The sequence below is a fragment of the Mesoplodon bidens genome (genome assembly GCF_964165515.1).
Source record: "Mesoplodon bidens genome assembly, chromosome: 2".
NCBI classification, from domain to species: domain Eukaryota; kingdom Metazoa; phylum Chordata; class Mammalia; order Artiodactyla; family Ziphiidae; genus Mesoplodon; species Mesoplodon bidens.
Genome location: NC_138177.1, coordinates 160,907,842 through 161,048,630, shown reverse-complemented (window position 1 = coordinate 161,048,630; position 140,789 = coordinate 160,907,842). Strand labels below are relative to the sequence as shown.

At 49.0% G+C, this 140,789-nt stretch overlaps 4 protein-coding genes across 11 annotated transcripts; 2 read left to right on the top strand and 2 right to left on the bottom strand.

The window, feature by feature from the left end:
- The first annotated feature begins 21,549 nt into the window (after positions 1 to 21,549).
- NHSL3 (NHS like 3) lies at positions 21,550 to 50,563 on the top strand. Of its 3 annotated transcripts, none has more exons than XM_081223920.1 (7): positions 21,550 to 21,916; positions 43,829 to 43,999; positions 44,085 to 44,140; positions 44,433 to 44,556; positions 45,133 to 45,249; positions 45,342 to 47,876; positions 48,307 to 50,563. In XM_081223920.1, exons 1-7 carry the CDS (start codon positions 21,685 to 21,687, stop codon positions 48,327 to 48,329), a joined length of 3,258 nt encoding a protein of 1,085 aa, XP_081080046.1. In that variant the 5' UTR covers positions 21,550 to 21,684; the 3' UTR covers positions 48,330 to 50,563. The 3 variants fall into 3 exon arrangements, with proteins under 3 accessions (XP_081080046.1, XP_081080045.1, XP_081080047.1); XM_081223919.1 differs by having other exon boundaries at positions 21,551 to 21,916; positions 43,826 to 43,999; XM_081223921.1 differs by lacking the exon at positions 21,550 to 21,916 and adding an exon at positions 22,856 to 22,937.
- Positions 50,564 to 50,844: 281 nt separating this feature from the next.
- On the bottom strand, positions 50,845 to 82,632 carry YARS1 (tyrosyl-tRNA synthetase 1). The gene is made up of 13 exons (XM_081223928.1): positions 82,412 to 82,632; positions 79,366 to 79,512; positions 79,054 to 79,229; positions 70,616 to 70,745; positions 67,261 to 67,341; positions 62,627 to 62,719; positions 59,819 to 59,954; positions 59,256 to 59,341; positions 56,012 to 56,147; positions 55,137 to 55,234; positions 54,075 to 54,268; positions 53,391 to 53,532; positions 50,845 to 51,700 (listed from the first exon to the last, which is right to left on the bottom strand). Exons 1-13 carry the CDS (start codon positions 82,574 to 82,576, stop codon positions 51,590 to 51,592), a joined length of 1,695 nt encoding a protein of 564 aa, XP_081080054.1. The 5' UTR covers positions 82,577 to 82,632; the 3' UTR covers positions 50,845 to 51,589.
- A 77-nt stretch (positions 82,633 to 82,709) lies between these two features.
- On the top strand, positions 82,710 to 112,262 carry S100PBP (S100P binding protein). 6 transcript variants are annotated; one of them, XM_081223932.1, is made up of 8 exons: positions 82,846 to 82,919; positions 86,351 to 86,484; positions 89,075 to 89,191; positions 89,915 to 90,756; positions 91,419 to 91,504; positions 93,012 to 93,115; positions 109,693 to 109,780; positions 111,997 to 112,262. In XM_081223932.1, the coding sequence occupies exons 4-8, from the start codon at positions 89,917 to 89,919 to the stop codon at positions 112,136 to 112,138; spliced, it is 1,260 nt and encodes a 419-aa protein (XP_081080058.1). In that variant the 5' UTR covers positions 82,846 to 82,919; positions 86,351 to 86,484; positions 89,075 to 89,191; positions 89,915 to 89,916; the 3' UTR covers positions 112,139 to 112,262. The 6 variants fall into 6 exon arrangements, with proteins under 6 accessions (XP_081080061.1, XP_081080058.1, XP_081080057.1 ...); XM_081223934.1 differs by lacking the exon at positions 82,846 to 82,919 and adding an exon at positions 82,930 to 83,075; XM_081223935.1 differs by lacking the exons at positions 82,846 to 82,919; positions 86,351 to 86,484 and adding an exon at positions 82,710 to 82,838.
- A 7,123-nt stretch (positions 112,263 to 119,385) lies between these two features.
- On the bottom strand, positions 119,386 to 125,763 carry FNDC5 (fibronectin type III domain containing 5; the record flags this gene model as incomplete). Its single annotated transcript, XM_081225835.1, has 6 exons — positions 125,676 to 125,763; positions 123,995 to 124,110; positions 123,325 to 123,523; positions 122,875 to 122,964; positions 120,329 to 120,462; positions 119,386 to 119,424 (listed from the first exon to the last, which is right to left on the bottom strand). The coding sequence occupies exons 1-6, from the start codon at positions 125,746 to 125,748 to the stop codon at positions 119,386 to 119,388; spliced, it is 651 nt and encodes a 216-aa protein (XP_081081961.1). The 5' UTR covers positions 125,749 to 125,763.
- Positions 125,764 to 140,789: the final 15,026 nt, after the last annotated feature.

The following is a 140,789-nucleotide window of genomic DNA, read 5'->3' as shown; positions in this document are numbered from 1 at the left end:
GGCAGCAGGGAGAGGAGCCTTGGCAACTGTCTCCACCAGACCCCAGAGCACACCCTACATAAGCTTGGGAAGGCAACCCTGAACCTCGGTTTCCTGCCGGTGAAATAGGCGACTAATATAGTTTTCACAGGACTGTCATGAAAAGTAATTAAATGTGAGGCTCAGCACAGGAGTAATTGGAAGTGAACTTGCTTCTTGGAAGCTCAGAGTAGCACATTCCCCATTATTACTGGTGCAGGTGGAGGCCATTCTGCTGAGTTTCTTCTGCATGCCAAGAGCTCCAGCAAACCAACTAGACGTGGGGAGGTGGATGATGAAAGATGCCCTAGCCGGGCCCTCCAGTCCACTGCTTCAAAATCCAAGCTTTGGAGGCAGCAGACTCGAGCCTAAAATCTGCCTCTGCACTTCCTGTGTGACCTTAGGGAAAATCACTCTTATCTCACAGAGATTGTTTTCTTGTCTATAAAATCCGATAACACTTTTGACCTCATGGGTTTGCTGTGAGGACAAACTGAGAACACAAAAAGCATTTACTCGCGTACCCACTGCAATGTAAGTGCCCAAATAATAGTAGCTATTATTTTAAAAACTCTCTCTTACTCTCCCCGAAACTGCAACCAGGGACTTACTTACTGCAATATGTCCATTCATTCATTCACTCCTTTATTAGTTCATTTATTCATTTCAACATTTATTAAGCCAGACAATGTGCTAGATCCTAGGAACACAAGACTAGGAAATCATTAAAGCAAGAAAAATATCTGTATTTTTTCATTGCTGTATCCCTGGCCCCTAGGCTTTAAATAAATAATGGCCATATGAGCAAATGGTATTAGCTATTTTCTTGAGCACCTATTACATGCCAGGTGCTAAGCTAAACCTTTTTTTTTGGGGGGGGAGGGGGCGCCATGCAGCTTGCAGTATCTTAGTTCCCCAACCAGCGATTGAATCCGCACCCCCGGCAGTGAAAGTGAGGAGTCCTAACCACTGGACCGCCAGGGAATTCCTAAGCTAAGCATTTTGTCTGCATTATTGCCGTGTATCCTCAGAACAGTCCTAGAGCATAATGCCTGTAATAAAGCTCATTTACTGATGTTTATGTAAAACTGAGGCTCAGAGGGGTTAAGCAGGTTAGATGACCAAAGTCACAGGTAGGAAATGCTGGCACTCAAATTCAACGTACTGCCTCCACTAATGACTGAATTATCTTTTATAATCATTATCATTATGCCTGACCTCCAGAGGCTTATAGTCCAGTGAGGGTCCAATGGCCTTTTCCTCCTCGGACTTACCCCAGAGGGGCCCTTGGCCTGGCCACACACTTGGGCAGAGTTGGGTTCATCCCAGTTTTTCATCTCTGGCGAGTTACTTAACCTCCCAGAACCTCAGCTTCCCCTTCTGGGAAATGACGTTGGGTGGGCGTTAAATGAGAAAATGTGTTGGAAATGCCCAGCACTTTGCCCAGTGTACAAGAGTCGCTTGGTAAGTGTTATTCTCATTATTTCCTCCTTCCTCCCTGCCCCCTCGGACCGCTGTGTGGGAGCCTTAGTCCAGCCAACCAAGGGTGCAGAGGACGCCGCGCTCGGCGGTCGTCCCCGGAGGCAACGCCAAGCACTGCCTCCAGGGGGCGCCACCACATCGACCACCCCATCCCCCCGACCCCCGGGTCCCGGGGGTTGCTGTTCCCACCGCGGCCGCGCGGGGTCGTCTGGGCCCGGAGTTTTCAGGGGCCGAGGGCGCGCGGGCGGCGGGGAGGTCCGAGCCCGAGTTGAATCAGGGATGTTCTTCGGGAATTACAGGGATAATAATAGACAATTATAATAGTAACGGCACCGGATCCAGCAGTCATCAGCCGTTACCGATTTAAGAGGCGCATTCGAGTGCTGGGAGGGAGGTTGCGGGACTCAAGGGAAGGAGCCAGGCTTAGTCTCAGGCTGCGTTCTAATCCAGACAGACCACTCTCGCGTTCCGCTCTGTAGCCATGGGCCTCTCTGAGCCTGCTTCATCAGCATTCAAATGGGACCATAATAATATAGTTCTTGAGAGGAATAAATGAGCTCCTGGAGAGTTCATCCGAGAGCGACTTGGGAACGTGCATTTATTGTCATTCTCACCTCTACCCTGTGAGGGAGCTATTATTAAATTCCCTTTACAGCTGAGGGTCCTTTGGGGGGCCTTTCCCAGGCTCCTTGCGCTGGGTGTCTCTCCTAGCACAGCCCACAGGCCAGTCCAGGAGCTCACCGCCTAAACCCCCCACTCAGGAGTGTCTCCTCTCCTCTCTGGGTTCTACTTCAGACACTCAAGCTCCTCTGGACACTGCCTTTCCATGCCTAGGTAACAACTCAGGCCAGTAGACTTCCTCTGGCTGGTCCCACTACAAGCCCCCTCTCCATGCCTACCTACGTCTTCCAAAACGCCATCCAGTCACCTCCTCCAGAAAACCTTTCCTGGGCTCTCTCCCCCCAGGTCCACAGCCTTTGCACATGCTGTTGCCTCTAGCTGGAACATACTTTCCCTCAGCCCTAAAGCCTGTTAGGGCACAGCTTAAATATCACTTCTTCCAGGAAGTCCACTTCCCCTATGCTACTGCAGCCCCCTGTGCTTCTAAACAGGTTGCAGCATAGGGGACTGCTTATTCTGTGCTTCATCTACCACCTTTACATAGTGATGCCTCTGAAAGCAGAAACCGCACCTATTGAAGGCTCCATAGCATCCCAGAGTGGGGCCCAGCAAATGGGACAAAATCAATGTTCAGTGAATGCATGTCCGTTGAATGAGTGATTAGACCCAACTGGGTCCACTCACTGAGCCTTCTCAAGAGCCTCAGCTCAGAGGCACATGCCTGGTCACAGAAACAGAGGCGACAGTCATGCAGAGTCACGTGCGAGCCTAGAGTCACAGTCATACACAAGAGGCACGTGCACAAAGCCACATTCATCTGTGCTCATTTCTGCTTCTCTGTGTCTGGGTACCTTTGTGTCCTAGGTATGTATTCAGTCTCTTCTATTGTGACTTGGGGTCCCTGAGAACAAGAATTGTGTCTCCTTTCCTAGCCTGGTAGCCCCTAGGGGGAGTGAATTGCCTCCATCGGACTGGGAATTCAAGCAGAAGTGTACGTCTCCCCAGGTAGTTTGGGGAGCTGGGCCAGGGAGTGTCTTCCCTACCAGCCTGGGTGCTCTTGGATTAGGCTGTCTCCCACATCAGACTTGGGGCCCTTGGGACAGGGCCATAGCTCCCCCACTAGCTATTCTTGGGCCCTCAGGACAGACTGGGTCTGATTAAGCTGGGGACTCCAGGAGCAGAGCTGAGCTGGATCTTCCGCATCAGATTGGTGGCTCCTACGGGCATGGCAGTGTCTTCCCAACCCCTCTCCACCCCTGCCACCTGCCCACCTGCCAGGCCCTCCTCCCACCATGGTACAGTGATTGGGGCTGGATTGGGCTGCTGGGGCTTTGGAAGCAGCAGCAAAACTAACAGCAAACCTGGGAGAGGCTGGTCCTACAGGATCCTCCAGGAGGTGACGGGATCAGGGAGGCTTCAGCAGTGGGGGACCTGGCCCAGCGCAGGGTATCTGGGACAGTCCTTCACGTGTCTTCCATTCATTCACCAAGCCTGTCCCGAGTCCCTGGGCCTGGCCCTGCAGCCACCACGTCTATTATCTTGTTTAATTCTCTCACCGGTCCAATCCTGGGAGGTAGGTGTGATCATCACCACGTTTCTAGGTGAGGAAACTGAGGCTCAGAGAAAAGCAGTGACTTGCCCTAAGTCACATAGCTGAGAAGTAGCAGAGGTGGGCTTCCCACTGCACAGGCTGCTTCCTTCCAGCCCAGGTTTGAGGAACACTGGGGAGGTAGAGTCAGCAGGGTGCAGTGACTGTGTGTGTGTTTCTGGCTTGGGCCTGTGGAGCTGGCTATGGAGATGGGACTGCCAGAAGTGGGAGTGCCTGGTAGGGAGACCGGGAACGGTGAGGAGAGGCAGGGTCCACAGGCAGCTGGCCAGGGCAGGCAGGAGGCGGGCCAGGCCTGGAACCCAGTCTTCCCAGTTCCCAGCACCAGCATCCCCTCCCCATTCGGCTCCTGGCACTGGAGTCCTGGTTTCAAGTCCCATTCATCATCTGACCCCTCTCTGGGCCTCACTTTTCCCATCAGAGGAACCAGGGCAGAGACCTGGTGGGGACCATGGCCGGCACTCCTGCTCCTTTAAGCCTTTCTCCGTGGAGGGTGCGGCCGGCTGCAGGTGAGCGGAGTTGCCACATCAGCAGGGTGAGCCCCGCCCCATTCCCTCCCCCAGCTCCAGAGGGAGCCCCAGAGGACGGTGGGAAGTGGGTGGAGAGAGAACGCTGAGCCTAGCTGGCTGGAAGCGGGTGGGGTTGGCCGCATGGGTGAGTAGGGGAGACGGCGTGTGCATGTACCTGACCGTGCTGTACCTGACGGAATGTCTGTGAATGCTTCAGATCATACAGGAGTGTGTATACAACATGTGTGGCTTTGACTGTGAGCATGTACTCAAGTGTGCAAGATTGTGTGCAAGAATGTATGAGTGTGTCTGAGCGCATCTTTGTGTGCCCCTGTGTCTGCGCGGATAGCTCTGGGTTTGCCCTTTTGTCTGTGTGGATGTTGTGGACGGGAGCTCGTGTGAATATGTCTGAAGGTGTGGATATACTTGAAGGTAAAAACATGTGTGGATGAGTTTGTGAGTGTCTCTGAGTGTGTCTCTGTGTCTGGGGGTGACTCTGTGAATGTCCTGAGTGTACAGGAGTATGTGAATGTTTCCAGGGTGCCTTCGTGTGACCACACGGACAAGGGTGTGTGTGACTCTGTGTGTCGCTAGCAGAGTCCTCTCAGATTAGGTCTGAACCTTTGTGAGTCCACACTGAGCAGCCTCCTCCCACTGACCCCTGACCCTTCAGAAAAGCCCAGTCTCTGTGCCTCCTTCATGGTGACTCACCTCCCTGCCACCCCTGCTCCCCACCCATCAACCTCCTGCCTTGAAGGGCAATCCCTCTCTTGTCCAGTTTCCCTTCTCCCCACCCAAAGGAAGTCTCAGTTACTTTCTCCAAGTAGCCTTCTGTGACCAGATAAGGAGCCCTAACATTAGCTAAGCAGTTGTACCTCCACTTGACAGATGAAAATGTGGGCTCAAAGCACTGCAGTGACCTGCTGCAGGTCCCATGGAGGGCACATGAATTTGACCCCATGACTCCTACAACTCAGGGTAGGACCCCTGGCCTCCTCCAGACCCATCAATAGTCCCAGTCCAGGGCTCTGAGAAGGAGAAAGGGAACTGACATTCGGGGACCCCTAGCCACTTGCTTGGCTGTTCCCATGTTGTCATTTCATTCACTCCAGTCTTGCTCAGAGAGGTGAGGCAGCTTGCCTAGGTCACAGTCAGGGGGTAGCTGAGCCAGGATTTGAACCCAGGTCTCTCAAGCTCTGGAGCTCATACCTTTAGGGACAGTGTTGAGGGGTGAGGGGTCAGTCCGGGGCTGACTGGCCATTAGTCCCCAAGAGAAAGGCACAAAGGTGATGAGACATGAGTAGAAATGAGGAAGGTGGCTTGAGATGGTTCCCATGTGGCATTACACCCAAAGCCGAGATGACACAGTCTCATATGAGCCCTGGGGGCTGAGCCGGACTTCCTGTTCTCACCCGAGTCTGGCTCCCTGTCTCGGGGCCCCCTCCCCTGGACGGAGCCACTGGGTTGAGGGAAAACATGACTAAGTGGGCCCGCTTGAGCAACCTCCCTGCTGGCTGGTCACAAGTGTTTGAAATTCCACTGTTCCTCTGACCTCTGTCCCCTGGAGTCTCCCCTTCTAGACCAGAAGCCCCGGCTCCAGGGGAGGTATCTGGAGCCACCTAGCAGACTGAGGGAGTCTGACTGGAGTGAGGGTCTCAGACTGATGGAAGTCCTGTATGCCCATCTGGAACAGGGATGGGAGCAGTGAGAAAGGACAGGGGCCCAGAGGGAGTGTGGAGGGTGGACCCCTGGGAAGGCTGCAACAGGCTCTTCACCACAGCCTCATTTCACTCTCCCCAACAGCCCCTGGGGTAGGCTTTACTCCCATATTTCTAAGGAGAAAACTGAGACTCTGAGAGGCAGATACCTGGTAAAACAGGACTCAAATCTCATCTTTGGAATTCAAGTCCAGGGCTCTTGTTACCATTTGTGGCTCCCTCTGGATCAGCTGGGAGGAGCCAGAGAGGCAGGGATGGAGAGGCCGTGTCCCTTTGGTTCCTCTGGATGAGAAGGACCAGGGAAATGCTCACCCTGTGCTTCAGGAGACGGGGCTGAAGGAAGACCGGGGAGGGGCGGGGAGGTGCCCCTCACCTGGGGCCTCACGTGTCTCCACAGGTGTTCAGGAAGCAAACAGCTCCCCTGACCTGGAGTCTCGTCTTGGCCACAGCTGCAGGCTCCCAAGTCTGGCCCTTAGAGTCACAGAGGCTCGGTCCTTCTGGGCCTTCACTGCTGTCTTTCCTGCACGTCTTGCCTGCCGAGACTCCTTGCTGGGCTTGGTTCCTGGGGCCTCAAGATACTGTGCGTGGCTCTCTCTGGGTCGCTCGCTTACTCCCTGAGAGAGGATCTGCTTCGTTCAGTGAATCTGACTCCTGGAGAGCAGTTTCCAGCCAGACCACTTCATGGGCCCCTGGCCAGCTGAGTGAGGGCCAGGCCCACCTCTGGTCCAGTTAGGGGCAGGGCAGTTGGGCCACTCGTTTCAGAGTATAGTGACCTAAGGAACCCTTAGAAAGGACTGTGGGTGAGCCAGGCATCTAGAGTATGAACTAATCCCTTGAGTCCAGACCCTGATTTCAACCGCTTCTATGAAGTTGGGGACAGTGCCTTGTCATCTGTTTGCTCTTAGTGCCCCACGCAGGGCTGGCAGGGCTGAGTTGTGACGACTGTACTGAGGCACAAGTGAGTGAAGTCAACTAAGGAGCCTTGGGGCTCTGGCCAAGGCTGTGGCTGTGCAGTGGGGCCTGCGATTCCTGTGCCCTTGTCCAGGGCACTCAGGATCACCATCACCTCCAACCTCCCTGGACTTGGGTCTCCCTCCCATGGGTCTGCTTCTCTGTGTTCTGGAGATGCCTGGAACACCCGGTGGCCACCCCTGCCACTCCAGACTCAGGGCTGTAAGCCACAGCCTCTCTGCCTGTAGGTCTGACTCTGTGTCCCTGACCCTGGAGCTCACAGCCTTTCTCCCTTGCCCCCTCGCTGCCTGGGTGTCCTTCTGTTTCCGACCTCCATGTGTGGCCCTGCCCGACCCTGGCCTGGCCTGAGGGGAGGGGTGGAGGGGCTGGGAAGGTGTGCACAGTGCAGCTTTGTTCAGGGGATCGGGTTGGGACCGATGCCTGCTCTTCTGTTCCAGCGCCTGGCCTGAGTCTTGGCAAGCCAGAGGGGGAGCTGCCTCTCTGCAGCAGCAGCATCTCAACATCCGTGCCACTGGCAGAACGGGCCCAGAGCCACCATGGAAGCTGACCAAGAAGGCCCTTAGCTGGGCTCTCCTTCCAGGCTATTATTGATCCCTTTGCCTCTGGCTCCTCCATCTCACGACCTGGGCCCTGGGCCAGGACAAAGCGAAGGATGTGGCTGAAATGGGTATACCAGAGACTGGGTAGACACAACAGTGGTCTCAGGGCTGCAGTTTGCAGTGGCTCATCCAGGAAACGAAGATTTACCAGCAAGCCTCCATTAGGGAGATAAAGAATCAGTGAGTGGTTGGGGCTCAGTGAAGGGATGGGGCTCAGTGTGGGGGATGGGGGTCTCAGTGAAGGGATGAGGGTCTCAGTGAGGGCGATGGGGCTCAGTGTGGGGGATGGGGGATGGGGCTCAGTGTGGGGGATGGGGGTCTCAGTGAAGGGCCTGGGGGCTCAGTGAGGGGATGGGGGCTCAGTGAGGGGGATGGGGGCTCAGTGGGGAGGACAGGGCTCAGTGAGTGAGATGGGGGCTCAGTCAGGCAACACCAAACGGTCCTCAGCAAAAAACTGGGAGGCCTTAGGGGCTAGGGAGCCAGGGCTGAGAGCAAGGCCCTGGAAGCCACTGAGAGGGAGGTCTGGCCTGGGACCATGGGGGACAAGAGAGCCTTCCCAGGTTTTCTCATTTCCTGGGAGCTTCCTCCCACCTCTGGGGTCCTTAGGCTGGAGGCAGCTTCCAGAAAGACATTTGGAATCCTGGGATGGCCCTATTCAGGGATCTCAGGGACCACCCCACTGGCCCCTCAGGTTATAGCCCTTGGCAAGCCTTCAGGACTGGGAGGGGGAGAAAGGGATGGGCAATGGGACCACACCTCAGATTCTTGAGATTTATCCACCTCAGTGAACTCCCACCCTCCGTCCCCCTCCTCAGCACCCTCCTCATCACTGAGTCCTTTCTCTTTTACAGAGGACCTCCCCCTTCATGGAGCCCATCCCCATCCCTAGAGAGTCCCTAGCTTTCTCTGAGTCTCTGTCCCCTTACTGAGCTCAGGTCCGCCTCACAGAGCCCTCATGCCATGCTGGAATGGGAGCTGGTAAATCTTTCAGTTGAGTCCTTCAGGCACTGTCCTTTCTCACCTGCAGAGAGGGCTATCTGGACCCTGAACCCATCCACTCAGGTTGGGTTGAAGCCCTATTGCCCAAAGAACTGCAGGGCTGCTAAGGAGAGAGGATGTGCTCATTTGCATGGGATCATTTAATATTCAAATGTCCAAGCTTGGACTGGTGAGGAATGACTGCTAGAAGGCATGCTATTTGCATATTTCCTTTTTAGTGAGGAAAACACCCAAACCCTCCTCCCTCCCCAGCTCCCCTGTTTGGAACCTGACTGGGGGAGAGCCTTAATTGGACTCTGCAGAGAAGGTACAACTATAGAGAATGTTAAGTAGGAGCTAGTTAGGGTACTAGACCCCAGAAGTATCCTGAGGACAGGCCTTGGGTGGGAGAAGAAGCAAGGATTCCCTCCCCATTCCCCAGAGGAAGCCAGGATCTAGAACAGAGAGTAGAATGAAAAGGGGGAAAGGTTCTTAGAATGTTAAAAACTGAAGTGGTTCTTAGGGATTTCTTAGACTCTACACAGTGGCTACACAGGGTACATATACTACCACTGCTCCATTCTGCATCCCCTGCATCCACGGCAGACATGATTAATTGATCACGGCACTGTGAACCCAGAGCCATTTGAGGCAGCAGTGAGCATATGAAATTAAATCTATTTGTCTTCCCTGATTACTTCAACCCTTTTCTTTCCAGATAGGGAAGCCGAGGCCCAGAGAGGATGCAGAAAATGCAGATGTATCCACCCATCCTCCCTGGAAGCACATGGGTCATTCTCTTGGAGGGTGAGGGAGGGCAACTCCACTCTGTGTAAGAAAATCATCGCAAAAAGGTGTTTCTGGGTGGAATTACAGGTGATTTTGATTTACAACTTTGTACTTTTCTGCATTTCCCAGATTCTCTTTGAGCATGAATTCAGTTTGTAATCAGATATCTCCCAATAATACTAAGTATCTCTCTTTTTTTTTCTTTTAAACACTATGTGGTACCTGCTTTAGGCATTATCTAAATCAACCCTGAAAACCACTCTGGTAGGGAGGTGTTATTATTGCTATTCCTGTTTTAAAGAGGAAGAAACCAAGACTCAGGGAAGTCTAGAAATTTGCCCAAGGTCACACAGCAAGTGGCACATCTGTGACTCTAGCCACATTAAATGCAATTGAATCAATCAAAAGTTAATATCAGGGATGGTCCAGGTCTATGGGAGAATGCTGATTGGCTTGCTTTTCTGTATAATCTACATGGGCTGCCCCATTCAGGAGGAGGGAAGTGACTTGCCCAATGTCACTCTCAAACTCAGTGTTTGTCCACTGTTGTGTGGACAAACAGCCTGGGCCCCAGAGAAGCCGGCTGAACAGCCTGAGGAGAGAGTAGAGGCCTGGCATGATCCCCCGCTCCTCCCCAGGACTTGGACATCTCTCGCTGCTCAAGACAATGGGAACACTGTGCCCTGGCAGAGTGCAGGATGGTAGGACACCGCCTGCCAAGGTCCCTGCTATTCCTCTCAGCATGGCACGGTGAGGAGAGGATGGAAGATGCTGAGGAATGAGATAGGGGTGCCTCAGAGCTGAGCCAACAACAGCAAGGGCAGAGCAGGGAGTGGGGAGGAAGGAGGGTCTGCCTTCCACTGGGGCTTGGGGAAGGGGCCATTTTGGCAGGACCATGGGCCTAGTGCCTCCCCTGACCCAGCTTTTGCAGGTGTCACCCACTGGTATGCCTGAGCCCCTCAGTCCCCTTGTCCACTGTCTCCAAACACCATCCCTTCCTGTGTGCCCAGAGCATGGGATGACACCAATGGACCAGCCCTCCAATCTGTGTGACCTTGCCCAAGTCACTTTGTCTCTCTGAGTTTCCTCACCTGTGAAATGGAGGTGACAGGTCCTACTTTTCAGGCCAGACCCTACTTTTTAAAGGCAAGTATAGAAGCAAAGGACCCCAGCTGGAGTGGGTGAAGCAGCTCAGCAAATGCTGGCTGTTAATGTGACAAGGGCTCTCCTCTCCCAGCCTGCCCCACTCAGCTGGCCAACTGAGGACTGGCCAGGAGAGCTTGTCAGGGAGGAGCCCTCTTCCTCCCTGCCCCTTTCAGCTGGGTATCAAGATCTGAGACCAGATGTGTGGCCGAGTGACTCAGCCCTTTCCTGCCTGGAAGCTCCTCCCTGCCTGCCTCACCAGGCTGGGCCAGGGAGGGTGAGACAGCAGATTGGAGGTGGGGATGGCTGGTCCCGAACAACCTCAGGGGAGCGGTGAGGACAGGGTGGGGGAGGGAGAGGAAAGGATGAATGAGGCTAGTGTAGCTTGGCCTGCAAGATGGGGATGGGATGGAGGAGAGGGTTTGATTGCGGGGCTGTCAAGGAAGAGACTGAGGGTGTCCTTGAGGCTAGTTGCTGACTCAACCTACAGTGCTCATATGCTCACCCCCCCCCACCTGCTTGCATCCCTTCCCCAATATTTCCAGGCCAGCCCCAACCTGTTTGCCCCGCCCTCCTAGGTCTGCATACCGACGGGATGCTCCCTTCCTTCCCTGTTCTCTCCTTCTGTTTCTAGCCAACCGCCTCCACTTTCTCACTTCCCACTCAGGCAGGTCCTATTACGGACTCCCGGAAGCACGTGGAAGCAGCTCTCTGGAAGGTTGCCTCTTAGTTGCTAAATCCCTTGCCCAACCTTGATCTCTCAGGGACAGTAGGCACTGTTGACCTGGCCCTTCTTGGAACTCTTTTCTTGGCCTCAAACACCACCCTGCTGGTTTCCTTTCTATCTCTTGAATGGTTCCCTCTCTGATCTCAGCTTCCTACTCTCTCCCTTAAAGGTATGTGTTCTATATACTGAATCCTCCATAGTCTCCATATGGAGGCAGGATTAAGTGCGTGGACTTTGGCATCGTGTGGATCTGGGCTCAAATCCTGCCTCTGCCTTTTATTAGCAATGTAACTTCAGAAAATTACTTCTCTGAGCCTCAACTTCCTCCTCCATCAAATGAGTTGATATTACCTATCTCCTGGGGATCAAATGGGATAAGGCACATAAAGCTTTCAGCACTAAGGGACTTCCCTGGTGGTCCAGTGGTTAGGACTCCAAGCTTCCACTGCAGGGGGCATGGGCTCCTCCCTGGTCTGGGAGCTAAGATTCCAATGCTGCAGGGCGTGGCCAAAAAAAAAAACCACCTTTCAGCACTGGGTCTGGCACTAGTCAGTATTCATTTACTGCCAGTTACTGTTAATATCTTTTCTTCCTGGTCAGTTTTCCTCCCCACCCCACCCCAACTCCTACCTAGTACGTAGGTCCAGCTGAATGTCCTAGCAGCACTTCAGACTCCAAATGGCCAAAAGCAAAATCCCATCCCTTCTTTTTCCTCCCTAAATGCTAGCTTCTCTTCTTTTTTTTTTTTTTGGATAAAAATAATAACAAATGTTTATTAATAGCTTCTCTTCTTGATGCCCCTATTTTTTTTCTTTTTAAGTAATTAATTTATTTGGTTGCGCCGGGTCTTATTTGCGGCACGTAGGATCTTCTTTACTGCATGTGGGATCTTTCATTGCGGCATGTGGGCTCTTAGTTGCAGCATGTGGGATCTAGTTCCCTGACCAGGGGTCGAACCGGGCCCTCCGCATTGGGAGTGTGGAGTCTTAACCACTAGACCACCAGGGAAGTCCCAATGTCCCTATTTCTGTTAGAGCCCCACCATCCTCCACTGGGCCAAGCCCTTGGGATGTCATTCATTCATTCAATGAAAAGCTATGTGTAGGGAAGACAGACTTGAAAAATCATTGTCTTTGCCTTTAAGGAGCTCATAGTCTGAGGAGGGAGACAAGCAATTTAATCCAATAAGATCTATTAGAGGTTTGTATGGAGAAATCCATACAAACAAACCCTTACAATCCAGGAAGCTTTCCTAGAGGAGGGAGCATTTGAGTTGGCACTCGCAGGCTGAGTAGGAGCTTGAAAGGTGAATGAGTCAGGGAGAGCTGAGGAACCAGCCACGGGCAAAGGTGCAGCAGTGTGAGGTACGAGAGAGCAGAGAACGGCCAGGCCCTTAGAGCTGGAGGCTCGTGGTTGGGTTTATTTATTTAAATTAAATTAATTAATTAAGTTAAAAATTTTTTTTAAATTTATTTATTTTTAATTTATTTTTGGCTGTGTTGGGTCTTTGTTGCTGTGCGTGGGCTTTCTCTAGTTACAGCGAGCAGGGGCTACTCTTTGTTGGGGTGCGTGGGCTTCTCATTGCATGGCTTCTCTTGTTGCAGAGCATGGGCTCTAGGCGTGTGGGCTTCAGGAGCTGTGGCATGTGGGCTCAGTAGTTGTGGCTCGCGGGCTCTAGAGCGCAGGCTCGGTAGTTGTGGCGCATGGGCTTAGTTGCTCCGTGGCATGTGGGATCTTCCTGGATCAGGGCTCGAACCCATGTCCCCTGCATTGGCAGGTAGATGCTTAACCACTGAGTCACCAGGGAAGTCCCTAAATTAATTATTTTATTTTGGGCCGCACCATGTGGCTTGTGGGATTTTAGTTCCCTCACCAGGGATTGAACCCAGGCCCTCAGCAGTGAAAGCGCAGAGTCCTAACCACTGGACTGCCAGGGAATTGCCCACGGTTCAGTTTAGAGAGCTCACTTGGGGCAGCAGGGAGGACTGCTGGGAGGAGGCAGAAGCGGAGGCAGCAAGGAGACACAGGAGGAGGGTTAGGGTCTGAAAGTTTACCCCTGCTTTGCTCTGCATGCTCTGTGCAAACTTGGGAAAGTCACTCGACCTCACGGAGCCTCCATCCCTCATCTGTCAAATGGAGATAATAATAGGCACCCGAGGATGTTGGGGAGGGCTGGATGAGCTAATGGAAGGGAAAGTGCTGGACAAATGCAAGCTGTTGGTGTAAAATATCCGCCAGGGCAGGCTGTGTTCCAGCCACGCCCCACCTCAAAAATGGCCTCCTTCAGTCTTTTCTGAGTCAGCCCACATCCTCCCTGGCTCTGAGGTGGAGGATAGGATTCAGGGGAACAGATGCGCACACAGCTGACTCTGGATCTTGGCTCACTGGCTGTGTGACCTCAAACCAGTGTCTTTCCTACTCTGAGCCTCATTTCTCCAGCTGCAAAAATAGGGTTGAGAACCTAACTGCAGGGCTGTTGAGAGGATTCCATGGCACCTGGTAGGTGATCATTAACTGTATAGTTCCCTGTCCCCTGTTCTCTGGTCCCCTCGTCCAGGGCCTGGCACCAAGCTGAGCAAAGTGGGAAACAGTAAATATTTAATAACAAATTGGCTGAGAGCTCCTGACGGGAGGGACATGTGGAGGAGCCAGAGGACACCTGCTCCCCTAACAGGGTCTGCACAGATGTCCCTGAGACCTAGGGGCAGACACATCCCAATCTTGAGGGAACTCTTGCCTTCAGTGACTTCCTGGGGAATCCCATCTAGCAGGGGTCCTCCCAGGGTACCCCAGTGTCTCCTCTCCTATCCTCTCTTATTCTGTTGCAGCAAAATGGATGGGGACCTCATTCAACAACCGTTCACTGAGCCCCTCCCCACTGTCCAAGCCTGTGCCAGCACCAGAGGTTCAGAGACAAAGGAGGCCAGGAAGAGTCAAGTAAACCTGCTCTCCAGGGCTTCTAGCTGGGAGAGCAATGGAAACATGTTTGCTATAATGTGGTTGTATGTGATGTGGCCAAGGACTGACTTTTGAGAAAATCAGACCTTAAAGAAGGGACTCAACCTCTCTGGGCCTCCATTTAACCATCTGTAGAATGTGGACAATACTTCTTATCTCTTTAGGGCTGTTGTAAAGATTAAGGGAGGCAATTATATAATACACTTAGGGCAAGCCCTGGAAGCTGGTCAGTCCATCAGCAGAGATGCTTTGACAGTGATGATTGTAAGTCATGGTGGGTGTCTGCTGAGCACACTGTGGGGCAGGGGGGAATCTGCACGGGGGAGTCAGGGAAGGCTCAACAAGAGGAGCATTTGGGCTGGTCCTGAAGGACAAGTACTTTGCCAAATGCAAAAATGGGGAGAGGGGGCTTCCGTGGTGGCGCAGTGGTTGAGAGTCTGCCTGCCGATGCAGGGGACACGGGTTCGTGCCCTGGTCCGGGAAGATCCCACATGCCGCGGAGTGGCTAGGCCTGTGAGCCATGGCCGCCGGGCCTGCGCGTCCGGAGCCTGTGCTCCGCAATAGGAGAAGCCACAACAGTGAGAGGCCCGCGTACTGCAAAAAACAAATTTAAAAAATGGGGAGAGGGAGGTCAGGCTGGAGAGTGAAGGATCCTAGGTGTCCAAGAGGCTGGGATTTACACTGGAGTCAACAGGAAGGGATTTAAGCTGCCAGAGGGACAAGATCCAGATACAGCATCAGAAAAGGTCCCTCTGGGGTGTGTGGAGAAGGGATTGAGAGGTTAGGAGACTGGGGGAAGCTGGGCTTGGAGCTGTGCCTGCATCACTTAGTCACCTGCCTGGTGCTCACCTGGGGTCAATGATTCAAAGGTTCCTATCCCAGGAAGACATCTGCCCCTTAACAGGAATTTATAAGGGCGACGCCTTTAGCCAGAGGAACCACTCATGGGACCCAGAGCAATCAGACAGAAAGCCTGTTGGGCCAGCCCTGAGGTGCAGGCCCTCCCCCTGCCCTGGGCCTCCACTTTGTGAATTTGTGTCTCTGTGGTTGTCTGCGGGCTGAGGCAGCAGAAAGAGTACTTTGGAGGGAGCCAGAGCTAAACCCAAATCCTGATTCTGCTAACTGGCTCTATGACCTTGGTCACATTTCTTAACCGCTCTGAGTTGGTTTTGTGGGAAATGTTCAGACTTGTAGTATTTTTAAATGCTTGTATGTAAATGCGTAGAAAAAATATATGCATACTGCCCGCTAACAGTGGTGAGGTGGAGGTGGGGAACATGTGTGAAGAGGCACTTTCACATTTTACCCTATTTATTTCTGCATTGTTTGGGCCTTTTTTTTTTTTTTTTTGCGGTGGGCAGGCCTCTCACTGTTGTGGCCCCTCCCACTGCGTAGCACAGGCTCCGGACGCGCAGGCTCAGCGGCCATGGCTCACGGGCCCAGCCGCTCTGCAGCATGTGGGATCTTCCCAGACCGGGGCACGAACCCGTATCCCCTGAATCGGCAGGCGGACTCTCAACAACTGCGCCACCAAGGAAGCCCGTTTGGGCCTTTCATAGACACATATATTCTACGTTATTGCATTTGTAAAAAGAGGGGATAACAATGTCAACTTCACAGATTGTTGGAAGGATTTTAAGAAGATCCTACAGATATAACTCCTTTCACGCTGCCTATGCAGAATTGACCCTCACCAAGTATTAGTTCCCTTCGCTTCCGCTTGCCTGAATCTGTGTTGGGTTTTGTGCATCAGTGCTGCTATTTGTAACTTTGTTTATATTTATGTGACAAGGCCTTCTGTATATCTCTCTCTGATTTATGGGCCAGTGGGTATCTGTGTGTGTTGTTTTTGTATCAGTGGATGACAGTATGAGTGTCTGTGCATCTGGGAATGTGAGCATTTGTGTATGTATGTGTGTGTGTCAGCATGTCTGTGTATAATTGGGTATGTTTCTGTACCTGTGTGTGTTTACATGTGTTTAGATATCAGGCTGTCTCAGTGTACCTGGGCGTTTATGGGTACTCAGAGGTGTCAGTGTGTATCTGGGTTTGTGTCTTGGTGTGTGTCCATGTATCTGAGTATGCCAGGGTAAACTGGTGTGCATGTGGGTCTGTCAACCTGTGTTTGTGTCCCGGCATGTTTGTGTAGGCCCTGTGTGGATGGTGGGCGTGGAGGGTCTTGCTGAGAATCCACACCCAGCTGTTTCCTTCCGATCATGGGCCCCACACATCTTGACCCATCTCCCAGCTTCCAGAAGGCCCTGAGTGTGGGCACTTCCCTCCTGGCCCTGCCCTTGGGCACAGGGCCAGCCTTGCTGCCCAGGACTGGTGGAGTGGGTGTCTGCAAACACCTGGAGGCCCCACCCAGCAGCTCCTTCCAGGAAGCCTTATCAGCTGGCAGACCAGGCTGGTCATGCCCCTGTTTTGGGGGTGAGAACTGAGAACTGACCGTCCTCCTTGGAGAGCAGTGAGCCCTGTGGATCTGGGGGTCAGGAAATCCTGGCTCTCTCAGCCTAGGTCAGTGTCCATCTGGTCAGCTTTTGTGCTTGTCAGATGCAGCCAGACAGTTGGGAAACAAAGCACATCTCCATGGCAACTCGCCTCTGCCTTTGAACTTGGGCAGTTCAGTGGTTTTGTGGCTCCTTCTTCAGGTCTGGCACTGGGATGGGGGTGGGCGGTGAGGATGAGTAATGAAGTTTCCATATTTGCTCGATGCATCACCCCACATACCCCAACCCACTTCAGTACCTCCACTCACACTCTCCTTTTCTAGGTGAAATCAGATATTCAGATGGGGTAACTGGTGCCCAGAGAGGGCAAGTGTCTTACCCAAGGACACCAAGTTAGTGGCAGGACCGAGATGAGAAACTTGTTAGGCTAACTTTTAACAAGCCATTAGGCTGGGCTGGCTGGATAACTCATTTCTGTGCAGACCTCAGATAAAGCTTCTCCTGACATTTCTACCAAGATGTTAAAACTCTTACCATTTGCCCTTGCTTGTCTATGAAGTGTAGTATTTTCTAATTACTGACTAAAAGAAACTGCTGCAGAAATAAACGGAACGCTGGCTCTCTGTTAAAACAATAACCACACCTGTAACTCAGGATTTCAAATTTTTAGTCCATCAAAATGTTGGCATTGTTCCTGCTGATTTATTTTGTGTTAAGTAAAGGTTATACATTTTGATTTATAAAAATAAATTCATATGTATATTGGGCTTCCCCGGTGGCGCAGTGGTTGAGAGTCTGCCTGCCGATGCAGGGGACACGGGTTTGTGCCCCGGTCCGGGAAGATCCCACATGTCGCGGAGCGGCTGGGCCCGTGAGCCATGGCCGCTGAGCCTGCGCGTCCGGAGCCTGTGCTCCGCAACGGGAGAGGCCACAACAGTGAGAGGCCCGCGTACCGTAAAAATAAATAAATAAATAAATAAATTCATATGTATAAAGCATTGCTTTTATATGTTTTATCTGTCAGATAAAATTCAGGGGGCTTTTGTTTGCCGGGAAAAATAAAAGTTCCACTGCTAAAAGAAAAAGGTTGAAACCCACTTTTCTACACTGTGTACAGCTCAGAGAGTGACAGTCTGATCACAGAATAGCTGGTCAGCCTGGAAGCCTGGAGCACAGAGCTGGTGCTCAGGAGATAGTGGCTGAAAGAATGCAAGGAATCAGAATTCATTCCACAATGGAGACTGGGCAGTGGCAACAGCAACCTCTCCTTTCTCTCTGTCTCCCCCTCCTCTCTCTCTTTCCTTCCCTCCCTCAGCCTCCTAGGAGCTGGCAGCAACTCAGAGCTGAGAGCCCACAAGACTCCATCTCCATTCCACACACATCACTAACACCTTGGGCATTATTTCACCTCTCAACCCAGCAGGGAAAATGGGTGGAATTAGGCTTGGGGCCTGATTCTAAGAGAATCTGGGAGGATCAAAGAAGACCTCAGCAGGGAGGTTGTTTGAAATGCTGACAGGCTGCCACAGATGCCAGGAGCCACAGTGTCGGGGGTACAGGAGTGTCCACTGTGGGGATGAGACCTGCAGGGTCTCCGCCGTCCCCAGGTTAGGGAGGAAAGAGGTAGAGGGCATCAGACACAAGGAGCCCCTTTCTATCTTCTCCCACTGAAAAGGATCAAAGTGTAGATTCTTAGTTCATTCTGAAACAGGAACCCCTTTGAGAATCTGTTAAAGCTGTGGACCCTTTCCCCAGAAAAGATGCATACAGGTGCATTTGAAGTTAAGCAGAACATTTCTGGAGGTTCCTGGAGGCCCAGCTGTGGCCCCAGGATAAATACTTTGCTTTTCCAGCGTCTTAACTGCCCACCCTTGAAAGCAGCAGGGATGGGGCAGGGGCACAAAGCAAGTGATCAATTAGAAAACACCCCCCCCCCACACACACACACACGAACACAAATCAGTTTTAAATTTCACCTCTGCCCAGAGGTAGCTGTGTGCCTGTTGGCAAGTCACTCCACCTCTATTTATGCTTTCTTATCCATGGAATACGAGGACTATTAATCTCTCAACATCCTCGGCTTTTCAGAACTGCTCTGCCCTCCAACTGGTCTAAGAACTGAGGGAAGCCACATGCGCTCCCACCCGCAGCTGCGTGATTTACAGACTCTTTCCCTTCCTGGTGTTCCCTGTAAAATGAGGGAGGCTCAGCCATACCTTGGCCTGGCTGCTTAGTCTGGAGTCTGTAGGTGGAGGCCAGGCCCAGTACGGGACAAAGCTGGAGCCTATGGGAGGCAGGTCTCCCAAGGGTGGGGGGTCAGGAAGTGTAGGATGGATGTGAGGGCAACATGGGGTGGTCCTGGGTTTTCCAAAAACAGAGGGAGCAGGGAATTCCCTGGAGTTCCAGTGGTTAGGACTCTGCACTTCTAAGATCCTGAAAGCTGTGTGGCACAGCCAGAAAAAGGAAAAAAGAAAAACAAAAACAGAGGGAGCAAAGCTGGATGGCCTCAGGGGCTGTAGCCCCAAGCTTGGTTATTGCTGGTTCCTCCCTGGGGACAGGCTGGCAGCTTCCTTCCTGGTCAGGTGACAGCCTGGCTCCAGGATGGACTTTGGGCCCTGCCGACAGGGGCTGCTGGGAAGTCAGTTTCCTTAGCTGCCCAGAGGGCCAGCAAAGAAATGTAGCTAAGCTGAGCAGTCATGAATCCAGAGAGCAGTATTGCAGGCTAGCCCTTCCCAGCTAGCCCCGAGGGGCTCAGAAGCAGGCCTGTCCATTAGGCCAGGGAACAAGCAGGAAAGCTGGGCTGCTGGGCTGAGGGGTGGCTGGAGATGGGAGGTGAGAATGTCTGGGTGTTAGAGTTAGGAGCAGTGAGGGGAACACAGACCTGACCTCTCCCCACTCCCCTTTCCTCTCTTCTCCTAATCAGGGGACCCAATCTGTGAGTTGAGTCCTCGGGGTTGTGTTTCTAGGGAAGCTTTCGCTGAGGAATTATATGAGCCACTGGCAGGGCCAACTTCATGGGCATAGTGCACACGGCCCTGCTCTCGGAAAGGCCCCATGTTTGGTTGAATGCTGTGCCGTTGCCTTCTTGAAATTTTTAATAAAGTTTGAATAAAGGCCCTGCATTTTCATTTTGCACTGGGCTCTGAAAACTGTGTAACCAGTCTGGCCACCAGGAAGAAAGGAGGTGCTGAAAGGGTTGGTGGGGGGCAAGACTGCCCAACATTCCTCTCGTGATCACCACTTCCAAAAGCCAGAGTATGTTTGCTTTCCTCTTTCCTTCCTACCAATGCATCCAGACTATCCAACAGGCCAAGTCCCTGTGCATCGCTCTCTCTCCAAGTCTCAGCCCTGTCTATAACACTCTTCCTCTGATACTCACCAATGGAAGGAGAGGTAGGGTCCTTAGGGATAGTGCTAGGCTGGGCAGAAACCAAATGAATGGTGGTTAGATGGGAAACTGAGGCCCAGCAAGGACAGTGATCTGCCCCAGGTCCCCCAGGTGGTAGGAGGGAGGTGTCAGTGATGGCCCAAGTTTGCCACAGCTGAGCCCCTGGGGGCACTCGGGGGCTAAGGCAGGTTAAGAGAGGTCACACTGCATGCTAATCCTTCTATAATATAGTGAGTGTTGTCTATACTACAGCAGGGCTGACTAGGCTGGGTGAGGACCAGGAGAAAGCTATTTGACCAGGGTCAGGTTGGGTGATGAAGACAAATTCTAACTGGTGGGGTAATCATGATGCCCTTCTGGGGACCCAGAGAGGGAGTCTAAGAGCCCTGAACCCACAGCTGGACCCTAGGGCAATTTCTAGCTCCTGGGGACCAGGCAGAGACAAGACCTAGATTGTCGATCTTAGCTCCTCTGCTGCTGACCACCTCTGTGCTCTTGGGCAATCACTGTCCTCTTCTGGTCTCAGTTTCCCTTCTGTACTATGGGGGTATCACTCCCTGCCCTGCTTCCCTCAGAGCTTGTTGTGGGATCAGATGATATGAAAGTGCTTGATCAGCTATAATAAAGAGCCAGAGGCCTGGAGGAAAGAAGCACAGCATTTCCACGATTCTTAAAGGCTTCCTTTCCCTACCAGCTTCCTCAGTCACACTTGTCACCTACAGAGGATCTCAAAGCACCTTATAAAGCTGTGAGTTTAATCCAAGATCAGCTCTAATCAGTGTTGAGCATCTCAGTGGAAAATTCAGACCCAGGCAGGAGTGCTCTGGGGACTCCCAGCCTGGCCCAAGGGTAAACTGAGGCACGGCTCTCCTCATCCCAGTCACCTAAGGATGAAGCAGGAACCCAGGAGGCATGGGTCCCAGCTCCACACCGAGGGCTGATGGAGGCTGGGGGAAGGTGGGGTGAGGAAGGGGAAAGGAGCGAAGGGATGACTCCCAGTCGCCAGATGGGAGAGGAAGACCCACTGTCGGTCACAGGTCTCAGGTGGGTCTGACGTCTGTCTCTAGAGCAAAACCTCCAGTACAGCCAGGGTCCTGGAAAACATTCTCAGAATTCCCTTATTGCAGAAGAAGAATTCCAGAATACCCCCATCTCGCCCCGGACCAAACTCAGGGCACCAGGTTCTCTTGGGGTCCAACCCCAACATCTCTCTCCCCCATTTCCCTGCGCACCCCAACCCCTGGCCCCGTACTTCTCTGTTCGAACCCAGCTCTGCTCAGTGCCCCGGCAGGGACGGAACCTCGGTACCGCCCCCTCCCGGACCCGCCCCGCCCCGCGACCCCGCCCTCTCGGCCCCAACCCGCAGGCGCGGCTTGGGGGCGCGGGACCACCCTCCCTCGGCACCGGACCTCTCCCTACCCGAGTCCCCGACCTCCCGGACCCGGGCCGGAGGGCCGGAGGAGGCGGGGAGGGGCCAAAGGCAGCACCGCCCCCGCCCCGCGGCCGCTCCCTCCCGGCTCCGTCCCTCCCGGCCGGCCTCCGCGCCCCGCCCGCCGCCCCGCGGCCCCTCCCGCCGCCCGCCCCGCTCCTCGCTCGCTCTGCCTCCGCCGCCCAAACTTTTCTGCGGGCGCGTCTCCGCGCGGCGGCCGCCTGCCCGCCCGCCCCCGGCCCATGGGCGCCCCGCCGCAGGGGGCCTGACCCTCGCGCCGGGTCCCCCGGCCGAGCCATGGCGGCCCGCGCGCCCCCCGCCGCACCTGCGGCCGAAGAGCCGGGGGGCCCGGGCGGCCCCCCGCGCAGGAAGAAGTCTCGCTCCGGCGTGTCCGGCCTCCGCCGCGCCTTCAGCTGGCTGCGGGGCAAGCGGCGCAAGAAGGCGGCAGGGACCGAGGGCGCCGAACCGGCCGCCCCCCGGGCCAAGCAGGCGGACGACAAGGCCAGGAGGGCCAAGGGTAAAGGCCGAGGTAAGGCGGCCGGGCACCTGGGCAGGCGCCGGGCGGCGCCGAGGGTGCGGCCTGGGTGGCTCCTCTGGGGGTCCGCGGCGTGTCGGAGGTGGTGACTCCCTAGGCGCCGTTGCTTGGGGAGCGAAGAGCCCGGGGCTCAGTACGAGTACCCCTAGTCTGGCCCGCTCCGCTCCCAGAATTTCCCAGACTTAGCCCTGCCCCGCTCGAGATGGAAAGGACCTCCCGAAGGGGGCAGGAATCCCCTGGCTTAAGCAGGAAGTGCTGGCCGCCCGGCTCTTGGGACGGTGAGGCGGTGCCCCCTTCCCCCAGTCTCACTCAGGTTCTGCCCTCTGCTGCTGAGTCAGGGGGTCAGAGTCTTGACTCTGGCCTGGGGCCAGTGGGAGAGGCACGTGGCCTTGCATCTCTGGTGGGGGGGTCCCTCTGGGTCTGGAAAGCCAACTGCACTCAAAAGGTGTTTCAGCCGTCGAGGTGGATCTGGGTTCCCAGCCCCACAGAGGACCCAGCACGGAGCATAACATGCTTTAGGTTCTTAGCAGTGTTAGCTTTTCCTACCTGGCCCCCCTCACCACTCACCTGGGCCAAACCGCAAACATCCACCTCCTGGGGTGGTGAGCTCAGGATCTGAGCCAACTGCCCCACCCACCACTCCTTACCCCCGCCGTGGTAGAAACGGTCCTGTGTTGGAAGTGTGCTTGCAGATGGGGGAAACAGGCCCAGGTTAATGGAGAGGCTGTACCTGGGGCAGCGGTGGTTACCTGAAGTACTACAGCTAATTCCCTGCCTCTAGGCTCCCTCTGGCCTGATGGATGGGCAGCCTGAGGGGAGGGGTGGCTGATCTGGCCCATCCCTACTGGAATCACTTTTCTTTTGGCCGCTTGCTTTGTTCTTCCCTCATCTTCCTCTCTGTTTCTGTCTCCTGATTGAGGTGGAGGGCATGAGTCTCTGCAAGAGGGTGGGGCTCCCATGGGGCCAGCCGTCCTAGGAAGTCTACCTTTCCTGTGCTCCTGCTGCAGTGCTAGAGGTGAGGAAATGGCGGTGTGTGCAGGCCCATCCCATTCCGCCTGTGTTTACCCGCCCAGTGTCCTTTAACCACCTCCTCTGGAGGATAATTAGATGGAACACTTTAGGGGTCAGGAAGAGGGTGAAAGGCCTCTTGTGTGATTGCATCCGGCCTGATCTTCCTTTTGGATATGGGCCCTGCTCCCCTGCAGCCCAGCCACAAACAGAAGTTGGGTGCTGGGGCTGAGATGACTGGGCCAGGCCCCATGGGAAGGTTTGCATGAGGGGTGTTTCCAAGGGCTCTGCAGTCCCCACAATACATGAAGTCTGTCCCAGGGCTGCCCCACTGGGATTCCATCTGAAGTCATCCCTACCACACTCAAGGGGGCATGGGTCAGAATTGCAGCAGGATGGATTGTGGTCAGACTGTCAGGATTAGAGATAGAAGGCTAGTGGCGTACCCCAGGGCAGTGGACACTTTTCCTCTGGGAGATCAGCCTGGGGGCAGGGGCTGGAAAAGCTGACTCTGTAGGTCCCTGCTCTGACAGTCTGGGTTAAGGGTCACTGGGTCAGTGGCAGGCCTCCCCCTGCCTTGTGTTTGGTATTGGGTAGCACTGGGCAGCAGGTCGACCTGATTTGGGACCACGTGCACGGGCAACACCTCCCTGCCCCTGGCTGTTGTTTCCCCAGGTCTGGGGGTGGCCGCAGGTATGTCTGGAGGAAGTCCTGCTTCGTTTTGCTCCAACCTCCTATTATTCCAATTGTTTCCTTGTCACCTGCCTGGCCAAGCTTCTTTTCTGTTTATTAAGAGAAATAAATCCAATCTCTCTAATCTCCACTGGCACCGCTGGTCAGGAAGGGGAAGCCCAAAGAAGGCTTAACTCTTTCTGGGGAAAATGTTTAGAATGAAGATTGGGGGAGATAGATGGGGAGGAGGCACACACAGAAAATTCCTGGGAGGTCAGGGGCCTTTGCTAGGGAGGTTGTTATCTCCCTGTTCCCAGTTGCTGAACCAAAGACCCATAGATGCAGGTCTTGGCTTCTTCTTTTTTTTTTTTTGCGGTACGCGGGCCTCTCACTGTTGTGGCCTCTCCCGTTGCGGAGCACAGGCCCCGGACGCGCAGGCTCAGTGGCCTTGGCTCACGGGCCTAGCCGCTCCGCGGCATGTGGGATCTTCCCGAACCGGGGCACGAACCCGTGTCCCCTGCATCGGCAGGCGGACTCTCAACCACTGCGCCACCAGGGAAGCCCCAAAGGTCTTGGCTTCTTTCATCTGAGTCCCCTACTATAAAAGGGAAAACTGAGCTTGGGATAGATTTTGAGCCTCTGTTTTCCAGAACCCCCGTGCTCCCCTCACTGCCCTGCATAGACTTAGAAAGGAAAGAGAGGAAGTCTGACATTTATTTATTATTCTGAATGTGCCAGAACCCGCCCCGCCCCGCATCCATTACCTCTATTATCATTTACAACCATTTGCAGATGGAAAAACTGAGGCTCAGGGACAGTGAGCGATTGATTTGCCCACCTGGGATTTGAACTCAAATCATCTGACTCCAAAACTGGTCCTGCTTTCATGATTCTCCCAAGGACATAGACCAGGGGGTAAGGCTTAAAGATCTTCTCATCCAACCCATTGTACAGATGGGAAGAGGCCCAGAGAAAAGTGAGGGAACTTGATAGAGTAGGAAGAGTATCAGAGTCAGGCAAATTAATGAGAGTTCACATCCTGGCCCAGCAGTTAGCAAGCCCTGTGACACTGGGCAAGCAACTTCTCTGTGGCCTCACTGTTTCCATTACTGTCTCTTGAAGAGAGGGGACCTTCTCACTGGGGTAACCTTCCGGCTGGACATATCCTTGATGGGTCTGTGAGCTTTCCAAGATTCTTACAAAAGAGGATGTGAAAATTATTTGAAAGTGAAGTCACCATAGAAATGTGAGGGGTCGCTGTTATTGTGTTTGTGAGTTTATTCACCGGAGTTGTAAGGACCCAGTCTGGAAGGAATGGGCTTTGAAGCTGACAGGACAACTCCGTCCTGGGCCCTGGTCTGCCCCTCTCGGGCCATGTGACACCGGCAGGTTATTAACCCCTCCAAGCCTCAGTTCTGCTATCTGTAAAATAGAGATAACAAATCCTGGCTTGACAGGGGTGTTTCAAGGATCAAATTAGAAAACAGACATGCAAGTGCATTGTGAATTGTGGAGCATGGTCCAGATGTCAGCAGGTTGCTGCTGTTGTGATGCTGAGGACTTGAGCATTAGCTAAGTTTATCCTGATTCATGTTTGGAAAACAACTCATTGGTTACACCTCAGATACCCGTGATGATGATGATTATTGAGGGGGGATCCACAGAAGGTGGAGTCTTACCTTTGTCCGGGCGGAGGACTCAGGCACAGAAAAAGTAACAGACAAACAAACAAACAAACAAGCAGGAATCCATATTTTTCAGAAATATCATGTGGACTCTAGACAAGTGTGTGGGGAGGAAGTGTTTCTGGGACGGATGCCAGAACTGGAGCCTGGCAGATAATCGGGGGAGGCTTCCTGGAGGAGGTGAGCAGAGTGTGGAAGGAGGGCAGGGTGCTGGCTAATTTGAAGGGGAACATGAAGGCTGCTATGTGCCAGACCCTGGCCAGGCATGTTCATGAATGTTTTCCCTTGTTGTCCTCAACACCCTGGGAGGTGGTCAGTTACAAACATTTATAGGTGAGAAAATAGGCCCAGAGGGTGAAAGTAAGTTGGTCAAGGTCATTCAGCTTCATTCATTTGAAAAAAACATATTCCTTACTATATAGTGTCAGGTATTGGTCAGTGTAATGCAAATATTTGGGACAAGACAGGCAAGGTTCTTACTTGCATGGACATGATGAACATAGCGTAGCACTGACAGAGCCACTCAGTCTGTCTCCAGAGGCCATACTCTCCAAACAAGATAATATGAGGTTGGATGTGTTTCTGACTCGAGGAGAGTAACTGCTGTAGAGGGCACCCTGTGAGTGCAGCTGACAGATAGCCTTTGGTGAACCGGCCCCCAGGACAGCGGAACACTAGAGCACAGAGTCCTGGGGAGTATAGTCATGGGGGAGGTGGACAACGAGTTCATCCCTCCTGCCCAAGGAAGCTGCTTCCACCCACTTCCTCCCCCAAGTCAGCCACAGGACTGGAGGTGGCCGTCCGTGGGTTCTCCAGATCAAAGTTAGGATCAACTCTGGGGAAGGGCGTATACAGCCCTCCCGAAGGTTTCTCTCAGGCAGTGGGCAGTGGCTGGGGGGTGGGCGCTGGGGATGGCTCCGATACTGATAGAATTTAGGAGCTACCCTGCCAGGCTCAGCAGATTTAACCCCACGCACGTTGGCCACTCACTCAGGGAGAGCTGTGCTGGGCATGGGGTTATGGAGAGAATCCTGCGTTTGAGTTCTGCTTTGCCAAGTCCTGCCTCATTCTTGGCAAGACACTGTCTGTCTTAATAAAGATGGGGTTTAATGACCTCTGACCATTAGTGGCCCTTTCTCATTCTAGAATTCTGTGAGTTTGAGAATGGTCTGGAGGAGCAAGCTGGAAGGGGGAACTGGGGGTGGGAGCTATGTTCAGGGAAGGAGAGCCTACCTTTGGCCAGTCAGATGGACACGACATCGGGACCCAGTGGTCTGGATGTCATAGGAAGGTGGGTGAGGAGGCAGGGTGAATAATGCCAACTCTCCCTGCTGAGGAAGGGGGCTGTGTAGCTCTAAAGCAAAGTGAGGACCCAAAGGCACTTTGGTTAGTGGTCACTTTGCCTCTCTGAGGTCCAGGTGGTATCTGTTTGCCTTTCAATAAACACTCCATGTATTTCCACATTCTGTGCCATTGCATGTGCTGTTCCCCACCTAGTATGTGTTTCCCTTCCCTTTTCTATCCAGTACTTCTATTCAGCCTCAAGGCCTAGTCCAGTGTCATCATCTCTGTGATACTCCTGTGGAAATTATTGCCCCCAGACTTTAGAGCAGGGTGCTCAAGAGATTTGGAGTTAAACAACATATGGTTTTCTTTCTTTTTTTAATATTTATTTATTCGTTTATTTATTTGGCTGTGTCGGGTCTTAGCTGCGGCATGCAGTATCTTTTGTTGCAATGTGCGGGCTTCTGTAGTTGGTGCACGGGCTCTAGAGCACACGGGCTCAGTAGTTGCGGTGCGTGGGCTTAGTTGCCCTGCGGCCTGTGGGATTTTAGTTCCACGACCAGGGATTGAATCCTTGTCCCTTGCATTGGAAGGGGGACTCTTTTTTTTTTTTTTTTTTTTGGCTGCACTGGGTCTTCGTTGCTGCGCTCAGGCTTTCTCTAGTTGCGGCGAGCAGGGGCTACTCTGTTGTGGCGTGCGGGCTTCTCATTGCAGTGGCTTATCTTGTCACAGAGCACGGTCTCTAGGCGTGCGGGCTTCAGTAGTTGTGGCTTGTGGGCTCTAGAGCGCAGGCTCAGTAGTTGTGGCGCACAGGCTTAGTTGCTCCGCGGCATGTGGCATCTTCCCGGACCAGGGCTCGAACCCGTGTCTCCTGCATTGGCAGGCAGATTCTTAACCACTGCACCACCAGGGAAGCCCGGAAGGTGGATTCTTAACCACTGGACCACCAGGGAAGTCCCAGGATATGCTTTTCTGGTCACCTTCTTCTTGGGGAGGGGCATCTCAGTGTCCTTAGCCTGGGGCCTTGACTGATGTGATATGGGCAGGGCTACCTCTGCTGTGGGATACATCAGTGGGGGAGTGGTTTCCATAAAGGAGTCTGGGTCCACCTTCTCCAAGCCCCTCTGAAGTGATGAGCATTGTCTGCCTTGGGTCCAGATGGGAGAGGGGGTCTCACTAATTTATTTCACAAATACTTATTAAGTATTTAATATTAGGTAATAAGTACCTACTATGTGCCAGACTGTCCTGAGGATGAATGAAAGACAAGGTCCCAGTCCTCGTGAACCTCACAGTTTGAGGCGGGTAGTAGACATTGAACAAGTAATTAAGGGTCAAGAAGTGTGACTAAGGAGGGAACAGAGTGATCCCAGGGGGAGATCAAAGACGGCTTCCCCAAGAGGTGACACGAGCTAAAATGGAAGAATGAGGGGAAGCTGGAGTTGAGGGATTTGCAGAGCTGGAACCAGGCAAGGCTCCTGCTGAGGGTGGGGACCAGCTGGCTGTCAGGTTCTGTGGGCACAGGCATCACCATACCTCACTGTTCTGAACATCCTGAGGGCAGGCCCTGGGCGGACTGTCTTTTCCCTCTGCCCTGCCCAGCACGGGGCCTGGCACTAAGTGGCTTTGGGTGATAGGTGGGTAATCTGATATGGGCCCCCAGAGCATGGGTATCTCCAGATCCTGGGCGCTCAGAGCTGATAGCCTGAGATGTCACAGGGAGCCCTCATGGTACCATACAGATGGGCAACTGAGGCCCAGAGGAGGAAGTGACTTGCTCAAGGTCATACAGCCAACCAGTGTTGGAGGCGGAACAGGAGCCCACACCTGCCAGGCTGACCTCAGCTTCCCCACTCCTTTGTTCTGACTTCAAATGGAAAATCCCATCCCAGAAAGGGGCCTCGACCAGGGGTGGGGTGAGAGGAGCAGGAAGCTGAGGCCAAGAAGGCCTCATCCATCCCCTCCCTTACCTCTGACACCTTCAGGGGCCGGGTCCAGCTGCCTTTCCCCCTCCCTCCTCACGGAGGCCCTGGATCCCCACCGGTGGCACAGGGCCCAGATTCTCCTGGAAATCCCCTTCAGGCTGGGGGGCCCTCCCCCCACCACTCTCCCTTTCCTGCCCCTGAAGCAGGGCTGCCAGCGAGGTCTGCTGCTCTGGGGTGGCTATACCCTGTGGCCAGAAAAATCTCTAATCTGTTGTCTGCAGAGGGCAGGGGGAGTGCCTCCCCTCCCCAACCCGCCCCTCGGAAATTCCCCTCTCCCCAAACCCTGAAAGCTGTCTCAGCTGCTCTTGGCCTGTCACATGCTGAAGAAAACTAATGAGAGGAGGCATTGTATATTGTTTAGGCCGCAGTGAATGTGGCGGGGTGGGGAGAGCAGGTATACGCACCTCTGCCTCCCATCTGGAGAACCCATGGACGGCCACCTCCAGTCCTGTGGCTGACTTGGGGGAGGAAGTGGGTGGAAGCAGCTTCCTTGGGCAGGAGGGATGAACTCGTTGTCCACCTCCCCCATGACTATACTCCCCAGGACTCTGTGCTCTAGTGTTCCACTGTCCTGGGGGCCGGTTCACCAAAGGCTGTCAGCTGCACTCACAGGGTGCTCTGTGCTGGCATGGAGGGGAGATGGAGACAGCTCAGCCTGCCAAGGGTTTAAACCCTGAATCTTCTGGCAAAGTGCATGCTTCCCAGGAGGCTGCTGGTGGGGTCTGTTCCAAGTAGGACCTCCTGCCTGCTTTAGGATACCCCCTCCTCCAAGCCCCTAGCCAGCCGAGGCCTTTAATACTATCCTCCAGGAGGGTCACGAGACACTCAAGCCCTGCCTTGTGGTTCCAGGAGTTCTGGTCCATACGCCTACCATACCACCTACTTCTTCCCACCAGTCCTACCCCAGGCTCTCCCAGGCTCTCCCATGCACTTGACTCGTTGGTAATACTCTTCCTCCTGGATCTGGGAGCAAGCATAGCCTTTGTAGTGAAAGAAGGTAAGACTGGGAGAGTGCCTTGGACTCTCCTGCCTGTGCCTCTTCACCTCCATTAGCACTCAAGGTGCCATCATCACCACCTCTGCCAGTTTCTGTTCAACACGTAGGGATACCTACTGTGTGCCAGACACTGTGCTGAACCTGGGGCTACTAGGAGGAGTGAGAGGATCAGTGTCCTTGAGGAACTTGTTTTCTGGTTGGAAAGGGAGATACCAAAGCAAACTGTTGCCTTGAGACAAGTGCTGGGTTGGTGTTACACAGGGTGCCGGGGAGCCCTGAGGTGTGATCAGTATTGTATCAGCGGACAGCATTAATGCCTGTGGGAGCCCCAAGAACTGGGCTGGGGGAGGAGGGGGGTCAAGGAAGACATGGAGGAGGACACTGTCTAGCAGGGCCTTGAGGACAGGCAGAGGTGGAAGAGGAAGGAGCATGTGTGAGGCCTGTAGGTGTGCACTGGGGAGCAGCAAGCAGTTGTGTGTGGCTGGAGCTCTGAGAATGAGAGGGGTGTGGTCAGAGATGAGGCTGAACTGGTGAGCGGGGGCAGCTCCTGCAAGGTCTCCTGTGAAGGCCAAGGTACCTGCTACACTCCAGACATCCTTCTAAGCTCTTTGCATGCCTGTCCTCACTGAATGCATGCCAAGGGATTTGGACTTTACCCTTGAGTGTTCTCTCTGGCCCCCCATATCACCTTTCCCCTTTATGGGCCTCAGTTTCCCCACCTGTAAATTAAGGGAATTGGGCCAGCAGATCTCTGAGGTCTCATCCAGCTCTGCCACTAGGACCCTCTTCTCTATGCAAGGCAGGGAGCCTGCTGCACACAGCGTGGCATACAGTGTATGCTCAACAAGTATTTTCTGGGTGGATGAATAAAATACCAGCCCCTCAGGGACTGCACTGTTGTCAACCTCAGTCTCAGCAAGAGATGGGCCTCAGGGAGGGTGTGGTTCAGCTTTAACTCTCCCATTTTGCAGGGAGGGAACAGGGTGTCTTGGAGCCACTGGGCATAAGAGGCAGCATGGTGTAGTGGAGGGGCTTGCCCCGGTGGCAGAAAGGATGAACCTTAAGGGGATTAGAACTGAGGGCCGTGGACTTCCAGCCCCGTGCTCTTTCTCTGTCTATACCATGCTGCCCCTGGTTGGAGAGATGGCAGAGTGATCGTAAAGGAGAGTCCTTGCCCAGTATGTGGGGTCCTGGGCAGGTCCCTGGACATAGGGCACTTGTGAGAACTAAAGATGTGGGGGCCTTGGGCAACCTGGAAGTCTTTCAGAAGAGGTGAACCTCGGCCTGGGCTTTGAAAAACAAAGACTTATTTAATGGGAGATGAGAGAGAGTTAGGGTTAGATGCACACAGACATGTGCTTCCATGAATGTTTACCTATATGCTCCATTACTTACACATACCCCGACCCCCAAAGGTAGATAGATACGGGTATATCAGCAGACAATTGCACAGTCATATTGATACAGAAAAGCACATGCAATTACAGTCTTATATACAAACATTTTCACTTACATGCACTCAAGCAGACTATTACACACTCAAATACACAAAAAGCAGTGATATTCAGCCAGCTTGAGGGAGTCACAATTATATAGGCAAATACACAAAAGCACACATCCAAACCTATGTAAACAGACTCAGTTATATGGATACAGGCATGCAGTCACATACAGGTGATGACACAGAGAGGAACCCACATGTTCAGGGTCACAGATGAACAACTACACAGCCACATTCAAGAACGCAAATACAAATGCCCAATTACATGCCCTCCTTCAAGGTCATGGAGAGGCACAGATAAAGTGGTGGGGTAGGTAGCCTGGAGCAGTGGGTATTGGACTCAGTCTGGGTTTGAGTACTGGCTCTGTAGCTTAATGCTGTTTGACTTTGGGCTAATCACTTGACTTCATGGAACCTCAATTTTCCCATCTGTAAAATGGAGATGATAAAAGTACCTACCTTACAGAATTGTTTTGTGCATGAAATGAAGTAATGCATGAAAGCAGTTGTCACAGTGCCAGGCACATAGGAAGCGCTATATAAAAGGGTTCTATTGTTATTTTGAACACCATTACTACAGAAATACAGTCAGATAGATGTATTTGTACAAACAAGCAGAGACAGGAGATACACAGACACGTGACATTCACGGGTTGGTGGTTGGTGGGCCCTAGCAGCAGCAAGGCTCCAGACCCAGCCTGTCTGGAGCCTGGGCCCCTAGTTCTCTTGGTTCAACTTCAGTCCTCAGAAGCAGCCCCTGGCCTGGGAGAGCGAGCGATCCGTCGGCCCCACCTGGACAGGCCCGGCCTTTCCCAGAGCACTGGGCGGGGCGGCTCAGCAGGTCTCCCAGGTCCTCAGAGGGGTGGAGCCTACGGGAATGTGCGCCAGGCCCCGCCCCCCTGCCGGCCCCTCCCTCACCCCGGCCATTGGCCGCAGAGCCCGGGGGCGTGGCCGAGCTGGGGCTGGGGGCGCCTGCGGTGGCCGCCCGCGCTTCTCTTTGCCTCCCTCCTGTGGCTGCGGGCCCGGCTGCCGGGCTGGTAGGGCTGCGCTAGGGTTCCCGCGCCGGCTCCCGCGCCCACCATGGGCAACTCACACCACAAGAGGAAGGCCCCAAGCGGCCCCCGGGCCCGCAGCTTCTGGCGGTTCGGGCGGGCGGCGAAGCGGCCGGCAGGTAGGGGCTGGGGGTGGGGGCGGGGCAGGCGGGGAGGAGGGTCTTCCTGCCGCAGCCGCCGCCGCCGCTGCTGCCCCCTCCTGGGGCTTGTTGGGTGTGAGTTTGGGGGGCCGGGAATCCCCCGCACAGACCCCACCCCTCACATGCAGACAGAGACACATGTACGCACGAATACCCGCGGGCGGGCACATGTACATGTTCACAATTCACAGTCACATACACAACACCCACTCAGATGTACGGACATGCAGACACAAAATCACATACACATTCACACCCACACGATCGCTGTGGGAGGCACAGATCCTGAGATACAGGTACATATACCTATGTATACGGTTTACCCAGCCACACGAACACCACCACAGTCGCAGATTCAGACACATTCATGTAGGTACAGTTGCCCAACGTCTTAGGCACACGTATGTACACACAGGTACAAAACTGCACAACCAGCCAGGCCCTAAAGCACTTATACATACACACACACACACACACACACACACGCACGCACATTTGTTCCCCAGGCTTTAGCCCGCACAGGCTGAAAGTTTGCAGGCGGGAGGGGAGACAAAGGTGGAGGGGAGAAGCAGTAAACCAGGGGCTGGAGACTCGAGCCGCCTCCATCTGGCTTGATCGGGAGTCGGACTGGTTCTCTGGGCTCCCTCCCCACCCCCATCCGCACCGCCGCTGCCTCTCTCTGTCCCCCTTCTCCCCCCACCCGCGGTCCCCATGGTCGCTGCCGCATCTCCCCCTTTCAGTGCAGCCACCGAGCTGGAACGCAGCCCTTCCCGGCGTGCTGCGGGATCTGTCCGCGGGTCACATTCCATCCTCCAAGTCGGGGGGAGGGGGCAGAATTGGGAAGGCCTCCAACCCCAAGGCTGGGAGCCAGGATTCCTGGTTCCCCCAAGTGGGTGTGGCGGTTCAGGGTATCCCTGGGTCCCAAGAGGTGTTGGAGGAGGGGCTGTCTAGAGTGCCTACTTTCTCCGCCTGGTGAATCCAGACATGGGGTAGGGGGCAGGGTGGTGATCCACCCCCCACCCCGCAAGATAAGGGGTCTCCAACAGAGTCGGGTATCTGCTGGTTTTGGGGAATGAGAAAATCCCGGAGAAGGTGGCTTGGGGGGCCTCCCTCCTGTGGTGGGAGAATCCACCCATGACTTCCCAGGATGGCCTACATTCCTAGAGGTTCTGAATTGAGCCTGATGATCTCATCCCTCCATGCAGGGGGCAATAGAAAGGGCCTAGGCTGGGATTTAGGGTGTCTGGGTTCTCAGTGTGGCTCTGTTATGGGCTCTGTGACCTTGAGCAGATTGCTTTCACTTCTCTGGACCTCCCTGGCTCCTAGAGGGAGGCCTGTCTGTGAAATTAGGGCAGCTTAGCTTAGGTGACTTCTTGGGACCCTTACAGTTCTGGCTGGCTATTTCGTCGTGAAAGAGACTGAGAGAGAAGGTGGGCTTGTCCAAGGTCATTGCCGGCAGTGGTTTGAAGAAAAATCATGATTATTAGGAAAAGGATTAATTAAATTCTGGTAGGCTCTCTGAGGTTCCTCAGAAGCTGGGTTGATGAGAGACTCCCGGACCTTCCAGTAGTCTCCCTGTCCCAGTAATCCTGAAATCTAGGCTGTGCCCACCTGTCTCTCCTCTTGGAATCGGCACCAAGGGGGTGGGGCTGGGGCTGGGGAATCTTCATCTGCCCTCGAATGGCCACTCTAATCTGATGGTTTCCTGAGAACCAACTGTGGATCCAAACTTGTGACCATTTGTGGTGGGGGAGAGAGAGATTAAGAGGGCTGTGTTTACAATCTTCTGCCCGCCAGCCCTTACGGAAGAGGCCTGGGGCTTCTAGCATCTCTTGTGCTCTTCCAGTTCCTGCTGCAACTCAAGGGTGAACCAGGCTTTAAAGGTGTTCCTAAAAACCCAGAAAGCAATGTCAAGGCAACATAGAAGAAAGCGTGGGGGAATATTCTAGGCTATATGTTAAAAGGCTTTTGGGTTGCGGTCAGTTTTAGAAAACTGGGGAGCTGGTATTAAAGAAGTAACTGTAGGGTTGGAATTAGTCCTGAATTGTTGATTAGACAAGAGAACCTGGCCAGGGATGCATTTCAGCTCTGGGGTATGGTCGTGAGCAAAGGCATGGGGTTGAGACTGAGTGTGGAGGCTGGAAAGCAAAGTAGTTGAGGTTTCTTCCTTGTGCCTGGGAGGAGAAAAAGTGAATGTAAACTTCAATCTCTTTGTTTTTACTTGTGCTGAGGATTCTAAGGCTTCCCTGGCTTCAGCCTCTGCTGACACAGGTCCAGGTATGGGACTGGGGCTTGAGTACTTACTCCTTTGATTAGTCTGTGAAAGGATGGGGGAAAGAACGCAAGGCAAGCAGAGAGGGCTGGAGTCTACAGGCCAAAGGGAGCCAGTGAAGGTGTTTGAGCAAGTGAGGAGCCTATGAAAGTGGTATGTTAGGAAGATGGCAGGTGCAGGCAGGACAGGTTGGGGGGTGGGGTGGTGAGAGTGGAAGCTCATAGAACAGTCTGGAGGCTGTTGCAGTAATCCAGGGGAGAGGCTGATGAAGTGAGGGCTGGGGACAGGTTGAGGGCTGTGGGAGTGGAGAGGAGTGGCAGCGGCAGAGACACTGCGGAGGAGGTGGCAGAAGTGATAGGAAGGACCTGGGATTAATCAGATGTTGAGAGTATGGGCCAGAGAGTGCTGTGAAGGCTCTGTGCGTGAGGCTGCTTGGCTGGGGGTGGCAGCAGAGTTAAATGCTATGCTAAACCCTTTACCTTGATTAATTCATTTGTCCTCCAACGGTTTTACAAGCTGTAAGCTATTCTTCCCATTTTACAGATGAGAAAGCTGGAGCTCAGAGAAGTTAAGTCACTTGTCCAAGGCTACTCAGCAAGGAGGTTGCTGAACAGGGATTCAGACCCAAGCCTGTCAGATTCCAAAGCCTGTGCTCTTAATTATTTTAGGTGTAGATGGATATCCTCTTATGAGGGGCCTGCATGTCCTCCCGGTGGAGAAAGCCTGAGGCCCTGGGGGATTTGGACTCTGTGTGGTGCACAGGTGGAGGAAGCACTGTGGAGGAAGGGCAGGGGTTGAAGACTAAGCATTGAAGCCGCCAAGAGCTCAGAGAGGGAGCTGGTGGGCAGTGGAAGGGGAAACTGAGTTTCAAGGAAGGGTTGGTCCCATGTTACAGATGCCCTTGGACCACAGAGAAGGGTGAGGGTGAATAGGGAGAGGCCTTCTCACTGCTGCAGAGACATTGTAACCTGCTGGGATTGTTTGGCCTTGGTTCTCAGGAATCCAACTCAACCCTCCCAGCCCCAGGCCATCTGGGCACTTGGTCCTGGGAGGTATGGAGGATTGGTGGAGGATGTGAATTGGGAGCTCAAGGAGCACCCCCAGCACTCTGTCCTCTTCCTGTTCCCATGCATTATACTGTCAGGCTTACACACATGGCCCTCCTCCTGATAGGGTTTATTGTTCCCACTTTGCAGATGAGATTGAGGGAAGGGACTAAGTCACTGGTGGAGTCAGACTCCGCCCTGCCTCTGGACCTAGAGCACCAGTGACCGCAGCTGGGAGAAGACCTGCTCCTGTTACCTCCCTTGCCCCCTTTCTTCCTGTTTCCTCTCCTTTACGGGGGTGGGGAGACTTGTGACCAACGGTATGTCTAGACTTGCTTGTGGGAGCCCTGGGCTTCCAGATAAGGGGCTGGCCCAGCCCTCTCTGGTCTGAGGGATCTGAGATAAGCTGAACCCCCTTGCTGCCCCAGGTCCTGACCCAAAGTGAGGGACCACTCCCCCCTTCTAGCGGCAGAGTCATACATGCCAAGGGCTGCTTAGAGATCATCTCCCCAACCGTCCCACCTCATAGATGAAGAAACTGAGGCCCAGAAGCAGGCAGTGTCTGATTCAGGATCATGCTTCAACTGAGGGGCAGTGAGAGCTCAGGCCTAGGACCTCTGACTCCCAGGGCAGTGGGATATCTGGTGTGGGCTCCGAATTCCCTTTCCTCCCAAACAGGGGGCAGTTAGGGTTGCCAGATAGGGCTAGGTCACTGAGGAGCTGATAGGAAGCTGATGTTAAGCGTCCCTTATCAGACCTTATCTTAATAATGGTTCTCAACTCCACTTGAGATTTGAAGAGAGCTCCAGAAGTGGATGGGAGAGGAGGCTTCTAGGGGCATGGGAAGCACAGCAGCCAGTATGAGCTGGGCTCACATCCTGATTCTGCCATTATTAGCTGTGTGACCTTGGGCAAGTCACTAACCCTAGGGGAGTGCCTCTGTATGGTGAGGGGGATTTAGTGAGACCATGTGTGTCTCAGTCAATTGGCACTCAGTAAATGCTGGCTTATCATCGTTGAAAGTGAAAAGGCCCCCACGCCCGGATAGGCAGAGGCTCCCTCTGATGACAACACTGTGTTTACACTTGGTTGCGTGGCTTTAACTTTCCCAGGCACTCTGTGCGGTGGGTATTAGTCCCACTTTACAGATGACACTGCAGCCCTGAGAGGCTGATTGATTTGTCCAAAGCCTGGAATCCAGACCTTCCGACTCCCAGCCTTTTTCTCTCCTGGCTTCATGGTGGCTGCCTCTCCGGCATCTATGAAATGAGGATAATCATGCCTTGAAGGAACAAAGGAAAGGGCTTTAGAAAGTCAGGATCGCACCCTGGCCGAAAGAGATTATTATGTTACTGTCGGCAGCAGATACTGACCTGGAAACTCATTACCACATTTACTAATATTATGGTAGCTAATTCCTCCCTGTGTTACTGCCCGTTCCCCCAGGCGCCTGTAGGATGGGATCCTCCCCTTCCTGTCCCAGGCGCTCCCTACTCCCCAGTATTTACCTTAGAACCGGCCTGTCAGCTCTGCCCTGGCTAGGCTGGGGCTTTGCACTGAGAAGAGGAAGGAGGGAGATTCCCCTCGTGCAGAAGTGGGGTGCAGAGCTCCCCAACTTTGGGCAGTGACTGAGGCTATGGCCCCCTCCCTCCCACGCCGACCCCTTAACTTCCTGAGAATTAGGGTCACTAAGGCGTTTGCAGTGAGACCCAGGTTCTGGGCTCGGCCACTTCCTGGTTGGGTGACCTTGAGCAAGTCACTGTCCCTCCAGCCTTGTGCTCATTTGTAAGAAGGGAACTCACACCTCCCTTTCAGGTTTCTCATTCGCTTTCTTCGCGACAGTAGCAGAGGAAAGTGTTTTGAGAACTGTAAAGCGCCTCCGCCTGAGAGTTATATTCACTTTTGTCTTGCCTCTCAGAGAATAAAATCTACTTATGCTCTGGATTCTGCTCCTATGGGAAGGCTCGGGTCCCCTCTGGGCCTTGGTTTGCCCACCAGTACAAGAGTGAGGGGCTGAGACTTAGGGGCCTCCAAACACCCTGAATCCTGGCTCCAGAGCAAGGCCACCTGGGCAGCTGTGCCCTCCCCCTTCATTCCTCTCCCCTGAGTCAGGCCGGCCTGGCTACGGGGCGCGCCGCAGCCCCCGCCCCTTGCTCTGGAATGGGGCAGGTTGAGGCCTCACCCCGTGGAGGATGTTGCCAAGACAGTGCGTACGCATGCGCACAGGTGCACGTGCCCTTGGGGGGCGGGGGCAGGGACTCCCTTTCCTATTCCTCTCTGTTTCCAGGCTCAGGGGGGCCCCAGAGCAGTGGGTACATGCATCTGCCCTTGTGTACACGCAGCCACCCAGCAGGGCCCTGCGTGAATCTGCACAGTGGCGCTCGGGTGTGGGGGAGCGTGTGGACTAGGGAGGTGTGGGTGTGCTTTGTGGACATGGTGGTGAGAGCGCCAGCCAGTGGGGGATGGCCCCAGTGAGGCTTTTTGGAGGTGCGGTCTGCACACTTCTGCTGGTGGTCTGTATCTCAGCTCCCTCCGGAACTTGCAGGTGTGCTTCCTGGTGTGCTCTGCGTGGCCTGGAGCAAGGTATCGTCTCAGATCCGGGAAGCCTCCTCCCCTGGGCAGGTAGGGGAGGCAGAGGCTGCGTGGTGAGCCTCAGTCCCAGGCTGCACCTCTGGACTGTGCTGGGGCTGAAGGTCCTGGAACCCGGACTCCCAAGTGTGGCCTTAGGCAAGGTCTTTCCGCTCTCTGGGCCTCAGTTTCCTTGTGAGGTGCATGCTCTCCATCCGAGACTCGGGTTGCTGAGCCTCTCCCCAAACAAGCTACAGGTGTGTAGACCTGCGCCTGGGGTGGCTCAGAGGGACCTCAGGCTCTGGCCAAGGCGCGGATGGGGGGCGGGGGGACGGGGGGACGGGTGTTGCTGGGGGAACCAGACGCTATCAAGTGTGAGAGCCTTGGATCCTGCTGGGGAATTTGCAGCTGTGACCCCGACTGCAAGCTATGGGCCTGGGACCTTGATGAGCTGGTTTCCCCACCCCTGACTTAGCAGAGCTCAGCCTTTAGTTTCCCTGGTTGGGAGAAGCTGAGCACGCCTTTGTCCTGCATGGTTGGAACCAGCCAGAGCTTGGGAAGTCACCTGGCTCTGTGAGCCTCACAGGCCAGTTACCAGGAGAGTATCTCTGAGTACTGTTGTCAGATCTGTGAGGGTAGAGACTGCCTTCCACCAGCGCCTGGCATGGTGCCTGGCATGAATTAGTCACCCTACAAGTGTCGGTCTACTGCTCCTTTCTGTTTGAGTGGGACTAATAAGAGGGATGGATGGGTCTGGCCTAAGAGGGAGGGAAGAGGGGAGGATGTGGTCAAGAAACCTCAAATTTGGGGGGATGGTAGGGTCATCCAAACCTTCTTCAGAGGGAGATCAGGTTTGTAGCTGGCACAGTGGGCAGAACGTGGCTTTTGGATGCAAGTGGTCTTGAGTGTGAATGCTGTCCCGCCATTTACCAGCTTTATAATGCTTGCCCTCTCTGGTATCCATTTCCTCATCTGTAAGACGGAGATAAAAGTGCCTACTTCTTGGGAATTCCCAGGCGGTCCAGTGGTTAGGACTCGGTACTGTCGCTGCGGGGGCCTGGGTTCAACCCCTGGTTGGGGAACTAAGATTCCGCAAGCCGCACAGCATAGCCAAGAAAAAAAATGTGCCTACTTCTTAAGAGTGTTGTCTAGATTTCAATGATCTGAGGCTATATACTATCTAGCCCCACAGAATTTTGTTCTCTAGAGAATGAAGGCTCAGCTATCTGCATGAGTGGTCCCTGAGAAGTGGCACAGCAAATGGGGAAGGACCAGTAGGAGGATCTTGCAGCATGGGAGCCATTGTGAATTCTTAGATCCCTAGGGACTCAGAGAGAGAGAGAAAAAGGTGCTGTGAGAGAGGGGTGTCCTCAGGTGAGTCTGGGGGACAGCACTTTATAGTTCACAGACCTCCTCTTCCACAGTCTCAGCTACTCTTTTTTTTTTTTTTTTCTGGCTGCAGCGCGTGGCATGGCATGCAGGCTCTTAGTTCCCCGACAAGGGATGGAACCCATGCCCGCTGCAGGGGAAACACGGAGTCTTAACCACGGGACCACCAGGGAAGTCCCTCAACTACTCTTTTTGGAGTTGCCAGGGGGAATCTCTTTTAACACCGTCAATACTCAGCTGGACCTTTAGTACTGACCTCTTGGGGTTCTTTGAATAAAATCCTGACTCTGCCAAGGCCTCTGGGGCCCTACCTGACCTGGCTCCTGCCTTTTCTCATCTCCTGCTATTCTCTCCCTTGCTCATCATATTCCAGCCACACTGGCCTCCTCTCTGTTCTGAGAAAACCACCCCACCACTCCTGCCTCAAGACCTTTATGCTTGCTGTTGCCTCTTTCTTTTTCTTTTTCTTTTTTTTTTTTTTTTTAATATTTATTTACTTATTTGGCTGCGCCAGGTCTTAGTTGCAGCACGCAGGATCTTCGTTGCTGCATACGGGATCTTCATTGCGGCATGCAGAATCTTTAGTTGCGGCATGCGAACTCTTAGTTGTGGCATGTGAGATCTAGTTCCCTTACCAGGGATCAAACCCGGGCCCCCTGCATTGGGAGTGTGGAGTCTTAGCCACTGGACCACCAGGGAAGTCCCTGCTGTTGCCTTTTTCTAGAAGGTTCTATGCCCAGCACTTGCCCTGGTTGGCTCCTTCTTTAGGTCTCAGTTCCAATAGCCTTTCCTTGATGCCCCCTGAAGTCACCCACTTCCTGTCACGTCTCCTCAGCCCTCACTATCTAAAATTAGTTTGCTAGTTTACCTCATTCGTGTATTCGTCGAATATTTATTTATAAAAATTTATTTATTTATTTATTTATTGGCTGTGTCAGGTCTTCGTTGCTGCGCGTGGGCTTCGTCGCGGTGCATGGGCTTATTGCGGTGGCTTCTTCTGTTGCGGAGCAGGGGCTCGGTAGCTGTGGCTCGCGGGCTCTAGAGCGCAGGCTCAGTAGCTGTGGTGCATGGGCTTAGCTGCTCCGCGGCATGTGGGATCTTCCCGGACCAGGGCTTGAACCCGTGTCCCCTGCATTGGCAGGCAGATTCTTAACCACTGCGCCACCAGGGAGGCCCCTCATCGAATATTTATTGAACTCATAGTATGTGCCAGACACTAGGGATATACTGGTGAACAAGATAAAAGTTTTCCAATAGCTGTAGCCCCTAGTACTAGTTTAATAAATATTTGCTGATTAAATGAATGGATACAACAATCTTTTAGAGGAGTTCTTAGCCTTGTTTCCATGTGAGGTCATGACTTGTATGTGATGGAGCTGGATTTGAACCTGGACCTGACTTCCCTCCAAGTACCTTCCCTCCTGCCCCCCACTCTTACTGCCCTCACCTGTGGCTAATTCTGTTCTCCCTGCCTGGTGATCCAAGAGAGTCACTGAGTCACAGAGTGAGACCAGCGAGAAGAATCCTGGGCTGTGGAGGAGCAAGAGGTCTGTGTTGAAGGCCTGCCTCTGTTGTGTGACCTTGGCGAGTTCACAGTGCTTTTCTGGCTGTTGATGTTACATTACTGAAGTGGGAAGATAATCCTTTGGAAAGTCTGGGGCTGGACATTCACGTGAGGGGTTGTTAGCACCAGCCACTGTGATTCTGCTCTGGGCATCTCCCCGGCTTCCCAGCACTGTGTCCTGGGCTGGCTCCTGCTCCTCCAGAGACCTCTGCCAGTGTCCTTGCCATCCGCCCAGGCAGTGCTGGGCTTCTGCTGGGCTGCTCCATGCTGAGAGCCCCTTCCCCAGGGAGTCACCCTCACCAGCCAGGAGGACTTGGGGGTGGGCACCATGCCAAGTCTAGTCTAGTGGCTCTTCCACCCACCATCTGGCAGCTGGCACCCTTGCCTTAGCACTGGCTCATGACTGTTTAGAAAAGGACTTGGGGACAGGGGTAGTGGGCTGCCCCTGGAATTGAGTATCTTTGGCCCTTCTAGTCATCCTTTGCACAAGAGCCGAGCACCCAGAGACTTCGGGCCTCAGTTTCCCTGTCAGAGTCTGGGAAGGTGCCTGCTCCTACCCTGCACTCGAGGGGCGGGGTCGGTGGATGGGCGGGATCAGTGGTGAAGGTGGGAGGAGGACCTGGAGAGTAGCCCCTCCCCCTCCTCTGCCTGGAGCCGGCGCTCTGCTGCTGGGCGGGCGGACTCATCCCCTCAGCGCTGGGTTATGGTGAAGGCATCGCGCGGCGTTCTGGAGAGGTCACCGTAGGGGACGGTCCGAGTGGCGTCGGCAGTCATGGTGGTGTTCCTGGGACGCCACCTCCCGGCGCTCCTCGGGCTCTTCAAGAAGAAGGGTGAGTGGGTGTGGCTGGGGGAGAGATAAGGGATCCCCGACACCCCCATTTGCCAGACCCTTACGTAGAATGGGGGATCAAGGCCGGGGAAGGCAATGGGGTGGGGGATGAGGGCTGGTAATGAGGCCAGAGTCCCCTGTCCGCCGCGGTGCCTTTGTCCAGCGCTTTCCTACTGCCTTTGTTTGATTTCTGCTTGTGTTTCAGAGGATGGCTCTAGGTGTCTCTGACCTTGAAGCCTGCAGTCCTCGGGCAAGATTGCCTTCCTCCGGGGTACTCACGCTTTACTGGGTACATCCCAATACCTCAGTTCCAAGAGGTAGTGCACCCCCTCCCGGGTCAACTCAGTGTGTGTGGGGGAGGATGGGACGTGGGGAGCAGAGTCGAAAGGAAAGTAGCGCCCCTGGAAGTTGGGGAGCAGATCAGGGGAATCGTGTTTAGAGGCCGGGGGGTGAAGTTTTGAGGGGAGGGGCCTATGCCCTCCTCTTCCTAGGAACTGGGCTTTCAGGCCTGGATTAAGATGTGGGGGCCAGAGGGCCCCCAGTTTGAGTGTGATTCAGGAGTCCCCTCAGGAAACCTGGAGTTTAGTCTTGGCTCTGACTCCCATTTGCTGGGTGACCTTAGGCAAGACCTTTCCTCTTTGAGCCTCTTTGTGGACTTGTAAAATCAGGAGGCTGGGGAGAGGAGGATCACTGAGAGACCTCCTAGCTCTGACCTTGTGGGATTCCTGAGGATTCCCTGGGCAGGAGCTTGGCTGTTGAAGAATGCGCTGAGGAAGGCAGAAGGGGCAGTTCAGGTGTCTGAATTGAAGACCCTGATCTTGGGGCGTGGCCCTTTAAAGGGCTTGTTTTGTTCCTGTCCCTCCACAAGGTGCTGCCAAGGTCACGTGACCCTGCCAGAGCTTTTGCTTATGTTGTGGGTTCCGTGTAAAGGGGGGCTGGGACTGCAAAGTGCTGACACAGCCCCTATTCCCAGGATTAGATGCCCAGCTCCTCCATGGGCGGGGCCTGTAACAATGTCCTTTGTAATGGACCCCTCTGCACCAGGGCCCTGGGCCTCCAGGAGAGGGGGATACCTGGGACTGTTCCCCAAGAGAGGCTGGAGCTGCCTCAGGGGGAGTGGAGTGGCTGGGGTCCCTCTTCTCCCCTCCCCAGCCTACCCTTCCACTAAGGGACAGCTGCATGGGTGATTAGGGGACCCAAGTGGCCATATCCTTGGCTTAGCCCCCACCCCAGGACTTCCTGGGAATCTGGTTATGACCTTTGCTGGTGCCCACCCCTTCCTAGTGTCCCATGTGTCTTTTTCTTGGACCTGGGCCAATGGGGTGTACAAAGAGGTGGTTTGTTTTCCTGTAAAGTGGAGCTCAGGATCTGGAGACAAGAGAAATGTATTTGCTATGGGCTATGTGTACACTGGAGTGTCTTGCATGGGGCCCTGAGTGACAGTTGTGTGTATATTTGGGTACTGTTTGTGTATATACAGAATGGGGACTGTGGGTGTCATGTGTATATGTGGCGGCTGGGTGTGCTCTTGGTGTGGGTACACAGATGTGGTTTTACTTGGATGCTATGTGTTTGTATACATACTGAATGAAGCCTGTGGGTGTTGTGTGCATATATGGTGGGCATGTGTGCCCTGGGTATGGTGCCCTATATGGGGCCCTTTGTGTGGTGTGGGTGCTCAGATATACGTACACTTGGATTATAGCTTGTGTATGTACTTGGGGGCTGTGTATATTGAGTGTATACCCCAGGACTGTGGGTTGTGAGTACAGACTGGGGGAAGTAGGCACTGCATGTATGTGCAGGTGCCCTGTGCACTCTGGGGACTGTGGGCGCCCTTGTTGCAGTGCCTGTGCCTTCCCAGGGCCCAGATACCTTTGGGCCTCACTTTCCTTCCTCCTCCATTCCCAGCAGGCTCTGCCAAGGCTGAGGGTGACAAACGACTAAGTGTGGGGCCAGGCCAGGGGCTAGGGTCTGCAGTGGATGAGCACCAGGACAATGTCTTCTTCCCCAGTGGGCGACCGCCTCACCTGGAAGAGCTGCACACTCAGGCCCAGGAGGGGCTCCGTTCCCTCCAGCACCAAGGTAACCTCCTCCTCCTCTCTCCAGCGCTACTTTCAGCTCCCAAAGTCAGGGGCCTGGCTCAGCATACCTTTCTGATGCCTTTCAGAAAAACAGAAACTGAACAAGGGTGCCTGGGACCATGGAGACACACAGAGCATCCAGGTGAGCCCTGCCCCCAGCTCAGTCTTGATGTATTCCTCTCTCCCTGCTTGACCTCTGACAAGTATGTCTTTGAACGCTTCTGGATGTGTTTCCTTTCTGTATCATGAAAGGCTAGATGAGATGCCCCTGAGGGCTGGTCCAGGGTAGCTCTAGCTGATGCCTGCTCAGTGCTAGGTGATGCTGGGGCAGGTCGGTGGGGGGTGAATCTGAGTCAGAAGTTACAAAGGGGAGCCTGAGGAGGCAAAGGTAAGCCCCACTCACGCCTCTGGGCTGATCCTTCTTCCCTCAATAGTCCTCCCGGACCGGGCCGGATGATGATAGCATCTCCTTCTGCAGCCAGGCCACGTCCTACACAGCTGAGAGCTCCACGGCAGAGGATGCTCTCTCCGTCCGCTCTGAGATGATCCAGCGCAAAGGTATCCACTCACCAGCCAGGACTGTTGGGCAGGAGAGGGGTTGGTGGGCACCCAGCACCTGCAGCTTTCCCTTTTCCTCCTCATCTAGTGTTTCCCAAGACTGTGATTCAGTGGATTCAGGAAACATAGTACCCTGTGTCCTCTTGGAGGTTCATAATGAGCATTAACCGAAAAGCAGGACAGTGAAGAGTTGAGAAACCTGGTTTTGAGCCTAGTGTTGCTATTTACAGCTGTGTGATCTTGGGCCAACACTTTACCTCTCTGTGCTTCTGTTTGATGTTCTAGAAAAATGAGGATAAGAATACGTACCTTATTGGAATGAATGCCAAGTGTTTAGCATGCTAACACATTTAATAAGTGTTCTCTAAATGGAAATCATCATTATTGACCTAGTAAAGGCTTCCAGAAGGCTTGCAGAAAAGTGTCTAGCTTTGTTTAACCCAGCTTTGCCCATGCCTACTTGACTGTGGAAACCTTTTCTCACAGAGTTCTTATTAATATTCTGTAAAAGTTGTGCTCTGCAGAATGTGCCCCGAGACCTGCTCTAACAGTTTCTCTCCCTGGACTCGCCCGCAGGCTCTACCTTCCGACCGCATGACTCATTTCCCAAATCATCTGGAAAGTCAGGGCGCCGGCGACGAGAGCGGCGGAGCACGGTGCTGGGACTGCCACAGCACGTGCAGAAGGAACTCGGTGAGCGCCTGATGAGGAGGCTGTGGGCGGGCAGCCCTGGCCGCCCCGGCCGCCCCCTCTGCTGACTCCCACGCCCTCCTTGTCCATTCCAGGCCTGTGGAATGAACGTGAGGCACCAGGTACTCCTCGGCCTCCCGGTCCACGGGACGCTGTACGCATCCCCACGGTGGACGGCCATCTGGCGGGCCCGGCCTCAGGGCCAGGGGCCAGGGTGTCCCTGCAGGCGCTGGAAGCGGAGGCCGAAGCCGGTGCCCAGGCAGAGGCCATGCTGCAGCGCCACATCGACCGCATCTACCGGGATGACACGCTCGTTGGCCGGTTCACGGGGCCCCGGCCCTTGCCACTGACCCGGCCCATGTCCCTAGCAGTGCCCGGACTGACCGGAGGGGCAGGGCCTCCAGAACCCCTGAGCCCGGCCATGTCCATCTCGCCCCAGGCCACCTACTTGTCGAAGCTGATCCCGCACGCCGTGCTGCCGCCCACAGTGGATGTGGTGGCCTTGGGCCGCTGCAGCCTGCGCACGCTGAGCCGCTGCAGCCTGCTCTCAGCCAGCCCGGCCTCCATCCGCTCGCTGGGCCACTTCTCCTCGGTCTCCAGCCCGCGGCCCCGCAGCCGCCACCCTTCCTCCTCTAGTGACACCTGGAGCCACTCTCAGTCCTCTGAGACCATTGTATCTGACGGCTCCACCCTCTCCTCTAAGGGTGGCTCAGAGGGCCGGCCAGAGGGCTCTGTGGCCAACAGTAACGTGGCGCCCCCTCCCCTGGGGGGCAGCGGGAGGGGCTCTCCCAGCGGGGGCAGCACTGCCGAGGCCTCGGACACTGTCAGCATTCGGAGCGGTGGCCAGTTGTCCGGCCAGAGTGTGTCCCTACGGAAGCTGAAGCGGCCCCCGCCACCTCCCCGCCGGACCCACTCGCTCCATCAGCGCAGCTCAGCAGCACATGATGGGCCCCTGGGGCTGCCTCCCAAGCCCGAGCGGAAGCAGCAGCAACAGCTGCCCCGGCCGCCCACCACTGGCGGCGGGTCAGAAGGGATGGGGGCAGCACCCTGTCCATCCAGCTCAGCAGGGAGCTGGGTGCCTGGCTTGTCTCCAGGTGGCTCCCGGCGTCCCCCACGCTCCCCAGAACGGACACTCTCACCCTCCAGTGGATACTCGAGCCAAAGTGGTACCCCTACCCTCCCTCCCAAGGGTCTAACAGGGGCCCCTGCTTCCCCAGGCAAGGCCCAACCCCCTAAACCAGAGCGTGTCACTTCCCTTCGATCTCCCGGGGCCTCGGTCTCCTCCTCCCTCACGTCTCTGTGTTCCTCCTCCTCTGATCCGGCGCCCTCAGACCGCTCTGGTCCGCACGTGTCGACTGCCCTGGGTGACAGGTTTGTCATACCTCCTCACCCCAAGGTGCCTGCCCCCTTATCCCCCCCTCCCTCTAAGCCCAAGGGCCCAAACCAAGCTGCCCCTGCTCCAGTTGCCCCTGCTGTGGTCCCTGGGCCCATCTCTACCACTGCTGCCAGCCCTGAGTCCCCACCTACTCCCCAGACATCCCTAACCCCACCTCAGGCATCTCCCGGTGCCTCCAAAGACCAGTCACCCCCACCATCCCCACCCCCATCTTATCACCCCCCACCGCCACCCACTAAGAAGCCAGAGGTGGTTGAGGAGGCCCTGTCTGCCCCGGAGACTGCTGAGGAGGCCCTCCAAGATCCCACCTGGCCCCCACCCCCGCCTCCTGCACCGGAGGAGCAGGACCTGTCCATGGCTGACTTCCCTCCACCCGAGGAGGCCTTTTTCTCTGTGGCCGGCCCTGAGCCTGCAGACCCTTCACGGCCCCCGGAGCCCTCCTTAGCTACTGTCTCTTTCCAGAGCCAGCCCTGTGGTACCCCAGATCTTTCTCCATCTCTGCCAGCCCCATCTGCTGCTGGTTCTGTCCCAGGGCTTCAGGCCAAGGTCCCTCGGAAGGAACCGGGGGGCTGCAGCAAGGGTGGTGGCCTTCCCAGGGAGGATGCTGGTGCACCCCTGGTCACACCCTCACTCCTGCAGATGGTTCGGCTGCGCTCTGTAGGCACTCCCACAGCGGCTCCAACTCCAGCGTCAGGGCCGTTGGCCCCCCAGAAGCCACTGCGAAGGGCCCTGTCAGGGCGGGCCAGCCCAGCACCTGCCTCTTCAGGGCTCCACGCTGCTGTTCGGCTCAAGGCCTCCAATCTGGCTGCCAGTGTGGGCCCTGTGAGTGCCCAGCCCAATGGACCCCCTGAGGCAGAGCCGCGGTCCCCTGCCTCTACGGCCAGCTTCATCTTCTCCAAGGGCACCAAGAAGCTGCAGCTGGAGCGGCCCGTGTCCCCTGAGACCCAGGCTGACCTCCAGCGGAACCTGATAGCTGAACTTCGGAGCGTCTCAGAGCAACGGCCACCCCAGGCCCCAAAGAAGCCACCTAAGGCGCCCCCGCCTGTGGCCCGCAAGCCTTCTGGGGGAGTCGCCCCCCCCACCTCCCCCAGCTTTCCTCGGGCTGAGCCCCTTCCTGCTCCTCCCACCAACGGGCTCCCCCATGCCGAGGACAGGACTAAGGAGGATCTGGCAGAGAATGGAGGTGTCCTGCAGCGGGTGGGTCCAGAGGAGAAGCTGGGCCTGCCTGGCACAGGTACGGTGGGCAGGGAGGGGTGGGGTGTGGGTCCCATCACTGGTCATGGGAAACAGGTATCAGAAGTCCTGCCATTAGGGATTTGCTCTTGGATTCTGGTCTCGGGGTGCCTGGGAAGGGTGACCTGTCACCTCTGATGAGCTGCACTGAAGGAACATGGATTGTGGGGCTTCGGAGTCAGACCTACTGAAATTTGAAGTTTGAATTCCAACTTTGCCATTTTATCTACCCATCCTAGCCTCGGGTTCCTCACTGTAAAGTGTGAGGCAGCGATACATTATAGTGGCAGAGGGCACGTTTGTAAAATGTCCAGCCCAGAGCTGCTGTCGTGATCAGTAAAGTGAGGGGGTGAGGATGTGCCCTGGGCTCTTAGTGGTCAGAACCAAGCTAGGGGGTCCCTTGCTGAGTGTCCCTTCTTTTCTCTCCACAGACCCACAGAAAGAGCTGGTCTGACCACCAGGCACCTTGCTGGCACTGCTGACCCATCCCAGGAATACAATCTCAGGGACCTGAGCGGCTCCAAGGATGAGAGGATACGGCAGACACCTAACCTAATAGGGAGGACGCCTGCAGCCTTAACCTCCACGGCCTTCAATATTTACGCTAGCCTGGTGTGGCTCCTGTCCTCCAAGTCATCCGGCTCTCATGCCTTTTCCTGAATGGATTCACCTCTGGCAGCTGCCGCCTCAGTCTTGGCCTTAGCCTCATCTTGAAGGAGGTAGCTGGTGAGAGTGGGTGTCTGTGCCCCCTGCTGGCCTCAAGGCCACAGAATTGGGAACAGAACACCTCACTTGAGGTTTTTTTTTTTTCCTTTTTTAAAAAATGTCCAAATCATGCACATGCTGTAGTCCAGAATCAAAGCACTTTTGAAAAGTGGCTGCATGTCCATCCTCCAGGGCCTGCGAAGCCACATTCCAGGGGCCTGTTTACATGGCAGCAGCATCAGTCCCCAGCAGCCAGCCCACGGCTGGGACTAATCTGTCCCCCTCCTCCGATCCCGTTTGCAACTTTTCTTAGTTCTTGGAGGTAGGCAAGTCGTTGTGTTCCCACAGGCTTCTCCAGGCTGGAGGCAGGAGTGGGGCTGTGGAATTCCAAAGCACAAAAGGTGCAGCGGGGGTTAGCCCTCCTGTGCCTCAACTTACCACCAACCAGCCTCCTGCCTTCTGGTTCTGCCAGGTGCTCCATGCAGGGGACAGGAAGTGGGAGACTGCCAGGGCCCAAATGGGTGGGGGAGAAAGAACCAGAGGGGAGGTCCACAGGCTCTCTCTGTCCTCAGAGAGTGGGAGAACAGAGTAGAGAGTCACGTCATGGGGCACTTGGCCCTGTTTTACTTGATCAGGTTGGGGTGGGCGGGCACGACTCTTCAGAGGCCGGAGCCACAGGCCATGGCAAAGCTGGGTTCCTGTCACCTCAACAGGCAGTACTGAGGACATGGATGGAGGGGTGTGTCTGGCAGGGAAGAGCCTATTTGGGCAGCGGGCCCAGACCCGGCCCTATGGATTTCATCCTCTGACCTTTACTCTGCTCCGAGCACGTCCTTTCTGCAGCTGCCTTGCAGCACAGGTGGTTCCACTGGGGGGAGCTGACGTTGAGTGACAGGATGGGAAGCCAAAGGAGCATTCTATGACAGACTCTTCCCTAGTCAATGAGGGGGAACTCAGCGCTCCTAGGGGCAGGCTGGGTGGTTCCCCCCTAGACATCAGCCTCTGCTACTGATCTCTCCTCCAGGAATTTTGCTGACCTTTCCACTTTCAACCTGTGCCACCTATCTTGGTAAGCTGGTTTCCTCACTGGGCCCAGTGGCTCCACAGGGGTGGCCCTAGTACCTCCTTCCACTGCAGCATGGCTGTCACCAGGTCACCCCTTCTGTCTTGATCCTCTTCCCTCAACAGTGACTCAGGCTTGAGCCAGGCAAGGGACCTTGCTTTTAGCTGCTTCTCCTCCACCCAGGAGAGAGGTTGACCCCCTCCCGGAAAAAGAGCTGGGAACACAGGGGATGTGGTCTGAGATCCCAGGTTCCTATGGCCTTCTCTCACTATTCTCTTCTCTCTGTAGCTATAAACCAATGTTCTTCCCTGCCCTTTGGGTAATGGAGAGCTGCTGCTGGGTATGTGTTGTGCCTGCCCAGTGAGTTGGGGAAAGAGGACAGTCAGTAGGCACTCCTCTGCTCAGAGCTCCTGATGCAACCCCCTGGGAACCAGGAACCAGGAACCAGGACCAGGCCAAAGCTTCCATGACACCAGGCCCTGGCAGCAGCCTCGGAGCTGCTGGAGGTAGGAGGGAGCCCACCTTCTGTGTTTCTTTCCCTCCCCTCCCTATGTTACTGGAGCCCCTTGTCTTCAGTTAGATTCTTCTGAGCTTGTTTCCCCACTGGGTGGGACAGAGTAGAAAGGAGAAGGGAGGACCTCCAAAAGGCAATCCTTTTGTCCTCTTGGGTAAATGAGCTTGACCTAGTGCACATGGAGAGACCAAAAGCCTCTGATTTTTAATTTCCATAAAAATGTTCGAGAGAGGTGTGTGTGTGTGTGTATGTATATACACACACATATATATTTCTTTAAGTTTCTGAGTCTTTGATATGTCTATACAAACAATCTATTCCCTCTGCTCTGAAGCTGGAGTGATACACATGGAAAAAGCTCTGTGTGAGTTTCATTCGAAGATGTTAATTAAATGATTAAAACTTGGCTGTGGCTGCTGCTTCTTAATGGGGTGGGTCAAGGTTGTGGTCTGGGCCCACATTTAGAAGGGACAGTGTTCTGGACCCTAAAGTGAGCCTCTTCTTTTTAACACTGCTAAAGGGGAAGTCAAGGTGTCTGCCATCCAGCCTAGTCCACCCCCGCTCCCATTACAGGGTCAAAAGTCCAAGATACAAACAGCCCGAGGCTGGGTGAGGGGCCCAGAAGCTGCTACACACTGTGTTCTCCTTTCCTGAGATGGTGCAGCTCACAGACAGGTCCCGTCCAGACACCCTTGTTCAGACATTTTATTTGAAATTATGACAATGATACTTAGTGGTCCTGATTGAGATGCCTTATGGAGAAGTACCACACCCTCCCTGAAGAAAGAACCAGGCTGTGCCATCCAATAACACGCAGCTGGTTTAGGGAGTGTCCCCCCAGCAGGATCAAAGGGCAATCCAGGAGTCCCGGGGCAGGCTCTGCCCCCAGCGACAAGCCTCAGGGTTGGCAGGCATTGGGGAAAGGTGCCAACCACTTGGTAGACCAGTAGGTTCTCTGTTTTCCCTTCCCTTCCCTTTTCAAATCCCACAGTTTCCTGTTGGGGAGAGGCTGTAATTAGCCCAGTTCAGGCACCAGATCTCAGCCAGAGGCACAGCTGCTGGGATAACGCTAGGAAAACTGGAAACCAATACTTTTCCAGTTACAAGGATTATGGCATAAACTTTTTCTGAGTTACATCATATTGAAACCAGATTTGTCAGGTCAGCTGCCAAGGGAAGAAGGTAGGGGTGCACTCCCTGCATTGCCTCGCGCTCATCACTACCTGGGAGGTCAGCCTCTCCCTGCAGCCAGACGGTGATCCTGGATCCTGGGGAGGCTGAGCTGCCCCTCACCAAGTCTTGCACCTCACAGAGTCCCAAACTTCCTAATTCAGTGTCCTGGGAGATGGGTAAGCAGATGATGGATGGAGCAAATTAAGGAGACAGCAGGTGACTCAGGATGATGAGAGAAGGGAGGAAGACGCCAGGTTGGCTAGCTGATGTTCCCCCCTTTCAGTGATTTACAGGAGATGTACCCTAGCTTGGTCATGAAGTTGGTTTGCTTCCACTGTGCGACGCACTCCTCAGAAATTTTGAAGTCAGCCTGGATAAGAAAAACAACAACAAAAGTGATTATACTGATGGTAGCAGGACTACAAGAAAACAAAGACTCTTATACTACTAGTAGTGTAAATTGACTCAACTTCTCTAAGGGCAGTTTGCGAAAAGCTTTCATTTCAAGGTATTTCTATCTTTTGCCTAAGGTGAGTTCATTTTAGGGGCTTAGTTTAAAGAAATAATCATGAATAAATAGAAAGAGCTAGGTACCAGGACATCGATCGTAACATTCTAAGAGTGAAAAACTGAGAACCACCTCAATGTCTAATAAGGTTTGGGGTAAATTATGATCATTATTATCTAATACTATATATATGTATGTATATGTGTGTGTGTGTGTGTGTGTGTATGGTTCTTCCCCCTACCTCAGTATTTAAGAAGATGGGGAAATCTTTGAGGCCTAAAGTTAAATTAAAAAAAAAAAAAGAAGAAGAAGAAGAGGGACTTCCCTGGTGGTCCAGTGGTAAAGAATCTGCCTTCCAATGCAGGGGATGCAGGTTCGATCTCTGGTCAGGGAACTAAAATCCCACATGCTGCGGGGCAACTAAGCCTGCGCGCCACAACTACTGAGCTCACGCACCTCAACTAGAGCCCATGTACAGCAAACCATAGAGCCCATGCGCTCTGGAGCCCGTGTCACAACTAGAGAAGAGAAAACCCGCAGGCCACAGCTAGAGAGAAGCCTGCGCCGCAGCGAAGAGCCTGCGCGCTGCAATGAGCAGATCCCACATGCCGCAAGGAAGATCCGACACAGCCAAATAAATAAATATTTTAAAAAAAGAACAACAAACATGGTATGACTCGAACTATAAATATATTATCACTGTGCATAGAGAAAGCCCAGAAAGAAATAATCACTAATGACATTTTTCAGCATCTCTAGGTAGCAGGACTATGGAGGTTTTATTTTCTTCACTTTCCGCTACATTTTAGCCATTTCTACAATGAAAATTTATTTTATAGCTAGAAAAAAATAGTGGATTCAAAAAACTGGCCTGGAAAACTAGGAAAGGAGGGAGGGGACAAAGCCATTTGCCACTTGCAGGAGGATGGAGAGGTAGAAACCACTCTAAACGCCCTCCAGAAATACTGTCTAGTTGAGGAAACAAGGTACTAACTAACTAGGAAGAGTCACATGTGTAGCGTTAGTTCCACAAGGAGAGTGAATCTCTGCTGCTTTATTCAAGGATGTAGCCCAAGCACCTAGAACGGTGCCGGACACATATATTAGGGTGCTGAATGAATGAATGAATTCGGGGCAGGCCATGAGTCAATGCCCCTGAAGCAAAGAGAATGAGTGCTCTCAGGTCAAGGTGGGCAGGAGGGACCCTGGGAGGGCTCTCATCCTGGCTCCATCATTTCCGGTGACCCTGTGTGGCCTTGGCAGGTATCCTGCCAGATAAATTGGGGATAATCTATCACAGACGGAAGGTCAAATGAGGAAATGTCTCAAGTCCCTGACACAGTGCCTCAAACAGTCTGTCAGTGCTCAGTACCTGCGAGGGCCCACAGGCTCCTCAGGCACCTCATTTGACAGGTCTGGAATGAAGGAGGAAGAGAGGGGCTTAGACGCAGGAAGGCCCAGCTGGGAAAAGGGCAGGTGTGGATTCAGTAACAGAGCAATCTGGAGACAGTCCAGGCAGCCCTGGTATGAGGGGGAAAGTGCAGATTGTTACCTGCAATTTCTCAAAGACTTTCTTCTTGGGCTTAAGCTCTTCATCTGGTTGGCCTTTCTCATAGCCCTTCACAAACACTCGCTCACCAGGAGCAGAGCCAGCAGGAGGGTCCAGAGGCTCAACCTTGCGGCTTGCCCCTTCTCTGGGAAGACACACAGAACAAGACAGGAGTGAGGCTATGGACTGTCTCCAGCTGCCATGGAGGCCAAAGCACTGGGGCCTTTTCCTAGGGGCCTAATGGGATTTAGGGAACCCTCAATGCCAGGGCCCTAGGAGTTCCTCACTGCTGTACTACGTCTCTGGATATCAACCGCATTGGGTTAACCAGGGCTGAACTAAAATTCTATGTCAGGAGAGACTCCAAAATCTGGGCTTTTAGGGGAGGAAGTATATGACATAATAGTCAGTGAACTGGGTCTGAATCCTGGTTTCACCTCTTACTAGTAGAGAGACCTGAGCAAGCACACAGCTTAGAATCTTCAATTTCTGTTTTAATAAAGTTAACTTTAGGTAAAGTGCTTCATCCACGGCTCTTGTGCAATAAATAATCCCTCCATGCATCATCTTTTGGGTAGTGTTCTCAGGGCCTCCACCTGGCATGTGGAAGGGCAGCATGTGGGCTAATCCCCCCTCTTCCGGGCCTCCCCAGGCCCTGCGCTCCCCAGCCCCCAAGTCCTCACTCACATAGAAGCACACAGAAGCATGCCTTGGGACTCGATTCCTCTCATCTTCTGGGGTTTCAGATTGCACAGCACCACCACCAGCCTGTCCTGCAGTTCCTCCCTGGGCGCAAACTGCACCAGGCCGCTCACCACGGTCCGTGGTTCAGCTTCCCCCACATCAACCTTCTCCACATACAGGCTGTCTGCATCTGGGTGCTGCCAGCAAGAGATGTCAGGCCCAGAGAACATCATAATGGAATGGATCATGGGGCCTGGTGAACCCTCTGACTCCAGAAAGGGGCATCCACTCCTTACTGAGGCCCTGGAGGAACCCTCTTAGTGCTAACTCTCCAGGTCCCAGGCAGCAGACATGAGAAGGGGCCCCAAAGAGGCAGATTTGAGTAACATGAGCCTAATTACTTGTGTTAGAAGTGGAAGGAACCTCTAACAGAGATTAAAATGGCCTGGACTGCCTGGGTGGCCACCATTATGGCCATGTGTGCACCAGATCAATCCCAGTCCTAGGGGGACTGGAAGACGGGAGGCAGCTGCTGGCTTCACCATCCGGAACAAGAGCATCAGCAGCTATTTCAAGGTAGTTTTGGTGGTTAGTCTAATATGGTGAAAAGCAAATCAATCCTGGGAGAAAAAAAATACCCAGACCACTGGTCCCAGGCCACTGGTTGCATAGCCATCTGCCTCTGGGAAAAAGGAAGTCCTCCCTTCACCATTTTCTGGGGTGGGGAGAGGGAAGGACAAAGTACCTGATCCAAGATAAGGCCTGTGGCTAGTCCAGACAAGCTGGGAGAGACCAGGTGAGTCAATCAGACTGGATTTGATGGATAAACAAGCTCCTTCTGACTAACATCCCTCCGTATTCTGAGTTCCTGGCTGTGTTTGTTTGAATAAGGTCCAGAGATAGCAAAGGGAAAAAAGCCTGACGCCTGGAATTAGATGCCTGGGTTCTGACTCGCAATATGACCTCAGGGATGTTACTTCCCATCCCAGGCCAGGTTTCCTCCAGATGGAAGCAGACAAACCTGACCCCTGTCTGCCTCTCCGGGACATGGTGGAAAATGAGTACCTTGTCCACACTTATGACTCTCCCCACACGTATATCCAGGCGGGATGGGATGACCTCCTCCGGTTCTGAATTCTTGGCTGGGCCTTTGGCAACTGGCTCTGGAGATAAGAAGAACCCAAGGCTCAGAACTCTCCTCCTTCCCATGACAGGTCAGCTGCTGATCCCCCCCAAATGACACTAGCAGGACTTAGTGCAGAATCCCCAGAATCTACCCACTGAATTATACCTTCTTTAAAACAGGGCCGGCAGCCTTTGAGAAGTGACATGCCAGATTTCATCTCTCTCTCCTTCAGGTACTGGGCTGGAGGGGAGGGGAGGGGCCAAGTGTAGCTTTGCCACCATTCGGGCATTCCACATATATTCAGCCATTCCTCCTTTTCTGGCAGGGCCACACAAGACTCTTAATGTTATCTCAGCATCGTGGATGCGTGGCTGGCCAACTAAGAACCAGTCAGGAGCACGTGGAAGGGAACTGGGCAAATCTAGAGATGAGCTTCCCTGAGATGCTGCACAGACCCTGCCCAAGCAGCTGTGTTACCCTCATGGTCTAACCCAATTGGTCTCCTTAACTGAAGAGGCAGACCTTGTGAAAGGATCAAAGTACATGTCTCAAACCAGCACTCACAGCAGTGTTGGTACAGCAGGATGTAATCACTTCATAGTACCGACCAAACCAAATTCAAGATGACTGGAGTTCCATTCCACCAGTCAACGGGGCATGACATTCCTGCACTTCAGACCACGCCCCGCCCTCCCCCCCACCGGCTTCTCGGGCCTGAATTGAAGACAGACCCTTTTCTGAGGCCCACTGACAGGCTCTCTACCTGATGATGTCACCCCTCCCCCAAGCCCGACCCCTCCCCAGCTGGCCTTACTCTGCTTCGAGGGATCTGGGTAGGCAGCGCTGGACAGTTTCTTTAGTGCAGGGGTATTAAACTTTTCCCGGATGGGATCCAGCAACTTGTTGAGGGCGACTTCAACAGAATTCTTTAGGTCTCCAGGGTGCACAACCTGCAAGTGTACAAGGCCAGGTGAGAAGGGGCACTGGAACAGGTGAACTGGGCATAGGACACCTGAATCTACTAAGAATAATATGCATATAGGATGCAGGGTGTTTCCTGAGCAGGGTCTTATTTGAACCTCAGAACAAGCTTGTGAAGCTGGTAGAGCAGAGAAGGGGAAATAGGTTCAAAAGGTTATCTAATATGTCCAAGACCCAGGTCTTTTGACACTGAATTCCACACTAACTTGAGGGTTTTTAGAGGCTGAATGTTTTTAATTGACTTCTTCTAGTCCCTCCATTTATGCTCAGAGTAGTGGCGTAAAGCATGTGTTATTTACAGGTAGGGAAACATTCACATAGGGAACCCAGGAGCTAGAGACAGTCTGAGGGGGGAGCTGAGTGAGCAAGAAGGAAGAACAAGCCTTTGGAGTTAGAGCCTGGGGTGAGAGTCCCAGCTAGCTGGGTGACCTCCAACCAGGCACTTAACCCCTCTGAGCTTTGGATTCTTCGCTTAAAAAATGAAAACAACAATACCTTTACCTCCTAGAGTCAGAATAAGGATTAAATCACTTAACGTGGGTAAAAATGGTGAGTAGTGCTAGTACATGGTAGGAGCTCAGTAATTCCATTTTTTCTTCTCGTGTCCTGTGACTACCACTTTTACATCCCAAATCTGGCCCCAAAGGATCTTCTAAGATATTCTGAGGGGACGTCCCCTAGGTATGAATACATGTAATAAAAAAAATGCCTATGTTTTTGTTTCTGATGTTATTCCTTTGTTTCCTCGGGAATGTTTCATTTTTTTTTTAAATAAATTTATTTATTTTAGGCTGCGTTGGGTCTTCATTACTGCACGTGGGCTTTCTCTAGTTATGGCGAGCGGGGGCTACTCTTCATTGCAGTAGGCATGCTTCTCATTGTGGTGGCTTCTCTTGTTGTGGAGCGTGGGCTCTAGGTGTGAGGGCTTCAATAGTTGTGGCACGTGGGGTCAGTAGCTGTGGTGCACGGGCTTAGTTGCTCCGCGGCATGTGGGATCTTCCAGGACCAGGGCTTGAACCTGTGTCCCCTGCACTGGCAGGACGATTCTTAACCACTGTGCCACCCAGAGAAGTCCCGAATGTTTCTTTTTTTTTTTTGCGGTACACAGGCCTCTCACTGTTGTGGCCTCTCCCGTTGCGGAGCACAGGCTCCGGACATGCAGGCTCCGGATGCGCAGGCTCAGTGGCCATGGCTCACGGGCCCAGCCGCTCCGCAGCATGTGGGATCTTCCCGGACTGGGGCACGAACCCATGTCCCCTGCATCGGCAGGCGGACTCCCAACCACTGCACCACCAGGGAAGCCCCCGAATGTTTCATTTTTAATAGAAAAGATTTAGACCTGCACTGTCCAATATGGTAGACACAAGCCTCATGTGCATATTTAAATGTAAGTTAAAATTCAGTTCCTCAGTTTACTGGTCACATTGTGAGGTTCAACAGACACATGTGGCCAGTGGTGGCTGTGTTAGTACAGACAGAACATGTCCACCATCACAGAAAGTGCTGCTGGTTACGCTGTCAGGCTCTTCAGAAGCGTTTCTTCTATTCCGTCTCATCAGTCCCATAAAGGACTGTTCATAGGAGGAGTGGGGTGTGGGTTCTGTGGCCTCTGCCTCAGATGGGTTTCAGAGCAGTAGCTGCCAAATGTCCAAAAAATGGGCCTTAAGGGCCCTCAGACCTCAGGGGTCATTGAGTCTTTTCTTCCGCTTGGTGCTCAAACCCTCATACAACCTTGCCTCCAGTGGTCCTCTGGCCTCTGCCTGAACACCTCAGTGATGGGGAATGCAAGGTCAGGCCAGGCAGCCCTGCCCATCACCACACCATTGAGGCCACTAGAAAGTTCTTCAAGCCTAAACAAGCCTCCCTGTGGTTTCCACCCGCAGCCCTAGTTCAGCCGTCTGGTGCCACAAGAAGGAACCTCACCCCTCGCCCAGGAGAGCCCTCCCTGTGTTCAAGGATGGGTGAACACATGCTTGCTTCCCAGCTCAACACGCCCAGTTCTTTCAGCTGTGCTTTGTGACACAGTTTGCAGTCTGTTCCCTATCATGGCATCCTTCCTCTCCCCACCAACACACCCCAGATTGTCAAATAAACCTCACACAATTGAAGTCCAGGGCTGAATGCACAACCCCAAAGGTACTCAGAACAATGCAGAACTGAACGGATGGTCAACTCCCTGGTTCCAGACTCTACATTTCTGATGACTGAGGCCTAGACCTCATGAACATTTCTGACAGCCCCGTCACATTGCCGCTTCAGCCCAAATTCAGTCAGTCAAGACCCCTCCTTTCATTCCCCATACACACTGTTATCACTCCTTCCCTTCATGATCTGGCCTATCTCCCTCTCCCACAGTGCCCCCCATCACCTTGTAGACTCTAGTCAGACGAAAGCACTTGTGATTCCTTAGACACCATGCTGTTTTCATCTTACCACATCTGTGCACAATGCATTCCCTCACAGGTTGCCTCATGAACTCCTAATCCTCAAGTGAAACGGTGTTTGGATGTTGTCCCCTCCACAAAGCTTTCCCAGACAGCCAGGTAATCACTTCCTCCTGTTCTATTTCTGGACCATGTATACTTGGTACAGTAACCAGTAAGTGATTATTTATTTACATGTCTGCCTCTCCTATGGACTATGAGCTTCATGAGGATTTAATCCTCTTTGTAATGCCAGCCCCTAGCATGGTGCCAAACACATGTGAACCTAGTGAGTCTTTTGTTAAATTGTTTGTCGAAATGAATAGTATTCTCTTTTCTGTGCTTTTATAGCTGTGTCTCTTTTCTGAACCTTGATTTTGTACCTGTCCCTGAAATGCTTCATCTTGTTGAGTTTGTCGGTCCTTCATTCCAGCTTAAGTCCTTTGGAGTGTGATTAGGACACCAATATATTAGTTTTGTGCCATTTGCTACTCTAATCCATGAACCACGTGGATCTAAGCCATTAATACAAAATATATGGACCCAAGAGCATGATGACAGAGCCCTGTGGCACGTAACAAGAAACCTGGCAAGGCCACATGGAGAGATTTGTCAGAATGAGTTCAGTGGGGATTACTCCTCCTCTGGTATTACCTCATCAGCAAAGTCCTTTTCCAGGTCCAAGTAAGCTGTGTAGGTTTTGTTTCCACCCCATTTTTCATCTCGAAGGATCACGAACTCTATAAGAAAAAGGATCCATGCCAACAAACTCACTGATAATGGCAAGTCAGCATTCCTGGCCCAAATGTATGGGTATCTGTAGTTTCTGCCATATATTTTGAACTTCATCATATGGCATTTTATTGTTTTTAAATTGGATGAGTGGCAATGTTGTATACCCAGCTAGCATCCAAGCTTGGGGGAACGATCGTGTCTTTCGTCTCTTTTGTATTCCTCTAGTCCATTTGCCTGACCCCTTCATTTCTAGCACCCCTGCTCACCCTGACACCCCACTTAGAACCTACCCTGTTAACAAACACACAGACAACTCAACGATATCCCCACTTCAATCACACATTAATATATGAGAAATCAGAGCAGAGAATCGGGGAAGCCAGCCCCTGGAGGAAGACTCTGTGACAAACCACAAGTATGATCACAGCACTGGTTTTGCTATTTCAGCCTGGCCTCCGAGAAGAAAACAGGCAGTATCTTACCAGACTTGAGGGGAAAGAGGACGTGCTTGATGAAGGACAGAACGCCGTTGTTCTCCACGTTCCCTGGCTCACAGAAGGCTTTCTTCAGTTTTTTCTTCACATCCTCTTTCCGATCCAGGAGATCTATCTTGGACTCCTAGAAGCCAGGGAGGAGAGGAGGACCTCTTGTGGTTGAAAATGAGAATATGCTCAACTAATCTGTATTTTAATTTTTTTGGACAAAGATTTAAACATTAAATGACTTTAACAAAAGCAGAGTTAATCGGAGTGAAGGACCACTCACAATACTAAATAAAAATATTTTAATATTTCTCTCTTCTTCCCAGGCCTTATTTGCAGCATATGGAATCGTTATAAATTTGCAGCTGGAGGGGCCTCCCTGGTGGCGCAGTGGTTGAGAGTCCGCCTGCCGATGCAGGGGATACGGGTTCGTGCCCCGGTCTGGGAGGATCCCATATGCCGCGGAGCGGCTGGGCCCGTGAGCCATGGCCGCTGGGCCTGCGCATCCGGAGCCTGTGCTCCGCAACGGGAGAGGCCACAACAGTGAGAGGCCCGCATACCGCAAAAAGAAAAAAAAAAAAAAAAAAAATTTGCAGCTGGAGAATAAACCTCCTGTGTTTTTTCACTTGAGACTGCATCGTAAGTACTTTTGAGTGGCTACCTAGTCTTCGCTTATAATTTTTATGCTGTATTATATTCCCAATTATTAGTGACAACATAATTTATTTGGCAATTTCTAAACTGTTAGATTATGTTCTCATTTTTACAAACTATATACAATGCTACGATGAACAGCTTTGCAGAGGTCCTTTTGCCTTCTCTAGGATTACAGCTACCAAAAACTGCTAGGCCCCAAGCTGTTTTCTGACAGGCATATATCAAGTGACATTGCCATCAGCAGCGTGTCAGAATACTTGTTTCACAGCCATCACCAACACCAGGTATTAGGTATTATCTAGAGCCATTTGTCCTTTTTAGGGTAACAGGCTTTGTTTCTTATTTTGGAGTGAGTGAACTCAACGCCCATTTGTGTCCAGTGGTTACCAAGCTCTGGTCAACATATGACTGTACGTGAATCACCTGGGGTGCTTAAAAAACACAAATTACCAGCTCCACCCAAACCTAATAAATCAAAATTTCTTGGGGTTGGCCCAGGCATTTGTATTTTAGAAAGCTCTGAACGTGATTCTGCTGCAGTCACATTTAGGAACTGCTGCTGGCACTGATTTCCAGGATGAAGATATGGTGAATGTTACTAAATAGGGTGAGTGATAGACTTTGTCAGAGAAACAACTGACACATAGGGCATTTTAATGAGAGAAAAAGGAACGAGTCTATTCCTTAAAAAATAACAATAATGGTTTCTATGCCTATATTTACCAATCCATGATCAGACAAAGATCTAGAAATCAGACTTAAAGCACTAGATGAGTGTCCAAAAATGACTCCAATCAGAATCAACTAGTAAGCTTTGAAAGAAAATACAGATTCCTGAGTTGTTCCCCAGAACCACTTTATCAGAATCTCTAAGGACAGAGCCTTAATCAACTCTCTCTCTCTCTCTCTCTTAAAAGTCCACTAATTCTTCTATTCTGTACCTTAGTGATCAGAACAAAACTGCACTTTCCCCAACCAGGACTTTTAAATGTTAAAAAACATATCTATCAAAATCATTATATTAAACATCACCCTAGGAATCCAGATGCTAACTGGTGTCAACAAGGACATACTGTATAGCACAGGGAACTCTACCCAATATTCTGTAATAATCTATATGGGAAAAGAATTTGAAAAAGAATGGATATATGTGTATGTATAATTGAATCACTTTGCTGTACACCTAAAACTAACACAACATTGTAAATCAACTATACTCTAATATAAAATAAAAATTAAATAAAAAATAAAAAGATGCTCAGGACTTTCCTGGTGGCACAGTGGTTAAGATTCTGAGCTCCCAATGCAGGGGGCCTGGGTTTGATCCCTGGTCAGGGAACAATATCCCACATGCATGCCGCAACTAAGAGTTCGCATGCCACAACTAAGGAGCCGGTGAGCCACAACTAAGGAGCCTGCCGGCTGCAACTAAGACCCAGCGCAACCAACCAACCAACCAAATAAATAAATAAATAAATAAAATATTTTTTAAAAAAGATGCTAATTGGTGAGATGCAACCACAGCTTTCTCATTAATAAGGCTGACTTTTATCACAGTTCTATGGGTGAAGAAACTACTTTTGCTTGTACATTTTTTTTTTAAATTTATTTTTGGCTGTGTTGGGTCTTTGTTGTTGCACGGGGGCTTTCTCTAGCTGTGGCGAGCGGGGGGCTACTCTTCATTGCGGTGCGTGGGCTTCTCATTGCAGTGGCTTCTCTTGTTGCAGAGCATAGGCTCTAGGAGTGTGGGCTTCAGTAGTTGGGGCTCACAGGCTCTAGAGCACAGGCTCAGTAGTTGTGGTGCACGGGCTTAGTTGCTCTGCGGCACGTAGGATCTTCCCGGACCAGGGCTTGAACCCGTGTGCCCTGCATTGGCAGGCAGACTCTTGACCACTGCACCACCAGGGAAGTCCCTTTGCTTGTACTTTTCATCAGCAGCGGTAAAACTTAAAATTATGACTGGATCTCATCAGGACTGCTCCCTGGGTCCTTCAATACTCAAGAACCACTGGAATTAATTGGATAACTTAAGATTCCTTATAGCTCAGATATTTGAGAATTTTAGTTAGCCAGGTTACTGTTCTTTCTAGTCCTCAATTACTTCATCTCTTGCTGAAGATTTCTCAACTCAAGTCAGAGCTGGCAACCTACCTCTTCTGAAGAGCTCATTTTGCTGCCAGTTAATCCTGGAACCATAGGATTCATCAGGTGGACCCGTTTTGAGTAGCCAAGTGCAGGGAGGTACTAGGGGGTTAGAAAGAAACACACGAAAGCAGATATTAGTATGAATTCCTCCTCGGTGCCCCGATCTCATCTAACCTGGCCTGCCATGTAACAGTTTGATATATTCGTGCCAATCTTTTTTTTCTACTGGATATATAACTTTTCAGTGGTGATCATAATATTAACAAGGGTTTTTTTCCCTACTGTTTTTCTATTAGTATTACATTGTGAGGCTATTGGACTTACCCTACTGCCATAAACAACTCTAAAAGCTGGAAATATAGAAATATTCCATTTCTATAAGCTGCAAATAACCATTTGCAGACATTAGACAGCAACAAGCGTAGGGCTACAAATCTTGAGAGAAGGGAGCTAGGTGACCCTACATCCACCCTGGCTTTCTCCTTGAGGGCATTTTTTTCAAACTGAGTGCTGAGAAAAAAGAGACCAAGCAGAGAGCAGCAGTCTGACTAAGCAGAGGAGATAAGAGATTGGAATTCAGGGCTACCAGGAGGCTAGGATCTGGGGAGGGTTCCAGAGAGAAGGGAGCCCCCTCCAAAAATCTAGGTCAAAGTTCTCCATTGCTTTCTTGATTGACTCATAGCTGTGCGTTCATTCGGAGAGACAGCAGGAAGCCCAGCAGAGAACAGGCTCTGGGAGGCTGGAGACCTGAACAAATTTTAGGGGCTCCACAGTGCTGGGGAGACAGAAGTTGAAGTTTAGGTCCAATCAACGCAGAGAGGGCTTTGTGAACACCCTGAGATTTCAGGTTGAGACCCCAGAAAGGCCACATACTAAGATAAGGTCCATATTATAGGAGTAAGAGCAAATTGAAATAGACCTATTCTAACAAAGCCTAAAACCCACCCTTGACAGAATCAAGGTGACAAGTCAGTAATTAAACAGAAAACATGCACTCTAGAAATATAATTCAGAGCCTCTACAGCATATCTATGGTGTCTCTGATATACTGAAAAGTACTAGAAATGGGAAACAGAAAAAAAATGACTAATAGTCAAGAGGAAAACAGTCAATAAAAGCAGACGCAGAAATAATCCAGATACTGGAATAAGGAGATCAGGATGTCAAAATAACTATGATTGGTGTGTTAAAGGAAACAGAGGAAAAGATGGACAAAATGGATAAAGGATGGAGAACTATAAAAGAGAATTGGAATCTATAAAAAAGAATCAAATGGAAGTTCTAAAATGGCACAGTACAATACTGGATGGATTTAACAGAAGACAGGATTAATGAACATGAAGAAAAATCAATAGACAATAACCAAACTAAAGCACAGAGGGAAACAACAGAACAGGCTATGAGACACGTGGGACATGATCAACAGGTCTCATCTGTGTAAAATTAGGGTCTCAAGAGGAGAGACAGTGGCTTCCCTGGTGGTGCAGTGGTTGAGAATCTGCCTGCCAGTGCAGGGGACACGGGTTCGAGCCCTGGTCCGGGAAGATCCCACATGCCGCGGAGCAACTGGGCCCGTGAGCCACAACTACTGAGCCTGCGCATCTGGAGCCTGTGCTCCGCAACAGGAGAGGCCACGACAGTGAGAGGCCCGCGCACTGCGATGAAGAGTGGCCCCCGCTCGCCGCAACCAGAGAAAGCCCTCACACAGAAACGAAGACCCAACGCAGCCAAATAAATAAATAAAATGAATTTATTAAAAAAAAAAAAAGAGGAGAGACAGAAGAGGACAGAAACAATATTTAAAGGAAATAGTAGGGGACAATTTTCCAAATGTGATGAAAATATCAACCCATAGACTCAAGAAGCACAGCAAAATCCAAGCAGGATAAATACAAAGAAAACTAAAGCTAAAAACACCATTGTCAAATTGCTAAAAATCAGAGGCAGAGAAAACATTAAAAGCAACCAGAGAAGAGATATACTATCTGCAAAGGAGAAACAATGATACTTACAGGTGACTTTTCAATGGAAACTATAAAAGCCAGAGGCAACAGGACAACTCCTTAAAATGCTAAAAGAAAATAACTGCAAACCTAGAATTTTATACCCATTGAGAGCCAAGGGAAAAAAACCAAAAACCAAAAAGAAAGCAAAGGAAAGATGTCCTCAGACAAAAGAAAGCCGAAAGAACTCATTGCCAAGAGACCTGCATTGCAAACACAAAACACAAAGGAGTCTTTAGGCCAAAGGAAAATGATCCCAGAGGGAAGCACAGAGGCACAGAACCGCAGGAAGAAATCAAGAGTATCAGAAAGGGTAAGTGGGGGTAAATATACATGAAAATGGACTGTTTAAAAAACAATTATAGGCTTCCCTGGTGGCGCAGTGGTTGAGAGTCTGCCTGCGGATGCAGGGGACACGGGTTCGTGCCCCGGTCCGGGAAGATCCCACATGCCACGGAGCGGCTGGGCCCGTGAGCCATGGCTGCTGAGCCTGCGCGTCCGGAGCCTGTGCTCCGCAGCGGGAGAGGCCACAGCAGTGAGAGGCCCGCGTACCGCAAAAAAAAAAAAAACAACAACAACAACAAAAAAAACAATTATAATCAAGTCTTTGGGATTTAAAATATATGTAAAAATGAAATATATAACAACAGCACAAAGGGCAGGAGGGCGTTAAATGGGGTAAAACTGTTGTAGGTTCTTGCATTGTTGCGAAGTGGTAAAAATATCTAATAAACTGTAATAAATTATAAAGACAGATGTTGCAATCTCTAGGGCAGGGCTGGGCAAAACTTTTCTGTAATAGGTCCAAAAGATAATAAATATTATAGGCTCTGTGGGCCACATGTGGTCTCCACTGCATATTCGTTTTCATTTTTTTTAATAGCCATTAAAAAACATAAAAACCGGGCCTCCCTGGTGGCGCAGTGGTTGAGAGTCCGCCTGCGGATGCAGGGGATACGGGTTCGTGCCCCGGTCTGGGAGGATCCCATATGCCGCGGAGCGGCTGGGCCCGTGAGCCATGGCCACTGGGCCTGCGCGTCCGGAGCCTGTGCTCCGCAACGGGAGAGGCCACGACAGTGAGAGGCCCGCATACCGCAAAAAGAAAAAAAAAAATAAATAAATAAAAACATAAAAACCATTCTTAGAGCTTCTGAGTCATACAAAAACAGGCCATAGGCCATATCTTTGCTAGAATAATAAAAGGTTCAACTAAAAAGTTAATAGAGGAGATAAAATGGAATGAGAAATACTTGAATAATAATAAAAATACATGGACTGTAAACATTTCCCCATTTATTAAATACATCCAAAAACCATTTTGAAATATTATGATATCCCACTGTTAGGGGACTTCCCTGGTGGCGCAGTGGTTAAGAATCCTCCTGCCAATGCAGGGGACGCGGGTTCGAGCCCTGGTCCAGGAAGATCCCACATGCCATGGAGCAACTAAGCCCATGCGCCACAACTACTGAGCCTGCACTCTAGAGCCCATGAGCCACAACTACTGAAGTCCACGTGCCTAGAGCCCGTGCTCTGCAACGAGAAGGCACTGCAATGAGAAGCCCGCGCACTGCAACGAAGAGTAGCCCCTGCTCGCCACTAGAGAAAGCCGGCGCGTAGCAACAAAGACCCAACTCAGCCAAAAATAAATAAATAAATAAATAAATTAAAAAAAAAAATCCCACTGTGAGGACTTATCATAACGTATTTAACCAATCCCTTGCCATTGAATGTAAGTTTATTTCCTGGATTTTGATTTAATTTGATAACATAACAAATACTTTTATACGTAAGTCAAGCTGCACTTTAATTTTTTTTTAATTAAAAAAATTAAAAAATTTTTTTAAAATTTTGGCTGCGCCACATGGCTTGCAGGATCTCAGTTTCCCCACCAGGGATTGAACCTGGGCCATGGCAGTGGAAGTGCCGAATACTAACCACTAGACCACCAGGGAACTCCCAAGTTGCACTTTTAAAATTATATCTTGAGGACGTATTTGTATAATTATTAGGACAAAGGGTAGAAACATTATAGAGTCATCAAGTCACCCATCAGGAATTTACATTTTTACTAGCAGTGTTTTCTCTACTCCCTTACCAATACGAGGTTTTGAGAAGCTTTCAAAAATACCAACCACTTCTCAATAGCCCCTTTCAACTTACTCAATTCTTTCCCAGAAAAGAAGTAGTATGGGTTTGTGCTAATTTCCTCTTTTAAACCCTGTTAAACCTCATCTCAGAGATGAGTCCTTTATTTAAGATCCAGAGCAATATGGACCAAATGGTCTGGGAAAGAACAGTAGTTCTGACTGGTGTTGCCTTTCCCTGGAAACTGAGCTATTAGGAAAGAAGCAAAAAAGAAGAAAAAAAAAAAAAAGAAGAAGCAAATGCAGCAGCTTTGGGGGCAGCTTCCTGGTGGCGGCAGCAAGAGCACAGGCTTTTGAGTCAGACAGAATGCTGAATGCTAATTCCTGCTCAGTCACTAACTGTGTGATACTGGACAACTTTCTCATCTGCAAAACAAGGAGAATAATACCTACCATACCATATGATTGCTGGCACTGGCACATTCAAGAAACTTTAATGCACACCTCTGCGGGTCAAAAGAAAAAATGATAGGAAAAAGAGGACACTAACCTTCTCCGCAAAGGTGAAAATCTTTCTCTGGTCAACTCCTCCAAACTGGGCATCTACTTTCAAATACTCTTCATCCAAGGCCTGTGCAAAGAAACACATGAGCATAAACTCCTACTGTATTTCCTCTGTATGGGTCTAAGAAATCAGAAACTTTAGAAAACCACTAAAATTTTCCGAAGGTAGAACCAGGAAGCAAATAAGCAGCACTCAGCCTTCCTGTTGGCTTCAAGAGCTAGATACACATTTGTTGAGTGCCTGCAGTGAACAATATTCGATGTGGAGGTCATGGGGTAAAAAAATAAGAAGAGTCTCTGCTCTCAGGAAGCTCACAATCCAGTGAGGAAGGGAGAGAAGACATATCATAGTCATGTCAAAGGTACCCAATGAATAAGGCAGCCTGTGACAAGTGTCAAATAACTGGCATAAGAAGGAAGTCCTGTGAGAGCTCAGAAAAAAGGGGCAAGACTGAACTAGTATAAACAAACAGTTACTATCACTTATTAGATGTCAGGCCTAGTGCCAGTCCTGTGGATGCAGAGATGAATCAGACCCAGATTCTGCCTTCAAGAAGCCAATTAACTAGCTGGGGAGAGAGACACGTGAATATGTAATTTCTATACAGCATGCCAAGGGCTAACTTACATGTTCATTTAAGGAACATGCTAACACGAAGAAAGAAATTATTATCTCTGGGCTTCCCTGGTGGCGCAGTGGTTGAGAGTCTGCCTGCCGACGCAGGGGACACGGGTTTGTGCCCCGGTCTGGGAAGATCCCACATGCCGCGGAGCGGCTGGGCCCGTGAGCCATGGCCGCTGAGCCTGCGCGTCCGGAGCCTGTGCTCCGCAACGGGAGAGGCCACAACAGTGAGAGGCCTGCCTACCACAAAAAAAAAAAAAAAAAAAAAGAAATTATTATCTCTGTTCAGACTGGTGGTGGTGAAGGCTTCCTAGAATCAGATTGTGGGCTGAGCTTGGTTTTGAAGAATATATAGATGTTTTTCACCATGCAGAGGAAACAGAATGTGAGAGGGCACAGAGGTGTGAAGTGTTTAGGCAAATTATGAGTGATTCAGTCTGCAAAAGCACAAACTCCAAGGGATGTGGGAAGTGGTGAGTGATGAGGTTAGAAAAGTTGGTAAAGGGCTTCCCTGGTGGCGCAGTGGTTAAAAATCCGCCTGCCAATGCAGGGGACATGGGTTCGAGCCGGTCCGGGAAGATCCCACATGCCGCGGAGCAACTAAGCCCGTGCTCCACAACTACTGAGCCTGCACTCTAGAACCCGTGAGCCAAAACTACTGAGCTCGAGTGTCACAACTACTGAAGCCTGCGCGCCTAGAGCCTGTGCTCCGCAACAAGAGAAGCCACCGCAATGAAAAGTCCGCTCACCGCAATGAAGAGTAGCCCCCGCTCACCGCAACTAGAGAAAGCCCGCGCAATGAAGACCCAACGCAGCCAAAAATTAATTAATTAATTAATTTAAAAAAAAAAAAGAAAAGAAAAGTTGGTAAGGACCCTGAATGTCATGTGAGGGTGCCTAGCAACATCCTGGACAGTGAATGATTTTAAGGAGGGAAGAAACATGATTCACGCACTGCAGAAAAATCACACCAGTAAGGCGGCAGAGTGTGGAGTGGTGGCCTGAGGACTAGAGATAAAGAAAACAGCCGAGAAATAACAATGAACCAAGTCGGTGAGGATGTAGAGCAAGAATGAATTTAAGAGATTTTTAAGAAATAGAATTGATAGGGCTTCCCTGGTGGTGCAGTGGTTGAGAGTCTGCCTGCCGATGCAGGGGACACGGTTTGTGCCCCGGTCCCGGAAGATCCCACATGCCGCGGAGCAGCTGGGCCTGTGAGCCATGGCCGCTGAGCCTGCGCTCCACAACGGGAGAGGCCATAACAGTGAGAGGCCCGCGTACCAGAATTGATAACATTTAGTGTCCGATTGGATTCAGGGGGAGAGGAAGAGAAGGTGAGCAAGCAGTTAGAATGTGAGAACAGCATTGTTCAACAGAACTTTCTGTGAGGATGAATACATTCCATATCTGTGCTGTCCAACAGGTTAGCCTCTGGCTAACACGTGGCTTGTAAGCAAACTGAAATAACAGCCAGTGTTACTTCAATAGCCACATATGACTATGACAAGAGGCTACCATAGTGGACACTGTAGATCTAGAGTGCCTGACCAAGGGAAGACTTGATTTTCTTTTCTTTCTTTCAACTTTTTTTTAAAAATTTATTTTTTAAATTAAAGAAATCTTTTATTAAAGTTTAGTTGATTTAAATGTGTGTTAGTTTCTGGTGTACAGCAAAGTGATTCAGTTTTTTATATATGTATATAAAATATATATATATTCTACATATGTATATAATATATATATGTACATATATTCTATTACAGATCCTTTTCCGTTATAATTTATTATAAGATACTGAATCTGGTTCGCTGTGCTATACAGTAGGACCTTGTTTATTTTATATACAGTAGTTTGTATGACTTGATTTTCTTATATCAAACATTAGAGAAATACACAAAGGAAAAGTTAAGTCTATCGACATTTTCATCCTACCTTCCTGAGCTAATAACCAGTATCAATAGCTTGGTTTGAATTTTTCCATGCTTTCTCCATGCTCATACAAATATGCACACACAGGAAATATGATGTGTTTGTTTTGTTTAATGGGAAATAAGATCATGCTTAAAATTTATTTTCACTTTTCACTCTGAAATTAATGTTCTTCAGTTAAGGGATCATGATTACCCGTAAAGAAGACATGTGAGATGAGCAGTGTTTTAAAGGACAGACAGGTAGGGGAAGAAGTCAAAGAGTGGTCCAGGGGCTTCCCTGGTGGCACAGTGGTTAAGAATCTGCCTGCCAGTGCAGGGGACACGGGTTCGAGCCCTGGTCCGGGAAGATCCCACATGCTGCAGAGAAAGTAAGCCCGCAAGTTGTGGCTCTAGAGCCCATGGGCCACAACTACTGAGCCCGCGTGCCACGACTACTGAAGCCTGCACGCCTAGAGCCCATGCTCTGCAACAAGAGAAGCCACCGCAATGAGAAGTCCGCACACTGCAATGAAGAGTAGCCCCTGCTCACAGCAACTAAAGAAAGCCCGCGTGCAGCAACGAAGACCTAATGCAGCCAAAAATAACTAAATAAAATAAATAAATTTAAAAAAAAGAGTGGTCCAGGAAGCCTGGGGGAGGGGCAGTGGGAGAAAGGAAGACAGGAAGGAAGGCCTACGGCAAGGTGAAGGAACAGCCAGTATATGGGTCTGACTGGGGCTGAGAAAGAGGTTTGTGACCAGTAGTTAGAGCAGAAAAGGTCATCAGGCAACTCCATCCCTCCCAGGTACCTGCAGCCCTGGGTACAGCAGGCCACTCAGCAGAGGGTGCTCCACCTGCTTCACCACCTCAGCTCCTGCTTTCTTGGCATCGTGCTGTGTGACCACGGAGGAGAGGCGATACACATCTAGCGTGTACTCTCTGAGAAGAGACAAGAGGGGACAGCTGTAAGACGGGGCCCAGGCCTCAGTTTAATCCTAAAGTGTGGTGTTAATTTACTCTCCCAATCTTAAGACATTCAGAGAGCATACTGCCTGGTAATTTCTAAAACGTGAGCAGTCCATCCTCTCCTTTAAAATATGACTTTATCGGGACTTTGCTGGCGGTCCAGTGGTTAAGACTCCGAGCTTCCACTGCAGGGGGCCCGGGTTTGATCCCTGGTTGGGGAACTAAGATCCCGCATGCCATGTGGCACAGCCAGAAAAAAAGGATATTCTTTTAAAAAATAAATACTACTTTAGGGCTTCCCAGGTGGCGCAGTGGTTGAGAGTCCGCCTGCCGATGCAGGGGACAGGGGTTCGTGCCCCGGTCCGGGAAGATCCCACATGCGGCAGAGCGGCTGGGCCCGTGAGCCATGGCCGCTGAGCCTGCGCGTCCGGAGCCTGTGCTCCGCAACCGGAGAGGCCACGGCAGTGAGAGGCCCGCATACCGCAAAAAAAAAAAAAAAAAAAAAAAACTACTTTATTTTTTTGTTTTTCCTTTTTGAAGATGGCTTTAATTAATCTTTTTCTTTGCTTATCTCTTGAAATAGGGCTTCTCTGCCATTCCCCTCTACTCTCTTCTTCTGGAATGCCTATTAAATAAACATCAGAATTTCTTCAGTCTATCTTCCTTGTCTTTTTAAATTTCTTTTAACTTAAACACATGTAAGGAATACTGAACAATATTAAGAATAGAATACCCATCACTCAGTTTAAGAAAAGGGACCTATCACTTGTAAAGCTCCTGTGCACCCCTCCACGATCCCACTTCTTCCTTCTCCAGAGTAACCAACCACGAGCCTGAACTTTTGTATTTCTTTCCTGTTTTATACTATGTTTGTATCTCTAAACAATGTGCTATAAATATTCTCATATGTGTATCCTGGTGTACATGTGCAAGTTCCTTTATATATGCTTAGGAGTAGAATTTCTGGATCATAGGGAATTTGCATCTTGAACTTCAGTTCAAGATAATGTCAAACTATTTTACAGAGTGGCTTTTAATCAATTTTATTACTTAATACTCTATTTTAAATTTTGCCAATTTGGTAAGCAGGAATGATTTCTCACTGTAATTTTAACCTATATTTCTTTGAATAATAACCAAGGGGGTTAAGCATTTTTCCAAAAATGTACTCGTTGTTTGGTTTCTTCTGTGAAATGCCTATTTAAGTTTTTCCTACTGGATTGATTCATTTTTGACAACTGATTTTGCAGTTTTTGACATATAATACTGGACATTACTCCTTTGTCAGTTATATATGTTATAAATATCTTCTCCCAGTTGGTGGCTTGTCTTTTTACTTTATCTTACTTTTGATGTACTGAAGGTCTTAACTGTAATGAAGGTAAATTCATCTATCTTTTCCTGTGATTTGTGCTTTTGGTGTGTCTGGTTTAATTTTCCCTGACCTGTGATCATAGGACAGCTTTATACATTGTCTTTTTTTTTTTTTTTTTTTTTTCAGTACGTGGGCCTCTCATTGTTGTGCACCCCCAGCCCCGCGCCGCGGAGCACAGGCTCCGGACGCGCAGATCCAGCGGCCACGGCCCACGGGCCCAGCCGCTCCGCGGCATGCGGGATCCTCCTGGCCCAGGGCACAAACCCGCGTCCCCTGCATCGGCAGGCAGACCCCCAACCACTGCGCCACCAGGGAAGCCCTATACATTGTCTATGTTTTTTAGTTTGGCCTTTATAATTAAAATTTTAATCTACTTGGAATGAAGGGATCATATTTTTCCCTATGTGGCTAACCAATTGTCTCTGCACCATTTTTTCTTAAAAAGTTTATTCTTGCTCTGCTGACCTGCAATGCCAGCTCTGGCATATATCAGGCTTCCATATTTGTGAGGATCTATTTCTGAACTCTTTATTCTGTTCCAGTAGTTAATTCTCTATCCTCATGCTACATAAATGAAAAAGGACTTGGTATCTAGAACACACAAGGAACTCTTAAAAAAAAAAGTTAAAAAACGGGCCAAAACACTTGCATAGATACTTGATTAACAGAAAAGGAAACACAAATAGCCAACAAAAACATGAAAATATATTTTTTTCAATAAATATTTTCAGATATTTTACCACTACACTTGAAAGGTAGTTTGGGTGGGTACAGATTTTTAGGTTGGAAATTCCTCTCCTTCCGAATTTTAAAGGTTTTGCTTCATCCCCTTTTAGCTTTCACTGTTCCTTTGGAGAAACGCAAAACCATTATGATTCCTGACATTTTGTATGTGACTTCTTTTGTCCCTTTGGAAGTTTGTATAATACTTTTTTTTGTCCCCAGTGCTTTAAAATGTCAAGATAATTCACTTTATTTATTTATTTATTTATTTATTTTTCATGTGGGATCTTAGTTTGCAGACCAGGGATTGAACCTGTGTCCCCTGCAGTGGAAGGGCACAGTTTTAACTACTGGACCGCCAGGGAAGTCCCAAGACAGTGTACTTTAGTGTGGGTTTATTTTCATTCATTTTATTAGGCACTCGACAGGCCCTTTCAATCTGGAAACTCATGTTCTTTAATTGTCCTTAAATTAGTACTTCATTTCCTTCCCTCTGACTCTTTGTTCTCTTTTCTGGAACACTTATTACTCAAATATTGGACCTTTTGGCCTAGCACTCTAGTTTTATCTTTTCCTTTTTTTTTCCCCATTGTGGTCTGTGAGGCCACAAAAATCAAAATTCAAGCACATACAATTCAACGAGCTCCCTCAAGGTACATGTAGTCTTCAGTGTTCTTCTTGTATTTTACAGATTCTAAGACACATTTTTTTAAACATTTAGCATCTCTGAAATCTAGGTGACTTTTTTTTTTTTTTTTTTTTTTTTGTGGTACGCGGGCCTCTCATTGCTGTGGCCTCTCCCGTTGCGGAGAACAGGCTCCGGATGCACAGGCTCAGCGGCCATGGCTCACGGGCCCAGCCGCTCCGCGGCATGTGGGATCTTCCCGGACCGGGGCATGAACCCATGTCCCCTGCATCGGCAGGCGGACTCTCAACCACTGCGCCTAGGTGACTTTTTAAAATAAAGGCATGTCATAGATTAATTAGCAATATTTTTTGTTGTTGTTGTTGCTTTTATTTTACTTTTTTGGCTATGCCACATGGCATGTGGAATCTTAGTTCCCTGACAGGGATTGAATCCGTGCCTCCTGCAGTGGAAGTGCAGAGTCTTAACTGCTAGACTGCCAGGGAAGTCCCTAATTAGCAGAATTTTTTAAAGCATCTTAGATTAACTGAAATACAAATCTCTTTGTATTTCCACTTTCACTTGGTTTCTGGCCACTGAGTATTCTTTTTTTTTTTTTTTTTTTTTGCGGTACGCAGGCCTCTCACTGTTGTGGCCTCTCCCGTTGCGGAGCACAGGCTCCGGACACGCAGGCCCAGCGGCCATGGCTCACGGGCCCAGCCGCTCCGCGGCATGTGGGACCTTCCTGGACCAGGGCACGAACCCGTGTCCCCTGCATTGGCAGGCGGACTCTCAACCACTGCACCACCAGGGAAGCCCCTGAGTATTCTTTAAAAATAAATAAATAAATAAACAAACAAATTTATTTATTTTTGGCTGAGTTGGGTCTTTGTTGCTGTGCACGGGCTTTCTCTAGTTGCAGCCAGTGGGGGCTACTCTTCATTGCGGTAAGCAGGCTTCTCGCTGTGGTGTCTTCCTTGATGTGGAGCACGGGCTCTAGGCACGTGGGCTTCAGTAGTTGTGGCTTGCTGGCTCTAGAGCACAGGCTCAGTAGTTGTGGCACACGGGCTTTGTTACTCCACGGCATGTGGGATCTTCCCAGACCAGGGCTCGAACCCGTGTCCCCTGCACTGGCAGGAGGATTTTTAACCACTGCACCACCGGGGAGCCCGCCACTGAGTATTCTTGACTAATTTGCCAATTCATTTATTTGAAGCATCTAGGAAGCTTTAAAAATATTTTATCCAGCATTTTTTTAAAATTTATTTGGCTGCATCAGGTCTTAGCTGCAGCACGCCAGCTTGTCTTTAGTTGTGGAGCACGTGTGGGCTCCATAGGGAGTGGGCTCAGTAGTTGGAGCATGCAGGCTCTAAAGTGCCAGCAGGCTTAGTTGCCCTGCAGCATGTGGGATCTTAGTTCCCCAGGCAGGGATTGAACCCTCGTCCCCTGCATTGGAAGATGGATTCTTAACTACTGGACCACCAGGGAAGTCCCTTATCCAGCATTTTAAAAATGCTTTTCAGGGTTTCCCTGGTGGCGCAGTGGTTAAGAATCCACCTGCCAATGCAGGAGACACAGGTTCGAGCCCTGGTCTGGGAAGGTCCCACATGCCACAGAGCAACTAAACCTGTGCGCCACAACTACTGAGCCTGCACTCTAGAGCCCACGAGCCACAACTACTGAGCCTGAGAGCCACAATTACTGAAGCCCGTGCGCCTAGAGCCCATGCTCTGCAATAAGAGAAGCCACCGCAATGAGAAGCTTGTGAACCGCAACAAAAGAGTAGCCCCCACTCGCTGCAACTAGAGAAAGCCTGCGCACAGCAACAAAGACCCAACACAGCCAAAAATAAATAAATAAATTTTCAAAAAAATGCTTTTCAGCAGGAAGGTTGATCAGAGTACCTACTCTGCCAGGTTGCTGGAAACAAAAGTTCTTATCCACATCTCAACCACGCTTACAGTTTTTTTATCCATCTCTCTGGGCTGTATTCTGGGTGAATTTCTTAGTAGAGGCAGACCTCATTTTACTGCACTTCACTTTATTGTGCCTTGCAAATACTGTGTTTGTTAAAAATTGAAGGTTTGTGGCAAACTCCTTTCATCAAGCAAGTCTGTCGGCGCCACTTTTCCAACAGTGTTTGCTCACTTCATGTCTCTGTGTTGCATTTTGGTAACTCTTAAATATTTCAAACTTTTTCATTATTATTATATTTGTTACAGTGATCTGTGATCAGTGATCTTTCATACTGCAGGCATACCTTGGGGATATTGTGGATTCAGTTCCAGACTGCAAGGAAATGAATATTGCAATAAAGTGAGTCACACAAATTTTTGGTTTCCCAGTACATATACAAGTTATGTTTACACTATACTGTAGTCTATTAAGTTTGCAATAGCATTATGCCTAAAAAAATGTACATTACCTTGGGCTTCCCTGGTGGCACAGTGGTTGAGCGTCCACCTGCCGATGCAGGGGATGCAGGTTCGTGCCCCGGTCTGGGAGGATCCCACATGATGCAGAGCGGCTGGGCCCATGAGCCATGGCCACTGAGCCTGCGCGTCCGGAGCCTGTGCTCCGCAACGGGAGAGGCCACAACAGTGAGAGGCCCGCATACCGCAAAAAAAAAAAAAAAGTACATACCTTAATTAATAAATGTTAAAAAACGGTAACCATCATCTGAGCCTTCAACAAGCTGAAAGTTTTTGCCATAGTGAAATCAATAGGGGTTTTGCGAGCTTCAGACTTCATGAGGTTTAAGGAAAGAAGCCATCTCCGTAACATAAAAGTGCAAGGTGAAGAAGCAGGTACTGATGTAGAAGCTGTAGCAAGTCACCTGGAAGATCTAGGTAAAATAATTAATGAAGGTGGCTCCACTAAACAACAGATTTTCAATGAAGACGAAACCACCTTATATTGGAAGAAAATGCCATCTAGTACTTTCATAGCTAGAGAGAAGTCAGTGCCTGGCTTCAAAGCTTCAAGGACAGGCTGTTAGGGGCAAATATAGCTGGTAACTTTAACTTGAAGCCAATTCATCATTCCAAAAATCCCAGGGCCCTTAAGAATTATGCTAAATCTACTCTGCCTGTGATGTATACATGGAACAACAAAGCCTAGGTGACGGCACATTTGTTTATAACATGGTTTACTGAATATTTTAAGCCCACTGTTGAGACTTACTACTCAGAAAAAGTTTCTTTTCAAAACATTGCTGCTCATTGACAATGCATCTGGTCTCCAAGAGCTCTGATAGAGATGCACAATGAGATTAATGTTGTTTTCATGCCTGTTAACACAACATCCACCCTGCAGCCTGTGGACCAAAGAGTAATTTCGACTTTCAAGTGTCATTATTTTAGAAATACATTTCGTAAGGCTATAGCTGCCATAGACAGTTATTCCTCTGATGGATCTGGGAAAAGTAAATTGAAAACCTTCTGGAAAGGATTCACCATTCTAGATGTCATTAAAAACATTTGTGATTCATGGGAAGGAGTAAAAATATCAACACGAACAGGATTTGGAGGAAGTTGATTCCAACCTTCAGAGGTGAAACTGAGGGGTTCAAAACTTCAGTGCAGGAAGTAACTGCAGATGTGGTGGAAACAGCAAGAGAACTAGAACTACAAGTGGAGGCTGAATTGCTGCGATTTCATGATAAAACTTAAACGGATGAGGAGTTGCTTCTTACGCATGAGAGGAGAAAGTGGTTTCTTAATATGGAAACTACTCCTGGTCAAGTTGCTATGAAGTGTAGAGAACAAACATATGGACACCAAGCGGGGAAAGTGGTGAGGGGTGGTGGTGGTGGGATGCATTGGGAGATTGGGATTGACATGTATACACTAATATGTATGAAATGGATAACTAATAAGAACATGCTATATAAAAAATAAATAAAATAAAATTCAAAAAAAAAGATACTATGAAGACTGTTGAAATGACAACAAAAGACTTAGAAGATTACATAAACTTAGTTGATAAAGCAGTGGCATGGTTTGAGAGGATTGACTCCAATTTTCAAAGAAGTTCTACTGAGGGTAAAATGCTATGAAAATGTATTACAAGTTATAGAGAAATTGTTTGTGAAAGAGTCAATCGATGTGACAAACTCCACTGTTGTCTTATTTTAAGAAACTGCCACGGCCACCCCAACCTTCAATAACCATCACCCTGATCAGTCAGCAGTTATCAACACCAAGGCAAGACCCTCCACCAGCAAAAAGATTATGACTTGCTGAAGGCTCAGATGATGGTCAGGATTTTTTTAACAACAAAGTGTTTTTATTTTTTAATTAATCTATTTTTTAAATTTATTTTATTTTTGGCTGCGTTAAGGTCTTTGTTGTTGCGTGCGGGCTTTTCTCTAATTGCGGTAAGCGGGGCCACTCTTCATTGCGGTGCATGGGCTTCTCATTGCAGTGGCTTCTCTTGTTGCAGAGCACAGGCTCTTCGTGCGCGGGCTCAGTAGTTGTGGCTCGTGGGCTCTAGAGCACAGGCTCAGTAGTTGTGGAGCATGGGCTTAGTTGCTCCACGGCAGGTGGGATCTTCCCGGACCAGAGCTCAAACCCATGTCCCCTGCATTGGCAGGTGGATTCCCCACCACTATGCCAAAAGGGAAGCCCATGACAAAGTATTTTTAAATTAAGGCACACACATTTTTTTTTTAGACACAATGCTACTGCACACTTAACAGACTACGGTATAGTGTAAACATAACTTTTATATGCACTGGGAAATCAAAATATTCATGTGACACCCTTTATTGTGATATGTACTTTATCGAGGTGGTTTAGAACCAAACCTGCAATATCTCTGAGGAATATGCTTTATTTAAAACTCTAAATGTCCAACAGTGGGGAATGTAAAGAAAATTAAGTTAGATGAAGTAAAAAGAGAAATCAACTTGTAAGCAAGATCTGGGTTCACATCATGGTCCTTTAACTTATTAGCTGCATGAACTTGGGAAAGTTAAGTCTGAATCTATTTCCTTATCTGTGAAATAGGATAGAACAATGCTTACCTTAAAAAGTTGTTCTAAGGGTTTAAATGCAAAAGTGACCATTAGAGTGATACATGGCTTATTTGAGAGGTTAAAAAAATTAAAGAACGTGGAAACTACGAGGCAGCAGGCAGGGGATGGGGGAGTGGGCGGCAGTTACTTAGGAAACTGTAGATTAAAAATTTAGGGCATCCAATTATATGTATGTTAATGTTACAAATCTAAATGTTTCTTTCACATTTCTTTTATCATTATTTGCTGAGGCTGGAAGGAGAAAGTGAGGCTGAGTTTTTCATCACTCTCCCATATGCTGTGAGGTCTGCAAGGCCAAGGACTTTGTTGTGGTTACACTTATATTTCCAGCAAACAGTATGGTACCGAGGCATTTACTAGTCAGTAGATTTTTGATGGATGAATTAAAAGGACAAAGTGTATACAATTTTTAATGGTTCTTAACAGGTGGAGCCCAACAGCTTCTAATCCTTGACTCCCCAGGCCTGTAACTAGCTAGGAGCACCAGAGCCACAAGGAGGGTGGATGACTGAGCACTTACTTGCTGAGCTGGTAATCAGTGCCTTTGATGAACTTGAGCTTCTCCAAGGGTACCCCAATGCTCTCCAGCATTGCCTTGATCACATTCTCATAATAGCTGGTTCGGAGTTCTAGAAGTTCCCATGGGGCCTTCATGTTATCCAGGTACGCGTGAAGATCCGCAAACAGAATCGTTACCTGGGCGTAAGAGATAAGGGGCCATCAAAATGTGAATTTGTCCAAGTACCTCCAAACAAGTGAGGTAAGTCTTGTTAAGTCTCTCTTTCGGCCGTTGCCCAAGGGCAACTGCTTGCTTTATAATATTAGTTCTTACCTCACATCCTGCTTTCAGGAAGTCCGCGATCTTAGACATAGGCACAAAGTAAGCCACATGTGGCTTGCCTGTGGTTGCTGTCCCCCAGTAAACTTTAAGTTCCCGCTCCTTCAGTATCTCCTTCACCTTCTCTTCCCCGAGAACCTCCTGTTGTGGAAGCAGAAGAGCTGGTTTAATGCCAGTGCCCCACCTTGCTCATCCTTTACCCTGTGACAAGGAAAACAAAGGTATGTTTCACTGAGGGTCCAGGCTCAGAGCCAGCAGGGGGGTCTAGCCAGGCTCTCAGTGCTGAGTGAGAGCCAAATGAAGCCGGTGCTGTTGCCAGTACCACTCCACTGCAGAGACACTGACGTTAGGGGAAGGGAGCATGTCTCTAACCATATCTTCCCCTCCGTCTACTTTTAGCTCATGCTCCTTCCTTTCACAGCCAATTTCTTGAAAGGTGTCTCTTCTTCTGCTCTCCATTCCTTATCTCCCCTTCTAGTCTGAATTCCGTACAGCATCACACCACTGAAAATGCTCTTGCTAAGATCACAGATGGCCTCCGTGTTGCTAAATTCAGTGAATACTTTTTAGTCCTCACTCCCCCTGAAACAATCTCCTCTTTTGGTTTTCTCTATTTTACTGTCTTAGTTTTCCTCCTACTTTTCTGGCTGCTGGGACTCAGATTTCTTTGCAGCTGTTCTTCTTCCTAATCATTTAAATAATAGCAATCCTTGGGGCCCTATCTCTCTTCTTACTCTACATTCTCCCTAACTGATCCTCTTCAGTTGCTTCAATTACTACTTATGAGCTAGTAACTACCAAATCTCCTGCTCACACCTATATACATGTACTTGTTATTAACCCAGTTAATTCAAACACAACATGTTCAAAATTAAACTCGTGCTTTCACCTTCTTACCTCACTCCCCAGCCATCTTTTTCACTTAGTTTCACCCCAGTGCAATAAATGGTACTATAAGTCACTGAGTTGCGTAAGTTACTCTGAAACAGCTCTTAAGTCCTCCTACTTCTTTCCGCCTCTACACCACCAACCTAGTCTTGGCCATCCACACCAAGATAGCCGTAATAGCCTCTTAACAAGTCTCCCATATCTACTCTTGTTCTCTCCAATCCATGTCCCAAAAGGAAGCCAGAGAGGTCTTTAAAAACCAAAATTTGATTAACTCATTCACCTATTTAAATACTTTAATAATAATTTCCTTTTGCCCTAAGACAATATTGGAAAAATCCTAATAGGCTAGTATGCTGCTGATAAGAGATTTTAGTGTTTCTTCAGGTGACGGTTTGTGGGGGGCTGTTGGAAGCCACGAAAGACAAAAATTGTTTTGCTGGTTTGAATCACCTATTAGTAGGATTTGTTAAAATCTTGTGTTCCAAGCCAGCTGGAGGCTGATCCTCTGAGCCCCTGACTATTTGGATACTTGAAGAGTTTTCACTACTCAAGGAAAGGTCATATCACTTACCCTTTAAAACCCGAGTAAGTCAATGCCACTAGCTTTGTGTGTCATTTCTTCCCAACCTCTCTTTATTTTATGGAGAGAGGTTAGGAAACAAAGGATCTGGCTAAGGGGAAGCATGCAAGAGTCTCTGGTTAAGATCAAATTATGAGTGAAAATAACCCAAATGTCCATCAACTGACAAATGCAGAAACAAAATGTAGTATATTCATATAATGGAATATTTTTCAGCCATCATAAGGAATAGAGTTTTGATAAGTGCAACAACATGGATGAAACTTGAAAACATTATGCTAAGTGAAATAAGCCAGACACAAAAGGCCACATATTATGATTCCATTTATATGAAATGTTTAGAACAGGCAAACTAGAGACAGAAAGCAGATTCATGTTTCCCTAGGGCTGGGGAGATGGGAGGAATGGGCAGTGACTGCTAATGGGTACAGGTTATTTTTGATGATGAAAATGTTCTGGAATTAAATAATGGTGATAATTGAACAACCTTGTTACTACATCAAAACCCACTGAATTGCACACTTTAAAAGGGTGGATTTTATGATATGTTAATTGTATCTCATAAAAAGAGAAAAACAAGCTGTGGCCCAACCAATGTAACCACTGCCCTTTCTAAAACCCCAATGTTAAACATAGCTTACAAGGCCCTCATGACCTGGTCCCTGCCTATGCCTCCTAAACAAACAAGTAAAATGTATAGGATGTCAGATGGTGGTAAGTTCTATGGAGAAACAACAACAAAAAAAGGCAGAGCAAGGGATGTGGCAGTTCTGGTGGCAGGGGTTTGTTATTTAAGTAACGTGGCCAAGAAAGGCCTTCCAGACAGCGTGACAGCAGAGGCCTGAAAGAGTCAAGGGAATGAGCAATATAAATATTTCCTAAGTGCCTGATCTGCATTTTGCTTCCTCTACTCCAGCCAAGTTAGCCTTCTCTCTGAACCACAGGGTTCTTTCTCCCCTCTGGATCTTGACCTGGGTTCCTTCTACCTGACACGTTTTTAGCCCCCAGTATTCTGGTTAACTTCTACTCCTGCAGTGCCTGGAACCAGCAGGAACATATGTGGAGTGAAGAAGTGATCCGCATCCTTCAGGGCGCAGTTTAGAGGTCACTTCCTCAGCTTTCCCTGACACTCCTCCCGGCCCTCCCCCGTAACTTCCTTTCAAGAAAGATCTCCGCGTAAAGTACCTTCCAGTACTTGTTTCGACTGTAATTAAATGTTTGCATTATGGGTCATTTTAAACGTCTGATTTCCTCCAGACATGCTCTGGGAGGGCAGGGTCCTGACGTATCCCCCAGCGCCTAGCACCGCGCCTGGCACATAATAGGGTGGGTGGGGTGGGAGCCCTGGATTCGAAGCCTGGCTCAACACAAGTAACTGCACACAGGAGGTGAGCCTACTGTGATTTCTGTGGGACTGACCGACGGGCAGTGAGGACTGCAATCTCTCTCAGAGCGGCCTCGGCGCGGAGTCCCCGGCCTCACACACTTATGACCCCGTAGCGGGGCTCAGGATCCCAGGACCTCCGGCCCCCAGTCCCCAACGGCGCACTTCCAACCCCGAGGCCCAACCTGCAGGTTCCGGGTGATAAGGTGCAGCTTCTCTTCAGGGCTCAGAGCGTCCCCCATGCTCTGTCCCCTCCGTCTCCCGCGCTCAGCCCAGCACTCGCGCCCCTTTCTCGGTCGCCGTCGCCGCCGCGTGCCGGGAACTGTCACGCAGGTCCAGTTAGGTTGCATCAGCTGAACTCGTCGCTCGGCTTGCTCGGCCTGGACCCTTGTCCTCCTACCAGCAGCCAGGAAAGTGTCAGGAGCAGCGAAAAGTCGAGCGGGTCGATGAGACGAAAAGGGGTGGAGTCAGTAGGTGGGGTAAGCGGTGCGGAGGGCGGGGTTGCGGCGCCTGCGCGGGGCGCAACCTTCTGAGAGGCGGGGCTGTTTCCTGCCAATCACTGCCTGTTTGCCCTCCCCCTGGCGCTGGCCCGGCAGCCTCGGGGTGGGGGAGGTCGGTGAGGGGGCGATAAAATGGCGCAGGGGGCGGAGTGAGGTACAGTCGTTCACCTAGGCTTGGGCCCAGCTTGTGGAGGTGAACAGCTGAGGGACGAGGGGGTCGGCGTTCCTCGGCTGGGAGGGGGATGGGGGCGCCTGTTGCTTCTCCAGAGGGCCGCGCAAGCCGTCCGCCCCGTTGAGGGGTTGAGAGGCCCTCACCCTGGCGGGAGAAGGGCTCGTTCTCGTTTCTGAGGTGATGGCGGTGGCGGGGGGAGTGTCTCTGCCCCCGACCTCCACGTCGGCGGGCGATAGATGCCCCTCACCCTGCCGAGGCAAAGGGAGGCCGTCTGGTTACCCGAGAGGGGGAGTGAGGTCCGTTCTCCCTACCCAGTGGGGGTGGGGGGGCTGGAGGTGGAGGTGGAGGGAGTGCCTCTGCCCTCTACCCCACGGGGCCGGGAGGGTGTCGGTAGGCAGAAGATCGCAGTCTTTCCGGCCGCGCATTGCGAGCGGGGGGCTGGGGGGTGGAGAGGCTGAGCCGCCCCAGGGGGGAGCGGAGGCCCGGGTCCAGCTGAGGTGTGGGGTGGGCAGCCATCCGCAGGGTGAGGGTGCACTGTGCTGCCCTGCTGGCGGGCCGCTTTTGCTCCTGCTGGGGAAGGGGTGGGCAGCAAGCCCCGCGCTTCTCCCGCCTTTCGCGGGAGGCGGGAACTCTTGGTCTTTTGGGAGGAGGGGAGCAGGAGGAGGGAAGTGCGAAGGCCCTGCCCCGAGGGCGATGCCGTGTCGCAGCGCTTCTGAGGGAGAGCTGGGGGCGGCCAAGCCGTATCCTACGAAGGGTGAACTGCGATCCCCCTCCCTCCTAGCGCTCGAGGACTGGAGGCGGCACCGGTTACTTCCTGGGCTGGAGGGCGGGCAGTTGGCACTGCAGGGTGGGCCCCGGAGAGGAAGTGATTGAGTTGCGTTCCTGCTGCCCCAACCTGACCTCCAGTTTCCTGTGGATTTGTTAGAAGCTTCAAGCTTTAGCAAACCTGTCTAAATCATTTCAAAGGCATTTTCTTTTAAAAAAGAAACCTGTTGCTGCAGCTGGGAAGTGTTTTGTCTCTATGCCCATGTGGGAGGAAAGTCCTGGCACCCTTATCTAAGCGAAACGTTACCTCAAGCAGAGATTTCCAGCCCTGCGTCGTTTTTCTGTCCTGTAGTGTTTACGGCAAAGGGCGTTGCAGAATTCTCACAGATAATTTCAGTTCAGTTTGATTTTGACTAAACTTTATGGCCGTTTTCTGGAGTGATAAAGCCTACTGAGTGCCTTTAGTGCTGTATGTCTCACATGTATTGCATGTAGGAAAGGTTGGAAATCAAATGTCATTGGGGAAGTCCGGTCTCTTGGAAATAATCCTTTCCCTTGGCCATACCTGTCAGATCCAGCTTGATAATGGTCTTGGCTTTAGAGCCTTGAAAGAGGGATGTGGGGTTGTGTTTGATGTTGCAGTTTTCGTGGCCTTAATAAAATAAGGCTTTGTGCTTTAAGGCAGTAGGTTTTCTTAGGTACGGTAAAAATAGAAAGGGAGCCAATTTCTGAAGTTGCAACCAGGAGGTTAGAGAACAGAGGGAGGGGGTGGTAAACTGAAGTGTGAAGAGGGGGGTGGACAGGTGAGAGAGACATGGAAGGACAGAATAGGGTCACAGAAGGGATGGGGAGCAGAGAATTAAGAGATAGACTTGGGAGATGGGGAAAATATTTTTCCTTTAAAAATAAGGAGATCCTCATATTTCAGATCACTACAAAGCAAGTGCCAAGAAAGGCAGGTGATGATGGAATCGCAGACAGGGAAGTACTAAGGCTGTCTTGTGGAACTTCACTTTAGAACTTCAGTTTTATCCGAGATTTTTTTTCCTCCCTTGCAGATTTATTAAATATCAACTTTCATTAGTATAAGGCTTTTAGGTTTAGAATGCTTCTATAAACATCCCCTCATTTGATCCTCATTATAATCTGTTTGAAGTTAACAGTGACTAATCCCCCATTTTTCAGAATGGTGTTCTCATCTGTATTGAGGTTCAGAGACTTCAAGTGAAATACCGAGGTCTCTGAATTTTAGTCCAGTGTCTCACTTCAGTGACCGTTAATTTGCAGAATTTGCCTGATATTTCAAATGTCCATATGGCCTCATCTTTGACCAATTTATTGTGACAGTGTGGTTGACAAGATGCTGGGTTAAATTAGAAGGGATTAGAGCATACTGAATAATTTCTTGACAAGCAGGGACCAGGGTAAGTTTCCTATCGGTTTAACAACCTTTTCCTAACATTACTGTGCTTCTCTTAAGACTGACTGACTCTTCAGGGGTCAGGGAGATGATGATGGTGGGGTAAAATAATAACCAACCACTACTTATTTAGCTTTTACGTTGTGCCTGTAGTATTCTAAGTACTTTGATGTTCATGATCTCATTAATTCTTGCAACAGCCTTAGAGGTAGGTACTGTGATGATCCCTATTTTACAAGGGAGGACATTTGAAACTTCAGAATGTAATCATTGTATCTTTCCCCACTGACTTCTTAATTTTAAAATGTTTTTATTACTAAGTATTTCAAGCATATAAAAATTATACCATGTAACAATAACGAATACTGTTATACCCACCACCTAGCTTTATTGTTTTAGGTCTTTTCTTATTAATGTTTTTTAAAGAAATAAAACATTACAGATAGAATTGAAGCTACTCACACCCCCTTGCCATTCCTCTTCCCTCCCCACCACCAGAGGTAGTCACTATCCTGAACTTGGTGTTCCTTATTCCTATTTAATGATATATATACGTATCCATACACAATTTATGTTATTGTTTCTTTAACAAATAAATTGTAAGGAAAAAAAAGATGGGAATCTGTAGATTAAAAAACTCACAAGACCTATCAACCGATTGCAATATATGGCCCTTATTTGGATACTGATTTTTTTTTTTGCAGTACGCGGGCCTCTCACTGTTGTGGCCTCTCCGGTTGCAGAGCACAGGCTCCGGACGGGCAGGCCCAGCGGCCATGGCTCACGGGCCCAGCCGCTCCGCGGCACGTGGGATCTTCCCGGACCGGGGCACGAACCCGTGTCCCCTGCATCGGCAGGCGGACTCCCAACCACTGTGCCACCAGGGAAGCCCCTGATTTTTTTTTTTTTAATCTTAAAAAATATGACATTTATAAAATAGCTGTAAGTATGAACTGGATATTTTACGATAAGGAATTCTTGTTATTTACAGATGAAATGATGTGATTCCTGGGACTTGCTTCAAAATAATCTGGTAAAGGGGGAAGTGGATGGGGCAAGGTTAGCTATGGGTTGATAGTTGGAGCTGTGTGATGGGTATGTGGGAATTCATTATACTATTACGCTGTTTTTGTATATGTTTTAAATTATAATAAAAAGTATATTTAAAAATGAGGAAATAAAATTGTGAACAGAATGATTTGTGCAAGTTAAATTTTATATGGTTATGGTATTGTTCTGCATGCGTTCTGCATGCTTTTGCTCCTAGACCTATTGGAACATTTTATGAGAGAAGCTCAGAAGAGCCAGCTCTGTGCCTGTGGATGTCATGTGGCATAGGAATTGATACTTTCAGTGGTTACGAAGAATAGTGGTCCTTTGTGTGCACAGTAAAGTTTGCAAGTAATGATGTTTTTCTTCCAGTGAGGTTTGGCCACATTCACGGTTATTTCTCATGTTATTCCATTCCACTTGGGAAATCAAGGGAAGCCTGTGCAAAATAAGGTGGCTTAAATTATTTTTGCCAAGGGACCAAAAGCCCTCTTAGATGTCTGCATCCTTCGTAGTATATTAGAGAGTGTACTGAATGTAGAAGGCTCTGCCACTTGCTTACTGATCCAGGGCAAGTCTATCACAAGGGTGGTAGAAAAAAACAAGAAAAAACATTGTCTTTGGAATTAGACTTGGGTTTGGATCCTTGTTCTAGCATATTAGCTCTGTATACTTGGTATACTAAATGCCTGTGAACTTTAGTTTCCCAAAAGTGAAAATGTATTGAACTCTTCATTTGATTAAGCAAGTGCTTGGACTAGACCTTTTGTTTGTTGGTTTCGTTTTTCTTTTTGGCGGCACCATGCAGCATTTGGGATCCCGTGCCCCCTGCAGTGGAAGTGCAGAATCATAACCACTGGACTGCCTGGGAACTCCCAGGACTAGACCTTTTGGAAGGAGTTGGAGAGTGGGGGTGGTGGCTCAGAAAGAGCTTCTCTTTCAGAAATATGGCTGCTTAACCCCTGTGCCTGTGATACTTGTGCTTGATACCCACAAAATTCGTTAAGTAAAAGAAAAATTTTTCCAAAAGTAAACTTTTTTCTTACTGCTGCCTGAAGAATTAACTTCACTCTATAATATAACCCAGTCACTGGGCAGAGAAATTACTTTTCATAGAGACACCTGCTTCAGTGCCTAGAACTGTCCCTCAATTGCTGAAATATTGGTAAAATAAGATTAAAAGCCATGGCAACTCTTTAAGTTTAAATATAACAGCTTAGTTTCTTTGATAAGATCTGTGTTATAGAGTTATATTGAGGGGTTAGAGTTGTAAAATATGTCTAACAGTGCGTAGTTTATAACAGGTGCTTAATATTTCTTCCCTTTTTGTCCCATCTCATCTCTAAGATGGACAAGCCTTTTTTTTTTAACTTGTTTTCCCCCCAGTTTTTTTGAGATATAATTGCCATATAACATTGTATTAGTTTAAGTTATACAACGTGATTTGATATATGTACATAATGCAAGATGGTTGCCACAATAAGTTTAGTTAACTTACATTACCTCACACAGGAATTTTTTTTCTAATGATGAGAACTTTCAAGATCTCTCTTAGCAACTTTAAAATAAAAAATACACTATTGTTAACTATAGTCACCATGCTATACATTACATAGGTCCCTTCTAATTCTAAAATTCTATAATCCTTCCCATCTCCTTCTAGCTCTTTCTCTAGTACTACCCCCCCCCGCCCCCCGCCCCACCCTGCCCCGCTGCGCTACACTGTGCTGCTTGTTGTATCTTAGTTTCCCGACCAGGGATTGAACCTGGGCCTTCGGCAGTGAGAGTATGGAGTCCTAACCACTGGACCACCAGGGAATTCCCTCTTTCTCTAGTACTTTATTGTCCATAGCATTTTGTATTTTCTCATATTGGTACGTAACTTTCAGTGTTGTCTCTGTAGGAAGATTATACATTCCTTGAGGGTGGAAATCATATCTTTATTTCTTAGAAATCTTATAGAGACAAATTATCTAGCTCAGTGCTGTGTGAGGATAGTAGCTCAGAAAATGTTTCCTGAAAGAGTGCATGAACCAAAACTAAAATTCAGGGAGGGAAGTGGGGTGGGGGAGAATTCACAGTTAAAAGGCTACAAGAATTTTCCAAATTATTGAGTTCGGTGATTAAGTGTTTCTTATAGCTTCTTAGCTGTTGACATGTGATATGTGAATATCAGTTTTCTATCACCTTTGCCATCTAGAAAATAATTAGAGATTAGGTCCGTCATTAGCTATTTAAGAACTAGGTTTTAATTATACAAGTAATATATAAATATTCAAGTAAAAAAGTGAAATACTAAAGTCTCCCCTTGTCCTCTCAGGATTCCCCTGCAGGTTATGACAGTCATCAATTTTGTGTTGTATTTTTCCAGACCTGTTCTTTGCGTTTATATATGTATTGAAAATGTATGGTCATAATTATATATGTATATATATATGGTCATAATACATATATTGTATGTATTATGTATGGTCATAATTATAACTTTTATATGTATGGTCATAATAATAACTTTTAGATCTTGGGGGAATCTTAGACATCACCTAATCCCTGTTCTCCATCCCTTCCCTATTTTGTAAATGAGGAAACAAGTCCCTGGTTAAGTGGCTTGCCCAAATTATCACAGCTGGTTATTGACAGAACCAGGACAACAACCCAGGTCTTTGGACTCTCACGACAGTACTCATCCTACTAGAGCAAATGATATTCTTAAGAAAGTATAAATTGTTGGGAAGAGGAAAATTAGTTCCTTAGTTGCATAATTTTTCCTCTAAAGATTTTTCTTTGGTGTTTTTGACTCGAAATCCAACTTTGTGGTATTTAAAAAAAATCAAGATCAAAATTAATAGATGGAGCACCTTAAAAGCATAATGCAGTTGACTTTGTAATTAGCAGAGTTGAAAGTGATGAGAAGATCCTCTAATTTTCTTTGTGTCTGCAGGAAGGTGGGAGTCAATCATTTTGACAAGTCTCCTGAAACGAACAGCTAGCAGGAGCTGAACCCTTTTTCCATTTGGTCTCGTGGCAAAGGCAGAGATCACACCAGCAGCTCCACACAGTATGAAAGACAATTCTTTATCTTATTGTATGCTTAAAGATTTTTTGTTTTTTGTTTTTCATTTTCAGAAGTAATACATGTTTGCTTTCTAAAAAGTGTAAACTGTGAAAATCCAAACATTTTACATACATATTTATTTTGTTTGTATGTTATAGATATTATTCCATGATAGTATATACAGATCCACTTCTTTGTGTTTTTAAATAATAGTAGAGTATTCTATAACATGCATGTACCATGATTTTACTGAACAATTCTGGTGATGGACATTTAGGTTTCCAGAATTTGGATGTTTTGAATAATGCTGCTTTGAACATCTTTGTAAATGTATCTATGTGCCTTTGTACAGGTACTTCTGCAAGATAAATTTCCAGAAGTGAAATTGCTGGGTCAAATGCTGTTGCCAAATTTCTCTCCACAAAATATTGTACTCACTTATACTCTCACTGATAGTGTGTGAGGATCCTTGTTTCTCACATTCTCACCAAACAAGATTACTGTGTCATCTTAATTTTTGCCACTTTGATAGGAAAAAAAGTATCTCATTGTTCTGATATATATTTCCATGATTCTGGTAAGCTTAAATATCTTAAAACTGTCTCATGTTACAAGTCATAGTGCAAAGAATTTGAAATACTAAGACACCACCACTCTCTAGAGAAGATTGGAATTGATATAAGGGTATTTCCTGTTCCTCAGCGAAACTGCCTTTTATTTCTCCAGATATGCCGTGCTCACTAGTGCCCTCTGAACAGTCTTCTGGTACCTCTCTTTTGCCTAAAGACAATGCCCCATTTTCTTGGGATTCCTTGGATGAGGACGGATTGGATGACTCCTTGCTGGAGCTGTCTGATGGGGAAGATGATGGCCATTTTAGTTTCACGGAGGAAGAGATTCAGGAACTCTTGAAGGATGATGACCTATCAAATGAGCACTTTTCTTGGGGAGGAGGCTTGCCTAACGATGACAGCAGGGATGTTGAGAAGGGGGGGAAAGGGAGTCAAATTCCACTTGATACTCCCCAAGAGAAAAGTTCATTGTACAGCTCGGGACCAGAAGCTGAGGCCCCTAGCCTCTTCAAACTACCTCAACTAAATACATCAGTTGGTCATGGACCAACTCCTACTAAACCATTGAACAGACGCTTTGCACTAGAAAAGAATCTTATAAAAGTTACAGTTGCACCATTTGATCCAACAGTTTGTGATGTTGTACTTGATAAGGACAAGACTGATACATCCAAAGTTACTGAAAAACCCTCCTCCCTTGGAGAAGAGATGAGAGAAGATGGTCTTAGCCTAAATGAGAGCACAATTTGCACAGAATCTGAAGGGATCAGCCTCAGTAACTCTGCCTATGATGGGCCCCCACTCCCTTCTTCAAACAGTAACTTTGAACAAACTGTCTCTGATAAAAATATGTCTGACAGTAAGAAACCTACACCTGTATTCTCTCAGATCTTGGACCATTCAGAGACTTCTAATACGGGGTCAGCCTGGAGAAATGGATCACATAAATCAAGTTTTGAAATGAGGTTTCCGGTTGTTTCCAGTTCATCAAACAAAGTAAGTATATATTTCAAGGTGAAGAGAGGAATGAAATTATTTTCATTCAGAAGCTGTATAGCAGAGCTTTGTATTCAAATAAATTAGGGTTTAAATCCTGACTAGCACTGTGACCCTGGGCAAATTATTTAGCTTCTCTGTTTCCTCACAATTTCTTATCTATAAATTGGAGTAAATGATACTTTACAGTATAGTAAAGATTAATTAAATAATGTATTGACAGTAACTGGTACATAGTACTAAATTAACCATTTACTGAATAGACTAAGATGATGATGATTTTATTATTATTTCTCCTTTCTTTGGGTTTCAGCCTAAGTCTCAATCTTTGGTTGCCACGCTGTATATATTAGATAAAACAGCTCTGAGTCAGCCACTGAAGAGCTGAAAAATCTTGGACAATTTACCTAACCTCTTTGAGCCTGATTCCCTATCTGTCAAATGGGTCTAACAGTCCATACCGCTTAGGGTTTCTTTTTTTTTTTTTCTTGAGATTACTGTCCTTATCTCATTTAAAGCACCTCCCTTAGTGCCCAGTACACACTAGGGTTCACGAGTATGCCTATGTAGCTGTTAGTTCAAGAATATTTCCATAAATGATGTTTTGTTATAACTAAGGGCCATCTTTGCTTCTTCGTTCTTTCTGCTCTGAAAAAATGCAGGATGTTCTTGACAAGGATCCTGGGAAGCTGAACGTCCATGAAAAAAGACTAGGCAAAGTCATTCCTGTTCTGCAAACCAAAACAAGGTAATGGTATAGTGAAGTATTCTGGTTTCTGTTGGTTCTCTTCAGTTGCTTTCTTCCTCTCCTGACTTTCTCCTTAGTGTGGGGAAAAAGCCCTGCACCAGAAGTAAGCATACTTGAAGTTCTGGGACTACCAATAACTGTGTGACCTTGAACAAGTCAAATATTCTCTGACCTTGGTTTCTTTGTCAATAAAATGAGGCTAATGATGCCTTCCCTGCTGCCTCACAGGGTTATTTTGAAGCGAAAAAAAGACATATTAGTGAAAGCACTGTATAAATGTAAGATTTCTTTCCCTGCGTGTGGGGAAGCTTGGTCACACATACAGGAAGTTAGAATAATTCTTACAAAATGTTAAGATATAACTATGTAGAAAATCATTTAGTCATCTCTCCCAACTTGCATATAACTGTTCTTGGGGAGAAAATTTTATAGAGTTTGCAGATCTGGGTCACCTTTTCAATCTGTTCTCTTGTTGCCAGGAGATGGCAGTATCCCTACATGGGCCTTTTCAATTAGCAAAGCTGTTTTTTAGGTTGAGTCAGATTGGCTTCCTTACAACGAGATTCTTTTAAAAATTTTGATTACAGAGATACTAAATTTATTCCTACCACCCCTAATCCCAGTTTTCTGGGTTTTTTTTCCTTGTTTTGCTTTGGTTACTTGAAGGAACTTTGTGAATTGCATACAGTGGAAATTAAGGCTACTTGGAGCAGTAATAAACTCACTGTCTCATCCACAGACTCCTTAGTACAGTGTAATCAGCATGAGCGAGGGTCAGAAATTGTTCTTGCCAAGGTCACCAATGTTTTAATTGCCAGATCCAGCTGGTTCTTTTTGATCTTTATCTTACTCAGTTTTTCTGTGCCTCTATGAAGTTAGCTATTTCCTGACTAACCTTGAATTACTCAACAAATGCTTTCTGTCTCTATGGAGTAGGCAGTCTTCGCTTTGCTATGCCTTGTTTGTTTTGGTTTTTTAAATTATTTATTTATTTTTGGCTGCGTTGGGTCTTCGTTGCTGTGCGCGGGATTTCTCTAGTTGCAGCGAGTGGGGGCTGTTCTTTGTTGTGGTGCACGGGCTTCTCATTGGGGTGGCTTCTCTTGTTGCGGAGCACGGGCTCTAGGCACGTGGGCTTCAGTAGTTGTAGCACGCGGGCTCAGTAGTTGTGGCGCACGGTCTTAGTTGCACTGCAGCATGTGGGATCTTCCCAGACCAGGGCTCAAACCCCTGTCCCCTGCACTGGCAGGCAGATTCTTAACCACTGCACCACCAGGGAAGTCCCTATGCCTTGTTAACAGCAGGTTATATCTATTTCTTTTTTCTCTCAACTCCATACTTGGTTGCAGCTTCATATTACGTGACTAACACTGTCTTTTGTCATTGGATCTTAGAGAGTGTTTTGAGAGTTAGTTGTTCTAATCCATCAGCTGTATGTGTCTTCTCTGTACAAAGCACTATATTCATGGTTCTAACTGATTGTTTTTCCTCCTGGTTTGCTTGGTTCAAGGACTAATATTCCGACGTTTTCACCGTCAGATCTAGAAAAGCAGAAGCAAAGTTACCTCAGGAATGTCTTTGCTCATATAGAAGACCCAGTGGACTCTAACCAAGGTAACACAGTAATCAAAGAATGGCATATAAAAAATGTGATGAGACTTTTTTTTCCCAGTGTAATATAGCTTAAACTGAGAGATTGTCTTGAATTTTTGTAAATTGGTGAGAAAGATAACTTCTTATCCAAAGATTTTTACTTCAAGGGATTGCCTAACCAGATAATCCTCAAAGTGGTTTGGCTAACCAGTATTAGAGAGGGGTCCAAGGAGACTCATACCAGTACATGAAAAGTGTCTCCCCCATGGCTGAGGGCTGTAACCAGACCTTTTTTGCTAGGGATTTTTTTGCTTCGGATTTTTTTGTCTAAAAATTAGTAGAAGTGGACGACCAGGCACTGCTTGGTAATCATTGGTTTTTTATTTGGATTTATTTTCCCTGTTGCCTTCAGCATTTAAATGTAAAAAGCAGGCATTTCAAATACCATCTTGCATCTTGGCATCTGAATAAAAGCTCTTGAAAGGCTTTGACTATCTTCCAGATCCTTCAGTCTGAGTTCTCCCTAGTTCATTAAAAGCTATTGCAAACCAAAATGGCTGAATTCTTTCTCCAGCCCTCAAGAGACTATAGTCCATTTTTTCATTCATTCATCCTAAACTATTGGCTGATGGGAAAATTCCTAAAGGGAAGCTTGTGAACTGTGCTGAAGGTGTAGAGATTAGAAAATACTGGTAAAACAATTCCTTCTTATAAAGATCACTCCATATTCTATCATCTTTAGCTTTTTTCTCTATTCATTCAGCACACCTTTCTTGAGTACTTTCAGTGGTGCTCAGTTTGAAGGTTAAGAATTGGAAATGTAAAGAGTAAGGTAGGGTCTTGGACCTCTGGGAATTGATAATCCAGAGAGGAAAAGATAATTACACTGCAGTATTGATTAGTGCTCTAGTAGAATTACGTGTAAAATGCAGTAGGAGCAGGGAAGGAGCCCTTCTGCTTGTGCTTGGGCAGAGCGGAAGACGGGGAAGGAGGGTGCCCTTGGTAGGCTCCACAGAGAAGATGATGTAGTTCAGTTACTGTAAGATCTATTGTAAATCAGTAGGGAGGGTTTTAGAAGAATTTTTGGCTGAAGATCAAAGGAGAACTCCCCTTTCTTTGACAAATCTTGAATTACTTAGTTTCTTTTTTTCTTTTTATAAGGCTGTGAGTGAAAGGTTTAGAACTCTGAGACATCAGCCAGAAGAATTTTATATTCCGGGGTCCTTTTATTTTTTACCCAGAGATTTCATTAAGCAATCAAATACTACTCATACTGATTGCTCGGCCTCTACGTGTGAGATCACTTTGCTTGAACTAAAGGTCTTGTGGAACTAGAGACATCCCCACCCCCACCCCCGCTGTCATTAGGGGGGCAAATTAAAAGAAGTTCGTCTGTATTCAGCCTCTGTGGAAGAGACTTGATCATTGCTTTCCCACCGTGTGGTGACTTACTTTCTTTTGTATCCTAGGCAGTTGACAATGATGATATCCAATCACATTTTTCTTTCTCATTTGGGGCATTTAGAAAAGAAAATTTCACAAGAAGAGCAGTGAACAGCTGCTCATATTATTGCATCTTTTCCAGTCTCTTCCTCATTCAGCAGTCCCTCTTCCACTTTATCACAACAATCTATATGCCATAAGGAACGGCTAGAATAACTAGAATAGAGAAAAGTCAGCCTGCTTTAGTGGTCGGGAAAACAAAGTCTGGGCTAGAGTTAACTTCTGGGTTCATATCCTAGCACCACTGCTTACTGGCTTTGTGACCTTGAGCCAGTAAAAACTCAGTTTTCTCATTTATAAAATGGAGATAACAATGAGGCTTAGTTTATATGAAAATTATATGTGTAAGTAGTAGTATAATGCATAGAACATTACCTAGCCATAGCAACTAACATTTATTAAATAATTAGTATTATTAGCAAGGAAGTGTGTCTTCTCATACTGAAGTTTTTATAGGTAAAAATAGTGTGATGTCAGGTGTTTGCTTTTAAATCTAAAAACAAAACAAAACGAAAAAACTCAACCCGAAGTTTAGAGAAAACAGCCTTACAAAAACGTTGATAAATGAAGCTGAGTGATTGTGGGGGAGGGGGAGGCTTATTATGCTATTCTCTACTTTTGTGTATATTTGAAAATTTCCATAATAAAAGGTTGGTTTTTGTTTGTTTGTTTGGTTGGTTTTTTAAGTGCATCTTTTAGGGGATTTCTTTTTTACATCTAAGAATTTTCAACATTACGAGTTACTCTAAAACCTTCATGGGCCTCCAGTGCTTGCTTCTGCCTTCCAGGAACCGAGTGTGATAGTAAATGCTGTGTCACTTTCCACTGCCTAATAGTCATACATCCAGCATTTAAAGATTTTATAAACCATATTGCAGGGGGTGTGTGGGCATATTCTTTCTCTCCTCTCTTTATATATGAATTACTGGGCAGCTAGAAGCAAAAAGAAGGAGCAGAGTGTCTCCCGCCCTTCTTTTTGAGATGTTTAGTGCTGTTTCACCTTGGAAAAGTATAACTCTTCAGGTTCCTTATTAGACACAGAGAAATTAATAGGGGGCAGTTTCAAAATTAGTTCCTATCCATTCAGTTTGAATCCTCTCCATTAGGTTAATCAATCATGTTCTTTTACTTTATCAATAATGTATATATTATTGATAACAGAATACAATAATGTAAATCATTCTTCAACTCTATTATTGTAATATAGGTATAATCTCTTTTTAGTTTAGTGCCACATGGGTCTTTACTAGCATTTACAAAGAAATACCAACCACTTCCTTTCTGACATCCCAGCTAATGGTTAACTTTATATGGGATTATAAATTCTTAGAGTAAGAAAGGACCATTAAGATCTCCTTAATCTCCTAGCATATAAATCTGTTCTGTATATCTTTGCCAAGTGACCCTTCAGCCTTTGCTTAGAGTCTAATAGTGCAGAGCTCATCACCTCATGAAGCAGACCATTCATTGCTTAGAAAATTTTTTTTTTTTTAATTAGAGTATAGTTGATTTACAATGTTGTATTAGTTTCAGGTGTACAGCAAAGTGATTCAGTTATACATACACATATGTTCATTCTTTTTTAGATTCTTTTCAGAAAATTCTAATTGTTAGAAAATTAGTCCTTACATTGAGCCAAACTGTGCTTCCTTATAATTTCCAATGGTAGCTCCTAGTTCTGCCCTCTAGGATCACAAAAAAATAACTACTCTCTTCCATTTACTTAATGTATTAGGGACCTTTCCATGTTAAATATCTCAAATTAAGATTTTTAATGATTATGAAGTATCATTTATTATTCCATCGTGATAATTAGCTTATGTCCAGTTTCATTAGTAATGCTGCAGTGAACATTCTGGTTCATAAATGTTTATGTACAACTCTTATTTCTATAGGATGAATGCCTAGAAGTGGAATTGCTGGGTAAAGTATATAAACATTTTTAAAACTTTCGTTACACGTTACCAGATTGTCCTGCCCCAAAAAATTGTATTAATTTTTGTCACCAATTTGACAGGTAAATTTTAATTTTGTTTTTAATAATTAATGAGGTTAAACATTTTTCACATGTTTCTTGGCAATTTATATTTAATCATAATTTCTTAAAATTATCTAATATCTAGTCCATATTCCAGTTTCCCGTTTTCCCAAAAATGTCTTCTTGTAAATTGTTCAAACAGGATCTAATCAAGGTTCATGTGTTTAGTTATTGTCTCTTTAGTCTCTCTTAAACTAGGTCACTTGGTTTGTAGTTTGTCCCACCTTCTGAATTGTGTCTGATTGTTTCCTTGTGGCGTTGTTTAACTTGTTCCCCCATCCCCTGTATTTCCTGTAAACTGGAAGTTGGGTCTAGAGGAGGGATTAGATTCAGACTAAGCGTTTAAGATAAGCTGGAATAATTCATAGGTACCATTGTGTGTTCATCCCATATCAAATAAGGAGGCACCACCTAATGACAGATTGTTCTACTAATAGTGATGCTAACTTTGATCACTTTGTTAAAGTGTTAACTGCCATGTCTTTCCATTCTTAGGTACATTTTCCCCTTTGTAATTAGTAAGTCATCTGTGGGGTGATTCCTTGGTACCATTTGAATACTCTGTTCCACAACAATTGTTCACCTAATGGTTTGAGCGTTCATTGGTGATCTCTGCCTGAATCAGCTACTACACAGAGAGTTGCATAGAAAATGTTTGTTTTCTAAATATATCATTTCTTCTACAATTACTAGCTAGCATACTTATATGACGATTTCAATTTTTTTTAGTATCACTATTACCTCATGAATTAAAAAAATCAGTGTCTTCTAATCAATTATAGTCAGTAAGTATTCTTTTTGATGCTCAATTTGTCCCAGTTTTGACCAATGAGAAATCCTTCAAACGGGCTCCTATGTTTTCTGACATGACCCCATTAGTCTTTTTTTTTTTAATTGTGGTAAAAAAAAGTAACATAAAATTTACCATCTTAACCATTTTTAAGTGTATAGTTCAGTAGTGTTAAGTTTATTCACATTGTTGTGAAACAGATCTCTAGAACTTTTTTATCTTGCGAATCCCAAACTCTATACCTGTTAAAAAATAACTAGCCTTCCCTGCCACTCCCCCAAAGCCCCTGGTAATCACCATTCTACTTTTTTTTTTTTAATAAATTTATTTATTTTATTTATTTTTGGCTGCATTGGGTCTTCATTGCTGCGTGCAGGCTTTCTCTAGTTGTGGCGAGTGGGGGCTACTCTTCGTTGTGGTGCGCGGGCTTCTCACTGCGGTGGCTTCTCTTGTTGCGGAGCACGGGCTTTAGGCTCGCGGGCTTCAGTAGTTGTGGCACACAGGCTCTAGAGTGCAGGCTCAGTAGTTGTGGTGCACGGGCTTAATTGCTCTGCAGCATGTGGGATCTTCCCAGACCAGGGCTCGAACCCGTGTCCCCTGCATTGGCAGATGGATTCTTAACCACTGCACCACCAGGAAGTCCTCAGTGGGCCTTTTTAATTTGGATATATATTTCTCAGTTCTGAGAATTTCTTATATTTCTTTGATAATTGTTTCTTCTCTGTATAATCTACTCTCTAAGAAATTCCTAATAGTTAGATATGGAACTTCCAAGGATTGATCTTCTACGTCTCTTAACCTTTTCTTTCCCTTTTCTGTGTCTGTCTCTTTATTCTATTTTCTGGGATATTTTCTATTCTTATTAACTTCTTTATTTTTACATTCACATTTATGACTTCTAAGAATTCTTTCCGGGCTTCCCTGGTGGTGCAGTGGTTGAGAGTCCGCCTGCCAATGCAGGGGGCACGGGTTCGTGCCCTGGTCTGGGAAGATCCCACATGCCGCGGAGCGGCTGGGTCCGTGAGCCATGGCCACTGAGCCTGCACGTCCGGAGCCTGTGCTCCGCAACGGGAGAGACCACAACAGTGAGAGGCCCGCGTACCACAAAAAAGAAAAAAAAAAAAAAAAAAGAATTCTTTCCTGTTTTGTTCTCTTTTTTTATGTTCTTATTTTATGAATTAATTTCTTACCTCTCTCAAGATATTTTTTCTCTCTTAAGTTTTAATTGAAATACAATAAACTGCACAAACTTAAAGTATACAGTTTGTTGAATTTTGACATATGTAAACACCCATGAAACTATCACTACAATCAAGATAAACATACTGTAACACCCCAAAATTTCTTCGTGCCCTTTTGTGATTCCTCCCTCCTGCCTTTCCTTGCTCCCTCCACTCCCCAGGCAACTGCTGAGCTGCTGTCACTGTATGCTCTTTTTCGAGCCTGGCTTCTTTCTTAAAACATAATTATTTTGCAGTTAATCATTTTCTTGGTAGTTTATTCCTTTTTATTGCTGAGTAGTATTCCACTATATAGATATACCACAATTTGTTTATCCATTCATCTAATGATGGGCATTTGGATTGTTTCCAATTTTTGGCTATTTAAATAAAGCTGTTATAAACATTCATGTACAAATCTTTGTATGGATATGCTTTCAAATGACTGGGTCATACGGTAGGTATGTTTAACTTTTTGAGAACCTACCAAACTGTTTTCCAAAGTGGTACCATTTTATATACCCACCAGCAGTGTATGAATTCCAGTTACTCCCATCTTTGCCAAGATTGTTTGTTGCTAGTATATGGAAATACAATTGATATTTGTACATTTTTATTAGAAACGGATATTGGGTTTTATTAAATACTTTCTCTGCATCTACTAAGATAATCATATAATGTTAGAGAATTGTATTATTTGATTTTCCAGTATTAAACCCATCTTGCATTCCTGGTCTTATGCATTCTGCACTTGGTCTTAAAGTATTATCCTTGTAATAATAGTGTTGGGTTGATTTGCTAAAATTTTGTCATGAATTTTGTTATGAATCTATCTTCATAAGGGATATGGTCTGTACTTTTCTTGTAATTTCTTTGTGTGGTCTTGGTAGCAGAGTAATGGTGGCCTCACAGAGTGAATTGGGAAGTATTCACACCTCTTCAATTTTTTGGAAGAATTTGTATAGAGAAACTGGTATCTCTTTTTGGGTGAGCTTTGGTAATCTTTCAAGGAATTTGTTTATTTCATCTAAGTTGTTAAATTTATTGGCGTTAAGGTTAATAATACTCTGTTATTAACCTTTTATATAGTATCTAGTGATACCATCTTTCCCATTTTTAGTATTGGTCATTTGTGTTTTCTCTCTTCTAATCAGTCTGGCTTAAACTTTATCAACATTATTATTTTTCTTTTAAAAAAAACAGCTTTTTCATTGATTTTTCTCTGTTTTTCTGTTTCATTAATTTCCATTCTGATATTCATTACTTTCTTTTTTCTGCTTACTCAGTTTCATTTGCTCTTCTTTTTCTAGTTTCTTTAGACGGTTGCTAAGATCATTCATTTGAGACCTTTCTTTTCTAATTTAGTGAGGGATGTTAGGAGCAAGAAGAGATAAACTCATGCAGTCAACCTGCTATATTTATCTGGAAGTATGCATTAACTTTTTTTCTTTTTTTAAATCAGCTTTAATGTGGTATGTTTTACATGCAGTAAAATGCACCCATTTTAAGTGTACTTGGTGAGTTTTGACAGAACTATGCACTTGTGAGATCATCACAGCAATCAAGCTTGATAGAACATTCCCACCACCCTAAAAATTTCCCTTGTGTTCCATCCCAGTCAATCTGTCCCTGCCTCCACTTTAGCTCTAGGAAAGCACTGATTTCTTTTTGGTCATTATAGATTAGAGTTGTCTTTTCTAGAGTTACATATAAATGGAATCATGCAGTATGTGCTCTTTTGTGTTTGGTTTCTTTTACTTGGAGTAGTTTTTTAAAACAACAAGAAACAACTCCATGTTGTTGCATGTATGTTCTACACATCCACTGCTGAATTTTTCCTTGTATGAATATACCGCAGTTTCGTCATTTGTTGATGGACATTTCTGTTTCTAGCTTTTGGTTATTATGAATAAAGCATCTATGAACATTCATATATGGGTTTTTTTGTGTGAACATGTGTTCATTTCTCTAGGGAAAATAATTAGGAGTGAAATTGCTGAGTCATTTAGTATGTGTTTTTTTAACTGTATAGGAAACTTCCAAACTGTTTTCCAAAGTGATTATACTATTTTATGGCTTTTGTAAGGCAAAGCTTAGGTTCTTTTTTTTTTAAATATGAATATCTAGGTGTTCTAACACCATTTATTGAAAAAATTATTCTTTCTATGGGTTTATTTCTGACTTCTCTATTCTGTTCCATTAATATATGTGTGTTTTCTTATGTCAATATTACACTGTCTTGATTACTATAACTTTATAGTAAGTCTTAAAATTGTTTGGTCCTTTGGATTTCCATAGTTTTTTAAAATCAATTTCATCTTGTCAATTTGTTAAAAAAAATACCTGTTGGGTATTTCACTGGGATTGTGTTGAATCTGTAGAACAATTTGCGGAAAGTTGATATCATAACAATATTGAGCCTTCCAATCCATGAACAGGATATAGTTCTCAATTTATTTATGTCTTTAATTTCTCAGCAGTTTTTTGTACAGGTCTTGTACATATTTTGTTAAATTAATTCATAAGTATCTTATGCTTTTTTATGGTATTGTAAGTGATAATTTTTAATTTTCAATTTCTAGCTGGTCATTGCTAGCATATAGATATACGGTTGACTTTTTATGTTGACCATGTGTCCTACCACCATGCTAAGTTTTTCTATTACTTTTGGTAACATTTTAATAGACCCCTTAGAAGTTTCTATGTTAACATGACTATCTGCAAATAAGGACAGTGTATTTCTTCCTTTTCAATCTATAAGCCTTTTATTTCTTGCCTTACAGCACTGACTAGGGTCTCTAGTAAGGTAAGTATGATATTAGATGTAGATTCATCATAGATGGTCTTTATCAGGTAGGGAAGTTCCCCTTCTATTTGTAGTTTGGTGGGAGTTTTTATCATGAATGAATGATGAACTTTGTCAAATGAATTTTCTGCATTTATTCGGATCATATTGTGTTTCTCCTTTATTTTGTAACACGGTGTACTACATTTATTGATTTTTTTTGACTGTTAGGCCAACTTGCATTCCTGGGGTAAAGTCACTGGGTCTTGATGAATTATCCTTTAGTCAATTTGCTAGTATTTTTAAGGGTTTTTATGTCTTGTTTATGAGGAATATTGGTCTTCAATTTTTCTTGTATGTACTGTCCTCCTCTGGTTTAAGTATCATGGTGATGCCGGCTTCATAAATTTAGTTGGGAATTGTTTTCTCCTCAGTTTCTCGGTTTGTGCAGGATTGGTATTGTTTCTTCCTTTAAATGTTTGGTAGAATTTACCAATAAAGCCTGGAGTTTTCTTTTTGGCAAGGTTTGTAACTACTGATGTAATAGATACAGGGCTTTTCAGAATTTCTTTATCTTCTTTTTTTTTTTTTTTTTTTTTTGCGGTACGCGGGCCTCTCACTGTTGTGGCCTCTCCCGCTGTGGAGCACAGGCTCCGGACGCGCAGGCCCAGCGGCCATGGCTCACGGACCCAGCCGCTCCGCGGCATGTGGGATCCTCCCAGACCGGGGCACGAACCCGTGTCCCCTGCATCGGCAGGCGGACTCTCAACCACTGCGCCACCAGGGAAGCCCCTATCTTCTTTGTCTTGGTAATTTGTGTCTTACAAGGAATTTGTCCATTTTATCTAAGTTGATGAATTTATTGGCATAAAATTATTCATTAAAAATTTCCTTATTATTCCTTTAATTACTGTAGGATCTGTAGTGATGTTCACTGTTTCATTTCTAATATTGGTAATTTGTCTTTTTCTTCTTAAACAAATCTAGTTAAAGGTTTATCAATTTTATTAATTTTTTCCCCAAAGTAAGTTTTTAGTTTCATATTTCTATGTTGTTGGCTGTTTTCTTTTCTTCACTTTATTATTTCTTTTCCATTTACTTTGGGTTTAATTTGTTCTTGTTCTCTAGATTTTTAATGTGGAAACTTATGTCATTGATTTGAGACCTTTCTAAGTCTCGTTTCCCTTTAAGTGCTACTTAGGTGCATCTCACAAATTTGATGTGTTTTCATTTTCATTTGGTTCCCTTTTGATTTCTTCTTTGACCTATGGGTTATTTAGAAGTGTGTTGCTTAATTTCCAAATATTTAGGAGTTTTCAGCTATCTTCCTATTATTAATTTCTAGTTTAATTCTGTTGTGGTTAGAGAATATACTTGGTGTGATTTCAATCCTTTTAAATATACTGGGGCTTACTTTATAGGCCAGCATATGGTCTATCATGGTGAATGTTCCATGTGTACTTGAAAATATATATTCTGATGTTGGTAGAGTGTTCTATAAATTTCAATAAGGTTTTGTTGGTTGATGGTAGTGATCAATTCTATATCCTTACAGATTTTCTCATTAAAAGAAAAGTTCATATCTTCAACCCTAGTTGTGGATGTTTTTGTTCCTCCTTTCAGTTTTGTCATTTTTGCCTCATGTATTTTGAAACGCTGCCATTAGATGCATATACATTTAGGAATATTATGTTCTCGTGAAGAATTGACCCCTTTGTCATTATGAACTGTCTCTTTTTACTCTTAGTAATATTCCTTGTTTTAGAGTTTAATTTGTCTGATTTAAATAGCCATTTGAGCTTTCTTTTGACTAGTGTTTGCATGATATTTTTTTTCATCCTTTTACTTTTAAACTATCTATATGTTTAAAGTGGATGTCTTGTAGACAGCATATAGTTGAGTCTTGTTTCCTCCTGGTCTCACAATCTGTCTTTTAATTCAAGTGTTAGTCCAGTCACATTTAATGTAATTATCAGTATGGCTGGATTTAAATCTACCATCTTACTATTTGTTTTCTATTTGTCTATATGTTCATTGTTTCTTCTTTCATCTTTTCCTGCTTTTTTTTTTTGAGTATTTTTTAGTATTCCATTTTATCTCCATGCTTGACTTATTACCTATACCTCTTTGTTTTATTTTCAGTGGTTGTTCTAGGGTAGTAGTTCTCACAGTTTCTAGTCTCAGGACTTGTTTACACTCTTACAGATTATTCATACTCTTAAAAATTGAGGACCCCAGAATGTTTTTGTTTGTTTGCATTGTATCTATCTATACGCAACCATATTAAAAGTTATAACTGGTAAATTGTTAAAATATTTATTAATATATTTTAAGATAATTCATTGCATGTTAACATAATGTTTTTATTTAAAATAACTATAATTTTCAAAACAAAACCAAAATTTTAGGGAGAAGAATGCATTGATTTACATTTTTGCAAATTTCTTTTAATATCTGGCTTAATAGAAAACTACCAGATTCTCATATGTGGTTCTGCATTCCATATCATGTTGTGTAGCCTCTTGAAAACTCCCCAGTACACTTTTGAGAGACTGCAAGTAGTAAAAACAAATAACATCTTAGTGCTGTTATGAAAATAATTTTGATCTTGTGAAGCCTCAGAAGGGTGTTGAGGACTCCCACGGATCCTGGGACATACTTTGAGAACTGTTGCTCTATAGTTTACAATACAGAGCTTTAACTTTAATCAGTCTACCTTCAAATAATATACCACTTAACATATACTGTAAGGCCCTAACAATAGTACCCTTCCAAATCTCCATTTTTTGTTACTGTTTTTATACATATATTATAAACTCTTCAATACATTATTGCTTTTACTTTATTTTTTTGTTTTTTAAAAATATTAATTAATTAATTAATTAATTTTGGCTGCTCCGGGTCTTAGGTGTGGCACGTGGGATCTTCACTGTGGCATGCAGACTCTTAGTTGCGGCATGCCCGTGGGATCTAGTTCCTTGACCAGGGATCAAACCTGGGCCCCTTGCATTGGGAGCACGGAGCCTTATCCACTGGAACACCAGGGCAGTCCCTGATGATTGCTTTTACTTTAAACAGTTATCTTTTAAAGACACTTTTTAAATGAGAAAAGGGCTTTTGTATTTATTCACATATTTACCATTTCCAGTGCTCTTGATTCCTTTCCATCTCATATTTTCTTTTTTCCTGATGAACTCCTTTTAGTGTCTTATAGTGCAGGTCTGCTGTTGTGAAGTCTCTCTGCTTTTGTTTACTTATTTTATATTTGTTTTGCCTTCATTAAAAAAAAACTTTTTATTCTGAAAAATTATATACTCATAGACTCATAAGAAGTTTTGAGTCTCACCTCAGTTGTTTCCCTTCCCTTAGGGATTACAGTTCTGAGCAGTCTGAATACAGTTGTTTCATACATTTTGCCCAGTCTCTAGTTGCTTACAGTGGAGGTATGCCCATTCATTATGATTAGAAGTGGAAGTCTGCTTTGACTTTTACTGAAGACCATAAGCAGCAGTGGTTATGTAAATTCTGTTTCTACATTTGCCATTACTGTTGTGAACATTCATACATTGTTCAATATCCCCTATACAATACAACACTGCAGAAATGAGTTATATAATAATTCCTATTTCTTTCTTTTGTTTTTTGCCTTATATGCATGGAAAAAATAAGTCAAGATTTGTACTAGATCATCACACTTTTGTTGGCCTGGATGTTTGCATTCTGGCTTTCTACTTAATCTTTTTTTCCTTTTTTTTTTTTTTTGGCCACACTGTGCGACTTGTGGGATGTGGGATCTTAGTTCCCCAACCAGGCATTGAACCTGGCCCATCAGCAGTGAGAGCATGGAGACCTAACCACGGGGCCGCCAGGGAATTCCCTATTCCTATTCTATTAATCTTTTTGTAAAAGCAATAGCCTACACCCCTGTAGCACATTTTTTTTTCTTTCCTTCTCTTTTCATTCCCTCCCCTGTATTAGGTAGTTTTTTGATTGCATTGAATAAAGACATTGTGATTGCCTTTAAGTAACTGAGTTTAAGGATTTACAGGAAAAGATGAAGATTAGAGGCTCAACAACATAGCTCGGCCTCATAATAAAAACAATCAACCATAGAGCCAGGCCCCCTCAGAAATGGATGCCTTTGTTTCCTTTTCAATAGGTTTTCCCTGCTGAGTTAGTGATTCTGGTACTTGTAATCTTATCTATCTCTGACTAGTGCTTTTGCTGCTCTCTATTAGCTATCTCAAGTGTCTGTCCTCTCCTAGAGCCCTGCCTCTGTGTGCTGTTCTCTCTCTTGTTCTCATTATTAAAGCTCACATTCACATTCCAAGGGAGAGTATCTGATTGATTCACTTAATGACCTGTTGGTGCCAGGCCAGATCTTAGGTCATTAGCCAGCAGAGAGAGTCTCTGTTCTTGGTCATGCGGTACAAAGTATGGTGATGTATAAGACCTGTCAGAAGGGCCATTGGCTTAGCAAGCATTCAGCGTTATCATTACTCCTCCTTTATAAAAATTGATTAACTTTTAACCTATTAAGGATAGTTACTAGACTGGATTTTTCCCCAAATCAGCCAGCTGCATATTTATAGATTGTTTCGGTGAACTGCTGATCTCATCTCTGAAATGTTGAGGTTTTTTTCTCCTAATTTCATTCTTAGATGAATTCCATTCTTAGCCACAAAACAAAGGACAGTCTTCACCACCTTTTAGCCACAACTTAAAATAAACCCGTGGTACTGATTGTTGGTCCAAGAAAGCCCATCTGTTGGAAACTATGAAAAGAGAAAATTTAAATGTTTCTATTCTTGTTAGCATCTCTAAATTTGGAGGAAGAAGAGATTGAAGCTATGAGCTGAAATAAGGTTTTTGGATTAATAGCCCCACTTGGGTTTGAATCCTGGCTTTCCCATTTACTAGATGATAGATGAGTGTCTTTTCTAAGCTTCAGTTTATTCATGAATAAAATGGAGATAATGGTATTTGCCTCATGTGGTTGTTAGGATTAAGTGATAGGATACATGCAAAGCAGTTAGCAAAATGCCTGGCACATAATAAATGCTTGATAAATATTAGCTCCCATTATCTCTAGATCATTAACCCTTATTAATAATAAAGGTTACCCTGGTACATCAGTAAGTTCTTAGTGCTAATGAAAACTAACATTTCTTGGTACATAAGCCGAGACAATAGTTATTGAGCCTTTGTTTACTCAGCTCTGTGCACTGGGTATACAAGACATATTGCAATATGATTCTTGCTTTCTAGTCCCCACAGTGAAATGTCAGTCCTCGTACGTTTTTCAGGAAACTCAGCCTTGTGATGGTATTCTGTTATTGGAATTTGGGCTCTGTCACTAGCTGTGTGACCTTGGACCAATTACTTCTCTGTGCCTCTTCATCTGTAAATTGGAGGAAATATCTCGTAGGATTATTGTAAGGAATAAATATGTTAATATATGTAAAGCACATAGGATACTGCCTGATACATGGTAAATGCTATATGTAAGTTGCTGCTGCTAGATTATGACGCCTAGCAGTTGAATACTTGAAGCCTCATTGGGCCTAATCGATCAGTCTTTTTCTTCTTTTAGTTTAAAGTGAATAGGTTTCTTTGTAGGAGGTTTATAGGTATATCTTTAGTCTCCATCGTCAGGACAGTTTTATAGAGTCTACGTGGTAAGAGATGAGTGAGCTGAAGGACATGGTCTGCAGATAATCTTGTCCCATTTGAGACTGGACACCAGACTTTCCATATCTTGCCAGCCCTCCTTTGGTGATGCTTTGGCAGGAAAAATGTATCTTGAAATTCTTGGAAAGCTGATTTCTTCACCATTGAAATGTCCTTTTTGTGGGGGCTAGAGGGAGGGGGATGCTAGTGATATGAAAGTATGGTAAAGGAAAAGCAATTTGAGTAGAGACCTTTGATTTTAGCTTAACAAATCAAACAGGCAAGGGATTTTCTAATCAAAAGCTACTTCTCTCTTAAAGGGAAAACTCATTTCTTTTTTTTTTTTTTTTTTTTTGCGGTACGCGGGCCTCTCACTGTTGTGGCCTCTCCCGCTGCGGAGCACAGGCTCCAGACGTGCAGGCTCAGCGGCCATGGCTCACGGGCCCAGCCTCTCCGCGGCATGTGGGATCTTCCCGCACCGGGGCACGAACCCATGTCCCCTGCATCAGCAGGCGGACGCTCAACCACTGCGCCACCAGGGAAGACCGGGAAAACTTATTTCTGATTTGTATTTCCTTCTCAAGAAGTGAGATTAATATGTTTTATTTCCATATTAGTGAGATTGAGCATCTTTTCATTACATTTATTGATTACTTGTATTAGTTTTGGGAATTACCTATTCATGTCCTTGACCTCTTTTGTTCTGTTTGTTTGACGAGGAGACTTATCTTTGCAGAGTAAGGACAGTAAACCCTTGCAAATATGTTTCAGGTACATTTTTCATTTTGTCAGTTGTCTTCTTTTACCCTTGGTTGTGCTTTTTTATTTTAACTGCATAGAAACATTTAATGTAGTGAATCTATAAATTTTTGCTGAAAAGTATCATCTCATTATGGTTAGAGAATTTCTGCTGAGTGTTATAAAGCATGTCATAGTTTATATGTAGACTGATCCATTTAATAAGTATTTTTTCCTTATAAATAGGTGATTGATTGTCACAGGCTTTGAAGAGTCTTTAAAAGCTAACATAGTCCCGAGGCTGTAACACCAGAATAATAATAGCTACCACTTACTGCACACTGCCTGAGTGCCAGAAGATATGCTAGGTCTTTTATGTACTATATCCCTAATATTTAAGTTCAAGTAAAATACTATTATTGTCCAGATAAGAGGAATGATTTACCCAGGGCTACAGAGCTAGTGAGTGGCTGGATTGGAATTTTAACTCAAGTCTGCCTAAACTCCAAAGTATATACTTTTTCTACAGAGTTGGGCTTCTTGAGGCTTCAAATAAATTATACTGGTCCTAAAAGTTAAGTAAATATCTTTTACCAGAACATGAAAAGATGGTCTGTCGCCTAGTTTGACAGCTCTTGGTTCCTGAGAGCAGAGTAGATACGATAATGAGAAGTATGTAAACCAGCTGAAAGAAAGGTCTCCACTGTCTAGGGCAATGGTTTTCAAAATGTGGTTCCCAGACCAGCAGCAGTAGTAGCATCACTTGGGCGTTTGTTACAAAAGCAAATTCCCATGTCCCACTCCAGACGTACAGAATCAGAAACTGGGGTTGGGGCCCAGCAACCTGTTTTATACTTGCAGCTGATTATGATGCATGTTAAAATTTGAGAGCCACTGGTCTAGGGGAATTATTCTCTCTAACCATAATTTTTGGTTTTGTGAGCTTCAGCCGAAGTCTCAGCCCTTAAGTGCAAAATAAGCATTATCAAATAGTGGCAAAAGCATGGAATCTAACAAGAGCCAGTTTTGAGTCCAGTTTAATAATCATTTAAGGCAAGTTCACCTCCCTGAGCCATAGTTTCCCATCTCTAAAATGATGTTAATAAAAATCTATCTCCCTACAAGATACTTTTTCAGAATTAGTAAGATAACATGTAAAGTGCCTAGCACCTTGCCTGGCTCCCAGGTGTTTGAGAAATTGCCTCCAGTTATTTTTCTTGTTAAGCAAAAAGCCCCTACCCGCCTTCTATTCTCAACTTCTCTTGTTTCTTGAATGTATTTTGCTGTCTTGTGTCTCTGGGCCTTTACATTAGCTATTTCTACTGGATACCCCTACCTCCCACCCCTCCTACTAACGTCTATAAATCCTTTAGATCCCTGCTTATAATTTACTTCCCCTGGAGGGGACTTTCTCTAACCCCCACTCCGCAGTCTCTGTACTCATAGCAGCATGTATTTCTCCTGTCACTACTTATCAAAGTTTTTGGAATTGCCCATCTTCTGTATAAACTTCATTGGGCAGGTCCAGTGTCTTGTCTGTACCATACTCTAGGACCCAGTAAAGTTTCTCACACATTATAGGAGCTAATAAATTAATGTTGAATGAATGAATGGTGGCTGTCATTATTGCTGCTGCTTCATATCATCATATGATATCATCATATCATCCAAGAGCAAGCTCCCTTGTCTGGCTTATAGTTTTTGTGCTGACTGCTTGTGATAATCATAAATAGATAGGATTAGGACCAGTGCCTGTTTTCTCTTTCCCTGAAAGAGAAAAGCACACGTTTTGACCTAGGCTGACATGGTAGTTCACTGAGCTGCTTCCTAACCACTGATCTCTCTGTATCACAGGTACCTTGGGGGAGCTGTGTGCCTTGATGGGTCAAGTTCATCACATGCAGAACCCAAAATGGCAGCATCCTTCGGACCTCACCAGGCGGTGAGTGGGTGTTTAGGAGAAGGAAGAAAAGGGTAGAATTTTGCTACATGAGAAATGTGGTAGGGCTTTGGTAGGGCTGTAATTGTTGTTTAATTCCAGAGGTAGAAGAAGAAGTGATATAGTATAATAGAATAAGAATTGGACTGAAATTCAGGAAACCTGGGTTCTAATACTGGCTTTGCACTTTTTAACTAGCTATGTGATTTTGATCAAATCACTTCACTTCTGTGGTCCTCACAACAGTAAAATTAAGATATTGGACTAATTGATGTCAAAGAGCCTTTCTAGTCCTGAAATCTTCTGGTTTCTTGATGCAGTATGGTTTTACAGATTTATTCAGTTACTTGATCCAATTATTCAGGAACCTTGGAGTCATCTGTGATTCCTTTCTCTCTTACTCCATAGTCAGTGCATTAGCAAATTCTATAAGCTCTACGTATAATATATCCAAAACCTGATCCTTTCTCAAACATTTTCACTTGGATTGTTGCAAGTCTCCTAAATGGTCTCCCTACTTCTGCCCTTGCCTGTCTACTGTTCTCAACTCAAGCAGCCAGAGAAATTCTTTTAAAGCATAAGTCAGATTCTCTCTTCTTTGCACAGAGTTTTCCAGTGGCTTCCCATCTCCATGATCACAAGTGCCTATATGTTTTGGTGTAGGCTGACTTGGTTAGCTCACCACCCTCATCTCCTCTACTATTCACCTTGCTCACTCTGCTCTAGTCACACTGGATTCCTTGCTATTTCTGTTTTTCATACTATTTAGTTTATTTATTTATTTATTTTTGGCTGCATTGGGTCTTCATTGCTATGCGCGGGCTTTCTCTAGTTGTGACGAGCGGGGGCTACTCTTCATTGCGGTGCTTGGGCTTCTCATTGCGGTGGCTTCTCTTGTCATGGTGCACGGGCTCTAGGTGCACGGGCTTCAGTAGTTGTGGCTCACGGGCTCTAGAGCGCAGGCTCAATAGTTGTGGTGCACGGGCTTCGTTGCTCCGCAGCATGTGGGATCTTCCCGGACCAGGGATCGAACCGGTGTCCCCTGCATTGGCAGGTGAATTCTTAACCACTGCGCCACTAGGGAAGTCTCTCCTTGCTATTTTTCAAGTATGTCAGACGTGCTCCCACATCAGGGCCTTTAAACTTAGTGTTTTCTCTACAGTTGCCAAACTGACAGCAGTACTCGGAAAGGCAGTGTTGTGTAATAGTTATTAAATTCTGCAGTTAGATGTGAATTCAAATCCAGGCTTTTCTGCTTACTCCATTCTGTGACCTTGGGGAAGTTATTTTACCTGAGGCTTAGTTTCCTATCCTGTATAAGGAGTTAATGAGAGTACTTCTGGTAGGATTGTCATTAGGATTAAATGGTGTGAGATGTTTAAAGAATTCAGCAAGTATTTGCATATAGGGCTAGATAAACACCAGGTACTGTTAAAATTATTTTCGACCTGGGCTATTCCCCATAATCACCTATGGAGATGTCTAAAAATACAGATGTCCAGGGCTTGACTCAAGGGATTCTAAGTTATTAAGTCTAAGGGTGGAGAGAGGGGCCAAGAATCTATATCTTTACATTAAAGCTTCCCAGGTGGTTATTAGGACCAGCTGGAGTTGAGAATGGGATGAAATTATCTCAGAGGGTCCTGCTCAGAACCCCAGCCCAGTACACGACTGAAGGAGGCTCTCAAGAAACTTTGAGTCTGTTCAGTTTCTAAACTTGCAGTGTGATTCTCACGTGATGCTTACCTTCTCTGGGAATTTTATTCTAATTTTAACTGCTGTGTCCTGAGCAACCTTGAGCTGTGTCAGACAGTGAAGTCCTGTTGGAGGTACAGGTCTGATGCAAGCAATAAAATACAGATCCTGTTCTAAATGTTTCCAGAGGGAGAAAATGGGTTTTTCCTGCTTAAACATTATTATACATTATACATTGGGTTTTCTTAGAACATTCGTGTATATGGACCATATCACCATAATACCTGTGTGGGAATTAGGTGGCTTTGGAAAGTGGAAGGAAATAGAACTTATAGTGTAACTTTCATATAAGGAAAATAATATAAAATTTCTAAAATTATGAGAATCGAAATATAAAATGAATATCCAATTTCCAAAAGTAACAATATTCTTTAAATAGTTTTCTTGGCCTTTTTTGTATACAAATAACCATTCCAGCTGAAACCCTCATCTATCCTCTTTTTATTTTCCCTCTCTGCTGATAGAAACTACGCCCGGTTCCGACAGAAGTCTCTGCAAAGATACAGTCTGACTCAGTGGGTTGACCAGAACATGCGAAGCCACCATCGGTTCCAGCGTCTACCAGATATCCCGTACAGTCCATTTGTCTCCTCCCATCAGCAGTGAAGGTCCCTATCCAGGGTCCTGTCCAGAGCAGCGTCTCATCTTCTGCTGTTTTGTGCTTTGTAGATTTTGAAATTTATTTTTCACAACACTTTAATTTAAAGAACTTGTCACCTTTGGGAAATGACCATTGCTGACTTGAAATTTTTTGTATAAGGTCCTTCCTGTTTATGTGTGTGTATGCATTTAAGCAGTGTTGAGTTGATAATAGTTTTAATTTTTTTTTTTTTTTTTTTTTTTTTTTTTGCGGTAGGCGGGCCTCTCACTGTTGTGGCCCCTCCCCCTGCAGAGCACAGGCTCCGGACGCGCAGGCTCAGCAGCCACGGCTCACGGGCCCAGCCGCTCCGCGGCACGTGGGATCCTCCCAGACCGGGGCACGAACCCGTGCCCCCTGCATCGGCAGGCGGACTCCCAACCACTGCGCCACCAGGGAAGCCCTAATTTTTTAATTTAAATTGAAGGTGGCTGCCGCCTGAAAGCCCACATTAAGTCAAAACACCCAGGCTCAAGCAAAACACCCACCTCTGTGCAGAGGTGAAGTCTACTTCTGGTGCCCAAAAGAAATCATCTTTTCATCTCCTATGAGGAAGAGATTCTTTATCAGGCTGCAAGCCAGTGTTAATTATTGCTGATGACTTATAAATGGATACAAGTCACTTTTAACAACCCCTCTTACCTTTTTTATTTGAATCTCTGAATACCTGTCAGTATTTTAAAGTTGGTAATCCAGGACATCTGAAGTAGTTGAAAGGACAAATCAGAAGTGTAAATCTTTTCTTCTTTTTGTACCTACTAGCTGCCTTTATTTTTTGGCTTTTTTTTTTCATTCTTCATTAAATTTATTTTGCACAGTAGTGTTTACAAATCTTGTACATCTTAACTCTAACAGAAGACTGGTGACTAACAACCCCTGTTGATTTGTGATCTTGTGACTGTCTGCCTTCTCTGCCTTTCTTCAAGGATATTCCTTCTTTTCTCCCCAGTGACCTTAGGGCTCTACCGGCATATTTCTGTATCCTGTTAGACATAGATATGCCTCTTAAGAACAGCCTTACTGCGCTCTTTATTGAAGAGCCGCCCACCCAGAGTCTTGACTCTAGGACAGGCCAGAAAGCAGTGCTATTGAGAGGTGTCAGTTGGTCTTCAGTTTCATCTGCTGAACTCCAGTTCAAGTATGAGTTGACGTGTTAGTGAGCTTCCATTCTATGGGAGAGACTTTGGAGAAGCTGTCTTTTGTCTCCATTATTAGTTAATAAGAGGTGCCTTTTGATCCAGGATCTCCTTACTTGGTCAAACCTCTGATGTACAGTTTTACAAAACTACTAAAGTGAATCTAAAATAGTTTTGATTAAGCCTGTGCACAAAGCGTTACCTGATCTTAAGGGTAATGCTATGTGCAGCTATCTTAATGGATGTCTTAGGTGTTTGTTATTCTCTTTACAGACAGCTCTAGACATCTCTTGGGAGATTTTGCAGTCTGGCATTTGTGCTGCTGTTGTTCACTCTGTGTGAAGGTTGTACCTAGTTGCTATAGCACAGCCTGTGATACTGGGCTCACTGCCTCTGTCTGGTTTTGTTGTTCCATCAGCCCCATCTTTGTATGCAAGTAACCCATCTTAAACATCCTACCCTGCTTTAGAAACTGACTTGGGAGAAACTTGGTCATAGTTACCAGTGAACTTAGATGGATGTCCCTAAGTGTTAACTATTTCTATCCAGTCAAGGATTCTCTTTTCCTTCGACATTTGGTTTAGAGTCTGGGACCAAAATGCAAAGGAGAAGTTCTGTTCAAAGGCAAGAGTCAAAATCTGTTATTTCAGTTGGCATTTCCTATATCAGTCACTTCTCCAGGTTTCCGTAAATTAGCTTGATGGAGTGGGACAAACATCCACCTTTGGAACTATAGCATAGTTCGAATTAATTGTTGCTGGAACAATTAGCATTGTAGTTGTCTTGTTCCCCACAGATAACCAAGGAGTAAAGGGACAGCCTTTTGCTTAGGCAAAAGTCTAAGACTAATGCTCCTGCCTCCCTGGTACAGGAGGGTTTAAGACTGATGTGTAATGGGAGCTTCACCTTTGCCAAATCAAATGAGTGACAGGTTAATGAGAAAATGTGACAATCACATTTCCTCTTTGCTCAAATAATTCTGTTTTTCAAGCTTTAGCAGCTTAATTAAATCTGTTGGACTGGGGGAGGAGAGAACTGTTCCCTAGCGGTTAACGTGGTATTCTTTAAGAAGAAAAACAAAGCCAAAGAAAACTCATTATCAGGCATGTTCGCCTTAAAGGTGGTAGTGGGTAGAATCTGGAGTTTTAATCTGTTTTTAAAAGCTACATATCTCACATTTAGTGTTGGCCTGTAAGTCTAATTTTCATGTAGAATTCTTGCCCTGTTGTTTTATTTACATAAGGGTTGTGTGCATTTAACCGCCTACCTAGCTTTCTTTATCTGTGATGACATTCTCCACACGGGGGTCTTGACAATGCAGAGTAGGAATGTGCTGTTTACATAGTTTACTTGTAAGTAAAGAGCCTGAAATAACCGTAGTTTTGCATCTAATGCAGACCCCAATTTACTTTGGTTGTTGTCAGGATCAATTATGAAACTGAAGTTTGGTGCCTCCTCTTTATCATGTTTTTCCCCTTGTAGCAGTTGTGTTTAATGTCATTACAAAGAAATAAAAGTTCTTGTCGGTGGCTTCTGCACCGTGGCCGTCTACTGCGGGCTTTGAAGGAGGGCTCCTTCCTTCTTTGTGCAGGTAGGTTAGTGGGGTGTGGGAGGGGCGGCAGTTAGTGGAATGTGGTACCGGGGAGGCGAGGGTGTGTGTTCCCTGTTCTTTTGAGGGTAAATTACAGTGTTAAGAAAGGTGTTCCAGCAGTTAAGAAATGTTGAAATTGATTGGGATTTGCAGCTACATATAGTGCACATCAGGAGCGTGACATAGGGAGAGCCTTAAATATCACTGTGCTGCTGTTTTTGCAGAGGGGGAGAATAGCTCAGCCCCATCACACAGGCATTGCCTCGCATTCCTTCCTGTGGCTGATGGCTGACCCTTGTGTCTTTCTGCCTCTCCAGAGCCAGCACTGATAAGGAAGAAACTGAGCTACCTGGGGCATTCTCCCTTTGAAAGGGATGTGAGAAACGAGAATTGATAATTGTTCTTAACCCAAGTTCTCCAGAAATTGTTCCTAGAACCTGGGGTGAAGGTTGGATAAGTGTGGGTAGATGTGGGAGACAGGTTCCTTAGATCCCTTTTGTGAACCTAAGCTTCTTAGACTCACCCCAGGAGCAAAGATGAAAAGGAAGGAAGTAAGAGCTTGTCACCTGTATTAGCCAATGCTTTACAGTCTCAGCTCGTGCTGAGACATTGAGTAGCAACATATTTGGATAGGCTTCTCTGTCCTGCTGTCCTGTAAGTTTTTAACACGTAGCCTACAGTCCAGGTGAAAGCCTCAATATAAATTTTCTAAATACTCAGCTGTTTAATATCCTTGTCTGAATCCGAGGGTCTCTTGACCTATACATACACATATCCATTTTGTCCTCTCAGGTGTAGGTGTTCCTTTGTCCAGTAATTGCTTATTTCCTTTTTAGCAATGTGTTATTGTAGGCCTCAAAGGTTTCAGAGACCAGGCTGGATTCTCTGAGCTGGTGGTGGTGTCCTTTACCCTCAGTTCGTTTTATGTTGTGGAGAAGTGAGGAGGAGGAGAAATGGACCTTCTCTAACAACTCATTCTCTAACCAGCCTGTTGTGAACTTTTACGGGAAGAAAAAGTCTCAACCACCTAAAACTAAAAAGCAGAGTTTCCTGCTTTTCTAAGAGAAAACAGTTATTCCTAAGCTGATTCTAGGGTATGCTTGTTTTGTAGGTCAGAGCACCTGTCAGGAAAAAAATGTCCACTTGTCACAGGAAGTATCAGCTGGCCAACAGTGGAATTCCTTAACTGAAAGCTCCCGCCCTGTCACTCCTCCCCACCTGTCCTCCCCCTATGACAACTGGAACATGCCACAGACAGAAAAATCTGACCCTCCCAGCACCCATTGGGAAGCGGTGGAATGTAATCTTTTGGACAACCTTTAAAGCCATCTAGTCCTGAAATGCTATATCACTAAGGAATTATTTGTATACAAAGATCTCCTTCAGTTCAGCTTCAAATAACATTTGAAGGTTTGGGAGTATTGTACCGATGGAGCTTGGGGGGTGGGGTGTCCCATTTACAAAAGCATTTTGTTCTTGGAGGCTACTTTTTAAAAGGAAAATCCAAAATCTGTCAAATAGGTTTAAAGAGGGTGAGAAAGTAGAAGTCTGAAACATTACATGACTGGGGTGGTGAGAGGTTAAATATTTCTGTAAAGCGTTGAACTAGAGATCATAAAAGTGGGTTCGAAAGGAGGCCCACGCTGAAAAGCTGGGGTTGAGAGGACTGGACTGGAGAGAGGAAAGACTCCTGCCTCATAGAAACACCAGTCCTCCTTTCTGTAGACCCCGGGGTCTCCCTCCTGTCCCATAAGGAAGCCCTTTGGCTCCTATTCTAGGTGGTGGTGGTGGGGGTCTGGGAATCCTCTGTTCTTACCCCTTGGTTTTTGACAGATAAGGAGTCCAGGGCCCCATCAGAGAAGTAACTGGCCTGAGGGTCTCCTGCCTCAGTCCACCGTTCCTCCCACAGACCTGCTGTGGTCTTGCAGGGCGGATCCCTCAGTCTCAGACAACTTGCCTGGGCCCTTCCCAAGCTGTGGGGAATCTGCAGATCTAAGTGAGGGGTGAAGAAAAGACCACAGCCCAAGTCACAGCCATAGGCTTCCACTGTGTCACTACAGTTGATTCGGGAAGAGCTCAGTTGTAGAACTTGGGGGTTTAGGGAGGTGATTAAAGGGAATGGAGTTTAGTGAGGCGTGTTGTTCACTCCACTCCCCTCATACCCTAAGATGATGTGCTACAGGCACAGATAAGGTAAAGACAGCAAACTCCCATTAGCAGCACTCCCTGGACCCCACTGACAGCTGTCTATACCTGATGCTGACTTGGAGTTTCTCCATCATCTGGCACTGAACAGGCACAGAGGATCTGGGAAGTACCTCTCTGAGGTCTGGCTGGCAGTTCTGCGTGCTAATCGATTACCCACTCTCCCACCCAGCCTGTAAGACCTGCTCCCCTCTGCTCTCAGAACCTTCCAGAACAGCTTACACTAAGCCCCACTCACCTGACATTTCCTAAGCTCCTCCCGGCTCTGGACAGAAATGTTCAAGGTGCCCCATTTACTGGTTTGCTCACTGGGTAATGGCATCATTCCTCTACCTTTCAGCCTGCTGCGGGATCAGAGTGATGTTCCTTTAACATCCCCCCAACAGCTTGCTGTGAATCCTGAGCTGCAGGAAGCAGCTTCTGCAGTCCCTCTTTACTTCCCCCTCACGCTTGGAGAAGCAGGACTGCATTCCCTTTGGCCAGGAAAAGCACCAACCCCATCCAGAGGGGAAAACCCTTTGTTTTAAAAACTGAGCTCCAGCCTGCATACCTATGCAGTGAGGCAGCCCAAGCTCAGTTGGGGGGGGGGGGCTCAGTAATGGGATGATAGAGCAACTATTTTCTCCTCCTACACGTGCACCCCCATCTGTTCGAGATTTCCCTTCCAACTCCAGCTTGGCTGGCAGGCTTGTCCCTAAGAAGCTGCAGGCCAAAATGGAGAGAACTGACTCCCTCCTCCACACGTCCTGATTTGCTGCCAACTGCCAGAAAAAGAGGGCAACACTTGGGCATTTACCAGAAGACAAGGATGTGCCTTTTCATATGTCTTTTTATTTTACATTTAAAAAGTGGTTATTGCTCTAACTGGATCAGAGGTAAGGACCTCTCTCCCCTAAGGAGCCTTGGCCTTGCAGCCCCATTCAGCAGGGATGGAAGTCACAAGACAATGAGTGGAGCCTCATGCCCTCCCATGAGGAAGCCCTTAGTGTTGCTGACATCTGCCCTTCACCCTGTCTCTCCTCCCTCTCTGTGCTCCACACTCGGGCAAAGCAGAGTGGCAGCTGCCCCAGCCCCGAGAGCTCTTGTAGACCGCGGTCACTGGGGAATGGCTTTCAGCTCTCTGGCTTGGGGGTCACTGCGCTTCTCATTCAGTTCAGCAGGTACTCACTGGGCGCCGACTGCGTGCCAGGCTTGTGCCAAGCGCAGTTGCCCACACTGTCGTCCTTAGCCACGAATGGAAGACGCAGAGGTCCATCTCTTCCCAGGCAGGCATTCAGCAGCCGCGCCGTGTCAGTCCTAGGGAAGGGTCTGCCTTCCTTAGCAAGCACCATTTGTTTTTTAAACCAGAAGAGGCAGTGGAGGGAGAGACCTGTCACCTCACACCACTCAGGCTCTAGGGAAGGACATGAGGACCCTGGGTAGCTTTCACGAACCCTGGATGAGATGGCAAGATATGGAGACCCCAGAGGTCAGGACTGCTCTGACTGTCCATGGTCAATGGCTCGGGCCCGCCTTCCAGCAGCGTCCACCCCAGAGGGGGTGATTTAGCAGCCCCCAGGGTGTCCCATGTGGATGTACCTTTTCAGTTGTGCAAGCCAGCACTGTTGCAACTCCAAGAGACTTTTCCTAAAGAAATGGGGCCAGTACCTTCCAGGTCTCTTTCCCACTTTGTCTCCTTCAGACCCCAGACTGACGATCTTACAGTCAAAATAAGGGCCAAAGAAGACAGAGGACACAGGCAACCAGCTCGGGGAATCCCTCTGCCCTCTGGAGTGAAGCCCTTCGGTTGTGTTTTCCAAAAGAGACAGAACAGATAACATCTTACACACTCGCAAAGTTGTGCATCGCGCCACAAACAAGTCCCTGATGGCTGGATCCAGCAAAGGCTTGATGGCAGCCAGGCCCCTGCCCGGCAGGCAGCCCCACAGCGTCCCTGAAAGACACAGCTTCTGTCAATCTAGGTGCTTGTCACCTCCCAGGAGCTTTGTGCATTTTCTCAAAGAGGAAGCCAGTCCAGGAGAGGCGAGGAGGCAGAAAGAAGGCTGTGTCTCATGCAGCTTTGCCTTTTCCAGAACAGGGCCAGGCCTTTTCGTTTTGTGGCTTATTTTTTGCAGAATTTGGGTTTGCAGTTCAGCCTTCTTCACCAGACTAGGATGGGGGGCAGAGGGAGAACTGTGCAGCTAGCTGTGCCTCCCCACCATGGCAGTCCGCTTCCTCCCTGTGCCCATGGACCTGGGGACCAGCAGAGAAGAAAAATGAAATCCTTCTCCCTGCAGACAGGCAGTCATGCTTCGATGATGTTCACCGAGGGCTTGTTTGGAAACTGGGAGGAAAAAAAAATGAGAGAAGCGGCCAGGGCTAAATTGAACAGACTTCTTGCAAGGATGGAAACAGGGAGAAGACACCAGAAGGAAGGGAGCAGCAGGGCTGCAGCCTAAAAGCCAGGCTCTTGTCTCAGGTGGAAGGAAAGGAGGAGCCCTGCCTGGATGTCTTATCTCTCTGCCTCTCAAACCCAGCCTTCGGCTTCACTCAGCTGAATGGCCAGGACTGGGTCCTGGGCCCTAGCCGAGCATCCCGCTGGCTGGTTCTCTCACATCCTGCAGATCTGCCTCTGAGCGTAGCCTCAGCCACTGACATTGCTGAGGTGCTTCTGGAGATGGTGGATTAATAAGAGGCTTCAGGAGAGCGCCAGAGAGAAGCCAAGAGAGAGGACAGTAAGCCAGAGGGTGGAGATGGAGGAAGGAGGAGATGTAGAGAGATCCAGATGTTTGTTTGTTGGATAATCATCGTCAGAACCATGAGATTCTCTTCCATTCTCTATGTCTCTCTTCTGAGCTGCTCAAAGCAAGCACTGAAAAGGTTTTCATATCTGTTTTACAGAAGAGGAAATGAAGGTACAAAGAGGTGAAGCACCTTCCCAAGGTCATACAGCACAGCAGGAGCATGAATGAGCCCAGAACCCCTACTCTTGCTGTCCCGCACCTACCGGGAGCTCTGCCCGCCCCACTCACTGCCCTCTTTTTAAAGCCCTACTGGCTCCTGGCACCCTGCAAAAGGAGAGGATCCAAAATCAATTTGAAGTGTCCCCTGTGTCACACGGGCAGCGGCCAAGCTTGGCTCTGTCCAGCTGCAGCCATGCCAGGCCCCAAGCTGACCCCTTCTGCAGCCCGGGGACTACCAGGGTGCCAGCCACGGGGCCCCCGCCCGGGCCCAGGTCTTGCCCTCACCTTGCTGCGGAGAAGGCCCCCGCTTTGGTGCTCTGGTGTGCTGGTTTCTGATGCACTCTTGGTTTTTTCCTTGTTGTTATTGGGTTCATTGTCCTTGATGATGTCATACTGGCGGCAGAAGAGGGCGATGACGCCTGCAGGGGACAAGGGAAACCAGTCAGAGGCCAGAGCCCCAGTCCTTGCCTCTCCACTTCATGCCCACTAGACCAGGCTGAGCTCCTGTGGGTACCAGGCTCCAGATGGCCTCTCACCGGCACTACTGCAAGAGGCTGCCTCTGGCCTCTGGCTCCTGTGTCCACCTGTCCCCTTCCCCACCAGCCCCTTCACTGCTGCTGGGCTGATCTTCCTACAACATGCTTCTGATTGTGTCTCCTCCCTTTCCTTCTTTTAAACCTCAGAGGGCTCCCCTTTCCTTTAGGGCAAAGAGCAACAATAGCATTTGTCTAGCATGGGCCAGGCCCTGTGCTGGGCCCTGACATTCCATCTCACTGAGCCCTCATAGCTCTCTGAGAGCACTGGTTATTCCCATCCCCAGGTTACGAGGGAGGACAGTGATGAAGAGCTTAGATAACTCACTCAAGGTCACACGGTGGAGTGGGGGTGTGCACTCCAGGGCCTGCACTCTCCTAAATGTTTATCGTTATCAAACTAATATTTTTTGAAAGTCCAATAGTATTAAGGCAACCACCTCCAACTCTCGTAGGTGTTTTCCCCATTTTTACCTCTATACTTGATTTACAGTGCTATTTCTTTTTTTTTTTAAACTTTTTTTTCTTTAAATTTTATTTATTTATTTATTTATGGCTGTGTTGGCTCTTCGTTTCTGTACGAGGGCTTTCTCTAGTTGTGGCAAGTGGGGGCCACTCCTCATCGCGGTGCGCAGGCCTCTCACTATCGCGGCCTCTCTTGTTGCAGAGCACAGGCTCTAGACGCGCAGGCTCAGTAATTGTGGCTCACGGGGCTAGTTGCTCCGCGGCATGTGGGATCTTCCCAGACCAGGGCTCGAACCCATGTTCCCTGCATTGGCAGGCAGATTCTCAACCACTGCGCCACCAGGGAAGCCCTACAGTGCTATTTCTTTTTTGTCTGCGCCACACGGCTTGCAGGATCTTAGTTCCCTGACCAGGGATTGAACCCGGGCCACAGCAGTGAAAGCCCAGAATCCTAACCACTAGGCCACAGGGAACTCTATAGTGTTATTTCCTGATCTGTTTTAGAGATTATCTGTTGACGTCCCACCATGGCATATAGAGCCTAACCACTCCCTCTACTTCCTTCCTCATCATCCTAGCAGAATTACATCACAATTTCGAGTTAATTCACTATTTTATATTGTTACAATGATGTGAATACTGTTTGTGTCAAGTCTAATAATGCACCAGAAGCAAACCTCCCCTTTTGTGCAATCCTTTGTTTTTCCAGCTTTTTTTTTTTTTCAAGTGTCTGCTTTTCTTTGTGTCTACGGAACATATTCTTCCATATGCTTCTACAACAGAGCCTGTCCTCTCAACCACGATGCTCATATAACTTCGACATGGTGTTTAATTCCCTCAAGAAGGACTCCAGTCCACTTGACAGCCTCAACAGCCTTTACCCCTCACTTTCTATCTTCTCTCTTGGGTCACAGCTGCACTGAGTCAGACTGAGCTTAATTTCCTTCTTGAACACACCATGCCCAGAATACCCTTCCTTTTTTTGGCTGCCTGGTGAACTCCTACTCATCCTTCAAAGCTCAATCCCCATTTACCTCCTCTCTGTGTTCTTCTTGATTTCTACTCCTAGCCCCAGAATTCATTCATTCCCCATCCTCTGCTCCCATACATGGTGCTATTATAGCACTCATCACGTTGAATTATTGTTAAGTACGGGCCTGGCATCTCCCAGACTGAGTTCCTTACAAGCACATGGCTCTTCTGAGTCACAACTGTAGCCCTACTCTCTGGAACGGAGTGGCTGTTCAGTAAATTCTGGTTGAGCTGAGTACAAAGGTGATGGTCTTTATCCCCAGGGAGCTCACAGACAAGTGGGAAAAGAGAAAGACAGGAACCCAAGTAACTTAGCTAAGAAGGGCTAAATTTAGAGAGGAGCACACAGGGTGCCGCAGGAGCATCGAGGCAGGAGGAACATTCTAATGGATGGGTTGGGGAGGTTTCACGCAGCCGGTCTCCGAGCTGTGTCAAGACGGATGAGTGGGTCAAGAGGGTGTCCCAAGCCTGAGCTGCCCAGGCCTGAAGCATCTGGAGGCACAGCAACCCGGAAGAATACGGAGAGGCTGCTGCAGCCAGGGCTGGAAGGCCAGGGGCTTTGGCCACTCATTAGAGAGGGCAATCACTCATAATCCTACGAGGCAGCTACCGAACTGCTCGTTTTTTGGTGAGAGGTCAGTTAGAGAAGGGATCAGATCTGGCCCCCAGAGCAGAACTTAGGCTCCTAAGTCCTCTCACTGCCTCCAAGCCCCCTACCCTTCGTTTCTGTGAGTAAAGGGTCTGGTGAGGGTCCTCCACTTCCCCGAGGTGAAGTGAAGAAGGGCTTGGGGCCAGACTCACCGGCCCACATGAACAGGACCACGACGATGATCAGCACCTCGCCCGTCCGCAGCTGTTGGTTCCTCCCCATCTCCTTCATGGTCACCTCATCTGTGTGGAGAGAGACACTAGCTCCAGGACTCCCTGGGCCCCTGCCAGCCACATTTCTAGGGCCAAGTGCAAAATATTAAGGGTTTATTTCTACAGGTGCCCACACACCTAACAAAAAGAGATTCTAGAACATGCTGATGGCTACTTGGGTGGCAGCGACTAGACTTAATCCAGAGCTGAAGGTTTGTATCCCATAGCTTGGGGGACCAGAGTGGACCTCCCTCTCTCAGGGGCTGCTTGGCTAGGCAGCAGGGGCTGGGGGAGGATGGGGAGCTCACGCTCTCCTCCAGCCGCCTGCCGCGCTAGCCCTGACTACCCCTCCCCCCACCCCGTCCCTTGCTAAAGGTGGCCCGGGCCTGCCTTTGTTCTTCGAGGCCATCTTCTCAGCCTCCCGTGGTGTCTTAAAGAGCACGGGCTCGCTCGCCGGACTCTGGCCCTGAATGGAGATGGCCTGCACGTGCACGATGTACTCAGTGTCCTCCTCCAAGTCCCAGAGCGCGCACGAGCGGGTGGTGGTGTTCACCTCCTGGATGAAGCGCAGCATCCGCACATCCTTCTTCTGTGGAGCAAAAGCCAGGCCCCAGGTTTCAGTGCCCAGGCCCCCACCCCACGTCTGCCCACCTCTCCAGCGGTGATAAGGCCTCACCTGGCTACCATGTTAAACCCCGGACATCCACAATCTGACTCAAGCATCCCATCATCCCTGCAGGTAGGTATTGATATCTTCATTTTACAGGTAAGGAGACAGATTCACAGAAGTTAGGGAAATTGCCCAAGGCCATTCAACTAGCAAGAACTGGAGCAAGGTCCTAAATTCAGATCTGTTTAAGATCAAAATCATGCCCTTAATTCCCAGATTCCAACCAAAGGATTCCCTTCTGGGGCCTCCCTTCCCAGCCACGTGTGCAGCTTTCTGCCCAACTCTCTTGCTCCTCGTTCCTTTTTCCTTTCTCTTTCAGCACCCCTTCCTCCCCCATCCACCACTTCTATCTTGATGTGTTCCTCCCTCCCAGGGACCCTCAAGGGTTACCTGCTGAGAGATGGCAAATCCAATGACGACCTCATCCTCCAGGACGTCCCAGCTCACCACTGCAGAGTTGGCCTTGAGGTGCCTGACAGTGACATTCACTGGGGCCGAGGGGCTATCTGGGGGTGGGGAGGCACCTGAGCCTGAGCACCCCCTGTTGTGAGGTCCAGGCCCATGGTCTCGTCAGTATGACAAGATAACCTGCGGATGGCCATGAGGTGGGAAAGAAGAAACCCAGGCCTTCCAGTGGGATTGGCACCTGGGTCTCAGTTCCTTAGTGGTTGAAGAGCCAGGCCTGAGAGGCCCCAGGCTCCTTGTAAACAGGGTGGGAACCCCTGCTGGCCACAACTGGCCCCACTAGGTTTCGAGCTAAAACTGATGAGCCCAAGCCAGGGCCAGGTCTAAAGGAGGAGGAATGAGAGGTGGGGAGACAGGCATGGGGGAGACATAGGTGGCCGGGCTGCAGGAGCTCAAGGTTAGTCTGGTGCAAAGCAATCAGAAGGCTCCCCAGTCCAGTGCTCTTTCTACAGAACTGCACTGTCAAGTGAGTGACCTTGAGGGAAGGAGAAAGACCCAGAGGTCGAGAAGAGCCTAGCTGGGTGAGCCCTGGGATGGGAGTGAGGACCAAGAAAAGAAGCCCCAGTACCGTGGAGACCCAGGCAGGATGAAGCCTGGGGAAAGGCCTCTTCTCCACACCCCACCAGCCCCAAGAGGCAGGTGGGAAGGCGGCAGAAGAAGATGGGGTCACTCAGAGCACGGCCCCTCAGTGGAGTCAAGAGAACAGGGTAGGGCCTCTTGGATGGGAGGAGAGGACAAAGGGGACCAGATGAGAGGAGAGTGATGAGGATGGTGGGGGTCAGGGAAGGAAGAACTTTCTAGGAGAGGGGCAGCGGACTCACACAGCTTCTGTATCCTGAAGAGGCAGGCGCTTAAAGGGGAAGAAGACCTAAGCCTAAGACCTCACCCCTCACCTCATAGGTCTGGGGCCTGGGGAGACAAAGCCAGATGTGGAGGCAGAGAGAGACAGAGGGACACAGACAGGGGCAGCAGACGCAAAACCGGAGAACAGACAAGTCGGGTATCAGAGACAGACACAGGACAGAAGCAGGGAGACAGCACTGAGCAGCCAAGGAGAGCTGGGTCGGAGGAGAGATGGGCAAGGTGGCAGCAGCCAGAAGGGACGGGGACAGGGCGTCAGGAGGGGCAGGGTGAGGAGGAGGCCAGGCCCCAGGGGGCAGGCCAGACTCCAGGCTCGGGTCCACCCCACCTGTCCCCGTGCCCTCGGGTGCCGGTCCCCATCCCCCTCACACAGTGGGACCCCATCCAGCTCGACCTGCAGAGTTGTCCTGCAGGGCTTTGGGTCAAGGAGAGAGGCCCAAGGTGGGGGGACCGGTGTCCTCAGCTGCTCCCTGGGCCAGAGAAAGGAGCTAGGGCTCCTGAAGGAAAGGCCTGGGGTCAGGGCAATGGGATGCGGGGGCTGGGGAATCCCAAGACCGTGGATCCCAGAGCAGGGGTGGTGGGAAGGGGTTTGAGAGCTGGAGGTCGGGTCTTGGGGTCAAGCAAGCAGGAAAGGGGCTGGGGCGTGGGGCGAGGGGAGCAGTGAGCGGGCCTGAGACGGGGTCCCCAGGGGGCAGGCAAGGGACCCGAGGATGCCCGCCCGCGCCCCGCGCCCGGACCCCCTTACCCGCCTGCACCAGCCCGAGGCAGACGCAGCCCAGCCACAGGCGGAGCGCGGCGCGGGGCGGCCCGGGGTGCATGGCGGCGGCTTCGGCGTGCGGCAGCCGCTCGCGCTGGCGCTCCGGCCCACGGCCCGGCCGGCCCGGCCGCCCCGTGCCGCCCCGCGCCGCCTGCATGTCGGCTCCGCGGACAGCGACTCCCGCGCGGCGGCGGCGGCGGCGGCGGCCGCGTCCACGTCGGGCGCCCGAGGGGCGGGGCGCCCCCGCTGCGGGGAGAAGCGCGGGGGCGGGGTGAGGGGCGGAGGGCACCCCCTCGCCGCCCCGACCCCCGATGACCCGGCCCGCGGGGCTTCGCCGACCCGCGATGCCACCCTCTCGCCTGTGCCGGAGCCCGAGCGGGGTTCTCCGTGCCCCACTGTGCTCAGCCCCAGCCTCGCACGCAGCCTCTCTCCCCGCCGCGCAGCCCTGACCGGGCCGCCACCGCTGCCCTTTCCCGAGGGAAAGGGAGGACAAGTGCCACGGAGACGCTCCTCTGGGCTCCCATCTCACCCGCCCCAAAGCTGACCTGCCCTCCCGCTCCTGGGGGTCCCCACCCCTCGCTCCGCCCCAGCCCCAGACCCGAGGCCTTTCAGACTGGGGCAGCAGTGAGCAGAGGGGAGCAATCCTAGTAGGGATGGGGGTGACTATAGCGTGTTCCGTAGGTGTTGGGGTGCAGACAGTAGGTGCTCAGCGTTTGCCATGGGGCTGAGAAGAGGGTGCTCTGACTCACTGGAGGGCCTAACGGTGACCCCAGGCCCGTCCTTCCCTTCTTGGCCTCCATTTTTCCCTCCATAATGAGAGCAACAGCATCTCCTAGGTGCCAGCTGCGCGCTGGGGGCTTTACTTGCATCATGTCGACTGCTTCTCACTGCAACCCTGTAAGGGCCCGCTCTGTTGTCCGCATTTTGCACAGGAGGAGACTGCAGCTTGGAGAGGATACTTGACTCCCCCAAGGACCCACAGCAGAGCCAGGACTTGAACACAGGCTGATTTGACTCCCCATCATGTGCTCGACTGGACTGTCTCCCACCTTGGGATCCCTGAGATCCTAGCAAGCTGGCACTTGCCCGTGCCAGCTTCTCCCCAGCCAGAGAACAAACTGGAACAATCTCTTCCCAAGAGCAGGGTGAGGGAGGAATGGCTCCAGCCCCCCTGCCCCCACCCTTCTGGACTGGTTGAAGGATATGAGCAGTGAATGAGCTAATGACTCTGAAGTGCAGGGGACTTTGGAGACGTGGCCAGCAGCCACAGTTCAAAAGGGCTCGGGTGACCCCTCCCTCATTACCCTGGGGACATCCATATGCCTACCACTGTCCCTACCGTGGTGCCACACACCCTGCTGCCTAATCCACTCTTTTTCTGATCTTGGAGTGGCAGAGAAATACCCTCACCCTGCGCCCAACACCCTCTCCCTAATGAGAGGACCTCTGGAGCACCAGACACCTGGTGAAGCTCCCACCAGCCACCCTGTGTCACTCTCCACCCTGAGTCCCAGTCAGGGAAACTAGGTTGAGGAGAGAGGCACAGACCAGGGCCTCAGGGCCCCTGACATGGAGGGACCACCCATCTTTCTAAATGACCCCCTCCCCACACTGCCTGAAATTCCACCACTAGGAGGGCATCCCTTTGGGTCTTAAAAGGCTTCTGGTCTTCAGAAGCCCCTGAAAGAACGAATTCTTTTTGAAAAAGGGACACCTTGCAAGGTTATCCCACAAAACATCTTCAAGAGCCCCTGGCCTCTGCCTCCATTTTAGATTAAGAAACTGAGGTTCAGAGAGGGGAAGAGCTTGGTGCAAATTCACGTATCGAGTCCAGAGCAGCAATAGAGCCTTCGTCTCCTAATGCCCACCCCTCGACTCCTTGTACTGCCCCCAAGTCTCTATTTGGTCACCTTGGGAGGGGTGAGATGGGAGGGGGCTCAGGGGTTCTTGCTGAGCAGCAGAACCTAACCCGCTAGCCCCTCAGTACCCCTAGGCCTGCTCTGCTTGGCAGGCTGACACCCCTGGCCCCTTCTGCTTCCTCAGCCACATACCTTATCCTGGGGCGAGCCTCAGCTGGGACCTCCACCTGTTTGGGATAGGAGCCAGGGAACCAGAGCACCTCTCCCTCTCTCTCCTTCTTCTCTCTTTTTCTCTCTCTCTCTCCTTTCTCTCTCTCCCGGCAGCTGCTTTCAGCCTCACCCCGCCCAGCCCCGCCCCACCAGCTGCAGCTTGGCCCCTGGGGACCCCCCCTCACCCACCAGGCAGGAAAAGACAACCCGGGGCCTGCAGGAGCAACTGGAGTCTCCTCAGGCCTCATCGCAGGAGCCAGCAGGAAAGAGAGGGGTCAGTTAGAGGTCACAGAGTCCGCTCCTGTCCGTGCGGGGGAGAAAATGAGGGAGGGACAGGGTCCTGGTGGGGTGTGGAGTCCAGTCCAGCGAGGGGGAAAGGGGAGTCTCAGCGCCACCCGCTGGCCACGTTGGGTATAACCCCAGGTAGATGTAGGGCACTGGGTGGGCGGAGATGGCTGTGTCTGAGGCTTTGAGAGGGATGGGGAAGCGTGGCTGGAGGACGGGTCATGAAAGACAGAGAGGATTTGGAGAGTTGTGGCTGCAGGCATGCAGCCTTCCCAGGCCCCATGATGCATGGGGTGCTTGGGCGTTACCTCGATTCTGGGAAAAGTCCTGATGCCTGGAGCTTGGCAACCAGTGGAAGCTGGGTCTGGGGTGGGAAGAGCTGGGAGGATTTAGAGGCCCCCTGGGTGATCTTGGGAGAGAGCTGTCAGGACCAGTTCCTTTGTGTGCACCATCTGTACGCCAGCTCTTAGCACAGGGCTAAGAGCAGTAGACAATAAGTGTGTGTTGAACATAAAAACTTGTTCTTCCAACATATATTTATTGAGACCTATTATGTACCAGGCTCTGTGCAACCTTCTGGAAATACAGCAGTGGAAGAATGATTAAATGCATGAACGGGGATCTGGGTGGGGGGCGTGAGGGGTGGGCCTCTGTCATCCAAAGATGATCTGCATTTGGAGGACTCCACAGACACCTCTTAGGGGGCTGACTGGTCACTTACACATTGGCACCTGGTGAGGTCACCAGCTTTTGGATCCTCCTGAGTGTCCAGAGCTGTCCAGAGTCCCAGCCCCTAACCCAGGCTGCAGGTAAGCATTTAGAATGGGAAGGCTCCTCTTTGCCACCTAGAATGGTCATGGCCCTGTCTAGGGGGTCCCCTAGATATACAAACTCCAAATCACAGGAAGAATTAGGAGAAGGGACGGAGATTGCTTTGAGGATCCAGTAATCAAGCACCTACCCAGACTTGGCTTTTTGTCCATGTTATTTTGAGTCTTTGGCTGATAAGTTATTAGCTCCTGTTCCAGATCAGGAAGCTGAGGCTCAGAGAGGTGTGAGGACTCACACTGGTTAACACAGCCAGTGAGTTATGGAGCCATGTCTTAGATTCAGTGATGCGGCTTCAAGTTCAGGGCTTGATCCAGTCTGCCTATATCTTCCCTTCAGCTCTGAGGGCTCCTCAGAGGTCCTGGGCCCAGGGCTCACTAGAGGATATACATTTTCCTCCCCTAAAGGGCTTGAGGGGGCTGGCTGCTCACAGAGGCAGTTGCTAAGCCCAGGCCCAAGTCCATACTGGAAAAGGGACCCACCACTCACCCAACAGTTTCCACGTGCCAGAGCATTACATACACTAGAGAAGCTTCTCTTGAATCCTCACAACCCTAAGAAGTTGGGAATGTTATACTCATTTTACAGATGAGGAAACTGAGTCTTAAAGAGAGGAAGTAGCTTGCCATGGGTCATACAGCTGGGAGACACTGGTCTGGTCTAATCCCCCAAAGTCCTCATCACAGCAATGATGAGGCCAGCCCAGCTCAATGTTTCTTGAATGCTTGTGCCAGGCAGCCTGGGCTGGGTGCCAAAGACATCGTGATGAACCAGATTGGTCCAAGTTCTTGAGGAGCTCCTTAAGGAGAGAGATATTCTTTTTTTTTTTTTTTAATAGAGCTTTTTTTTTTAAATGAATTTATTTATTTATTTTTGGCTGTGTTGGGTCTTCGTTTCTGTGCGAGGGTTTTCTCTAGTTGCGGTGAGCGGGGGCCACTATCCATCGCGGTGCGCGGGCCTCTCACCGTCACAGCCTTCTCTTGTTGCAGAGCACAGGCTCCAGACACACAGGCTCAGTAGCTGCGGTGCACGGGCTTAGTTGCTCCGCAGCGTGTGGGATCTTCCCAGACCAGGGCCCGAACCCACGTCCCCTGCATTGGCAGGCAGACTCTCAAACACTGCGCCACCAGGGAAGCCCCCGAGAGATATTCTTAATATACAAGAAGAGGACTACCTTATGGACCAGGAGGGACCAAGGATCTACAGGGGCCAGGAGAGAGTATTAACTTAAAAGGAAAGCAGGGAAGGCTTCTGGGAGGAGGTGACGCCTCAGTTAATTAGTATTGACAGTCAGGTGGGAATTAGTCAAATGAGGCAAAAAGGGCAGAGGGAAAAAAGAACCATTAGCCTGAGGCCTGGGAGAGCATAGTGTCTATGTGGAGGGGAAGGAAGGGAGGTAGAGTAGGGTGGCAGGGTGGGATGGGAGGGGTTGCTACAAGCTCTGGGCTGTGACAGTGGGAGCAGGAAAAATAGGATTGGATTTGAAAGACTGCTCTGAGCTTGCAAAAGAAGTCAGGGCTGGGGAGGGCTTTCTGCATTCAACTAACACATATTGAGCACCTACTAACTGCCAGGTCCTATGCTAGGTCCTGGGGACACAGCTGTGGACAGGATGACAAGGTCCCTGCCCCTATGGATCTCATGTTCCAGTGGGAGAGACAGGCAAGAAACAAGGGAGCTAATGACAGTAAAATATCTTCAGAGACTCACATGGCTATGGCAAAAATGGGGGAATACGGTTGAGAATGGCTGAGTGGGAAAATGTTAGGTAGTGTGGTCTGAGGGGGCGACATCTGAACTAAGAAGGAAAGGGGGCAGGCACAACACACATCACAGGAAGGGTGCTCCAGCCACAGGAGCAGCAAGTGCAAAGGCCCTGGGGCAGGAGCAGGCTTGGCATGGTCAGAAAACTTAAAGAAGCCAGTGAGACTGGGGCTTCATGGGGAGAAGGAAGAAATAAAGGTGGCTAGGATCAATAGCACAGGGCCTGGGGGAGTGGAATAGAGCTTATATTTATTCCACTTGCAGTGGAAACTTTCAAAAAGAGATGTGATATGATCTGATTTACATTTTTAAAGGGTCACTTCACCTGCTGCAGTGTGTAAGCCAGACTGCAGAAAACCAGGCCGAGTGACCTGTGAGGAAGCAAGGAGGCTGCTGCAGTCACCAGGCCAGAAAAGATGGGTCTTGGCCTGGGACAAGGAGAGAAGTTGATGGAGGATTTGGGGAAAGTTTTGTAGGAGGAGCTGATGGATGAGATGCGATGAGTGAGGAGAGAGGAGGTGAAGAGGGAACAGGGGAGGGGTCAGCTCGCCAAAGTCTGGATTCTAAGCCTAAACACCTGGCTGGGTGTCGCTGGGCCAGTTACTCCACCTCTCTGAGCCTCAAATGTCTCCTCTTGAAAAGAAAGATAATATCCACACCACAGAGTGGTGGAAGAGATAGTGGGGAGTGGAGGAGAGGAGGAAGAGAGAAAGAAGGGGGGAGGGAGGAGGAGGGGGAAGGGAGGGGAGGAGGGAAGAGGTAGAGGAGAGGTCTGAGCAAAGGCCTTCCAAATGGGTAAAAGAGACCTCCTCCAATTTCTTCAGTTCTTCAGAGTCTACAGAGGAACTGACTCCCATCTGACAGTGCTCAGAGAGGTTGAGAATCTTGCCCAATGTCACACAGCTAGTCAGTAGCATCTCCATGCCTCAAATTGCCTCAAATCGTGGACCCCAGATTTGCCTCTGGAGACAGATTCTCAGCTACAAACCACAGTCACTAAGATCCCTCAGGAGAAGTGGGGCTAGAGGCTCTGTTTTAGGGGGTCCAGATGCGGGGAGGGGGTGGCAGGATGCGCAGGCTGCTGGCGTAAAACTCCTTCCCCACCAGGGAGGGGTGGAAGGACGGGAGGCTGAGAATCAGACAGCGCTTAGGTTCAAGCCTTAGCTCAGCCCCTGACTGGCTGGGTGACCTCAGGTACCACCATGTAAAGTGAGGGTCTAGGTTCAAGAGCCCACCCACCTCCCACATCCCAGGGTCTCCCTCAGCCTGAAAACAACATGGCTCTGCAGAACCAGAGCATGGCCAGCAGAGGGCGCCCACCTGGGCAATAGTGCTGCCCAGAACAGGAAAGGCTCCGGGGTTGGGGGGACCCAGAGCCCTAGCTGGGGAGGCCGCCCTGCCTCCCTCTTTGCTCCCTCTGCCTGGGTGCCAGGAGGCCAACTCCCAGGTGAGCAGACCACAGACTCAGCAGCCGGGCAGAGGCTGAATCTTGCTGCCGTGCCTCTCTGAGCCCCAGTTTCCTCATCCATAAATGGGCCTAACGAGAGCGCCTGCCTCACAGGGTTCTGTGAGGAGTCAATGATGATCAAGCACACAGGAGCTGCTATTTTTATTAGCAGTGGTGGCAGTTGTATCTTAAAGTGCCTGACCCAAAGGGGGTCTAATCAGTGGTGCTATGGCGGCAGTGATGAGGAGGACGACGCAGCACTCAGTCGCTGGTTATATTGTATCTCCCAAATGGGGAGCGTCCAGTGCCTACCATCTTGGGATGCCTCCAGTGACAGGGAGCTCACTCCCTCCCCAGCAGCCCATTTTCACTGTCGCATCATCTTTTTGCTGAAAGCTGCCTCCTGCAAGACGGCCCACCTCCCAGCTTCCTATTCAGGATGATTCAGTTGGCCCAGCCTCCAGCCTCAGGCCCCCTCACTTCCCCAAGTTCTGCCTGAGAGACCCGAGAGGTCGAGAAGCCAGGTCCCTGGCAGCTGGATCCCTGTCTCCGGAGGAAGGGCAGGGAGCTCGCAAGTGAACCCAGGTGGCTTTACCAGCAGGAGATTCCCAGTGGGTCTTTCTCTGGCTGTTCAAAGTTCCTTTTCTGCTGACTGGGAGAAATCAGTGGAAGGAAAGCCCTCGCGGCCCTCTGGGCTTCCCTTCTCTCCTCAGTCTCAAGAATGGCTGGAGGCCAGAGAGGGAACCTAGTGCCCAGAGCCACAAGGCCAGGAACCCTGGCATCCTAGCTGGGAGGCCTCAGCTCTGGCTCCACCTGCTGCCAGGCACCCCCATCTGTATTTGTGGGTCCCAGGGTGAGTGCTCTTGGGTCTGGCACCAAGGGGTCTGTTGGGGAGGGCAGGAGCCAAACAGTCCTCGGCTCAAATCTTGGCTACTGTGTGACCTCAGGCAAATCACTCTACCTCTCTGAGCCTGTTTCCTCACCAGGCACCTCTCTCAGAGTGGTGTGGGGAGTACAGGAGATGTTATATGTGAAAAGGAAAATGCAGTACAGGGCACATAGTAAGTATCTATAAATGTATTATTATAAAGTAGAAGTCATTCATTTCCCCCAAACCCTCCCCCTGCCCGAGTGGACCAGGGTGGCTGTGAGAGTGGATCGTGTCAGGCAGGGTGATGTCCTGACCCACTTCTCGGCTAGTGGGCACATTGTACATGTGCCTTCACGTGCAAGGGGGAGTGGGTGTGCACACACATGCACTGGGTGTGCATGCATGTGCAAGGGTGTGCGTGGGTATGTGTGCGTGTACCTCAGGCTGTCCACCCCAGGGATTCCCAGGACACATGCATACCTGCCAGTACCTGTGCAGTATCCCTGCACTGATTCGGGAGGCCCCCCTGTTCGCTGTTACTATGGAAACAGAGAGGCAATCCCCAGCTTCGGGAAGAGCTTAAGGTGCCAGAAACGAGAGCTGACCCAGTCTTCCCAGCAAGAAAGACAGATCCAGAGCATGAGGGCCTTGGGATTTGGCAACCTCAGCCTCTGGGGGTTGGGTTCTGGGATTCTGCGTCCCTCTGAATCCTCTAGGAAGTTCTCACTTCTCTAAGGCATCCCAGCCCACTGGAAAGAGCTCAGGAAACAGAGCCGGGTCCCATCTTGAATCTGGCTCTAACCCCATGCACAGGCTCAGGCAGGGAATTCAATCTCTTTGTGCCTGTTTCCTCTTCTATAAAATGGGGATAATCGCAGGTGCCAGCAGAATCCTTGAGCTGGAATGTTACCTTTCCTCTCGCTGGGGGCCCCTGCCCTCAAGGCTGTATGAGTGTCCACCCCAGAGCCCTGGAGTGTCACAGAGTAGCCTCCTTCATGTGCACGACCCTCCCAGTGTCTCGTGGGCTGCTCACAGCAACTCTGGGAAGGAGGCTTTTCCCAGTAGTAGAACCGGGGCTCTAGGAGGACACAGCTGGCCAGTGGTGGGGTCAGGTCTGCTGGGAGGAGAGTCACACTGGCCACAGGTGCTGTGTGCAGCCTTCAGCCTGGGCAACCCCCTAGGGCAGAGCTGGGCTGCTGGAAGACCTCTGGGAAGCAGATCCCAGTGGAGGAAGAACCATCTTTTAAAACTCTTGACTCTTGGGACTTCCCTGGTGGTCCAGTGGTTAGGATTCCTCATTTCCAAAGCAGGGTTCCCGGGTTCGATCCCTGGCTGGGGAACTGAGATCCCACATGCCATGCGGCGCAGCCAAAACTTTTTTAAAAATTAATTAATTAATTAAAAAAAGAAATCTTGACTCTTTAGATTTTGACTCAAGTCTCAAATGTCCTGCATGCAGGTTGTAATACGTCCAGGCAGAATTGCTTATGAAGTCACAAGTGAACACCCAGCCTCTTGCCCTTTATTCTACTTCCAAGAGTAACCATTCTATTTGCTGTGAACCCAGCAACAAATTTCAGACAGTCAGAGATGGACCAGGAGAAGCAAACCAGCAATGGAAATGAGTGAGAAAGATCTGAATGCTTATCTGTCAGGAAAGCTGCCACAGAAGGGGTCACTTATGACTTGCGGAGTGGACAAAAGGGTGCCCTGGCAGGGTGACCTCAAGCAAGTGACTGTTTCTCCCTGGCTGAGCCGGAGGCCCTTCCAGCTAGGAGTTGCTTTAACCAGCAGAGGGATTATTGTGCAGACAAGTGTTGGCTGGTACGTGATCCCAGCTGCCTGCTTCACTTCACCCCACCCCCAACTAGGTTAAAACCCATGTGCAGCGTTATGGGGGTCGGGGAGCGGGGAGCCCCCTTTCCCCAGCGTTGACTCTAGATCTCTTCTCTTGGTGTAGGAGATCCCAACAGTCTGGTAGAGGATTGCTGGCTGGTGGTGAGTTGTTGAAGGAAGGTGGACGGGAAGAGCTGAGATGGGAAGCTAGGGTTGGGGTCTGTCATGGAGAGCCTGGAATGTCCACTTACTTTGGTAGGCAGTGGGGAGCCGTGGAAGGTTATTAAGCAGGGAGGAAGGGGATTAGATTTAGAGAAACTGAAGGCAGGAGCTGTAAAAGGGCCAGAGCCATCATACAGGGCCAATCCGATGAGGACGTGGGGAAGGGGAGGCGGCAAGGGGAGAGGAGGTCAGGCCTGAGAGATGTTACCTAGTAGACACGCTGACTTGGAAAGGAAGCAGGTGTGGGGGTGAGGAGAAGGGAGGGGTCCTGGATGGTGGATCTCGGGCCTGTTTGGTGATGGAGGGGGACCCAGGCACAGGGCAGGCTGTGGTGGAAGGTGATGAACTGGATACTGACTGGCTTGAGTCTGAGGTGTCTGTGGGTTTGTGGGAGCAAGTCCAAAAAGCAGCTGAAAATGCAGGTTTTGCAGAGAAGGAGCCAGAGGGTCAGAGGGGTTGTTTTTGCCAACTTTCCCAAGTCTGGGAAGCGGCCACATCAAGATCTGAGCCTGGGTCTATTGCCCTCTGAAGTCCGTTCGTTCCTTCATAGTGAGGGACCAGCAAAGACGCAGCCCCTTTCTCTCTCCCTGGGGGTCCTGGATTCTGGGCTGGGCAGAGTCATCAGCTGCCTTTACTCAGGAGGGAGTTGGTGCTCTTCAGCTGCTTTTACCCAGGAGGATCCCCCTGCTGCAGAGCCCGGCAGCCTCAGGGGCTCTTGCAGCGGGATCTCCAAGCCCTGACTGCTGCTCTGGAGAGGGACTGTCCAACCAGCCCCGGCCTTCCTGCAGCAGGGAGGCCCTATTAGCAGCCTGGAGTGCTGCTTGTGTGCAGGCCCAGTGCCCTGAACTTTACAGGCTCCATCTCACTTAATCCTCACAAGCCCCTTCCAGGGAGGTGCTGATATTATAGTTTCCATTTTACAGATGGAGAAACTGACCAGACCTTCTGCAAGTGAAGGGTCTTGCCCCCCTCCACCATGGGGGTGGGTGGTGGGACCGGGTTCGGCCCTGCTCAGTGGGAGCTGAGCCCCATCTGTAAAGTGTGGCTTGCTTGAGAGACGCCAGCCCCACCGCAACACGCCCATGCCCGCCACTGACTTCAGGTCTGCGTTCCCAGCTCCCATGTCTTTCCCACCCTCCCCACCCTCCCCCCTTTCTGTTCCTCTCAGCCCAGCTCCCTCGGGAACAGCCAGGCCCACCCCCTCCCCCTTCCGGCTGTGCTCCTGGCAGCTCTGCCGCCCTGGGCTCTGGTCCGGGGGTGGTCCCCGGCAGTGAGGGAGGTGAGCAGAAGCTGGGATCAGTTGGGCTAAGATGCCGGGCATTCAGAGACCCCCAGGTCTCCACCTCTGGGTCCATTGTGCTCCAGGCTGCGGTGGGCAGGGCCCTTTGGAAAGGGGTGGCTTGAGGTTTTAATCACTTTATCAATGTTTGTTTGTGTAATTCAGCCCTGAGATGCTTTTCCCTCCATCTGTCCCCACCATCTGCTCCCATCAGGATTTTCCAAACCATTTGGGACCTAAGAGGGAGGCTGGGGGCTGTGCCTCTGAGGGGGATGGGGAGGGGCTACATCCACCTACCTCACTGAGAGGTTCCAGAGAGGGACCTGGGCTCCTGAGTCACATGGAACTGGGCTCAAATTCTGGCTTTGTCACTTTCTTGCTGTATTACCTCAGACAGGTGACTTCACTTCTCTGGGCCTCAGTCTTCACATCCGTAAAACGGCAGTCACATTGCTGCCTCCTCAGGATTAGTTTGGATCAAAGGAGGTGACATAGGCAAAGCACTCTGCATACAGTAGGTGCTCAAGAGATATGCAGTCCCCTCTCCACTCATCCCTCGCTTGATTCTCTCAATAATTCATTTCTGCATTTCCTTCCCTCCTAGATGCCTCAGTCTGGGTTGGGGGCTGGGGCGCTGAGTATCATCAGCAAAGGCATCCCTCACCTCCACCCCTGCAACAGGCCTTCACAGAATCCTTCAAATCTGCAGGGTTCCGGGGCCACTGGGATCTCATCTATGTAAAACTCATGTCCCCACACTCCCCCAGGGGCCAGTGAAGCCTGTCTTGTCTGTGCTCTGGTTAGGGTTTTTCATAAGGGATGTCAGAGCACCCAGGTCACCTGTCTAACCTTTCTCCTCACAAAGGGGAAGAGACTTGCTCCAGGTCGTTCAAAGTGAGGGACCCAGGCCTTCTGACAACTGCCCTCTGCCCCCCTTTTCTGGGCTATACCTCGTGGGCCAGTGGCCCTGGGGTACAGTATGGGGAGACCCAAGCCTTCCCCTTTGGCTCAGGGGGGCTCCCAGTACTTCTTAGGCCCCCAGGAGAGGAGAGGTGGCTGATGGGAAGTAATCAGCAGAGCTCCCAGAGCCAAAACTCTGCCCTGTCCCCGCCATCCACCCTACTCATTTGAGGTATGGAAAGTCAAAGGGATGTGGGGTACCCAGGGTGAGGACAAGACATAGCTTTGTCTTCAGAAGCCCCATCTATTGGGGAGACAGAAATGCAGACTGGAGGTCCTGAGGGCAGGGCATCAGAGTCACTCGCACAGAGAAGAAAAACAGTGGGGTTGGGGAAGTAGGCTCCCAAGAGGCTGAACCAAGGAGTCAGCCCACAGGAGGTGAAGCTGGGGGGGGGGAGGGGGGAAAGCGGGAGGAAGCAGAGTGGCTGAGCAGTCCCCAGTGAGGGAAAGCTGAGACCCCACAAGGATGGAGAGGAGGATCCTGGCTGGGAAGATTCTCAGGCTGCTGGCAGGGCATAGAGGAAAGAGGAGGAGAGTGAGGAGGACCCAAGGGCAGGTCCCTCTCCCAGCCCCAAGCTGAGCTGGTCTTCCAGACCTGGGGGGGAGAGGGGAGGGAGCTTGTCACTCAAGGGGCCTGAGTGGCAAGTCTCTCCCCACCCCCAGGTCCTCTCGCAGGAGGCAGCTGGGAACCACCCACACACGTCTGGCGCCTCCCTGGGGGTCCCAACACCAGAGCCAAGGTACAGAGAGGAACTAATGTTCTGGAGGGTCCAGCTGCCCTCACCCGCAATGGCCTGGCTCCCCAATTCCTCCAGTTGAGACTCTCCGCTTGTCCTCTAGCCGGAGAGATTAAGGCTAGATTTGGACCACCTGAGAGGCTTGGTCTGAGAACCTGGAGGTCTGAGCCCTGGGGAGTCAGGAGGGTCCTAGCTGCTGCCAAGGACGTGGGAGGGGCTGTCCAGTCACGTGACAAGTGCTGTCAGCCCACCTTCAACGTAGGTCCAGAACCCAGACCCATCTCTGCCGCCCTGGTCGTCTCTCACCCTGAGAGGGCCCCCTGATCCCACCCTGGACCCCACTCCTCTGAGGACAGACTATCTGAGTAAGCTTCCAGTCTGCTCAAAGCCCCAAGAGCTTCCCATCTCACCTGGAATAAAATCTACAGTCCTTGGCAGGGTCCTAAGCACTGCCACTATCCCAACCTCCGCACACTGATCTCAACTTTTCCCCAGACACGTATCTAATACACTACAGAACTGACTTGTATATTATGTTCATGCCTTACTGTCCACTCCTGTAACCCCACTGCCTAGAACAGTGCTGGGCACAGAACTAATGCTTGATAAACGTTTGTGCAATGAATGGATGAGGACACATGGGTTCAAGTCCAAGCCCACTCGCTTGCTGTCAGACATTGGAAAAATCATTTAACCCCTCTGAACCTCAGTTTTCTCATCTGTGAAGTGGGGACAATAAGGATCCACCCCCCCCCAGAAATACAGAAAGAGCAAAATTCAAGCCCAGGAGGTCAGGATTGTTGCTGAGGCTGTGGGAAGGAGGATGCATCCCCCATCCTGGCAGGAGAAGCTTTGATAGAATTCAGCGACTCTGGAAAGGGGCTGACGTGTCTGCAGGCAGGGGGCTTACACACCTCAGAACCCCCCAGGCTGGAGATGCTCCCCAGCCCTCACTTATCGCAATCCAGTACAGGCACTGGGGAGGCTGGGGAGGGAGGGAGAGGGCTTCTTGATTGGAGTGGGGGGGAATGGGAGGAGCAATTTAGACACGTTAAGAGGTGGAATTCATTCTGAGAGGGGTCCTGGGCACGAGACCCGGTGTGGCGGGCGGGAAAAGGGGGTGGGGCTCTCTAAGGCAGAGGCGGGGTAGGGGGCGTGTCTGCCCCCCAAGACCTCAGGGACTGGAAGAGTGGGCGCTGCCCCCTCTCTGAAGAGCTCAGTTAGTTCCGGAGTTGAGGCGCAGGTTCAGGGAGGGTACCTATCGAGCCGCCCAGGATCCGATTTCCGCCCTCGTTGTGACTTGCGGCTCCAAGCCCAGGTAGGGATGGGGGAGGCAGGAGGGTGGAGCTGTCGGGGGTTGTCCCCGGCTTAGGAAAGAGGCGTCTGGGCACTGACTACCCCCACCGTCCACCGTATTCGGGCTACCTGAGTCAGAGGCTGAGGAGATGGGGACCTCTGCCTTCCTCCCCCGGCGGGGTGCTCCCTCGGGAGGGGGGCCGGAGAGGTGAGGGCGTCCCCTTCCCTTTCCCGGGCAGGGGCGAGGGCGGAGCCTAACCCTTTGCTCCAAGCACTATCAGGGCTCGAGGGCAGAGGGCGGAACGGGGACACCCCCCCCAGGGGAGGGGCACCGGGCTAACGCTGCGGGGCGTCTCCCTCGCAGTCCCGCCCCCCGCCCCCCGCCCGCCCCTCCGGCCGCCTCTGCCGCCGCGCGCTGCAGCAGCGCCACCTTCCCTGCGCAGTCGGTGTCTCCGCGTCGCTGGGTGAGTGGGGGCTGCTCGGCCGGGGCCAGGGGGTGCGAGGAAGGGGCATCCCGGAGGTAGGGGGCCACGTCTAGGGCTCCCCAAACCCGCCGCTCCCGTGCCTCCCAGGAATTTTCCCTCCGGGGACTCAGGGAGTGGGGCTCCCGCCGGGAAACGCCTGGCGCTCTCCAGGGTCCTGACCGCCGAGTGGCCAGCCTGGGGAGTCGCGTTCCGGCCGCCTCCGGACGCCCCCTCCAGGAAGGGCCACGCGCCTGGCGCTCCCCGAGTGCTGTAAGGGTTGAGGCGGGGGCCAGGGCGAGAGCTGCGGAGAGGACTGGAGAGGGTCCCCGAGGCGGGTTTCTCAGACCGAGCTTAGGTCCTTCCCATTTTGGGGACGGGGTCTTTGCGGAGACAGCAGAATCTTCTTCCGCCCTCGTTTCCCATTCTTCCAACTGGGGGCAGGGGGACGGACTCAGAGGGTGGCAGGGAGGAGGGGGCACTAGAAGATCTCTCCTGCCCAGCGCGTCTCTCTGCCTCCGCCCAGATGACCCAGTTCCTTGGACCTTGAGGAGGGGACTAAGGGACACATTCGGCCACCCCGGCCCCAGGCATTTCCTCAGTGCCCTCCCACACAGTTGTTCAGTGGATCCTCAGCCTGGGGCAAAAGAGGTTGATTTAGAAAGGAGGGGAACCAACTTACAGAAACATGCATGTGACACACTGCTGAGGACACACACAGGTCCCCCAAATGGCCACACAGGTACATGCCCCTCACACTGTAATGGGTGCATACCTAGTCACACGCACATATATGCACATGCACAGATATAAATTGAAATACACGGGGAGACAAATGCAAGGCAGAAGCCGGGGACACACATGCATACATGAGCACATGCACTTACACACGCTCACCCACATGTGCACATGCACACACAAGGAATAACCCCCTCACTCTGTCTCACAGCTGGGGGGAGATTCACCTACACACATCCCTTCATCCCTGTCCAGAACCGCCTGGCTGTCTCCTTTCCAATACCTTCCCCTCAGCCCTCCACAGTCTAA

Excerpts from the sequence above, each read along its gene's own strand:
- NHSL3 (XM_081223919.1), top strand. The coding sequence starts at position 21,685 with ATGGCGGCCCGCGCGCCCCCCGCCGCACCTGCGGCCGAAGAGCCGGGG. Across the intron at positions 44,000-44,084 it reads CCGTTCCCTCCAGCACCAAG|AAAAACAGAAACTGAACAAG; the intron begins GTAACCTCCTCC and ends GATGCCTTTCAG. Across the intron at positions 47,877-48,306 it reads GCTGGGCCTGCCTGGCACAG|ACCCACAGAAAGAGCTGGTC; the intron begins GTACGGTGGGCA and ends TTCTCTCCACAG.
- YARS1 (XM_081223928.1), bottom strand. The coding sequence starts at position 82,576 with ATGCAACCTAACTGGACCTGCGTGACAGTTCCCGGCACGCGGCGGCGA. Across the intron at positions 59,955-62,626 it reads AAATGAGCTCTTCAGAAGAG|GAGTCCAAGATAGATCTCCT; the intron begins GTAGGTTGCCAG and ends CCTGGCTTCTAG. Across the intron at positions 56,148-59,255 it reads AAAAGGACTTTGCTGATGAG|GTTGTGCACCCTGGAGACCT; the intron begins GTAATACCAGAG and ends GTACACTTGCAG.
- S100PBP (XM_081223935.1), top strand. The coding sequence starts at position 89,917 with ATGCCGTGCTCACTAGTGCCCTCTGAACAGTCTTCTGGTACCTCTCTT. Across the intron at positions 91,505-93,011 it reads GTTCTGCAAACCAAAACAAG|GACTAATATTCCGACGTTTT; the intron begins GTAATGGTATAG and ends GCTTGGTTCAAG. Across the intron at positions 93,116-109,692 it reads CCCAGTGGACTCTAACCAAG|GTACCTTGGGGGAGCTGTGT; the intron begins GTAACACAGTAA and ends TCTGTATCACAG.